At 41.3% G+C, this 139,201-nt stretch overlaps 14 protein-coding genes and 1 long non-coding RNA gene across 20 annotated transcripts in view; 7 read left to right on the top strand and 8 right to left on the bottom strand.

Annotated features, from left to right (window-relative positions):
• The window catches only part of tmem208 (transmembrane protein 208), a 5,304-nt gene extending 678 nt beyond the window's left edge, over positions 1-4,626 (bottom strand). Inside the window, exons 1-6 of the mRNA XM_053865614.1 lie at positions 4,476-4,626; positions 4,021-4,116; positions 3,845-3,904; positions 1,854-1,990; positions 1,207-1,291; positions 1-1,103 (exon numbers count right to left, since the gene is read on the bottom strand). The exon at positions 1-1,103 is cut by the window's left edge and continues 678 nt beyond it. Of these exons, the coding sequence (XP_053721589.1) occupies positions 966-1,103; positions 1,207-1,291; positions 1,854-1,990; positions 3,845-3,904; positions 4,021-4,116; positions 4,476-4,481 (522 nt within the window). The 5' untranslated portion in view covers positions 4,482-4,626 and the 3' untranslated portion in view covers positions 1-965. The remainder of the gene's footprint in view (positions 1,104-1,206; positions 1,292-1,853; positions 1,991-3,844; positions 3,905-4,020; positions 4,117-4,475) is intronic.
• Positions 4,627-5,068: 442 nt separating this feature from the next.
• On the top strand, positions 5,069-10,016 carry slc39a1 (solute carrier family 39 member 1). The gene is made up of 4 exons (XM_053865762.1): positions 5,069-5,306; positions 6,552-6,682; positions 7,995-8,294; positions 8,969-10,016. Exons 1-4 carry the CDS (start codon positions 5,192-5,194, stop codon positions 9,320-9,322), a joined length of 900 nt encoding a protein of 299 aa, XP_053721737.1. The 5' UTR covers positions 5,069-5,191; the 3' UTR covers positions 9,323-10,016.
• A 3,630-nt stretch (positions 10,017-13,646) lies between these two features.
• LOC128759660 (uncharacterized) lies at positions 13,647-18,757 on the bottom strand. Its single transcript, XR_008414609.1, has 5 exons — positions 18,393-18,757; positions 18,153-18,266; positions 17,687-17,792; positions 17,194-17,236; positions 13,647-14,385 (listed from the first exon to the last, which is right to left on the bottom strand). It is a non-coding gene; the product is annotated as an uncharacterized LOC128759660 (long non-coding RNA).
• On the top strand, positions 15,103-19,474 carry LOC128759659 (retinaldehyde-binding protein 1-like). Its single transcript, XM_053866791.1, has 8 exons — positions 15,103-15,216; positions 15,598-15,632; positions 16,032-16,160; positions 16,235-16,433; positions 17,638-17,816; positions 18,416-18,574; positions 18,641-18,751; positions 18,816-19,474. The coding sequence occupies exons 2-8, from the start codon at positions 15,621-15,623 to the stop codon at positions 18,960-18,962; spliced, it is 936 nt and encodes a 311-aa protein (XP_053722766.1). The 5' UTR covers positions 15,103-15,216; positions 15,598-15,620; the 3' UTR covers positions 18,963-19,474.
• Positions 19,475-20,413: 939 nt separating this feature from the next.
• On the bottom strand, positions 20,414-33,572 carry LOC128759499 (monoacylglycerol lipase ABHD2-like). The gene is made up of 11 exons (XM_053866505.1): positions 33,337-33,572; positions 32,517-32,578; positions 31,517-31,732; positions 28,456-28,631; positions 28,000-28,167; positions 27,197-27,380; positions 26,271-26,363; positions 25,775-25,873; positions 25,582-25,651; positions 25,407-25,491; positions 20,414-22,850 (listed from the first exon to the last, which is right to left on the bottom strand). The coding sequence occupies exons 3-11, from the start codon at positions 31,723-31,725 to the stop codon at positions 22,642-22,644; spliced, it is 1,293 nt and encodes a 430-aa protein (XP_053722480.1). The 5' UTR covers positions 31,726-31,732; positions 32,517-32,578; positions 33,337-33,572; the 3' UTR covers positions 20,414-22,641.
• Positions 33,573-36,897: 3,325 nt separating this feature from the next.
• LOC128759575 (EGF-like repeat and discoidin I-like domain-containing protein 3) lies at positions 36,898-47,830 on the top strand. 2 transcript variants are annotated; one of them, XM_053866634.1, is made up of 10 exons: positions 36,898-37,101; positions 39,145-39,270; positions 39,357-39,488; positions 44,365-44,478; positions 44,585-44,766; positions 44,845-45,000; positions 45,065-45,209; positions 45,642-45,826; positions 46,571-46,726; positions 47,211-47,830. In XM_053866634.1, exons 1-10 carry the CDS (start codon positions 37,038-37,040, stop codon positions 47,352-47,354), a joined length of 1,404 nt encoding a protein of 467 aa, XP_053722609.1. In that variant the 5' UTR covers positions 36,898-37,037; the 3' UTR covers positions 47,355-47,830. The 2 variants fall into 2 exon arrangements, with proteins under 2 accessions (XP_053722609.1, XP_053722608.1); XM_053866633.1 differs by having other exon boundaries at positions 45,624-45,826.
• Positions 47,831-48,936: 1,106 nt separating this feature from the next.
• Positions 48,937-52,402, top strand: LOC128759153 (hyaluronan and proteoglycan link protein 3-like). Its single transcript, XM_053865894.1, has 6 exons — positions 48,937-49,071; positions 49,923-50,053; positions 50,124-50,349; positions 50,422-50,567; positions 51,442-51,750; positions 51,826-52,402. Exons 2-6 carry the CDS (start codon positions 49,924-49,926, stop codon positions 52,113-52,115), a joined length of 1,101 nt encoding a protein of 366 aa, XP_053721869.1. The 5' UTR covers positions 48,937-49,071; position 49,923; the 3' UTR covers positions 52,116-52,402.
• Positions 52,403-56,412: 4,010 nt separating this feature from the next.
• mibp2 (muscle-specific beta 1 integrin binding protein 2) lies at positions 56,413-58,642 on the top strand. Of its 2 annotated transcripts, XM_053865405.1 has the most exons (8): positions 56,413-56,647; positions 56,962-57,052; positions 57,281-57,326; positions 57,466-57,652; positions 57,889-57,960; positions 58,044-58,150; positions 58,212-58,302; positions 58,391-58,642. In XM_053865405.1, exons 1-7 carry the CDS (start codon positions 56,622-56,624, stop codon positions 58,295-58,297), a joined length of 615 nt encoding a protein of 204 aa, XP_053721380.1. In that variant the 5' UTR covers positions 56,413-56,621; the 3' UTR covers positions 58,298-58,302; positions 58,391-58,642. The 2 variants fall into 2 exon arrangements, with proteins under 2 accessions (XP_053721380.1, XP_053721381.1); XM_053865406.1 differs by lacking the exon at positions 57,281-57,326.
• Positions 58,643-68,524: 9,882 nt separating this feature from the next.
• On the bottom strand, positions 68,525-72,532 carry bloc1s6 (biogenesis of lysosomal organelles complex-1, subunit 6, pallidin). The gene is made up of 6 exons (XM_053866389.1): positions 72,368-72,532; positions 72,096-72,169; positions 71,256-71,418; positions 70,238-70,325; positions 70,073-70,159; positions 68,525-68,786 (listed from the first exon to the last, which is right to left on the bottom strand). Exons 2-6 carry the CDS (start codon positions 72,148-72,150, stop codon positions 68,667-68,669), a joined length of 513 nt encoding a protein of 170 aa, XP_053722364.1. The 5' UTR covers positions 72,151-72,169; positions 72,368-72,532; the 3' UTR covers positions 68,525-68,666.
• Positions 72,486-79,523, top strand: slc30a4 (solute carrier family 30 member 4). Of its 3 annotated transcripts, none has more exons than XM_053866386.1 (8): positions 72,486-72,592; positions 72,850-73,325; positions 73,981-74,127; positions 75,862-76,015; positions 77,213-77,468; positions 77,626-77,731; positions 77,809-77,943; positions 78,535-79,522. In XM_053866386.1, exons 2-8 carry the CDS (start codon positions 72,938-72,940, stop codon positions 78,687-78,689), a joined length of 1,341 nt encoding a protein of 446 aa, XP_053722361.1. In that variant the 5' UTR covers positions 72,486-72,592; positions 72,850-72,937; the 3' UTR covers positions 78,690-79,522. The 3 variants fall into 3 exon arrangements, with proteins under 3 accessions (XP_053722361.1, XP_053722362.1, XP_053722363.1); XM_053866387.1 differs by lacking the exon at positions 72,486-72,592 and adding an exon at positions 72,653-72,764 and having other exon boundaries at positions 78,535-79,523; XM_053866388.1 differs by lacking the exon at positions 72,486-72,592 and adding an exon at positions 72,677-72,719 and having other exon boundaries at positions 78,535-79,523.
• Positions 79,524-84,590: 5,067 nt separating this feature from the next.
• Positions 84,591-87,027, bottom strand: c5h15orf48 (chromosome 5 C15orf48 homolog). Its single transcript, XM_053865117.1, has 5 exons — positions 86,744-87,027; positions 86,598-86,657; positions 86,431-86,519; positions 86,258-86,318; positions 84,591-84,900 (listed from the first exon to the last, which is right to left on the bottom strand). Exons 2-5 carry the CDS (start codon positions 86,634-86,636, stop codon positions 84,832-84,834), a joined length of 258 nt encoding a protein of 85 aa, XP_053721092.1. The 5' UTR covers positions 86,637-86,657; positions 86,744-87,027; the 3' UTR covers positions 84,591-84,831.
• Positions 87,020-91,114, bottom strand: spata5l1 (spermatogenesis associated 5-like 1). Its single transcript, XM_053865115.1, has 10 exons — positions 90,275-91,114; positions 90,022-90,207; positions 89,619-89,903; positions 89,360-89,545; positions 88,952-89,110; positions 88,103-88,312; positions 87,798-88,037; positions 87,589-87,723; positions 87,375-87,500; positions 87,020-87,303 (listed from the first exon to the last, which is right to left on the bottom strand). Exons 1-10 carry the CDS (start codon positions 90,860-90,862, stop codon positions 87,160-87,162), a joined length of 2,259 nt encoding a protein of 752 aa, XP_053721090.1. The 5' UTR covers positions 90,863-91,114; the 3' UTR covers positions 87,020-87,159.
• Positions 91,115-91,613: 499 nt separating this feature from the next.
• LOC128758780 (NAD(P) transhydrogenase, mitochondrial-like) lies at positions 91,614-111,919 on the top strand. Of its 2 annotated transcripts, XM_053865114.1 has the most exons (22): positions 91,614-91,905; positions 92,373-92,526; positions 93,032-93,261; positions 93,461-93,660; positions 94,139-94,226; positions 94,298-94,386; positions 94,470-94,657; positions 96,077-96,210; positions 96,274-96,465; positions 96,983-97,133; positions 98,744-98,905; positions 98,973-99,083; positions 99,161-99,306; positions 100,450-100,645; positions 102,274-102,507; positions 103,906-104,066; positions 105,314-105,493; positions 105,582-105,741; positions 109,794-109,875; positions 111,028-111,146; positions 111,458-111,573; positions 111,638-111,919. In XM_053865114.1, the coding sequence occupies exons 2-22, from the start codon at positions 92,397-92,399 to the stop codon at positions 111,782-111,784; spliced, it is 3,216 nt and encodes a 1,071-aa protein (XP_053721089.1). In that variant the 5' UTR covers positions 91,614-91,905; positions 92,373-92,396; the 3' UTR covers positions 111,785-111,919. The 2 variants fall into 2 exon arrangements, with proteins under 2 accessions (XP_053721089.1, XP_053721088.1); XM_053865113.1 differs by lacking the exon at positions 91,614-91,905 and having other exon boundaries at positions 92,195-92,526.
• On the bottom strand, positions 111,609-116,163 carry dtwd1 (DTW domain containing 1). Its single transcript, XM_053865116.1, has 6 exons — positions 116,109-116,163; positions 115,640-115,695; positions 115,051-115,366; positions 114,815-114,952; positions 112,975-113,263; positions 111,609-112,846 (listed from the first exon to the last, which is right to left on the bottom strand). The coding sequence occupies exons 3-6, from the start codon at positions 115,306-115,308 to the stop codon at positions 112,617-112,619; spliced, it is 915 nt and encodes a 304-aa protein (XP_053721091.1). The 5' UTR covers positions 115,309-115,366; positions 115,640-115,695; positions 116,109-116,163; the 3' UTR covers positions 111,609-112,616.
• Positions 116,164-121,340: 5,177 nt separating this feature from the next.
• Positions 121,341-127,713, bottom strand: fgf7 (fibroblast growth factor 7). Its single transcript, XM_053865977.1, has 4 exons — positions 127,489-127,713; positions 126,747-127,359; positions 123,602-123,708; positions 121,341-123,528 (listed from the first exon to the last, which is right to left on the bottom strand). The coding sequence occupies exons 2-4, from the start codon at positions 127,030-127,032 to the stop codon at positions 123,313-123,315; spliced, it is 609 nt and encodes a 202-aa protein (XP_053721952.1). The 5' UTR covers positions 127,033-127,359; positions 127,489-127,713; the 3' UTR covers positions 121,341-123,312.
• Positions 127,714-139,201: the final 11,488 nt, after the last annotated feature.

Here is a 139,201-nt window from a genome sequence, read left to right as displayed (position 1 = left end):
TAGTAAATGTTATTTAGCCTCCAAAACGTTTCAAGATACTAAAGGCACACACCTGCGTAACAGTGACCGGGATGTATGCAGCTCTACCTCTGAACGATTTTTTGAATACCTCAATAACTTATTTGATAACTGATATCAAAAATGGATTGCAAAAACCATATTTCTAGCCAAAATATCTCATCCCTCTTGATTTAAGATAAATTCACTTATGACATTTCAGCCAGAAAAATTGACTTTTTTTTAAGACAATGCAATCGTAAATATGTTGTTTTATCACTTGTTTTATTGGCTGATTTTTTTTCACTTACTTCAAGGTAAAAGTGGCGCATTTAATTCAGCTTGATCCAAAATACTGATTTTAGAAAACACACATTGATGACACCTTCATATTCAGAGGACAACTCGATATAGAAAGAAACTAATGTCAATGAATCAATGTGAACCCAGGCACCACACGGGTTACGACAGCAGGACGGGTGCAGCACCAGATGTGTTGGCAATGTCCAGTCAGAAGTGTCTGGCTAAAGTGACCAGTATAAGCAGCAGGTCAACCACTCACTCACATGCGGCACCAACCAGATGCATGCATGACCGCTGAAATACTGAGACCACATGAAGCTTCTCCAAACAGCCATGAACATCTTCAAACCGCAACGTATTTTGGACCTTGTAAATCCACATCCCGCCAGTGACCCTGTCGGCTTCATAAATCTCCATGAAGACAAATTCAATTTCAACCATGACATTGACTAAAGAGGGAACTTTTAATTCCATAATTTATGGAGCAGATTCAATTCTTCCAGGATGCAGCAAGAAAACAAACAAGGAAAACAAGATTCCACCTGATCAGATTTGGATTTTGCGTTCCGTTTCATAACAAAATGTCCAGCAGAATAACTTATGAGTTTCAGTACGAAGGTCTGTTAGATCCTGTGTGTAAAAATACTGCTGTCGGATTGGCAGAATCAGAATCTCTTCATTTGTCTGCGCTCTTGTCGCCTCTGCTTCTTCTCGTTCACTTCTTCTGGTGCTGACGGACTCTCTGCTGAAAACCAAGGTCCCAAAATGTTCACCCAAAGCAGGTGCATGGCACGAGCTGGAGCCTGGCAGACACACAGGAGCAAGTTTAACATGCAAACAGGACTACAGCAAGAACGTAAACATAACAAAAGGTTGTGCATCAACAGACAATCCACAGATTCTTACCAGTAGCCAAAGATACAAGAAATAAGAGGAAATTGTGCTGAGCACTTGCACAATGGCAGTGAGCAGGATCACATCCTTTAGGTGCCTGCGCAAAAAAGACAACATTAAAATGCAGAATACAAGCTCAGGCAGGAGACTGGAGATCATGCCTTTTAACGTCTATTTTTGGGGGCAAGAGTATTCCGTCTGATCCACCACTTCCAAGCTTGTTTTACAGAACTATCTCTTTGTGATAAAAGCAAACCCATTGAAACACTTTTGTCAGTTGTATAAAGGCCAAGCGCTTTCAAGTAAGAAGCAAGTGAAGGTCCGGTCATCTTAAATAACTGGTCGCAAATGAGGCAAAAGTTGAGAATGCCACTGCGGTTGCAGGGGTACTTGAATCCGCAGAATATAGCAAGGGAACACTGGAACAGGTATCGGGAGCAGTCATGTACCAGTACAGTCAAACAGGCCAGTATCGGAGCGAGAATCCCAAGTGGAAACAGTACAGTTTTCCTTTTTCATAAGAGATGACCTGATCCAACTTTATTGCTGCCGACTCGACAGATGGGAGTAAACCAGCCATAAGAACTACATGTTGAAATAACAATAACACGCACATATTGACAATCCAAAACTCAATGTGAGCTCATTAATGCCCTTACTCAGCCATTCCTTGTTCCATGTTCAAGTCGATCCCACCATCTAAAAGACTCCCATCATCAGAGTAGGCCGGCTTTGCCATTGCTGACATGGAGCGATAGCTGCCCACATACACGGCCAGAGCAAACACCAGGAACAGCTGCCAGAGGAGAGACTGGTTAGTTGGATGATTTCACCAATAGGCAGATGAATTCATTTAGACACAAAGAAAGTACAAGACAATTGATATTACTACTCTCACAACATCTATAGCAATGTTATTATACCAACGATTTCAGCAGTAAGTTTCTGAAATTAAATTTAAACACTGATATATAAACTACTTGTGACTATTATTTTGTCACATTTCTAAGGACTATCTTGTCTCATAAAAATGTACATTTAAAATTTATTGCATAACAGTGTCTCAAATCTTCATAGTGGCCCAAGATGAAAGAAATCTCACTTTTATTTTACAAAGAAATCTCTGGAACTCTTTATTGGGAATCAAAGGTTTCAAAGGATTCTTTTTGGAGGGTGGGGGCGCTCTTCCTGCCTGACACTTTCTGGAGGTTTTGTCAGACGTAAATGGAGACAATAAGTGTTATTCCAAAATAGTGGTCTGGAACTCAGGTTTGCTGACTTTGCAGCAGACCAATCGTGGTGGACACTAACACACTCAACAGACTCTTCCGCAAAGCTGGTGATGTGGTGGAGGTGAAACTGGACTACATAGAGACAGTTATGGAGAGAAGGATGCTCCTGAAACAACAGTGCATCCTGGACAACATCCCCCACACCCCCCATCAGCTCCTGGTCCAGCACAGAAGCACACAAACCAATAGACAGAGACGACCCATCTCACAGAGTGAGCGCCACCCCTCTTCCTATAGCAATAAAACTGTACAATTCATCCATGTAAATCTACAGTGATAGACTGTTTTGGCACATTCTTTTCTTTCATTCAATTTGTTTTTAACCTGCTTTATTTTTGCACATTTTATACTCGCCTACACTGTCTTTTAAAATTAAATTTTGTTGAGTATTTTGCATTTTTACATTTTACATCTGTATATTATATGTTGTTGTTGTACACAGAGTATGCTGCAAACGTGATTTCCCTTGGGATTAATGAAGTTTTTCTGATTCTGAAACACTGAATAAATGACGCCCCGTAATAGTTAAATACAGGATGCATCACACCACAGATTCTATTTAGGGTCAAAGTCTATCAGAGATGTGAACACAAATGGATCAGACAGCACTCAACGCAGTAAACACCGCAAGATGCAGAACTCAACACTACGAACAATGTGTATGGAGCAGGGAGTTGTTGAGTTGCCTGGTTGGTGTTTGGCCAGTCACAGTAATACAAAACCAACTTGACAGAAAGTTGGAACACAGCGGCATCAGACAGCGTTTGACAAAGAACGGCTGGCACAAGGACTCGCTCATCAGTTGTGATCATTTTTTGTGTTTGGTTGACAAAAATCTGATTTGATATGTTTATTTAATTAATAATGTTGGATTAGTACTGTACTCACACGAGCGCACAACTAACATAAATGCGGCATGATGCATGCGGCATGATGAGGAGTGGGAGGCGGCTTGTGAGCGCTGTGGTGCAGGTCAGGGGACAATTTTTTTACAAAAGCTCAAATAAATACCCAGTGAGATGAGAAAGATACATTTAGCTTGAATTGGCGAGAGAATAACATCATTCTTGAGAATTTAAGAATGAAAAAGAATGAATGAAAATGGGTCCAGATGGGCCACATTTCTCATGCAGTAAAAAAAGCCTGTGTTCGAGCACTGTTATGAGTCTATCTGTGCATGTGCCAGGCTGATTTTAGACAAGCCTCCTTGTGGATCACAAACCAGGTCTTCCGCATACACTGAAGGTTCAGGGCCAAAGTGTTGGAGGATGAAGACATATCAAAGAGGGGAAAAGTATCATCTGGGAAGGTGTTCTTCACGACTTTATCTTTTTAAAAAAATGATCAATTTGACTTACCCATGTCCAAAATGTAGAATAACTGTAGAATATAAAAATATTAACAGCTGCATATATTGCCTGCAAAAAGAAGAAAAGCTTTTGAGAAATTTAACTTTGACTTGCATTAATCTAACTTATTTAAAGACTAAAACCAAATTAAAGTACGAGAAACAAAGGCTAATGAAGCTTCTTACGGTTGCTCCCAGGATGACTCTCATATAAAATTTCAACGTCGCTTCATTTTCTTCAAGGATTTGTTTCTTGCCTTTGGTCCCAACTTTACCTTTGGGCTGAAAGAAAAGATTTTTTTAACGATACATGTTGGAAAATGCTCTATTCGTATTACGTAAAGGCAAAAAAGTTGGTGTGCGTCACCAGTGAGTTTAATAAATTCCTAAATTAAATGTCGAGACACAAATACGGCATCACGTATAGAGAGACATGATATAGATATAGAGGCACATACTGTACTCTGTGCATCTGCACTATTTCTGCTTGTTCGTGTCTATGACGTGGCATTCTAGAATTACAAACTGAAATGATTTCGTTAATTATTTTTATTTAACTTCCGACACGTTACATTAACGTTCAAAGAGAAGCTGCAGTTTCACTTTGTGGTCCAACCACGACACCCAAGAAGGAAACTCACCGCCATGAAGTCTCAGACTCGGTGCTCCTCTCTTCGGTTGCACTGGTCCACTTGGACACGGTTCTCAAGACAGGTAAAAAGATTGAAATGCAATTTTCGAATACCATACACCAGGTTCAACGTACACATCAGCACATACTGGTGAAAACGACATTTCCGGCGATTGAGAGTGACGTCAGAAGCAGGGCTCGAACAAATTATAGTAAAAAGCGCCATCTGCTGTTTGTAGCCTAGAATCACAATTTAAAAAAAGCGTCACAATTGCAACGTAAACTTAAAGATAGATAGATAGATAGATAGAACCAAATGGAATAATTTGTTTGCATGTTTTTCCTTGAAGAAAAAAATCTAATAACTCATTTTAAGAAACGTCAGAACAAAGTGCAATGCATAAATCGAAACTTACTTTGTTGCAATCGCCATTAACTGATTGTTACCGTTCTCCATTTCTTACCTATGGATTATATGTATGTTCTTTAAAAATTTTCTTTCTTTTATTCTGTTATTTTATTCCTATTTCAGTTGGGCATTAAATGCAAACGTAAGTCGGTCGTTTTTTGACCCTACAGAGTTTCCGTAGCCGGAATGTTTGCTGAACAACATGATGAGATTCGAACCCACTCAAGTCACATCCTCCCACAGTCGCGCGAGCAATCGACTCCCCTGGAGAGTACAGAAACAGCCGAACATCTTGTTTTTGTGAGCCGGCCTCGGTGATGGAGTACTTGCTCCAGGTGAAGGTTGCGGCTCTGTTCGGTCTGCTGCTGTTGACGCTTCTGTTTGGATTTATTCCTGCGCGAGTCAAATGGTTTCGCGACACGAACGGCACAGGTACGCGCGATTGGCATCTTGAAAGGATTGTGTGTGATCAAACGTTGAATACAGTAGCAGGCGAGAGTGTATATACTGTATATACAGTATACACATGTATTGACCTTTGATCGTAATTCCTCTCTTCACATTCACGGTCTATTTTAAATGGAACAAAACAGTTTAAGTTTCACGTAACGATAGAATCGTCTCATGGTTCAGTTGTCGATCTGTAATGTAATAAATGAACATCCACTGAACTCATGACGGATATATATATATATATATATATATATATATATATATATATATATATATATATATATATATATTCTAATCAAATACGCGATAATTGATTTGACTATTTGCCACGAATATCACCGTATCCTTTTTTAGTGTGATGTACACAATTCGTTTCTCAAGGCAAGGGTTCAGTCACATGACAAGGATATAGTCTTCCGCGCCCACGCATGTTCGCATTTCATTGCTACACGGACGTTGTAGGGATCATGATAAGTGGAAGTGAAAATGTAAAATGTCTAGCCACATCCTCGTACCTCACGTTTGTTTTCAGCTCTGCTTTTGAAGTGATTTTCAGAACCATGAGAACTGTTTTGAATGGATCACATTTTTGTCGGCAGTCTGTTTTAACAAAGCCTTAAAATATGACAGTTGAATGATTTGAGAACAGGAGGTAACATTTTCTAATAGAACACTTTTGGGGAAAAGGCCATTCAGTGGAATGTGTATTAAAGATGACCTTTTGTCCCCTCCAGTCTCTCCTTGCCCAAGGGTGACATGGGACTCAGGCAAAGCAGCTTGTGATTTCCTCACAAAAGAGTGGGGTCTTACGTGCATTTAAGTCAAAGGCTTGTCTTAGAAACGCTTTTTCCTTTGCTGTAGGACACCAAAGTGATTCTTGATCTTTATGGGGCGGGTGTGTGAGCCTTGTCCATCAACAACTCACTTGATTCACACAAAAGGCATCTGTAGTATATAGAATAGAATAGTCATTGCTTTAAAAAATAATAACATAACTCATATGACATGATTTAATCTATCATTAGCCTCTCACTTATCCTTTAAGTCAGAGCTTAACAAAAATATTTAACTATTCAAATTCAGAGTGAATCTGCCGAACGCGATCCTGTGAAACAAATATGGTTCGAGGGCGTGTTCAATGCTGTAAAAGACAACTTGAAGTGGTGTTGTTGAAGTTACATATTTGGTATTTAATGAAACACTCTCTGTATTCTGTATTCCCAGAAACCCATCGCACAGTTCTCAGTCTCATCAGCTGTTTTGCCGGTGGCGTTTTCCTGGCGGCGTGTCTGTTGGACATCATTCCAGATTACCTTTCCGATATCAGCGAGGAGCTGGTGGAGCAGAATGTGCAGGTGAGGGCATGTTGGTGGCACAAACACGCCGTTCCCGTCACTTTCACTTAGCAAGGAGCTCAGTGACTGGAAGAAACATGGTGCTTTGAACAGCCATGGTGATGGTTCAAATAAAACCATGTCGTCAAACTGTATGTAGATGGAGAGTTATTGCATTTCATTCATAGCTTAGTTTAAGAAAAGAAAGTGTCCAGCTGTCCTAGCAGTGCACCAGCTCAACTTTGACTTTCTAAATGAGGCAGCAGACTCATGCATATCACTAAGCACCATCTCGGTGAGTGTATGACGACACTTCCTCCAGTCATTCTTCCAACAACACACAAGTGAATGGATTGGACACATTGATGTTTTCGCATTTGACATGACTAAGAATGAAAATTCTGACAGTGTGTGGTGCTGACAGCAGAGTTTGGTATGAGCCCCACACAAGCTTTGAGTCTAGAAATAATGAACTGAGACACGTTTATCTCACTTCCTCTTTAATAAAACCCAAGAATGAAAATTCTGACAGTGTGTGGTGCTGACAGCAGAGTTTGGTATGAGCCCCACACAAGCTTTGAGTCTGGAAATAATGAACTGAGACACGTTTATCTCACTTCCTCTTTAAGAAAACCCAAATATCAACCAGTCACTGCTTTACAGGATATCAAGGCGCAAATCAGTGTTTGGGCGCCAAAACGTGTTCTGCTTCACAATCTGTCCAAGCTAAATAGGAAAGTAATGACAAACATTGTTTAGCAAAACCAGGGAGAGGTTGCTGCTGTGGATCAACATCCCAGAAGATAAACACTCCTACGAGAGAGCCACACAGATAGCAGGCGGCACAGTCACACCCATCACAGCAACGTGTGCGTGATGATACTGCTGCTTTCAATGGGCACGTCATGACTCTATTCAATGGAATGAAGGGAAATTTGAGCCGTTTAGATCTGAAAATCGATTCGAACCTGTTCCCTATGTCTATAAATGATGAGCAACAATGTCCCATTTTCAGCCGTGAGATCAGTGACCCACAAGTCATCCATTAGTTTTTGCACTTGCATGTAGTGTTCAAAACTGCAGACTGTGTGACAGTTTTCTGGTCAAGTTATTCCATAGTGAATAGAATCATCTGCTGGCATCAGCTAGTGAGCTTCCTCTTCCTCAACCAGTCACGCTCAACCTGTGTTATCACATCTATCTTTGTTCTGAGTGTTGTCGGGCTCATCCACAACAAGACCCCAGTCATTATTTAGGAAACGCCTGCACCAATGCTGAGCTTGATATTCACAACCCAATGTGTTTCATAGCGTCAATGTTCTTCTTCACACAGACCAATTTCCCTCTGCCTGAATTCATCATGGCGGCTGGCTTCTTCATGGTTCTCGTCTTGGAGAAGTTTGTCCTGAACTGCCATAATGTGACCAGACACGCAGATGAGAGTGCGCCGCTTCTGCATGAGCAGGCAAACGCTCACCCAAACTCAAATTTGGATCCGGAGAGCAGCGGCCACCACGTTCACGTCGATTTTCAGGCCCACTCGCCTTTCCGGTCCTTCATGCTCTTCCTCTCTCTGTCGCTGCACTCGGTCTTTGAGGGGCTCGCCATCGGCCTGCAAAGCTCTGACTCAAAGGTTTGGAAAAAATGCACACACTACAACTAAATCATCATGTAGCAAGATCTTCACTCTTATGTTTTCAAACAATACAATACATACAAACAAGACATGAACCCGAGTTGCCATTAGACACTTCTGACTACAGTGGAATCTCAGTCAGGAGGATTTAATCTGTGTCACAAGATCAACTCCACATATGATTGGTGTTGCCCCGGGACGGCTCCTCTGTATGTATGACTTTTTCAGTCATGCTTGTTGCCTGCAGACATATTTTTCAATTGACTTCTAGCATTCGTGCCTTACAACAGTTAAAAAAGATCTGCCAAAATAAGGATTTCCGAGCTTTACCGTCTGTTATCTCAATCATTAGCTCACTCGAGGTGAAGTTTTTTATCACTACTACTGAGTAAATTTACTTTGCGTTCTGGTCAACAGATTCTTTTTTTTCCCCAGGATACGGATGACGTAAAGATCAATGACTAATCATTAATTCAATATTACAATTATTTCATCCCGCTTAAACTAAAAAAAGTGACTTACGGTTAGATATCGTTTTCAAAACAAAACACTCAGACAAGGTGTTTAAAAGTGCTTAAACAAAGTCTAAGTGGCTCTGAAAATGTAGTGTCTTTCATACTTCACCAAATAAATGGCAAAGTTCACCCTAATCTCAACTGTCACGTCTTCAGGTTGTCGAGATCTGCATCGCCATCTTGGTCCACAAGAGCATCATTGTCTTCAGTCTGTCCGTCAAGCTGGTCCAGAGCGCCGTCCGTCCGCTGTGGGTGGCTCTTTACATCTGTGTTTTTGCGGTGATGTCTCCGTTAGGCATCGCCATCGGAATCGGTGTGATTGAGGCTCAGCTGAAGGCGGGGGCTGTGATCCAGGACGTCCTGGAAGGGCTGGCGGCAGGGACCTTTGTTTACATCACCTTCCTGGAGATCCTGCCGCACGAGCTCAACTCTCCAGGGAAGCCGCTGCTCAAGGTGCTCTTCATCCTGCTGGGCTTCAGCGTCATGGCCGCTCTTACTTTTCTGGGCTGATTTTACTGTATTTTACCACCGTTTCACATTTTATATTTGAGGGGCGATCAATGTACCACTGCTTATTTAATTCAAGACAAGTAGCTTTTTTAAAGTTTTGGGATGTTGCAGTGGTATTTTATATCGAAAGATCTCAGTGGAGTTGTTTATCACTGGCATTGTTTGTAAGCCCTGACCTTTGGCACTGTTGATGAAACTACAGAAAACCACACTCCTTTACTGTGATGTATTGTACAAATAATAATATGTATGTTAGTTTTTAGTTGTTTTTTTTTTTTATTGTGGCTGCTTATATCTGTGGCTGAAACTATCGATGGTGTAGCTCTGCATACTACAGAGAGGCGTGTGCATTTCATGTAAGGAAAAGATGTATGATGATGTCTACTGTAGCAAAACTCAACTGTCACTTGGATGACCCCTTGTTTACTGTTCAACACACATCCAAATGCTTGAACAAAAAAGTTTTTTAGTTTCTTTTAAACTCTGCGTGCACTTTACATTTCTCTTCTCACTTTACATAAGGAAGCACATTTAAATAGACATTCATGCTGATAGCAGTTTGAACACCGGCGTCTGACCTTCTGAAACTGTCACATGACTGATGAAGTGCCTTGCGACTGTTGCAGTGGTACCAACTGTATCGCCTACTGTGTAAATATGAAAGTAAAACCAAACATGTTCTGCTCTGTTTGATAAATGTGTCACTGCATGTTGTGAGCACTCCGCCTTCCTGCCACACAGTCCAAATGCATGCATGAGAAAACAGTGATCCTTCAGATAAAGCTATGCCATCAGGGAACTTCTTTCTCATAGGTCCTGACAGGTCAGATAGAATAAATAAAAATAGTCGAAGATGATTTCATTAATTGGTCGCGAATGGGAGTGAGGGGGATTTTAACGCTGCAGTACAGTAGGTATCTTTGGAAGAACGATTGTCTCCCAGCAGTGTGGGGCGGTGTCTCATCCAAACAGGGTGGTGCTCTGCCAGTCCTGGGGCTTTCCCACCAGACGTGCACAGAAACCCGGCACGACACCTGATATCGTAAGCATACGGATAAAATCACCACATTTCATGGGAGTTTTTTTATAGTCCGCATCACCCATTCATTCAGCAGTAGGCAGCGATCACACCATTCAATCAGAAAGGGATAGGTTTCATTTTGCTACAATGAATTATGGGTCACAAAACACATGTTTTTTCGAATCCCAAATTCATAACAAGTGGCATGAAAGACAGCTTCGAGCGGCCCCTACACCCAGATCCTAACCCCAACCATAGACTCATGAAAAAGGATGGTTTTGAACCAACTAGGAAGGTCTCACAGACAGGGTGTTGACAGTCTTTGGTACCAACCAGCAGGCACAGGAGGGACCTACTGCTCCATATGAACAGGTGGTGAAAACCACACAATCAATGGTACGATTGCATCTGTACAGGGTGCACAACAAGCTGATCAAAAGTGGATTTGGGTCCTCCCCTGACCAGGAGGAGCACTGACAGCTCTGAATCATGAAGACCTCTCTGTATCAGAAAGGCAGCACTAACATTTACGCTCATTTTGGCTCGCTTCTAGTCAAATCCTCTCCCTCACTTTGGATTCTTCCTGTTCTTGGGCTGCTTACGCAGTGAGCTATTGTAGCCAACGCTGGAGTACTGTGCAACTGTACAACAGTTGAAGCAATAGACATGCACATTCAAATACCTCTTACCCTCTGTGAGCAGGATTTTTTTAAATTATTGAATAATTTCTGTCTGTTGATTATGGAAGAATTGTGACGCCAAAAAATTCAGAACTACTGCGGAAACACACCTCCTCCTGAGGACTTTTTCTCGGTTTAAGTCTCAATTTAGGAATGAAAACCTCAAAATAACTAGGTCATTATAATTGAGTTTAAGTTGAGTTATGAGTTCTGGTTAAGTTTAGTCATTTGTTTTAGGTAGTTAGGTTTAGGGTGAGATGCTAAGGAATGCATAAAAAAAACAATGAAATGTCCCGTTAAATATTATTAGAAATCTAACATAAAATTCATGTTCCATTTGAGCTGAAAGTGGACTTCACAACGCTCAAGTTTTTTTGTTCATAGCTTTAGGAAGTAAAAGGCTGTTTGTTTCCGTTGTATGGATGCAAATAGTCCCACTTGCAAATACCTATTTTCATGTTTTCCAAAAAATACTCTTCTTTTAGTAGCATCCAGCACTTTTATATCCTATTGATCCGTATTTTAGTTTTACTTATTTTCTTAATGTTGTTTTTCTCCACTATTTATTTAACAATTGTAACAAGAATATTATGAATCCCTTATCCGTCTTCATATTTCTTGTAATTCTAGTCCTGTGATGGCTAGACAATGAAAGAGAGACCCAAGAGCAGAAGTAAGGGAGGGAGGAAAACAGAGAAGTCAGCGAAACCAGTTCTATAACAACAGTCACAGGGAAAACTGGAAGCAGCCCAATGATCCAGACCATGAAAGTTTTCATACGCAGCTTGTCATGTCTCATCATAAAGTACAGGCTGTTTATATTTATGAGGTGAACTGTACTAAAATAACTATACATGCTGTAATCATCAAAATATGTTTTAATTGACTTCTTGCGCAGGATTATTCTTTGAAACATGAGCTTCTTATTGAGCTTATTGACCTCACTTTCAAAACAAGATAGACTCTAACCGGGAGTGAGTGATCAGAGTGGGCTGTTGTGTCCACTAGGTGGAACCCTTGACCCTGTTAAACTGACGTGAAACCAGTGTCGCCTATTGTTTTTGTGCCGAGTGTGTAGTGCAGCACTTCGTGGGCGCCATAAAGGTGACGGCAACCAATGCTTATAAGAGTTAGCACTCGATGTAAACAGTGCCATGTCCTTCACGGAGCAACTGTTTAACCACGGCTGACTTTTGTCCTGAAAGATGAGAAAGTGTTTTTCAACAGTGGTCTTTCACCGTTCTTAAATATAGAGGGTCTGTGGATTGAGAAGATGCGGCATTACTGATGACCAAGCAGGAGGCTGCCATTTTAACTTGATATAACTGTGAAATTACAAATGTTTAAATTTTTATTTTAACGTGAGACTGTTGTGTGCAAGACTTCATTACTGAGAGCACAAATACAGAGACACAAGCTCACCACCAAGACTGAAAATCACATGAACAGTTGTAATAATGAATGACATATTGGTCCCAATAATGAAAATAATAGATCATGATGAATAGCTTATCAGTTTCAGTACAAACACGGAACACTTTTTTTTATTGTGGGAACTTAACTGTTGCTCACTAAAGGCCCGCCTGCTGACATTTCTAAACAGAAACTAAAGACCTATTCTAATGATTCTGTATTGCAACTTTATTTAATTGAAGGACGGTTCTATGGTGCTTTGTGACTGAAATCTTTATGCAAACATACATCTTTTATCTCCAGTGTTTCCTACTAGGGGCGGCCTCCTCCTCTCAAGCACATGATCATGTGGATGTGGACGCCCGAGAGAGCATGATGATTCATCATCATTACATTGTTTTTGCTCTTAAACATCTTCTGTTGTGAATTTTAGCGTTTAAAAAAACAATGCACTTAATTTTAGTACGACCTTGGTTACATGCTACACATCGTTGAGCCATAATTCAGTAAAAGTGAATTATGTGGAGGAAACAATTCATTCCTGCTCCTCAGATCGTGACATGACGGGGACCCACGCTCTCATGCCTGATCTGGTCCCAGAGGCACAGTGCTGACCTGCTTGTCCCAGCCAGAGAATAAGAGGTCATTCATGAGCACCCACTAATGAGATGTGCTAATAGGGAGAAGGATGGACCAGTACAGTCACAAGTCTGCCGCTCTGGACGACAGAGACCTCAGTGTGTGGAGGAGAAAGAGATGCAGTCCCTCACAAGCTCATTAACTGCCCTGATTTACGTCTCTTTCACCAGAGGTGAAGCCTTTTCCCTGTTGCCAGTGCATTTATTAAAGCTACAGTCCTTGTCACTTACCTGGTGACGTGGGAGTTGATGGGACATTAAATACAAAATGTGCTGTTGTCAAAAAGTAGATCATCTATATTCAGAATTGACATACTGCTAAGTATTTAGTCCAGTAATGTAAAACTAACCAGGTAAATTTGTCGATGTGAATTGAGCCAGTTTGGTTCAATACATTTCTGAAGTCTCATTGGTTTGGAAAGACTGAAAGGCCTGACCTTCCCAGGCCAAGCCATTGGGGTTACATAATGAGCTAACCTGCTTCAGCAAGGACTTCAGCATTAGCAAGTTATTCACTATATCAGAATGAGCCTGGAATTCAATTACCCTGAGACATATATGAAATGGTAGCTTTTTTTTTTATTAACAACTTGACCATCAAACTCAAACACAGAGGGATCAAAACAATTTTTCTGAAAGCAACTCTGCCTACTCACAAAATATCTATTTGATTTGAACCTTCGGCACTGATAACTTCAGTGTTAGATGGGCGGTCAATGTTGTCCTGTGTTATAAGTAAAGACATTACTTTCTGAAAGTGGTTCACTAATATGAGAGATTTTCTTTCAGTGTTTTTTTTGGTCACATGTGCAGCATGCTTAACGACCCAAAGGAATGCATGGCGGAGAATGTCTCTGGGGTGTAAAGTGTAAAGTGGCAAGGCTGGTGGTCTCACGAGAGCTAGATGAACATGCCTTATGGAGGTTTGACTTTAGTCCCCTATTATGACGATATTGCAGTGCAATTTTTTTTAAAGAGAAATTTGATTTTGGATGACTTCAAAAAGAATTTTCATCTTGGAAACTTCCCTCTCACTCAACAGTCAGTTCGTGTGTTGTTGCTTCCTCTATTTGGACCATCAAACAAACCAGCCATGCAGGAAGTTTATCTTTGTTTCGATTCTTCTTTACCTCTTTTGCTGAATATGACTTTAACCCATTCTGGTCCTTCATTTTCAGCCCCTTGTTATCATCTTCACATCTCTGACTCAGACTCTCATCCTCCTGCTCCTCCTGGATGTGCTGCAGTTTCCATTTATGATGCAAATCCATGTTCAGGTTTTGAAGTTACTGGTACTAGTCAGGAAGCAGACTTGGAAACAGATATGACATGAATTACAGTTAGAATACAATTCGTACTACTTACAGTACTATTAGCACGTCATTCGGCAGACGCTTTAATCCAGTTATTTAAACATTCTATTTTCAATTGTTCCTTTCCAAGAATTCTGTCTATACATGTCATGAACACCTAAATACCAAGTCAAAAGACATGAATGGAGTGTCTTCATATATGAGAAATCCTGCTACTGTTACTGCTACCCAGCAAATATAAATCTTATAGTAAAATGCGATGTACATGGAGCTGGGGATGTTCAGAAGCATCCAGTGAGACAAAGACTTTCTCTCTTCTGACTTACTTCATATCGCCACCATGATGGGTATTTCACAATTGTTTGTAAAATGTTAATGTCACTGCTGAATGACTGAGTTAAAAAAAAAAAGAAATTCATTGGGCAACAGGCCTTTCGACATCATTAGGGAATAAGTAGAAACAAATTAATTACGTAACATTACAAGATTGCATAATTCAAAAAGGTATAATTTCTTTGATTATTTGCACGCTCATAATTTATATTTGTAGCCATTCATTGTGGACACACAATTCATTTAAAAAAGCCCATTACTGTATGTTTTGTTGCTATAAACACATTATTTTTAGCATCCAAAGATTGTTTCTCACAGCAAGGCAACATCACTCCTCGTCCCTCCTACTCTTTACTCGCGAAGATAATCCAGTCGTAGTAATCCACCATGCCACTTAATCCTACTTTGATTGACATTTTTCAAACTCCTCCCCTTCTTTTCCTCCTTCTTTTCGGGTTCCTCTCCCCGCACACTTCCCTCATCCTGCCTGCGTGAGGTAAGAGTGCTCTTCTTTGATGGGATATGATTACATTATATTACACAATTTTCTGCAACTTGTGTGAACTATCTTATTGTAAAATCCTGGTTTGAATGATTAATGGTTATTTCCACTGTATTGTTATTGAATGGTTATTTCTACCTTTTGAACAAAAACAAAAGGTATAGAACAAAAATCAAGAGGGAAATCAAGCTGCATGCAGCTTTTAACTTATATGTTTAGTGTACATATATATATAAATTGTTGTTTATACACTTTGAAACAACAATTGCCATTTTATGTAAAAAGATGATGTAATATACATGTAATTGGGATTAACTACTATTTTCATTGACAATCTAATTAAGTCTGTAATGTTTGTGGTAAATCTGTTCACAGTGAAGCTGCTGGAGGACACTGCAATGATGGCTGCTGTGAGTTTGAGCTGCAGTTTTGGTTTCTATTTAAATCGGTCTGCTATTATGGTATTACTACTAAGGTCGCTACAGGTTAGCTTAAGAGCATGAAGGTTTGACTCGCGTGCTCAGTAGTACTGTTACTTATGGGTGGATTATGGAACTCAGATGGGCTTCTAAGCTGTTTTTAAGAAGTGACTACTGAGCTCTTTCCAATGTAGTCATGTGAATCAGATTAGCAGCCGTCTTCTGTTGTGCATCGTTTCGGGGTTCAGTCTGGAATGCGCTGGAAAACGCTCCTAGTCAAAGTATGTGTTTTTGAAGCACTGAAGAAGTGAAGACTGTAGCACACATTGATGAAAAGTGAAACTGGAGAACATGACAATGACATTCAACTTTCGTGTTATGTTCATATAGACTGGAACTTTTCGTATGGTGTCGGAGGAGGAGCAGGCCATGAGGTCCAAGCTGGAGCACCTGAGTGTGAAAGACCATGGACCTGTTTTCGGGCCTTCTCACAAAATACCTCCTCACACTATGCAGAAGGTGTAAAAAAATAATGACTTAATTCTATTTGTTTTTACTTTTAATCTAAACAGGTGTTTATGCTCACTCTGTAGGCGAAAGATGAGCTAAATGAGACGGATGAGAGAAGGGCATCTTCTCTGAAGGAGCTGCGAGCCATGATAAAAGACCGAGCAGTAGACGACCTGACTAAACTGGTGATGGAGAGATTTGGGGACAAACCTGATTCACTGCTTCTGCGTTTCCTAAGAGCTCGCAAGTTTGATGTGAACCGAACCTACGAGCTGATGAAGGGTAAACTTAAACACAGCACACGCTTCTCTGATACAGAAAGTGACATGTGAGATTATAATACTGGGTGAAAAAATGCTTTACACCAAACAAACTAATATCAAACAGTAATTACTTATTTAGGCTCTATGACAAAACAAAGGTCACTAGCGGTATATTCTGGAAGAAATTACTGAAGGTCCAAATTTACAATTTGACGTAAAGATTTAGATGCAAAAGGCGAGGCACTAAAAAGAAATACACTTGAGAAGATCCTGGCACAATTTCCACTTTTACCACTGCAATATGTACTTCAAAGAACATAGTTATTGTTTTTACATTCACAAATCTCCTTTAGTAAATGGGGGCCAAACCTCTTTTGTCTTGCTTGTGGTTATGAATCCTGTCTTTCATGGAGACACAGAAGCATGTGCTCATTAATTGTGGACTTTGAGATGCTTTTCCCATGACAAAGCCTGTCTTTGTGCACTAATAGGACAGTGAGTTTACTTTTTAGCGAGCTCAGTGTTCAGCTGGGAACTTCACAGAAACAATTGTGTCGGTGTGAGACTTAAAAAGTAGAGACTGAGAGGGATGTGTGGAACGTAATCATTAGTTTAGAAAATGTACTTTCTGTCTACGCTTGCTCTCACAGTTTTCTTAACAAAGAGTACAGTGTCTAGTTTATATGTAAATATAGCCAAACTCAAAAACTTAATTTGTAAAAAATATGATTGATTATGTTTATGTAGGGCAGAAAACAAACAGAAACACAAACACTTACCAACTGTTGGTTTTCTTGTAATGGTTTTTGAGATAACTGCAGACTCTAAATAAAATATGGTGCATTTAGTGTTAGATAAACAGCTGTAAAATAAGAATGTTTATCAGACACAGAAATGCTTTTGACGGGCGAAAATAGAAGCTTGTTTGTGTGGAATGTGATGTGTGCCTGTGGGGGTTAATTGTAGGTTGCGGGTGAAAACCTAAACAAACACCATTGAAAGAGCTAACACTGTGGGTTAATTGGTGGGTCATAATTAAAATGCTTGGTTAATTCTCAAGGACCTTCTGGTCACTGTGTTTCACCAAAGATGATCCAAATATCAAATCTCAATCAACACTTTTATAAAGACTTCAATGCATGGTTTGGACTGAACATAAACTACACTCTCAATGGTAGTCAGTCTTTAAGTGGTAACCAAAGGTATCATGTGGTGGCTTGCAGGTTACATGCACTTTAGGAAGGAATACCCAGAGCTGTTCGAAAACCTTACCCCGGAAGCGGTCCGCAGTACCATTGAGCTGGGCTACCCTGTGGTGCTGCCAAGTCGGGACAAATATGGACGAGTGGTCCTGCTCTTCAACATCGAGAACTGGGACCTGGAGGAGATCACTTTTGATGAGGTGCAGACACATGTATCACTTCCCGCCGTGCTCTTTGAGGGAATTTCATCCAACCAAACTTCACGTTGTCTTAAGTTAACACCATGGACTTCAACTGAAATCTCTAAAAAAAAAGCGCCTGCAAATCAGTTTTAGTCGTTTTTGTCTACAACAATCAGATGCTCATGAAATGCTAACATAACCGTCATGTTAGCATGTACCGCAACAGTGAGAGAGTTTACGCTAAACGTAAAAAAAAAGCTTCACAAATAAAAGCCATCTAATCTAATTATATATCATGAACACCATTATTGTATCAATAATGAATGAATAATGAACTCGTTTTTTATGAAATACCTGTCTGGAATTTTTAAATTTTAACACCTGGTTCGACGAACGTATCCGGCCGATGATCGTTTCATCAGCCGATCGTTGCTCGTCTCAGCACCAAGCGTATCCGCATTACGCCATCTAGTGGTAAAAGAATGTTACTGCGGCTGAACCGCAAAAACAAAGGCAAACGAGCAGTGACGAAACATCGATATTGAAAGAAACGCGCTCGTGAAGATGGTTGATTTGAGTTCAGTAGTCGTTTACCACGCCGCTTCCATGTGCCGCAGATCTTGAGAGCCTACTGTGTGATCTTGGAGAAGCTGCTGGAGAATGAAGAGACCCAGATCAATGGCTTCGTCCTCATTGAGAACTTCAGAGGCTTCACCATGCAGCATGCGTCTGGGATCAAACCTGCGGAGCTGAAGAAGATGGTGGACATGCTCCAGGTTTGTTGAAATTTCAAATGCATCACTAAAGAGTTCTGACACCATATATTTGGCTACGTTGTGCAGGACTCTTTTCCAGCTCGTTTCAAGGCGGTCCACGTCACACACCAACCCTGGTATTTTACCACCACGTACAACGTGGTCAAACCCTTTATGAAGAGTAAGCTACTGGAGAGGGTAAGTTTGGAGGTGACTGGGCTGTGACTGTCGTGACCTCTAAGTGGTTTTCATGTATCTACAGGTGTTTGTTCATGGGGATGAGCTGGAAAACTATCTAAAGGAATTTGATGAGGCTATCATCCCCGCAGAATTTGATGGGAAAGGTCCGACTTGTGACTACCAAGACATCGCCAACAAGCTTTTCGGGTCTGAAGACACTGCCCTTTGAGATTTCATGCCGGAAGGCTGGAGAAATATGGTCTATCACGCTAGATGCTTCGTCTAAGATCAGGCCTCGTACATGCCATGCTCGGGGCCTTGCTTGATATTAGCACATAGAGAGTGTATGAAAAGAAGTATTAAGAGTAGGTCAGGAAGTAAATATAATAGATGTTACCTGTGACTAGACGATTTGCTGTGTAGAGAAAGACAGTACATGATGAGCTGTCACGGCCACTTGAATGTGAGCTTGTGCTGTTTGCCTTAAAATTCCATTTGAGAACATGCAGAGCAGTCGCAGGCTCAATAATGCAGGGGATCCCTGCGGTCCCGATGAAGCCCGAGAAGAGGTGAGAGAAAGCTGATTTAGAAAGAGTTTCGAGAGGAGGCTGCGTGAATGTTTACAGGTCAAAGGTCGCTACGTACAAGGTCAAAAATGAGTGTAACGACGGGACTATACATTTGTATGACACCCAGGTGAACATGATTCCATTTGTTTTCAATAAAACAGTTGTTTTTACACATCATTTTCAGATGCATAATTTGTCTTTCAGATATCCCACTTCGTGCTCATACTGATTACCATCTTGTTATTAAAAAAATAAACTTTAACTTTTTATCATGACCTGAAGATCATGGTTTCTGCAACGGAAATCTGCTTCAGACCCGCAGTTTGGACTTTGTATATGATCTTTCTATAGTTATCTGTAGATGCATGAGTCTGTACATGTGTACCAGAAGAAAGTTACGAATTGACTGACACGTTGTACAAGTGCCTTTGTACCCCACAAACTTCATGGTGTCAAGTTGTTCCTGGGATTGAAACGGGTAAATAGGGAATTGCAAACTATTAAATTGCTCTGGTCAGGTGAAGGTCTTCAGACAAGAACAGTGTGACTCAGCGATGCCAAGCTCCCAGTCCTATCAAGGTCGTCATTCATGTAGTGTGATAATATTAATAAATATGATCACAAATGAAAGCTTTTTAGAAAACGTCTTCATAGTGTTCCATCTTCGCTGCAACCAAAAGAGGGCACAATAGCGCACAAAACAACATCGACTTGACAGGAAACAGGTGTGGCAATTGAGCTATTTGTTCATCGTTCTTACACCATCAGCTGTTATAGGATACCAATTCTCTATTTTTGGACACTCTTATTTTTCACACTTTGAATTATGTTTTATGAAGCAACATTTCAAGCAAAAGCTATAAAGGTCCTGAGTCAGAGAGGATTCAGGATCAGTATCATTCCTTGGCAGATAACCTTAACATTATGTGAACCTTCTTACTGCATAACAATCTCACCTCCCTCTGTTGAAATCCTTTAGATATCAGTTTGTGGGGGCGCTACAATAATATGTTGTGCTTGCTTAAAAGGTCAGTGAAGATTAAACACAGACTATCACCAAACAATAATTGTTCCATCTTCTAGGAAAAAAACAAATGGCTAAATAGCTTGTATAAAATAATTTATTTTGAAACACAATAACCATACACACTTTGATCACAAAAAATATCCCATTTAGTCATTTTGTGAAACTCACTAAATAATTGCCACGACCATGACCTTTATCATCATCAGGAGATTGTAAACAAAATTGAACGGCGTTTTACTTTGCAGGAGAACAAAACAGGTTACCTTAATAATTCCATCACAGTCTGTCCTTTGGTGGCTTAACTTCAAGTATCCAAACAATTTTTTTAAGCACCTGAGGAAAGGGCATCAAGACCATGAATGAAGCAGATCAAAATTTCCATCAACTGCTTAGTAAAGAGTTGAACTTCGTTTGCCATCAGGCCGTGGTCAGGACCCAGCTTTTTCTATCTGCTAACCACCTTTGCGCAGATCCTACCGCTCCACACCAAGAACACGCTGTTGTTTCGGGCAAAACAAGATGGTCATAATGTTATGACGTACTGTTGCATGTATTTCAAATCACACAAAATGACAAAAGACTCCCTCTTGTTGGTTATTGTCTTCAAATTTCTGAATAAACATATACATATATATCTGTACATTTATATACCTTTACATCAAATAAGGTGAAGAAGTTTTGGTTTGGTCAATCAGAGGTGATGATGCACACACATTTTCTCATCATGAACACTCACACTCTGATACAGAAACATAGTAAAAAACAAAAACAAAAAAACAACAACATATTACATCCAAATCTGCATTTCTGTGCAAAGGTTAGAGATTCTTTAACAACCAATGATAGACATTTGTGCTGGTGTCAATGTCAATGTTTTTGCATTTTTTTAAAGACACATCCAAGAACAGCAGATGCTTATGGGCTTCACATGTGAGTCATGTGACTGAGCAGGGGTTGAAAATGAGTTAGCGAGTTTAAATCAGGCAGCAGCGAACAAATATTTAATGAGACCAGACACAGATGGGGTCGAGCAAGGTCTCATATATTGTTGAGTGCATTGGTAATCTGACCCCGTAGCTGAATAACTATGTTTTGGGGATGAGTTTGAGGGATAATATTTCCAGTGGAAAAGGACAAACTAACATTGAAGCACGGAAGAGGAACACGGCTGAGTTGCTGTGGTGTAATTTCATTTCTCATCTGTGGCCCATTATGACCAGCATTGGTACCTGCATATGTGATTATCAATGACATAAATATATTGATGTCATCAAAAGCTATGATATGTTCGTACAGCTACCAGCCAACAGGTCAAGCAGCTGAGTTACAGCGAAGTACTGACTGATGTTACACAACTGCATATTGCTTCTTCTTTTCACAGTGGTGAATCCCGAATGAGAGACATGGAGGCTGCCTCACCCAGCACTTCCACTCTGGTCTCAGGCAGCACGTCATCTGTCCAGAGAACAATGACACTTTCTGTTGTTTTGATGCTAGACAATAGCTATGCTCAACTTGATGACGACCAAGTTAACCTGAACCAAAACCCATTGATACAGATAAAGTCTGATGTTTTCATAATGATATGATGATGGAATTAAAATGCAGCCTGACAGCGCACTGAGCCGATGGCAAAGCAATACGAAACACATTTGGTCGACAAATAAGAGAAAGAGCATGTGGCGTAAAGTGCACTGAATAAAAGTGACAGAATGTGAGCATGTGCATGGGTCCATCTTGGCTTGATCCCTCTCTAGAGTTATGCTTTTAACTGAGTGAAAAACCTTCCACAATTCGATATCTTTGTTCATGTTTTAACACACAACTTTCACCTCCAAGTGAAAGGGGTGAATCTATTTTTGTTTTACCGATCAAACATTCACCAACGGTCTCACACACTCACAGACACATACTACGAAGAAATTGTGTTTGTTAAGACAGCAGAGTTTTCCATATGGCCTTGGCGGTGATGAAGTTTGAGCTAGGTTCAGGTGCACGCAGCGTTATTCAGTTGTGCTGTTACAAACTCTACCTCTCACTTACAGTTTAACACCTCCATTGGGCAACACATCTGCTGAGCTAAGAGGTGTTTCTGCTCTACAAGGTAACAAAAGAAGGCAGTTTTATTTAATAGTTTCATCTAAATCTATGTGTTGGGTGACGATGAATATACCAGGGGGTATGGAGAGGAGGTTAACCTTGAGCAGCACCGCAGGAGAAGGCAGAAGAGAAAAACAGTTTGGTTCAGGAGTCTCCTCGGTGCTGGGTCAGTGTCACGTGACCGACACGTGGAAAAGACACAAATGCCACATTTAATCTTTCTCATCTCCACAAGAGCTGTCACTCAGACTGTCACTTTGGCACTTTGGTTTCTGTTTCTCCCACTGGCACAAGGCATTGGCATATCCTACGATCACCTTGTCCATCCAGGTGAGAGGTTTGGGAAAGAGCACGGCACCCTTGAAGAAGCCCAGGTGTCCCCCGTGTAGCGTCAAGGCAAAGATCACATTCGGCTTCTTTGCTGGAAGGAAAATGAGAACAATAATGTGAGTCGAGCATGGAAGCTAACCTACAGTTTAGGGTTCCCTTTAAAGCACATGTGGGGGACTTCATTTCCCACAAAGACCACACTGGCTACATAGAATGTTGGCAAAGCTTACTGCAAAGTGTAGTGTTTTAGAATCCTTTAATTATACGTGGGCAAAAATGGAAACAAAAAATTCTATACGACATGAAAAATATCCTATAAATATCCTATAAATGGAAAAACTTAATTAATTTAAAATGTCAAAGTCACTTTGGGGCATAGGACTTATTGATGGGAATAAATGCAACTAAAAAAAACTCCTACAGTTCTGATAACACACTTCCTCATTCAATATTTTATAGCTATGCAACACACAATATAGTAAAAAAGCAGGGTAAGAAAGAAAGATTGCTGGAAAGATTTCAATGAGCAATATAACAAGAGGAAAGTATATCAAGAGCATGTGGTGTAGATACACTTTACAAGAGAAAAGTCAACCTTGAAAATGTTAGGACACAAAACAAATGCCACACTAATGTCACATGGACCTCACGAGGACAAGATAGTTTCACTGTCAGGGCAACTCTGCCTAGGTTTCACATGAGCTGTAATTATTTACACAGGCACAGATCAGTGAAGTTAAGATGATGAGTACATGCCTTGGCAGGAACAACATTCACTTATTCACTATTAGTCTGTGCAGAATCTTATGTTAACAAACTCTCTTTCAAAGATCCCTAGAGGCTTTGTAAGTGGCTGAATTGAAAACAACATGATGTCATTTTCAGACATTCAGCTCCACACTTAGGTGCCTTCACATCCACAAATGCACAAATGTAAAAGCTGAAGTGGTCTGGCCTGCATCCAATCTGGGTTAGTGGGAGAGTCTGCTACGGTCCACTGATCATTAAAATCCCACAGGCCTTTCACGAATGTGAACCATTCTTAACAGCTGCTAAGCTGGAGCAGGTCCATTCAGGGCGTGACCGGCCCAGACACCACGGGGAGCAAACCAGTCCACAGGACGGACACCAAAAGCAGTACCAACCAACAACCTAAATTTGAAATATGAATAACCAATAATAATGACATCCAACTCCCAGTCTTTCGAAATGGATTTCAAATAACACATTTAACCCCCAGCTATTGAGCAGAAAATTAAGTTCATAATGACAATCCTATGGATTTGAAATGCACATTTAAAATTACGTGGTCCACCATTTATCCTGTACAGACGATTCAAACGAGAAGGCAGAGAGGGCAGAGCAGCTGGGCTTTGTGAAAGAAGTCCTGGTCGGTTTAAAAAAATATTGTTAAAGCATTTTTCAAAATTTGGTTAAAGCAATGCAAGACCAATTTTTATGTCAATGCTTTTTGTCTGTCTGTCTATCTATCTATCTTACAGTACATTGGAAGACATTTGGGCTTATCAGTTGGCAGAAAAACTGAGCCATAGAAGGTCAGGAGAGAAAGTCTGCCTCTGAAAGATGTCCAAAGTCCAAATTCATTATCTAACTTTTCTTCATGTCAGAGTTTACGCTAGAGTTCAAGTCCTAAAATCCAGCTGTTTTTTTCCCCCCATTTAATCTGTTATTGTCAGAGAGTAATGTTAAACAACAGCAAGATACGGGCCATTCAAGTAATGGTCAAAGGTTTAAACATTCTATAGATAGAATTCCTGAGATAAAAATACTTCAGTGTAGTTCCAGAAACAACTTGTCCGTATTAGTCCTCTAAATCTGAGCTAATTTGAGAGCTGCCGCTGCAGTTCTGTGTGCTCCTTTCCTGTTGACAGTCTGAGTCACTGTTCTTTCCAGGCGAAGGGTCAGTTCATCAGCAAAGTGTTGCACTTTTGGGACGAATGCAAGACAGTCTCTAATCCAAGACCCAAACAATTCCATGCCAGGAATTGGAATCAGGTCAACAAGTTTAAATATAGGACAGGAAGAGATGGACATCTGAAACAGAACTCAGGCTTGGTAGAATGGGTAATTTACAGGGCTCCTTTTGATGCAATCTTTGTCATGCTGAATGGTATCAGAATTGATTACAAGCAGTGTAGTCATTCATGTAGTCAGGTCCTGTGACATCAGTACAGAAGGCGAACATTTGTTTGAACAGAAAGAGAATTCGAAAATCATAATTTTCCAACAGGGGCAACACAGTGGCGCAATGATTATCACTGATGCCTCTTAGCACAAACCTTCCGGATTCGAAATGGGTGGAGTTAAGGGGGACTGGACAAGGACTAGACAGGACTAAGCACTGGTTAACTGACAATGTATGTACGTTTTTCATCAGTTGAGATGACTCCTCAAGTGGAGATGTGATTGAATACTTGCTACGATTGGAAGTAACAGCACGACTGAACTTTCATCAGTTTTCCTGAGGGTCACAGCCTCGCTTGTACTCTGAACACAGTATGTACTGTAACTGACTGCTCTCTGCGCTTTCCCAGGACAACAAACCACTGAGGTTTTCCTACAAATAACATGCATGAATTTCTAGAAAAACTTGTCAGGTGAAAACACAAAGTTCAGTTTCTGTTACCTGCTAGTGTGCGAGGGATGTTCAGCAGTGAGTCATGAACCAGAGGATCATCAGCAGAGTTCACAAGCAGCAGTGGTACATTTACCTACAAAAAAAATACAAACACATCAATAAAACCAGAACAAGAGATTTCTTTTGCAAAAAACTCCCTCCCCCCAAAAGATTCTGCCCTTACGTTGTGAATATAGTGAACACAACTTTCTTTTTCATAGTATTCTTTCAAAGAGCTGTGGCCATGGAATTTCCTGTGGGAACAAAAAGCATTTTTGGCACGCAACTCTCAAAAGACACACCAGTTTTAGTTCAGCCAGCAAAGACTAATATTTACAGTTCTAGCATAATGTGTACGGCGACATTGCATTATATACCTCATGATGGTGTCATCGATCTGCATGAGGGATGTTGCTGTGTAGAGGCGACTGAGCTCCGTGTCGATTAGTCTAGCTGAGTTTCCGAAGAGACTGTGCCTGAAAAGGAAAACATATTTAGATACAATGTTTACCAGTATTAACCTTGGAGAACATAAACACAAATCTTGCCACAAACAATATTTTTCCGGAGCAATCAGAAATGCAAAGCCTCTGAAATATTTATGTCATTTTTTCAAAGGAGCTGCCTGGCAGGGATGACATGAATAATAAACTATGATTCACTTCATCAATTCCCTGGTGAAGAAATTCAGAGCCACCGGCAGTCATTTAAATCAGAGCACGGCTCACAGACTCTAAAACTGGAAGGCTGACACCAGACTCATGACACACCCAAAATGAAAATGCACCGAGTCACTGACACATTACTTGTTTGTTGGGTCAAGATGGAGTTGCACACTTCACTTAATGTAGAGCTATTAGTTGGGTGTGATACCTGTGTGACAGGATTATCTTCTTCATGTTGTCAGCCATGAGGAAGTTATAGAAGCGTCTGAAATGGTCCCATTGCAAGAAGGTCTCCTGAGCCCTGAAGTAAAAACACACAGGACATTGGTCACTCCAAACAACACCATCCTGTTTATTTCTCTGTACAAAGCGTACCACAGAATTTTTACTATCGCCATTTGCAAAGAGGATTACCAATCCATGCAGAGATGAAGGTGCAAGGGTACTTTTACTTGCAAATTTACTTCATTCATCCTAAACATACTAAAAGCATCAAGGTCCTTGAGTAGCTAATCCCTCACCCTCATTATCAACCATGGGGAGAAAGGATCGTAAAGAACATATTTCTGTCAGTAGCTTTGTACTTTATATTTTGAGGATTATTCACATAAATAATGAGTATTTTTTTAAGGATTCACTGTAGTCAACATAACATGGATAACATTGTGTTCAAAGTTGGATTTTACAAAGTAAAAATCGTGACTGTCAATGTTCCTGAACACCTGACAAACATTCTCTCCTGTCTGTCAGGACTCTGGTAACAGTTGCTTTGTAGTGGCACCAGTGGAAGAAAAAAACATCTTCTGTCTAGTTGCTAGTCTGCAACAGCACAACAAAACTATCTGTCTTATCCCAGAAGAGGGTTGAACTGTCTTTGCATAACATCTCAACAGACCAAACAGCAGCATCAAAACACACAGCCATAGCTCACACAAACGTCTAGACTGGCAGATGGAGTCAGTCTTAGCGCATGGCTTTATCTAAAAAATAAATAAATGAAATGAATGTATAACAGTGTGAGAAAATGTGACCATTAATGAACAAACCAGAAACCAGAACTCAAGATTAAGTTCAAAGTTCCAAAACATCTTGGTGCGCGAGTATTTATAATGGAGTGTTGACAAAGCAACTCACCTCAGGGCGCTGTACCCTTGACAGACGCTGACACAACACAGCACTCTCTCCTGGTTGATCATGTTCTCACCCAGGAACTTACAGACAATGTTCCCGCCCAGACTAAAGCCGACCACAATCAGCTTTGTCTGAGGATACATTCGCTTGATGTACCCAACCATGGCTCCGAACTCCCATGTGCACCCTGAAAGGACGAAGGTGCAGGGTTACAAATCGATAAATGAAACCCTAACATAGATCACAGAGGTCTATGGCCAGCCATTCTGAAGGTGCCTTTTGTCTATTCTATTCTTACAATTTTTTTGAATAGTTAAATCACCACCAGTTAACACCATACCAAAACAGAGAAGGGACCAAGTGTTTGTTATCATCAACAGTTTTGTTGGACAGAAAAAATTAATTCATTAACATGACACGCTCTGAATTCAAACACCACAACACGGAACTATCAACATGACCATTTCTTCATACAACGTAGAGAATCTTAATGACGCCTGCAACCTTCCCGGTGACTTTGCACAATTCCTCCTCTTTTATTTCTTCACATAACAGGCAAAATGTAATTCTAATCTATTCTGCCTGGTCTGCTCACCCGAGCTCACTCGGTGACCCCAAAATATCCTGCACAAACATTTCAGCTTACCCGCTATAAAATCAACAATGAACAATTTTGAGAGAATATTTAAAATATAGCCTATATATTCTTTGAACGTTAGCCAAATTTCTGTATACTCTTAACTACTAATATTCACTCTGTGAGTTTAACGATTGTTTTTTTTAAATTCTCGTGTTGTTGCTCTCACCGTAGGTAAACATCCGTGGAGATGTGAGCTCAATATTTGGTAGCGCTCCCAGGTGGTTGAGCACAGCGCAGCGGTAACCATCCTTCTGGGCATAATCCACAAATGTCCTGACGTAATGCTTCTCACTATGGTTACCAATCCCAGGGCATATCACCATGGTGATGTCATCTGTAGAAATGAATTAGTGATTCACTGCATGAATGTGATACATGGAGTCACAGATGGGATTGTACCGAGTAGCTCTTCCATATCCAATAATCTTGTCAGATAAGATGTTACAAAAGTCGGAAAAATAGCTACTTTTCAATTATCAAATCCATTTATATTATAACCCTGCTTTTGCAACTACACACAGAGAAGAAGGGAAAATGATCGGTTTTTCTTCCATTCACAGGGCACCGTCATCATTGGGGATCTACCATAAAACCAAAAAGGACCATTTGTTTAAGACCTCACCTCCAGTTCGATGGTCTCCCAACGCTTCAAATAGGTCAAACGTTGCAGTCGCCCCATCAGGCATTGGTAAGTATTTCCTGACTCCGCAGGGATTTGGAGAGCTCACCCTGCCAAGCTTCCCATACAGCGCCGTCTGTAGGTGACCACTCTTGCCCCACAACAGTGGGGGAATGTACCTGAAAGAAAAATAAGGAAACAGACCTCTTTATGAGACAATTTAACAGCCTTCATCAATTAGTTTAATAATTTGACTTTAATATTTTAGTTTTCAATTTTTGTTTAATTTACCACAGAAGATCAGTCATATGAAAAAATGTCACTCTGGCCATTCTTGTACACATTCTTGTTATGGATTTACACGGAGGAATAAATACAAGATATTTGCGGTCAAACTATGTGCTCAACAGGTGCAAAAGTTTAAGTGAGTGGAACTCATAGAAAGGTCACACAAGAGGAGTTCGGGTCACATTCCTCCGCACTTACAAAGAGGATGAACTCTCCAGAAAACTCATAACATGTTTGAAACAGAGCTCCACTTCCACACCAGACTACTTTTCATTTTATTTACTTCATTTTTTTATTCCATTTCACCATGCTCCTTAGAAACCACAATCACAATCATGTTCACAGATTTTCCTTCAGAAATAATGTAGTAAAATGAATTGTATGCAAATGCTGGCAATGAAGAGAACTCATGAGAACATTTCCAGAATGTTCCAATATGTTGGTCTTCACTAGATACGTTGGACAACTCCAATTCTAGTTTCTGTAAATACTGTTCCATTACATAAGAAAAATAGTGTTCCTCACTTTTCATTTGTCATTACAAAGAAAACAGTTCCGATTCTTTTTACTGTGTCCCAGTCAGTGTTAATACATATCCAGCAAGCCAGACTGGTCTCTACAATCATGGACGTCAACAGGAAAGGCTTGTTTTAACATCTGCTGTAAGCTCCTGAATAAGTTCAGTCCATCGTGTCCAACGTGCTGTTCTGTGGTATGCCAGAGGGCGTAGGGCCAAGAAGGACAAAACATGAGCAACGAACTGATCTGGAGAGCAGGTCAGTTGGTCGGTCAGGTTTTTATGAGCTTTGCATGTATCAACTTGGAATTCAATGTTGTAGAAAGTATAGAGTACTTTTTTTAGACTGATTTCTTTCAATATTTCATACATAATATACATAATACATACATAATACATTACTGCTCATTTCTAATGCAAAAAGCAAAATTAACTGAAAGACGCAAACGTTCATTCATTGTCTACTGCATTTTTCCCTTTATGTGGTCATAATCGTAACAGTAGGGGGCTGTAAATGAGATAAACGGGACCAGCAGATCAGGACTATTCTAAAGGGCAGATGATGTGTACACATGGGTGCGCCTTTCCACAGCAAACAACACCGTAATTTGCAGATTAGAGTAAAGGGTTCCATTACAACAGTTGCACAAGATCTTTTACATAGCTCTGACGGTTTTCTCGTCTCTTTCAACCAACGTGTCGGAAAAACATACTATTACATAACTGCCAAAAACTGGCAAACTGCGCGTCATCTCGCGATGGAGTCATTTCTGGCATTCAGTTTCAACATTCTGACAGTTAACCTTGGTTTTAGAGTCAAGTAAAATAAAATAACTAAGTGAAATAAGGGGGAGAAAAAAAACTATTTTAGTTGAGTTGAGCCACGCAACTAGATTATACCACCTTGTCTCTGAGCTCATTGACTTAACATACATAATTCATAATCCAAAGCTGGCAGGACTACATTATGCATCAAGTGTATCCTTTTTTGCAGTGATTAGGGAAACTACACAAGCAACAACAACCAGGGCAGCATGAAATCTGGGTATTTAAATAAGCCCTGTGTGTTTCTTTGGAGAGACACACTCAATACAAACTGCAGTGGAAATCAAAATGTGCCTTATAAAGTGCTGTGCATGTTGTTTTACCAGTCCCTTCACATAACATCAAGAACAAATCCCAACTTGACACAAATGTCACTGCCTACTGGCACATTATATCAATCCCCTTGTTCTACACTGCATTTGGCTGAACAGAATAAATACATCACAATGCTGTATATTCATGCATACGTTAAACAAAGTAATTCTTGACATTATTTTTTATAATGTGAGGTTCATAACCTGAAGAAGAACAACATATATTAACCATAATTTGATTATATTGGCTCAAGTTAATACAAAAAAGGGTTAAAGCTCCATCCTTAAATTTGCTTATTTTCCCAAACACAGCTAGACACTTCACACTGTTCCTCCACGTCTCACTGTGTCATTGATCTCTGTTATACAACACCACTGGATGTCATTATGGGTGAAAAACGTGACTCTCCAATAACAATTACACATTCCTAGACCAAGAAAACAAGTTCCTGGGAATTCAAGTTAAGAGTCTTAACAACGGCACTATTATATCATATTTGAAGCTCATTGGTTATAGATATGGACATTTGGCAGGAAACCACAAAAGAGTCGCCAAGATAAACTGAACTGTTGCCTTGTTATTTACTCGCATCGCAGCTGAGAGGCAAAGAGCTCAGCAACAATCGGTTATATAAGCAGACAAGACGCGAAGCCTCCAGAGTCTTTCAGTATATGAGAGCCAAAATAAACAGAACCACCATGGGCTGATTTAAAATTCTGACATAGCAAAATTCTACCTTTTTTTTTAAACCCATGATTACCACATATTTCTTGAAGTATCACCAGAACAACCTTTTTACAAATGCCTCCCTCTAACCCACAGTATTTCAAATTAAAGCACAATGTCACCCGGAGGGTAGGAGTAGCATAATTAGACATATTAAATATTAATGTGAACAAGCCTGTTCCAGTACTGCAAGCTTTAGCATGTTTAAATACTGCAAAATCTACTCAGAAATAGAGCAGGTGTTTTGATTCTCCGGGTTAGCCATCTGGACAATGATGGTTGCAGGGAACCAAGGGGGCTGCAAACAAATCTCTCCCTATTCAAGGTGCCCAATGGGCTCTGTATCACCATGGCAACAAAATAATTGACATTACCGCTGCCAACAAAACTCACTCTTTGGTCAGTGGATGACAGGACTTCAGCAGGAAGCGGTTGAGGGCTGTGTCTTGGTAGGTGAGGTCAGGAGGCGCAGTGGGGCTCTTGAGGTTTAGACAACGCACAATGATGTAGAGCACCGTGGCAACGGCTGCAAGCTTCATGCCATCGAACATTGCTGGCAGCTCAGGAGAGATGGGGGTCACATCTGATTCATGGGTGGCCATGGTTACTCTGAAAAGACAAGAAAATGGCAAGAAATTACGAATGGTTGATGCAATAGTAAACTGGAAAGTAGTCTTATAAGGCAAAGAATGTGACAACCTCATGAAACTCATCATCATCATAATAATCAAGGCATAGGGTGGTCATTTTATAGAATCTGAAATATACAACATGTTTTGAGTAATTTCACACTTTTTAGTTAACTACATAATTCCATGGGTGTTCACTCATAGCTTGGATGCCTTCAGCAAGAATCTACAATGCAAAATCATGAAAAGAAAGACTCACTCAATTTCAACAGTCGTGTACATCATCAATAAAAAAGTATTTTGAATTACAGTTATAAGCTGCCCAAGCATTAATTGACGATAGCAATAGCATTCATACACAGCAAGTTCTCTCTTCCACTGAGAGAAAACACTCCAGGGACATAGTTTAACTAATGTGCTGGTTTATTTATAATAAAAATAAACAACCCACAAATAGACTCATATATAGACTTTAATATCAAAACATAACTGAATAGGCCATAAAAGTCCATGTTGACAAAGAAAAAAAAGGGAAGATGACATGAGGGACTTCACATGATTAAATAACTGATGACTGCAGTGTAACTTCCTTAAAATAGCTGCCCTATGCATGATAAAATTGAAAAATAAAACCACACAGCACCAACTTCAGAGCATATTAAAATGTCTCTAAAATATCTAATTAATTTAATTACAGATTAAATATGAATTTAATTAATATCATTTGGATCAAATATTGGCATAAGTAAATATTGACTACTTACGTGTCTCGTTGTCACAAATCACCCCAAAAAATCTGGAAATAAGTCACAGTGATTGGTCCAATCTGAGGGGAGAATAACAACCAGAGAGTCATGTTTTTATGTTAAACTTCTAGGACATCGCAGCTGAACTCAACCCAAGAATGCGAACGCGACAATGTAATGACAGGCATCAGCACAGTACAAGTTACACAGTTAACACAGGAAACACAATATGTTGCAATACTACAACGCAATATGCCTTGTTTGTAATCAAACACACTGTGATGGAATAAAAGACACTGGACATACTGAAAATGTTTTTATAAGGTGCAATTAGAGATGCTCATCCTCGTCAATGTTGCCACAAATTAAACAGAATATTACAAGCAGCAGGCAACACCTGTTACAGAATTTATATTTGCTCAACATTTTAACAGTGCTAGGCGGTTTGGTTCCCAAGAAAAATGGTCAGTTGTCAATTGTCACCGCATAAATTACTATACATGATTTTTTTTAAATGGCTGCCAATATCCAAATGCTCTTCTTTGTCAAGAATGAATGATAGTGAATAGACAGATAAGATAGTGAATACCATTAGGCGATTTCATTACTTGGCCAACCCACATCCCCCATTACCCGCATCACGTAAGACCTACTAACCAGAAAAGCATCTCGTCAGTTGAACCACCCCGTAGATTATTACTCATGACGTTAACTGCGTTTATCATTTGCATTGCCAATACTGTATCTTAGAGGGATTTCATCCCCGTGTGTTTGCCATTTAATGTCATCGATGTAGCAGCGGGACTACTAAAATCAGAAACATTGTTAGCTCACTTACCACGACCCTGGATGGTAAATCAATATTCAATAAATAGGTCTCTGTTCCGCGGATGCGACGGGGCTGTGTGGACGCCCGTGGCGTTCAACTCGTTTTCTCGGTGATCCGCTAAAGCATAGCTGCCTTGTGTGTTTAGAGAGACGCCCTCTGACTCCCAGTTGAAGCTAACCACATTAGCCACATGAGCTAACGGCAGCGGTTGACAGCTTCCAGTCACATCCGAGAACAATGTGGAATTTGCATAGTCGCTCCCTCATTGGCTGAAAATATCATGACGCAATAAACCTCCCTTCCTGCAACACAATGAAAAAATACCTTTATTATTACAATAATAATGACGCTTTGTACGAGAAATTAAATTCAACTGTATTGATTTAATGTATCTACACGGTTACTAACATTCTTTTTTATGTTCAGAGAACTACGGTTTTCTCCTAGTATCTCATCAAGATTACTGAATCGTTACTAGAGGTGTTAGGTAATTCAAAAGTCGTAAAAAGTGATTAGATATTCCAACTAAGTATTGCTGATGTGAGGCGTGACAGGAACGTGAGTTGTTACGTAATGTTGGGACGTTTGCGATTTTGTTGTAGTACTGAGGAGCACCTGCAGAGGGTGCATTGGTACTTATGGAACCCAGTGTTAAAGACAAATATTCAGCATATGTCGATACAGCATTCGGTTCTCTATTTTCTTATCGAACACCGAAAATAGCACTGGAGGTTAATTGCGTTTTATATTCTTGAAATATTTAGGTCAACATGGCATTGTGGGTCAAGTTCAGGCAATGTTTTTGTTAAATTTAAGGACATGTTAGTAGATTTATATTGAGCTTTCAGATGGCAACTATACGGTGCAGCGGTGAGGTCATTTCGGGTCATGTTCGCGTTGATCATTGTGCTTACTGTCTGAAGACGATGCGCGGCACCATACCGCCGTCATCTGGCAAGAAGCGCGAAAGACAAGTCAAGGCCGAATAAAACCACCCCAACCAAAAATACAGAATCATCTTGGCTCAAAACATCATCACCACTTCTGACATTGCAAGCAATAAAGAACCTTTGTTACAAAGCCTCCATGCATTGCTTGAATTAATTAATTTTACACTGTGACAAGCTATATCAAGGACAGGAAATGCGATTTCCAGCATATATATATATATATATATATCCTCGTAACTATGGCATTGATTGCAAGACACACTCCCCACCTTCGGACCCAGGTGGCTCTTATCGGGACCAGCTCCAGGAAAAGATGGTACTTTCCAGCCACCGCCGTCTGACCTTGGATCCGCCAACAAGTGCATGTCACCAGTGTCTGCTTCACTCCCGCCATTGTACTCCAACTTCTAACTTCTCATGCACACTCAACCACACTCTCCTCCCGTACTTCCTCACTCACTCAGCTTTCCTGTGTTATTCTGTGAGTACCTTCTTTATTAGTAGCACAAGCAACTCCAACAATATTGATATTGTGTAATAAATGCCCAACTCCCATTAATTATATATCTATATATATACTGCTCAAAAAAATAAAGGGAACACTAAAGTAACATGTTGTACATCTGAATGAGTGAAATATTTGTATTAAATACTTTGTTCTTTCCATAGTTGAATGTGCTGACAACAAAATCACACAAAAATTATCAATGAAAATCATTTGTATCAACCCATGGAGGTCTCGATTTGGAGTTATACTGAAAATTAAAGTGATGTAAAAATTAATTTGATGTAATGTCCTTTAAACAAGTCAAAATAAGTCTCAGTAGAGTGTGTATGACCTCCCTACAACGCCTGGGCACGCTGCTCATGAGGCTGCGGATGTTCTCCCGAAGGATCTTCTCCCAGACCTGGACTATCCGCCAACTCCTGGACCGTCTGTGGTGCAACTTGGCCTTGGTGGATGGAGCAAGACATGATGTCCCAGATGTGCTCAATTGGATTCAGGTCGGGGGAACGGGCGCGCCAGTCCATACATCAATGCCTTCGTGTTGCAGGAACAGCTGACACACAAATTATACTGCTGCTCCACATACAGTAAAACCCTGATTGATGCTGTCCTTGCTGTACATCCATGAAGGAAGTATTTGATATCCATCACATACAGCCAGCTGTCTCATATCAGACCATAATAACGGCAACACATAAGACCAGAGGTGACTGACAAGAGAACCTGAATATTTCTTTCTCTGATGGCATGAGGGACTATTGCCTCTCTTGTTAACAAAGCTTCTTCACTATCAAGAGAGCAAGAATGGAGACCCACAGAGCAAGGTTAAGGTAGTGCATCATGCCCACATGACCAAGTCAAGATTATCCCGGATTTATCCTGATGTCGACCCTTGTTGTGGCAGATGTGGGGAGGCGGAGCCTTCTCTGCTTCACGTGTTATGGACTTGTCTGAGAGCAGACTCATTCTGGAAAGACATTTTTCAAACTGTGGCTACAATGACTACAGTCAATGTTGAACTTGTTGAATGTAACAAACTGTGATTGTGTTTGGACTACTCTGTTCTGTCCGCTGTATAACAAACATTTGTTATGTATGTCAAACACATATGTGTTCCATTTTTTGTCATGCCATTTCGAAAATGATAATGTGGATGAAAAAGATTAATAAAGTAAGAAATGAGAGAGAAAGAAGGGAACTACAGTATTGATGAGATAATAATATGATGAATAATAATAAAATAACAAATCTGTCATCATTGGCCTGATGCAGAAACAAAGCATTTTAATACACGCATATTTTAAAGCTGACGTCATGACATGGCCAAATATGTAGAGTGATAAGAAACACATAGGGCCATATTGTGTCCAATGACTTCAAGCAACCAAGACAAACCGATATTGATCAAATAAATGTAATATGTGATATGTGATATAATACGTTTTTCTGACATAGTACTTCACACTATGGCTAATTTTATTCCCACTGATTTACGCAATGAAAAAATATACACTTTACATAAGCAATGGGCGTATTTATACTTGTAAATATATATTTATTTGAGCTTTTTATTATTGCTTTATTTATTATTTCTCTGCATATCAAACATGTACATATAACAAATTGTGCTGTGAAAGAGGTGGTTAATGAAACTGAAAATCTCTGTAAATGACCAGTTGGAAAAAGCAATTGCGTCCAACCTCTCGATCAGCAAGTATGGTTGGTCAAAACAGATGCATTCAAGAATTTGAAATCTTTCATCACGATAACCAGAGGAGGCAGACCAAAGAGGCAGGATGCAATGGGGTTCATGCGTGTTGTAAATAGGACATGACAAGGATAGATGAAGGATAGGTTTAGGTAGAGGAGTCTGGCCTGACAGTAGAAAAAAGAGCAAGAAAAATAACCATCATCAGCAGAATACTCATCTTTATAACTAAACAAAGCATGGACTTAATTATGAAACTGACTTAAATGTGCTTTGCCCCATTTTTATGTTGAAAATATTGTCATAATTCACTCCAGTGAAATCTTATTTATATTTAAAATGTATCCATGTTTTCTGTTTACAAACTTTCTGCCAAGCTCCTCCCCCGTTTGTGACGTCACGAATCTTCGACTCGGTCACCGTAGAAAAGCGCCTACTCGGTCATACTTAAGTTACCTATCTGTCTGGCGTAGTTTACCGTCGTCTTTCTGAGAGAGAAGCACGAAAAACTTTCCCCAACAGCAAAGCAGCCACATTTAGAAGAATGAGAATACTCTCAGCGGCCTATTTCACCGCGGGCATACTCGCCTGCCTGGGCACTGTCCGAGGTAAGTCCTTTTTCTCTCAGTCTGCAGTTTCGTTACATGTGTGAATTGAAAAGGCCGAGTTGTTAATATTAACCCATGCCATCTTTTAAGTGGTTCATATAATTGTTCATAGTAAGCATTATGTGTCTCCTTTGCCTCAGAATCCATATTTTGTGGCGATGCGAAAGTGAAACGCAAGCGATGTAAAATCAGAGCTACACATGTAGTTTTTTTTTTTTAATTATTTTGAGCATCACCACCCACGCTCCCATTGAAGATTTAATGTACAGATTTTCACCTTTTTTGCCCATTTACCAACCTAAACACATATCTGAATCAGATAAACAGCTGCTGCTTGTCTGTGATTGATAAACGTTTGGCTTAAAACCATCAAAAGTGCATCGAGTTTTTCAGTATTTTTTTTGCTTCATCTTCCCCTGAAGGGCTCCAGTTTTTTTCCTGATGTTCTTTGTTTGCTATCTGGTTTGAAGTTGGACTGTTGATTGTAATGCAGATGTCCACCATAAGTAGACCTCTCCCACTTATTTGGTATTAATATAACGGGTCTATATATAGAAACACTTATGTTGCATTTCAAGATTAAAAATCATCACAGTTTAATTAGAAAAATACACTTTGGTTTCGGTTTTGATCTGTTCATTGATCTAGTTTGCTGCCATGCAGTTGTTAGATTCTCTAAATACGTGGTCAAAATATTTTAATGGCAGTTCCTCTTGTTTCTCCACCTAATGCAGAGACAGGTGAAGCAGTTAAAGCCTCTTTTAGCTACTTACTCAGATGTTTGCATGTCTACATCACTGGTAAATGATTATTGTGAGGCTGTATTGATTCTGAACAAGTTAACTGTCCATGAAACCTGAATCTCCACTATAAAGGCGCGCTCGTCGTCAAATGGGGTCATTTATTAATCGGTGTTGAGGTTAAGAGCAGAGCAGAGCAGAGCAGGTGCAGATGGAGCGGAAAGTAACACCATATGTGCAGTGCTCTGGAGTCAGCATCAACCAGATGTCTGTTTATCTGAATTAAGATCAACCCCTGAAAACAGAACCCGAACCCTGTAATATGTATTTTGGTGGACGGAAATGTATCCATTCAGGATGTGCTTCTTCACCTGCAGTCAGGTGTGTTGTGTCCTGAGCCACGCGCCAGACACCCTATTGGCTTGTTGTGTAACTCGTCATTCCCGTATGGGTCCCATGCTTCTCGCCACCTGGCTAATCCTTGCAATCTCTTAATCCGGCGCCAGCAGTTGATCTGTCGTGAGTGATGATGACATGAAATGTTTTTCTGTCTTTCAAATTTGTCAGTGAGGGTTCATATGGGGTCATGTTGTCAACGGTTTTTGTTTTGTCCAGGAAGTTAATAACCGGAGAGATTATCATTTACGGGTTTTTTATGTGCAGAATCCATTTTCTTTCTTCTGTGACTACTGAATCTAGTCCTCCAGAACTGGTCACTCCTGCATTTAGTGTTCCCAAATGGCGAATGTTTACTCTATTTCCCAGCTTAGTGAGGCATGAGTCATAAATCTGACCAGCCACACCCGTCAGTCTCAGCTGTAGAGGAAAAGTGACTCAACAGATGTGCGTCAGTGCTGAAGCCGCAAAACGTTTGTCCCCACAAATGCTGCAGGGTAAATGGCACCCATGAAGCTATTTTATTTGAGTATTTCAATCCAACAGAGGAGTGGAACAGAAGAACACTGAGAATGGAGTTGAAGAAAAATGCAGGCAGAAACACGTTCTGATTACATTAGTCGTCGCTTTTATCACTGGAGAACCACAGTTGATTATAACCTGGACTGACATTGTGGGCTCTGCACTGGATTTAAGGAACATTATGTCCTGACTCACTCATTATATAAGCGTGATACATGACCCAATTCTCTTGGGCAATAATATTTTGAGAACCGAATACAACCAGAATTCAGAGTCATCATTGGAACAATATTTTTATTTTATTAAAATAGAAGATATATTCATTGAAGTTTGTTGGTTGTTAATCTAAGACATTCATTCCCTTTCTCTTCTGCCATTTCTGCAGCAGACTACTGTGAGGTCAATCACTGCTTTAATGGGGCAACATGTGTGACTGGAGTTGGAGAAGATCCCTTCATCTGTATCTGTGCTGACGGCTTCAGCGGCGACACCTGCAACCTGACAGAGACTGGTACAAGTCAAGAGCTTGAGAAAAGACCACAGTATTTTACATGCCAAATGTCTTATTCTCCTTCTGTACCCCTGTCTGCTCCTCAGGCCCGTGCAGCCCAAATCCATGCAAGAACGATGGCTCTTGTGAGGTCATTGCCCCCGTCAGACGTGGAGACGTTTTTAACGAATACGTTTGCAAGTGCCGGCCTGGATTTGAGGGTTTGCACTGCCAGTTCAGTAAGTTCCTACTGTTAATGTTTGTCTTATATTTTGTTACATGCACTAGATTATGGAAGATCCGTTTATGTGGTTTCCGTTCATGGTCCAAAATTCCTTCTAACATGCTGACAGAGCAATTCTTTATTTAAAAACAATGTGTGTGACAATGTGTATGATGTACGATGGTGTGTAACCCCGGACTCACACCAAAAGCATGTCTAATACTCATCTAATAAAAGCAAAAGCCACTCAGTTACGTGTGTGACGTCAGCGAATTCATCACTACGGAGAGACGTTTAATCTACATTCATTCTGTTCGTTTACATCTAATCACGCACAGTGAGAGAGAGTCTGTGTGAACGATGCTGCAGACTGGAGCGTCTCATGTTGACTCTCAGCTCCACTGAATTAAACAGACTTCACAGCGATCAGCAAGGAATAATACACGAAACACGTGACACAAGTTTAGTTTAGGTCGGGACATCGTGAGACATGGAGCTAGCTAATTTTAAATCGTGTTGATCGTGGATCTGATGTGGATCCAAGTCTGAGGACCACGACTCTCGGCATTAAATGTAGGGGGGAGGAGGACCTGACGTTCATGCACAGATGTGTGCACATTGAAACATAAATATTATTTATGTTTCAATGTTAAACGCGATTCTAAATTGTTGAACAATATTTTGAAATTTTTCTTTTCAGTACATTTAAAAAGGTTGAAAAAGGCTTTAATTAATTTGTATTTTTTTCATCGAGTCCCTCCCTAGTTGTGGTCAAACCCTGCTGCTTATTGTCCCCTCTCTGTACTATGGACCAAGTTGGCTGGTTGGGTGATCCATTTACTGAGCTGGCTGGTGTGCCCCGCCTCTTGTGCACTCTGGTGGTTATACAAATGAGACTGTACATTTTCAGGTGGAAAGACAAAAGCAGTCCAACTTTGAGACCTACTGTTTTATGGACAATAAGAGCACAATGTGATATAAAAGTGAAGATGATAATGCTAGTGTGTGTGTACTCTATTGAAGGAGGGTCTTCTAAGCCCCTGCAGCTTGGAGGTCTTAATGCTGTGTGTGAGTGGTTGTTTGTCTGGGTCCTCCTTGATGGACTGGTGATCTGTGCCCTGCTTCTCGCCTCAAGTAGCTGGGAGAGGCTGCGGTGCCCGTGACCACGCAATGGGAATGAGAGGAAGATAATGAATGACTGACAGTTGAATTCTGTCAATGAATAGTATCCTGCAATAAGTACTCTTCCCTCCTCAAAATCTATTTTGTCTTTGTACCTCACGCATTCTCACGAGATTCGAACCAGCAGAACAAGCCAAGGTTAGAAGGACTTTCATTAGGAAAAGGTGTTAAGTGAATAGCAGGTGACCCAGTTTGAGGCAAGGTTTTCCATGAGTCGCCCCGGCAACACCATGAATGGACCTCATTGACAGAGTACTGTGCTGAAGACAAGTCCAAGTCTCTTTGCATGCACACTTGCTCCTCTCCTCTCCAACACTTTTGTCCTCTCCTGAGGATGGAGCTTCACTATAGGAGCTGAATGACCTCAGCTATGTGAGAGCTATCTAGTTGAATTAGAATCGGAATACAACTTTTCTTACCTGCAACGGTCGACCAGTCCAATGTGGGCGCTTCTGCTGCTCAAGAGCATGTGAGTGAGACAGGATCAAATTAATGCAGCTAAACTAAAACTCACTATTTGCTGTGAATGAACTTGACCTCACTGAATGAATCCTCACCACCAATGGTAGTATTTAAGGATTCAACTTTGAGCAACATTGTAATTTAGCTCCCTGCCAGACGTCAGAGGAAACGCTCTCTTATAACTAATGATATGTTGCAGTTGAGCTTTTCTCTATTTAGAGTCTCACCGTTTAAACATGGTTTGGGTAATAAGTAAGATGATGTACACGCAAAAAGAAACAGTGGGACAGAGCTGTACGTTGGTTTAAAAAAATAAATAAAGATGAAGTAATGCATCGCAATTCTACCTTCACCTTCTCAGTATTGATGCAGCAAATGCTGAATCCATTTATTCACGACCTGGCCACTAGGGGGTGCTGTGCGTGTGGCTTGCCTCAAATAAACAATGGACCATTGAGATAATCAGGAAGATTTGTCTTCATATTCATAGTTTTAAACAGATTTTTAACAAAGAAAACTCTCAGTTACATCAGTGGTTACTGACACTAGAGCTGGGCGCAAAGTGGGATAGGGTTGCTGCCTTTCATGCTGCAAAATGAAGGTCAAACGTGAACTAAGTGGCTTTTTAAGATCCACCATGCCACACTTTGGGAAAAGCCTGTGGCATATAGCTCATGTGCAAGCAGTGCCCTAAGAAGAATAGCAGAAAGATTTTCGCATTGTTGGTGAGCGAATAAGTTAAACCACAAAAAGCTAAATCCCTCCAACCCTCAACCTGCAAAATATCATTAATAAATTAAAACTACTAAGTGCAATAACCTGACATTTAATGGAAAAATGTATCTTGTGGCTGGGGTGGCGGATCATGTCTAAAATACAACTAGATGCAGGTTGAATTCAAGTCTCACACACAGGTTTGATCACACCTGAAAAAGAATTATTTTATTATTATTTTGGGGGGTAATTATTCTACATGAAGCTTTCTTCTTTGCTGAGGTTATTTACACAATTTCATTCAATAGTGGAATGCTTTGTTTTGAAGATGCTGTTCTATGTGCACAACACTGATATGTCTACTTCAGACGTCGTATTAAAAGTGAGATCGACCACGAAAACTTGATAAACCAATCACAACGTGATGAACTAGACATTGTATAAGAACTGCACTCCTGGTGAAACCATGAAGAGTGCCCCAAGTTTCCTGTTCCGTTGTTTCAATGCCCTTGAATGTCTTTGTGGCTCAGACTGATGGAGTCAGGACTACAGACTCGGCAGTGTGTTTTCCCCAGACCTGTGTATCATAGCTGACAAAAGCTTTCATTTAAAAAAAAGTAATTTAAGTTTTCTAGGAAAGTTAGTGCAGTGACATTTAACAGGTTAATATTCATCATTTACATGACGAGGAAAAAATAATTTATCCAAATACTAATCATGATGAGCTTTTTTTCTGCTGGGCACATTTTTCAATGAACTTATATCAGGAGCACCATGTTATAGAATGTGATGTCATGATAAAGGAGCTATTTTTGTTTTTGTTTTTTTTTTTGCAAAATAGGCCGGTATAGAAGCACAAAAGATCCGCTTCTGAGCTGCAGCAAAGACTTTGCTTTTTTACCTTGTGGATGGATGGAATGTCATGATTGATTGGCATTCCATTGTATATATTGCCTAGGACCGTAGCTGTCTGGAATTCTGACCCGCTACTCCCTGCACTGCAGCCATTGTTGCTGCTAAATGAACTAACCAGCAGCCACTGCCATTTCAAGCCTTTGGCTACTCCCACTCACTTCATTTCCCCGATGTGTAGTGACTGCAGATGGGCTGCGATCATTTGCTTACCTTGTGAAAACACATGCAGATGCCAACAAGAAGAGTAAAAACTCTTCCACAGAGGCTGCTGTGAATTTATCACTCTCACAAGTGAATAGACATTTGCCTGGAGAAAGAAAGATAAAATGAGGGACTAAAGTTGACTCTCAAACCTGCTACCAAATGTCCAGCTTCTACAACAATTTCAATATTCATTGAATTTATTTAAAATGTAATTCAAATGTGTTTACTATTGAAGTGCAGAAGTTGTTGAGGACATTGAAACCGATCATTAGATCAGGAAATTGAGTCGTTCTTTCTAGATAATCCATGTCAAATTGTTGGTTGCTGTGCCATGTTTTGACAGTGAGCTGGTTGTTGATGTTTTTCTGCCGCCCATGTGTGTTTGTCTCTTTGTTGTGTCCAATCCTCTTAGTGTTGAGAATCCACCGGACACCTGTAACCTTACGTCAGGTAGTCTGAGGCGATCGGGGTCAGTGAGGCAGGGTGCGTTGGTGAAATAAGGCACTGTTTTGTTATTTACCTCTCTTGTGTCCGGTTACGTGAGGACAGAGTGGTTTAACCCATCCAACGTGTCGGATTTATAATCGGCTTAATCATATATGTTTAAAACTGCTGTAGCCATTTTCTCAGGTCAGTGCATCCAGTATTAGTGCGCCACAAATATATTTATTTTAGAGTACACACAAACACTGTACGTCTCGATTGTCCTCAGTGAAATCCAAGCTTATTACGTTCACAGTCAGGAAGGAGTGTTTATTATGGTTGCACAATCTTCTGCTCATCTGTTTCCCCGCACAAATGCACCTCTCCCTGAGATACCATCAGGGTCTCACGGCTCATGGTGCATCTGGAGTGTTAAAAATACACCACTTGGGGGAATGTTTACAGGAAGCGCACAAGGTCAGAGTCACACGATAATAAATCAGTTGTAATTCCATCTGCGTAGTACGGTTTATATTGATTTCTGTCTCGAATGAGTCATGCACATGTAGACGGCTGCTCAGCTGCTCAAGAGCGCCGCCGTCTGGACATTTAGGAGCAGCACATAAACAAATAGTTGGTAAAACACAATGGAAAAACTAGAGGTGAGGCTCGTATTAAAAAAAACCAAACGGATTAATTGTGGGTTTTTAAAGTAATAATTACATGCTGCAAACTAATTGATGCATGTTTTACAGTCCTTCAGTGCAATGTGTTGGTTATGACTTTATAAAGTGATGGCCTGAGAAATGTTGAGAAAAGAACTGCGTTGTTTGTCACTTTGTTCTGTAAATGATTAATAAAAAAGCATGTTGAAATCCAAATCTTCTAGAAGACATTTTGTATATGTCAAGTTTTGCAACAAGATATCATCTTTGCTCATCACATCGCCTTAAAACTAGAACTTAAATTAACTATTTATTTCTTTCGCTCAGACGTGAATGACTGTGCCAACCAGCCGTGTACCAATGGAGGGGTCTGCAAAGATCTGGACGGAGACTACATTTGCCAGTGCCAGTCGCCTTACGTGGGGAAGCAGTGCCAGCTGCGTCAGTTTTATTTATTTATTTATTTTTCACATTAAAAAGAAGTTGCAGGAAAGCAACTCCAGCAACCCACTGGAAACATTTCTCTCACAAAAATATTTCATTTTAGGTTGCACTTCTCTTATGGGAATGGAGGGAGGATCGATCGCTGAGTCCCAGATTTCTGCTTCTTCTGTGTACTATGGCATCTTGGGTCTCCAGCGCTGGGGTCCTGAGTTGGCCCGACTCAACAACCAAGGCATTGTTAACGCGTGGACGTCTGCCACTCATGACAGGAACCCATGGATCGAGGTGCTTAAAATAGTGACAAGTCTACGGATTGAACTGTGCGGTGTTAATTGACAGTGATCTTCTTGCGTCTGTGAAAAGATCAACATGCAGAAGAAGATGCGTCTGACCGGGATAATCACTCAGGGGGCCAGTCGCATGGGAGCCGCCGAGTTCATCAAAGCCTTTAAAGTGGCGAGCAGCTTCGACGGGAAGAGTTACGTCATATACAAAGTGGATGGGACGAGAAAAGACAAGGTACGGTGCCTCGCGAAATGTTGACCAAACCCCACAGCTCATGCTTTGTGTTTTTGGTCTGCAGGTTTTTGTTGGCAACACGGATAATGACAGCACCAAGACTAACATGTTTGACCCCCCTATTTTGGCCCAGTACATCCGAATCATCCCAGTGGTTTGTCGCAAGGCTTGCACACTGAGGATGGAGCTGGTGGGATGTGAACTCGACGGTAAACGTTCGCTTCATGCTCTTATAACACGCTAGCTCTTACAGCCAAGGCATAACATGACCGTGAGATTAAACCCCTACAGTCTTTTCAGATGAAACTGTTTTATACATCAAACTGTCTAGCTCACGGTAGCCTTTTGCCCATGCCTTCTTTTTCATATTTTGTTTATTTTAAAATGTATGTCTGTCTTGACTGGTCTATGTCTTAGCTTCTCTCTTTTCACTCTGTTTCCTACTTCATGGCACTGTTGTGTGTTTAAAATGGTTCTGCTCATTCATATGCTTCCTCACTGATCATCCCTCCATATGCAATGTCCTGTCTCTGCCCTGGGTTCATTCGTGTTTCTCATCTTCTTCTCTGGTGCTGTTTTTCCCTCTCCCTTTCTCCATCTCTGCTTGCTTTTTTTATTCACAGTGTATTCAAACACGGCAGGTTGCTCCGAGCCCATGGGCATGAAGTCCCGCCTGGTCTCAGACAGTCAGCTCTCGGCCTCGAGCACTTTTCGTACGTGGGGGATCGACAGCTTCACCTGGCTGCCACAGTACGCCCGCTTGGATAAACAGGGGAAGACCAACGCTTGGTCACCTGCCACCAACAACCGCTCCGAGTGGATCCAGGTGAGAGTCAGGGCCTTGAGACTCTAGTGAGTTGTCATGTGTTCATGCAAGTCCTCATTCATCCACATCCTTGTTTGAATTACATTTAGCATAAAAAATACATTTGTGTCTGTCAGGATTTAAAAGTGAGGAAAACTGACTCAATATATAAAACAAAAATAAAACACATTAAGGCCCAGTTCTGCTCCCTTTATGCACAAAATTATACCCATTCACTTCGAACCATCGTCCTTGTGGCTTATTGGACCTATATTTCGGGTAATGACAGCAACAGCGCCCCCAATGGTTTCCGGTGGTACTGCTCGTGTGTCTTGTTCCTGTAAGCTTTGTGGGTACGTCAGGAAATGGGGACGAAATGAGCGCAGAGGGCAGACACAAAGCTTCGCCTGGATCTAGATCCATACATGACATTGAGCATTGGGCCTTTAGATTACATGAACAAAGTTTTACTCACACATTTAGAGTGAGTTAGTTTATAAATAAACTTAACAGTGGCACCATGTGAACTAAAAAGAAAAAAAAAAAACAGTTGTGTAAATAAATAAAAATACGTTTGCACTTTAAGTTGTTTTCGTTTTGTATCTGTCTTTTTGTCTATCACAATAATATAATTATATATAATATAATTTTATTTTTTAATCACCTGACGGCTTTAATTAAAAAGAATAATGCAGATGCTTTCGGAGTCAATTCTTTATTTGCGGCAAAACTGAAATGCCGCACCAATATTGTGTTTCATCTCAGGTGGATCTGGAGAAGATCAAGCGCCTGACTGGAATCGTCACACAGGGAGCAAAGGACTTTGGGGTGGTGCAGTTTGTGTCCGTCTTTAAAGTGGCCTACAGTAATGATGGAGAGTCGTGGGTCACTGTGAAGGACGTCAACACCAATGGAGACAAGGTCAGATTATAACGATAAAATGTATTTTTTTAATCTATTTTATCTTGTCATTCAAACCTTATGGTACAAGTAGTTACTGTATATTGCTTTTTATTTACTTATAAGATTGAACTTTTTCCCACTTTATTTTGAAGAGACTGAAGATACGTTTTCTCATAAGTATTGCAGAACACAGTCTATTCTTTTGACCAATTATCTAGTGGTTATCTTACTTCATGCTCAGTGAAGATTATGTTTGGGTTTTAGTCTCAGTGGCTCTACTGTCACCTGCTGGCTGTTTGAGCTTGCTGCATGCAAGTTATTATCAACACAATTAAATGTCTAAAATACATGTAGGACGGTGATATTGGGTTAGAAAAATAAGATCACAAGTATGTTCTGTCAAAGGTTTGCATGAAACATATTGATGGTCAGATTTAGAAATGTTGGCCCCTAAATCCAGTTTGGGAACGCTACTTGACTCTGGGACTTTCTGTTCCTCCAGCTTTTCCAGGGCAACATCGACAACAACACGCACATGAGGAACATGTTTGCACCGTCCTTCTACGCGCGCTACGTCCGAGTGCTGCCCTGGGAATGGCACGAGCGCATCACACTACGCATGGAGCTGCTGGGATGCGACAACTAAAAGCACAGATGCTATTCATCATCATATAGACTCTTAATCTTGTTGACTGACGTTGGAAGCTCAAGCAGATAAGGGTGCGGATGGTCGGTCGGGTCGGCCGGGACTAAAACACTAGGAGCACTTTTTGAGTGTCATTTTCTTGTACATTAAAACTTTATACCGCGTCGGTGCTCTTTGTATAGAAGTGGTTTGCGTTCTCCCTTCATTTGGTTCTTCTGTTAAGTTAGAACATTTCTGTTGATCCCTACAAGACACATGTCTCAGTCACGCCCATTTCACAATGCAAAAGAACAGTCTGTATTAAATTTGAAGGTGTAAAGAGAGAAGATTGTGCATATTGAACTAAAATGTGACCCTACTTATTCTTGAGTAATTCTGTTGTATAATAAATGTGTAGAAAATAGGTGTTTTACATTTTTGTATGCTCAACCATTCTTGCACTGTGTTAACAAAATAAATAAATGCTATAAAATGGACAGTGGGCATCTTCTTTAACCGATGTATGCAGTGTAGTGTAAAGTTTGATCCAGATTGAAATGATTCTTCAAAGTTCAGACTGCATGTGGAGGGTTGGAAGAGATGACTGGGTCACTTCCTCAGAAAGGTGCTCCAGACACATCCACTCCATGATGTTGCTGTGTAGAACCGTATGGTGATGATCAACCATAAGATAGAGATGTTTATAGCGAGGTCTTATTCCTGAGAGCAGATGGTCATCTCCCCCTTGAGGAGAAGACTGAACATGATAGACTGGTGAGCTCCACAATGTCTATGCGCCTCTCAGGTGGATGGGGGTTGGGAGTTGCTCTGTTCCACTCATTCGTCTCCCCTGTCTGGTGGTGTGTCGCTCCACCGTGGCCCATCTGTGATAGTGTGAGATCATTTAAAAAGTCAAGTGGGTGTTTGCAGCGCAGCTGTGAGTGTACAGTAAGAAGTGTATATAGAATTCACAAATATGCTGTCTGTTTTTCTACTTTAGCCTCTGATACTTCAGAGGGGAAACAAGTCTCCAATTGAGCCCTGGTCTGCAGTTAAACAGAGTAATAACATCCTGTTAGCCTGTCTTCTTCTTGGATCAACATCTTGGTATGTTTGGCCCAGAGCAACAGCTTTCATCTTCACTGTCACGTGACTGCTGTGGAGGAGGAAGGTTCTCACGGCAGTCACTGTAATTGTGCGTCTGTGCTGTGATTTTAGTCGGCAGGGATCCAAATAAAAGATAAACAAGCCGCACAGAACGGATTATTGTCAGCAACACTCCTGCTAAAAACGTGATTTACCTAGAAAATATTTTGGTGCTGCACAGTTCCATGAGTAACAACAAAGCTAGTGCACACAAACAAGATCAATGTGTCAGTTGCCTGCAAAATGCAAAATCAGATTTGACCAGTTCAGAGGAGCTGGTGTAATACAAAGGGAAAATTAAATGTCTGTGTCTCTGTATATATGTTTACGGTATAGATATATATAAATCTCTGTGGAGGAGAGTGAATGAATGCATTTTTGAGCTTCAGTGTGATTCCTCCCTCTGGCTCCTAAAACTGACAGGAGGTCTCTGCTGCTGCTTATTTGCTGCTGCAGCGTCTCAGGGAGACCCTCTCTTCACATCTCCCCAATAGTGCAAGGGAAACCAACTAATATCAGGACGATTTGTACTTGATCGTGTGTTTGTGTGACTTTGACAAGACTTTTCTTCCTTCGTTGCAGGATCACTGAGGTAAGAAATGATTGGCAGATAGAAACTAAAAGCTCATTTATGTTGTGACTCGAATTATGCTTCACTTTTTAATTCAAGTGTACAAACACTAGATCATTTTTTCATTTTGTAAATTCAATGATGTAGAATTGTAATTTAAAGGTTTGATTGAATACAATGTTAGTATTTCATCTAATCTGAACATTAGTTAATGTTAAAAGCAAAATTATGAATAAAACTAAGGATGAAACATTAGAATATTTATTCATGATCGTTATTTTGGAGGCATCACGTTAATGTTTTTCATAAACGAAAGTAATAATGTACTTAAAAGAAAATATATCATGAAAATTGCGCTCTTACTGCAGATGAAAGTGGATAATTCAAAAGCAATGCCATATTTCGATACTTACTGAAGTATTCACTGACCTCTGCTGGTCAAATAGGTCATCACAATAATCTTTCCATCCATCGAGAGCAGAGGCTTCCGTTTTCTTACGTCCATTTTCGCTTTCGGGGGCAACAAAAGTCGGACCATGACGGGCGGACAATTTTATTTATTTTTAATTTGATGAAGAACAGTCACAGTGCAATGCGTGAATGGTTAAAAACATCAAACAAAATAAATAAACGAGAGATTTTTCATTCTTTTGGAAAAGGGGAATCACATTCGTCAATTTTATCTATATATAATTGTATTATTTAGATGACAAATTGATGCAGTTGTGTGTAGGAATGTATATGTCTCTTAAGCAGAAAATGGTAAAAGAAACGTTTACAAGTAAAACTGGAGTTAATAATATAATAAGTACTAAGTAATAATAAGTACATCTAATCATAATAATGTAAACAATAATCATAATGTCTTACAGTATGATGGTTCTTCTCCAAACTCTGGTGTTGGTTCTGGTACCACTTGTTTTCTTGGACTGGACACTGGCCGATCCCATTGACGACAATAATTTTGTTTACCACAACTTTAACAGAAAAAATGGCCAAGACGGTATGAGTATTTTCCAGACCTTTGCTCTGAATATTCCAATCAGTGCTTTAAATATTTCTTCTTTCCTCAGTGTATTTCAACAGTAACAAACTGTACATCAACTCCACTGAGGCCGTGGTGTACGCACATGAAGGGGGTAACGCCACACTACCCTGCAGGTTTTGGTACCAACCTGAGCTGGACTCTGTAAGAGAAGTCCGGATCAAGTGGTCCTGGTTGCCTGCTACCGGAGGGACGCTGAAGAAAGACGTGCTGGTGGCGGTGGGATCCAAAAGCAGGAGTTCTGAGGAATTCAGGTAAAATGACCCACTTCCTGCTGTGTTGCCTTGTCAATACATAGGCAGTGAAATACGTCCTTTCTGTGCCAGAGGTCGGGTGCGACTCACCCAGGACTTCACCGGAGATGCTTCACTTTTGATACTCAATGTCCAGAAGAGTGATGCAGGTCGGTTTGTTTGTGAGGTGGTGGATGGACTGGAGGACAGGAGTGCAACTGTTGATCTGGAACTGCAAGGTACAGTATTTTTCACCCCCGACAACAGTTATATTGTAATAGACTTAAACAAAAATTATTGAGAAATTTGCCATCAAAACTAAACACCCCTTAGTCAGTACTTCTACACCACTGTCTTTCAACTGGTGTACTGCAGCACACTGGTGGGAAACAATCCAGTTTCACCTAAATTGTCCGTAGATAGAAGTGGGTGATATGATTATATTATATCATGAACTATTAGAATGTGTTGAGATGAGTGTTTACATGGCATAGATTCGCTCACATTCTCTCTATACACTACAGATCTAGGCTTTATGCAGTGACTCCTCCATCAGTCCCAGCAGAGCTACACGGTGCTCTTCTCCCACAGACTCACAGTGAAGAAGCCGGTCAGAGGTGCAAATAGGAGTTGTTGTTAAACCATGATGTACTTCTAAGTTGACCACACACCTTCACGACAGAATGATGGAATGTTCCTTTTTGGAAGAAGATTGTCTACAACGCAGAGCTAACAGAGGAAATGGATAACGTGACGTCTCCCTACAAAACTTTATTGACACTCGTAGGCTATCAACGTTTGCCTCGTAGTTTTAAAGTTGGCTAAAAAGTAAATGCAGAACCAAATAAATGTGCTTCAAAATCTGAATAGAGAAAGCATATTTATTGTTATGAAGCTGAGGAAACGCATGTCAAAGATTTTTCTGGAAATTACCCAAACTAGAATAACGTTTGTGCAAAAGAGATTGTGTTAAAATTGAATAGAAGAATTAAAAAATCAATTAATTCTGATGTATTTATTGTACCCTTACTTACTGTAATGTCAGCAGCTACAATTTGTCACACATTAAAAGCAATTTTCTGAACTGCTCTACACTACTGCTTTTCTATCCAGGAATGGTATTCCCTTACCAGCACTCTAAAGGCCGTTACTTCCTGACCTTCGAGGCGGCCCAGCAGGCTTGTGAGAGCCAAAACTCGACAGTGGCCACCTTGTCTCAGCTCTTGCACTCCTGGAAAGAGGGTTTGAACTGGTGCAATGCCGGCTGGCTGGCTGACCGATCAGTCAAGTACCCCATCACTCAGCCAAGAGGACCCTGTGGTGGTCAGGACTTGGCCCCTGGGATCAGGAGCTACGCAAGGCGCCAGCAGCCGCAGCAGCAGCAGCACTTTGATGTCTTCTGCTTTACCTCTTCTCTGCAAGGTTTGTCTCTGGTAGCTGACATTGGAAAAAAAAATAAGGCCTGCTGTGTCGTCTCACTTCCTGTGTCCATACTAGGGAAAGTCTACTATCATCAGCCCGGTCACAAGATGACCCTGCATGAGGCCGTCCTGGCGTGCCAGCTGGACGGAGCTGAGACGGCCAGTGTTGGACAGATGTATGCCGCCTGGAGGTTCCAAGCTCTGGACCACTGCGCTGCCGGTTGGCTGGCTGATGGAAGTGTCCGCTACGCCATAACAAGCCCGCGAAGAAACTGCGGGCCCTCGGAACCTGGGGTGCGCAGCTTTGGCTTCCCCCGCCCTCATGATAAACATGGTGTCTACTGCTACAAGGAAAACCCCCAGTGAAACAATGCATTTCACAGCTTTGATTGATTGATTTGAGACGGCAGTTTTCATTAAACAAGCTGCTCCGTGTCTCTGATAGAAGCCTGCAAAGGCATTTTATTCGTCTTCTTCTCAGCTCCATATTAGCATGGAAAATAGACCCAGTGAATAGCAGCATTTTAACTAGCAAAGTGTCACTGACAGAAGAGGAAGCCAGCTCTGTAAGTGGACTGAAGAATTGGCGGATTCAGGTGAGGGTGTTCTGGTGTGGCCACAGAGAGCCAGCGCCACAACACGCCTGAAATAGATGCTTGGGTGTGACCTATCAAAATGAAGTCTGGTTCTTTAAAAGTTTCTGCCTCAAACACCCTCCTTACTCTCTTTCCTCATGATGTCCATTGTCTTGAGTTCCGGACCCTGTGCCACTTAAAAAACTTCTGGTCAGTGTTTATGTCATCAAAGGTTGGAGGGGAAATAAAAATCAGGCCACAGAAAGCAGATGTCACAGTACATTGTAATAAAGCAAAACATTTATTTCAGTTATGTCTGGTGGTGCTGTATCAGGAATCAGTTAAGACCATCCCCCCAATGGTTTTAACGTCATCATTTATTTCTACACATTGTACGGTAATAGTAAATCTCATGTATAGATTTACTATTATCGTTTCATTTTGCAGAATAAAGCGTTTCAGAAACGTGTCAGTCAGAACACAAGAATAAACATGACTGTAGTCGCAGTGGAAGCAGAGGCAAGTAGAGAACAGAGCGATATGGCAAGAATTTAGTCCATAAAATTATGTTTTTATGTTTAAGTGTTAGGCTGTCAATAAAGTCTTGAAGCCAATTGTAATGTGAAATATAGTGGAGTAGTTGGATTGGTCATACAGGTTTCCTGTTGATACCAGTGCAAGTCCCCGCGAGACTGCAAGAATACGCTCTGCTAAGCAGGCATGTGAAGCCATGGGATCAATTTGGACGCAAAGATTTCTGGTTATATGCCTTAGATGGTTTGTTCAGGGACCGTAACTGATATCAGGAAAGCAAGGAGGGAGGAAGACAAGCCCTTATGTTGCTGAACATTTCAGCTGAAGGAAAGTTTGTGCCATTGAACCGTAGCGTGTTGCAGTACAGTGCAGAGACTGGTCTTGGTCTCCGCAGCTCTTGTTTCCCTGTAGGTCCCCTGGAGACATCAATCAATCAGACTGCCATTTGTTCCGCTGCTCTCACTCCAAACTCAAGGAAAGGACCCACCACAGAACCTTGCGGGACCCCAGTAGAAAGAGGTCAGACATACTGCAGGTCTCCAGATTCTCCACACGTTGTGCTATCTCAGAGAGAGCTGAGCTTGAAACACTGTCAAATATGAACAATAATTCGGTGCAGATGGATCCAATTATATCTTTTTCTCAAACACAAATGGCAAATAGAGTTCACAAACAGCTCTGTCATTGGTGTTAATCGACATGACTGCGGCCAAGCAGCAGAGCAGAGGGTGCTGACGGCATGACTTTAGAACAAGGCTCGATTGCCTCTCCATAGATGCTGGCATGTTGCTATTGAATGTTTGGGCACTGAATCATCGATTCAGAATTTCTGATATTGATTTTTTTTTAAATACTGAGTGTATTGTATGTGCACTATGTAATGAAAGCTAAAATAAAAGTCCCTTATATTTGTTGGTATTTAAAATGAAAACTCTGATTTCAATGCTGAAAAAATGTGTTAGAAATTCATGTTCCATATCTAATGGCACAGATATACTTCCATACTAACACGACCAAGGATTCATACTTTTAGGAAGAATCCTGCATTTAAATGGTTCAAGTGTTTTGGGGAAATAATCAATAATTATTGTCAGTCCACTGTTTCTTTTACTGTATCTATTACGTAAAGAGGTTCGTTCAAATAACGTGGCAGAGATGGCACTACACCGCCAGTAGGTGGCAATGAAATGTCTCAGTCAAACCATCGTGCATTAAGACAGAGCTTCACCTCAACTGGAATCGCAGATGAATAAATGTACCTCATATTGTAATCGATCAAATGGCAGCGTGGATCGGTAAGTCCTTGTGAGCAAAGACAATGTAACGTTCACAGCTATGCAATCACATTAAATGTGAAGAATGAGGACTTCAAGGATCTGGAGGTGAAATGTGACGACAGAGATTTGACTTCAAGATTCCATTGCACATGCGAAATCATTTCAAGGAATCGAACAGAGTAGGAATTGTTGGCAGCTGACCGCAAGCGTTGATCGCTTGTATCACATTCCAGACAAAGGGTCACGGCTAATTCTGAAAATATTTGTTGACGCTACACTGGCGGAGTGCGTACAGTGGAACATATTGCTGGCATTAATAAAATCTGTCTATCTATCCATCTATCTATCTATCTATCTATCTATCTATCTATCTATCTATCTATCTATCTATCTATCTATGTCTGTCTATCTATCTATGTCTGTCTGTCTGTCTGTCTGTCCGTCCGTCCGTCCATCTATCTATCTATCTATCTATCTATCTATCTATCTATCTATCTATCTATCTATCTATCTATCTATCTATCTATCTATCTATCTCTGTCTGTCTGTCTGTCTGTCTGTCTGTCCGTCCATCCATCCATCCATCCATCATCCATCTATCATCCATCTATCATCCATCCATCCATCCATCATCTATCTATCTATCTATCTATCTATCTATCTATCTATCTATCTATCTATCTATCTATCTATCTATCTATCTATCTATCTATCTATCTATCTATCTATCATCCATCTATCTATCTATCTATCAATCTATCCATCATCCATCCATCCATGCATCTATCTATCTATCTATCTATCTATCTATCTATCTCACTTGCAAGTCCAAAGCAATGCAAATTTAAAGCTATTGACTTTTGGGTTTGAGTGCCTCATCCATACTCCTCTGTGTTGCATATTATAATTTCATCATATTGGAACAAGGTATTTATATACACACACACACTGTTGGACCACTGATCCAGTTCGGGGCAAGAAGCTGTCTTCCCCGTAACAAACGATGAATGAACCAAGCAGTGAAAAGTGGGGGTTTTGAAATGCAGGACACGTGTCCTCAGTGGAACTAGTGCCCTTGGATTCAACTATAGATAATGTAATTGGTTCTACTCTTTCTTTACAGGGAATATTTTCCAGTCACATTTCCTAGGTGACGCTCTGTCCCACAATCACATGTCAGTCAAATGGAAAGCATTACTCATGTGTGACCAAATAGTTTTAAAATATTACTAATAAACCAATAAAGTATGAGAGTTGTGTATAGATAAATGATATAGATAGAGAAATGTTTTTCTTTTTTTCCACAACTTTGCAATGAGCTAGAGTAAAAAACAAAACTGAAAAGATTGAATGCACTGACATATTCTCCTGATGAAATCTGACAAATCTCACCAAATGCCATGCTTTATAGTTGAGGTTCTGATGGGTGTTGGCCCAAACACAATACTTTTGGCGAAGCCGCAAAAAAAAAAAAAAAAAAAAATGCATCATGACGTTGGTCATTGTGAAACCAGCAAAAAGAGGTCAGCAGTGGCCAGGACACAACATTTGCTTTGAGTCGAAAACGCCCAGAGCCCATGAAAATATTATAGAATGTGTGTACAGTTCATCTTCTAGAGAGGATTTATAGCGTTGGTTTACTTTACATTGCAGTGATAACTCGCAGTTGTACTCATCAAAAGCAAACGAGAGAGCATGACAATACTAACAGTACCCATCCAACACGTCTGGAGAAGCACTGAAGTAATAAATGGTCATATTGTAAGAGTTATGTTGAGTCAGAAACACGCCATCACATCAGATACTTCGACAATTTTATGAGTCAATAATCGTTGCTGCTTGTTGGCGAGGACTCTGAAATAAATTTGGTGAAATATGAAATGCTAATGCCTGGTTGACACGAGGTCGATTTCACCCCAAATGACGTGAAAACTCGTAATTTCATTAATAACAGCTATATTAGCATGGAAAACAATTCGAGGAACAGCTGGAATAAACGACGCAAATGCGATGTTCTCAGTTCTCAGAAGTCACGCATGTCGTTTTGATCGTCAACGCAGAAAACGTTAATGTAATGAACAACACGCATCTCAAACGCCAACAGAGCAGGTTTACGTGTGACTCTGTTGAATGAAGGCAGGGGAGCTGGGAATGAGGGGAGCGTGGGCGGAGCTATGGTGACGCGGTCTGCTGATTGGCTGTGGCATAATACGCGTGCGGTCAGAGGTCTTTAAATACCCAATCAGCTCGCTCCGTCTAGTATGTGTGGAAGTGCGTGACAGCTCTACTCCCTCTCGGTGGAAGACAGCGTCCGAGCGACACCTCGCCTCCGCTCTTTCTTCCCTAACCACTTAACTCGGATGCCATGGAAGGCTCCAGTAGTTGACGTTCCGTTTTGCAACCTTCTCTTTTCAAGCTTTCTTCCCGTCTGATCATCGTGCTCCGGTTTGTTGCCTAACTCACAGCGGCTTTTGTCCACGGTCACCATGAAGTACATCATCGGCATCGGCGGGTGAGTCCACACCGGTGAATGGAGCCGGTGATGCTAAGCTAAGCGGCGCCTTAGGCCCTTAACACGTGGAGGTGGGCCGGTTCCGCATTATTGAATGGAAACTCGTCTGTTAAGCCTCCGATCGTGTCCCGTTTGGCGTGAAATCATCTGAACACCAACAAATCGTTGTGAAACTGGCCATCACGGAGACAGGGTCGCGCTCTTCTGTGCAGATAATTGACCCGATCGCTTCAATTCAATTTTTTTAAACCATGTGTATTGCGTGTATTCCATTTATTATCGTACATTTTTAAATGATCGACTCTTCTTTGCAGCGTTACAAATGGAGGTAAAACCACCCTCACCAACCGGCTGATCAAGAACCTGCCCAACTGTTGTGTCGTCCACCAGGATGATTTCTTCAAGGTAAGTTGAATAATTATTCGTATTGACTTGTATTACTTCCTTGTTAAGCTATAGTTGTTTTTGTTTTTTAAAAAAAATCAGTTGCATCAGCTTGTTAGATCCTGGGGTGCTGGAAACATAATGCTGCTAATGTTAAAATATGGTCCACCGTGTTAAACACAAAGTCTCCATCAAGCAGCATATAGAACTAGTATGTACCTTGGTACATCTCATCAATGTATGTTTCAGCCACAAGATCAGATTGCGGTTGAAGATGGCTTTAAGCAGTATGATGGTAAGCATGGGTTGCTGGATTGGGATTTTGTCTGTCTGTGTTTGCAGCCTCTGTATGTTTTAATGTGCATGCCTGCAACAGCAAATTGTATCTGTGCGCGTTTTCCTGGCCTTAAAATTCTCCCCGCTCTTTCCTGTAGTCATTACTGCTCTGGACATGGACGCCATGATGAGCACCATCTACGCATGGCTGGAGAACCCTGTGAAGTTCGAGAAATCTCACGGTGTCAATAACACCCTTGACACGGAGGTCATTCTCAAGTCTGACCATGAGGAGGATGAGACTCACATCCTCATTGTGGAGGGCTTCCTGCTCTACACCTACAAGTAAGTGCACTCGTGGTATTCAGGACCCGTATGCCGTTTCCTAAAATAAATAGTAGCCACGATCACTGGAGTTAAACACTGATTTGTAAAGGTGGCGTTAGGAAAGGGAATTATTCAGCGTTTGGATTTTCTTGTTGGATAATTTTTAAAATAAATATTTCCATTAGCGTTGTCCGATTTATAATTTATTTGTTTCAATGTGGTTTGAAACAAACTCTTTCCCTCCTTTTAAACAGGCCTTTGATCGACGTGCTGAACCAACGTTACTTTATTTCCATCCCATATGAAGAATGCAGAAAGAGGAGGTGGTAAGTTTGCAGATGCTGCTGTTACTAAATGATTTTTTTTTTCATGCATTTTTAAAAATTGTTTTTGTTATTGTATTTTGCAGCTCAAGGAACTACACGGTGCCAGACCCCCCTGGACTGTTTGACGGTCATGTCTGGCCCATGTATCTGAAACACAAGAACATCATGGAGGCATCAGACGTTGATGTTTGTAAGTGTGTGCTAGTTTGTCTTGTTTTGACTTGACAGTAATGGCTTGTCTGTGATTGCAGTGCAGCTAGATGGAACCAAGTCAAAGGAGCAACTGTTTAACTTTGTCTATGGTGACATCCTGAACAAAATCCAGAAGACTCTTTAACAAAGGTAAATGCAGTTTTGTTTTTTTTTTTTTTTTTTTCTCCCTTTTCTCCAAGCCTTGAGCACACAAGTAAATTCAACTTCTGTTTTGCAGGTCATGCGATCAGCTAAAAGGAGTGTATATCCAGCCCACAAGAGAAAACAGCCATAAGTTTCTACCTGTTAGCATATTTAGCTGACTGCTATGATTTTATTTTTTTTTGTAAATGTTTAACTGTGGCATAAAATGCTGGCATGATTTTATATTGATCATATTTATTGCTTTGTTACAGCCTACACTCCACAGAGAGTTGATGGATATGTTCAGAGGACTGTTGCATTGGTCAATAAATGATCCTCTTCTGAAGCCTTCCGAGTTGTCTCCCTTTTATAGATGGCCTTTATTCTTCTTCCCACAATGAGGGCTGTTACGATGTATTTTTATTGGTAATGTGGTGTATACAGTAGAGGCCTGCCACATGATCAGCCTATGAAGGTGCGGTCCACACATGATGTCCACTTTCACTCTAGGTTGGTGACATTTGCCATTAATAAGTGAGTCAGAAGCTTTAGTTTGGCTTTTGTCATGGGCTCTGCTCATGCATGTGCTCTGTCCTTGGAGTAAGAAATGATCACGTTAGTTTCACTCCCTAAAGAAAGCCCAGTGGTGTTTGGGCATTTCCCATTCTGGGTTGCCTCTGAGTCAGATTCTTCCACCTAAACCTGGATCATAAGCCTGGTTTCACACCAATCCTCTTCACTTCACAACCACGACCCTCAATGGTTGTCATCCTCTTCATCAGCCTCCAATTATAACAAACTCACACCCAAACAAGAAGCGTAGACTCAAGACAATTGCTGATATAGTTTTAATGCTTCGATCCTATGAGAGAACTGGGATTAAAATACTGAAACAATGGTGAGTGAAATGGTAAAACTGGACCTATAACACTTTATCACCAAGATCCCTATGTGACTTGTTCTCCTCTACTGCTTACCTTGTAAACTGAGGTCTTTTTTGTTCAATGAATCGTATGTAGTATTCACCAAACACATTTATTGTGCCTTTCCAGATAAATAAAATGGCTTAATCTATATTCACTTGTGGGGTAGATGCCTCTGTATCATACGAAAACGCCACCAAGTGTAGTTATAAGGTACTACAACTGCTACTAACTAGAGAGATATTTGTCTTCTAGAACGTATACTTGTGGCTGAGCGTCACTGTGATAAGCTTTTCAGTGACCTACATACACATGTTGAGCCTAGAAAACTATGCAAACTATCACACATGGACACAGATTTAGGTCCCTGACCAAAAGTGGTGCGAAGGTCTGCGCTCATCGCTATAGTTTATTTCAGTCTACCTTGAGAATGAAAAAACAAATATGGCATCCAAATAACAAAGAAGAAGCGCAAAACTGAAGGACAAATACCTGCCATCAAACTTCCTTTCAATTTCACCGTGGATGACTGGATTTGTTGCAACAACAGATGTGTGATTCCCAGGAAACCAACTGAGACATTCGCTGCAGTGTGTGAGATAAAGGTGCAAGTATGTGGGAATTTTCAGGTTTGCAAGTAGTTTCTCGACACCTGCTCTGGACATCACAGGGTGAGAAACTCGCCCAGCTGCTTCTTCTTCCGAAGAATTCAAACGTAAGCTGCATAATGACATAAAACACTTTTGAGAGTTGCTGATTAAACTTGGGATGTTGTTTGTCTGCGGTATAAAACAGGGCTCGAGCTGAGGCCTTCTAACCACAACTCCATGGTGCAATGCTGTGTTATGTTAGTCTTTTAAAGGCAATAAAGCTTGCGACAAGTACATTGGAAGAGGCCGCCTCCTGAATTTCGCAAGACCTTCAAGGCTACGAATGGTGCATCTGTATGAAGCCAAATGTGTTGTCTCCAGAATCCATCACACACACCAACAAATGGTCTCTAGGCAGCATTATTTAAAGTTGCCATTTTAGTACAATTCCAGTTGCATTTAGACAACAAAAACATGAAAAACTGTTGTTTTTATTGTTAGATCCTGAGTATGCTTGTGTGCGCCATTATGCACGGCAGTTCCTTCCTGTAGCGAGAGAATTTGCATGAGTGTCCTCATGATCTGCTAAGAGGTCACCTCTTAGCCTTTCATTCAGTGACAGGTCACCTTGCAGCCTTCGGCAGGATTCCATCAAAGTGCAGGTCAAAGACAAAGACAAAGACAGACATATGGCTTTTGCAATGATGCACAGGCAGCTACGGTCAATGCAAAGTTGAGATCATGGTCTCATTTGATTTTATGGCACATCAGTTTGGCTAAGAAGCAGTTAGACATTTTTGTATTTGCAGCAGAATGCCAGGAAGTGATGGCAGTATTTATTCTCTACATTTGTCTCTGCATTGTTGATGACTATGATTGCAGAGAGCCTTATGCAAAATGCTACTCATCTGTACTCATTGTCAATTGCTGCATAGGAATATGCTCCATTCACATTGGTAAGAAAGACATCTCTAGACATGGAAATGAGGACATGGTTACTTATATGGGTGTTCTCACACATGCTGTGCAGTACTGTGATCAGCTTCAAAATGTTGACCTCCATGTGAGTTTGGAGCCCATTAAGTTGTAAGTCCAGCTTCTGAATCTCATTGATCTAATGAAGAGAACAATGATCATGGTGATATTTCCTCCCCTGAAATAGCGACCTATTTTCCCAGCCGGTTACTTTCTACTCCTCAGCTATGTCTAATGCACACAGACACGCCAACTCCGTCATTCAGTTGCCTGATGAGTCCTATGATTTTGGTGTGAGTGCACCATGTTCAGGATCATACAACGAGTGAAGAAAGCAGAAAAAAAAGAAAACGAAACATAAAATTTTTCTGTGATTCTGAGGGGGCGGGGGAGGAGGTGTGGAGTGCAGTGAGATCATATTTCATTCTATAGATGGTTGGAAAATTCCACCAGCTCTTTGCTTTAGCTTTGCTGGTGTCACAAAATTCATGATAATCTGAATATGAAAATGTGTTGATCTCCTGCTCACCAGTTGCAGCCAGTCCTCTTTGGAACGTTTGGTAACTTTACGGTGAATGTTCTTCCACTCTGGATTAAGAATCTCACATCAGCCTGTCTTTATTGTCTTCAGAGATTTTACATTGCTATTCTGCGAAAAGGTTCTTGCCTTCAGAAGAGAGTCACCATGGAGAATGTGAGATTCTAGCTCTGCACTGACCTACACTGATGCAAACTTATGTAACACAGACAGCTGCGGGTGAGGCTCACGCTGGAGAGGGAAAACTGTTGTGGGCAGAATTTGTTGCTTTAATACAGAACCTAAATCATTTCTTAGGTTGGACTCACTTCGCTGGCAGCAACAGACACGTTTCATTTAATCTTTTTGCAGGGATCACATTAGTAGGCCAAGGTTGAGGTGAAATCTCTGCCATGCAATGCAAATAAATAATAATAATTATTATTGCAATAGCTTAGATTTACACAGCACTTTTTCTAAACTTGTTAAACTTTTTGGATCCATAGTCCAACTGTAACCAAAACATTGTTATCATCTTTCTCAGAAGATCAGTAGACCAGTAGAAAAAATAATGGATCCATCGTAAGGTTCACCTTATTTTCTTTATTTATGATCCATGTGCCTGAGCGTGAGTGGTCTATTCTGCTGTTTTTAATAATAATAATAATAATAACAAACTGCAGAAAATGAATGAATGAATGTCATAGCTTCTCTTTAAAACAATGACTGCCATTGTGACTGAGTTAGATAGATAGACAAGCATGAGTCTTCATTTTCATCCTCTGCTCTCTTTCACCTTTGTTTTTCTTCTGAAAAGCCGCCCAGGTCAATGGCCTCCTGCAGGGAAGCAGCAGCGTCATTCCATTTGTTTGGCTTGAAACAGATCACCACCACATTTGACAATTGAAAAGTTAATTGATGGCTCCTGCTTTGGACAGAAAACCTTGTTTTGATTGCTCATTTAACTGCACTGGCCGGACGCGTTGTGGTGTTCATCTTCTGACACCCATGTTCTTCTGGGCAACAGCAAACCCTGCAGTTGTCTGAGCCACATTAGCCACCAGACTGGGCTGCTCGGGCTGCAGGACTGGATCACACCGGCTCTTGTTTGTATGTGTCAGTAAGTGTGTGTCTGCCATAGCGTGTCCTGCAGCGTGTCCGCGCACACCTCTCTGGATCCAAGTGGCAGCAGCGGAAGCGACCGTCTGCTGTGGTCGACTTAAATACAGACTATAAACAACACCCTAAATTCTGCACCCAGACCTCTAACTCCATCCAGCTTCGGTTCTGAATTATCACGTCCACCTCGCTCAGGTCAGACACCAGCGAACCACCACGTGTCCCGCAGCCAGAAGTGTCCAGGAGACTATTTCTACTCGGCTCAGTTTATTTCCCCACTTGTCTGCTTCTGTGACACAAATGAAGAGAACAACAAGTACGAGGCGCATTCATTAAGTCCAATCCTCCTGCACCACAACGCTTCAAAGCTCCTCAGCCCACGACTTGTTTCTAAATTTACATCTTTTACAGGCGTCAAAGAGGAGCCGATGAAAACCAGCTATTCAGGCCATAAAACCTGTTGTGACAATTGTTGTAAGAGACTTGTTTTTGGCGAAGCGACCTCCCGAGGCTGCTGGTGGCACCAGGCAGAGGGGGTCAACGCAGCACCTGCAGGGCCTGGTGGGAAAATAACTTCTCAAATAGTGTGGTTGGCCCACAGCGTCAGAGGAGGACCAGCCTCGGGAGAAATAACACCACATCGCAGACACAAGACATTTAGACACCCTATGAGAGATTGGATGCCAAAGCTGTTGGTCTTAAAAAGAACAAGCCACAAGATGATTTTTTAAAAAGTAATTAGCTCAAACGAAAACAAGTTTCAAAACATGTGAGTTGCAGAGCTTTTAAAGAGCCATCACGCACGACAAGTGTCACCAAAAAAAAACAAAACTATAATCTCAGAAGAATGCTTTCGCAGTGGAGAGTTCATATATCATCACTGAGCTCCATCGAGGATTCAACAGAGTCTCTTTGTTTTCTGAATGCTTTACAGATCATCAAGGTACGTAGAGGAGCCTGGGCAAAATGCAGTTCAGGGGCCACATGAGGCCTGCATTTGTGTAACTCTCATGTCAAACAAAATCAGAAAAACAAAATCATTGTCTGACTGACAATTCAAAACTCATTATTAATCGAAAGGTAACTACTAAATATACTAATTCTGGCATTTATTATTTGTTGAGCTAACTTGTCCTTCAAAAGTTGACCCCACACAATCAATTTAAGTCTTTTTGAAATTATTTTTCACATTTTTTTCCTGTCATTTGCCCATTTTCCAAGTATTCCTTGACTCTTAAAACAAATTGAAACAACATTTAAATTATAAAAGACTTGGATATGATGGACATGGTGTTACCTTATGAAGTCGCCCACCCATGTGGCATCGCATCTGTATTGAAAGGGGTCCATACCTTTCTGTTGAATTTGTTTTTTGTCACATTCATTTCCAAACATGGAGTGACAGCAAAAGAATGCACTCTATCTCCCTCCGGTAAATCACCCCTGACTCTGCAACCAGCATAAATATCAACAAAAGCGTATCTGTAGTTTAGTATTTTTCAAGCCTCGGCACACTTCGTTCAATGAAAGAAGTCCCTAGGCACACCACCAAAGGAACCTCGGCTAAAGCGCAATTGTGCTCTGTTGTGATGTAGAAAGTCCTTTTTAGTTTGTGAAAAATTGTAGCTACTGACATTCGGCTATTTTGGCACGTTATTTGCAGAAACAAATTGCAGAAAATGTATTTGTTTAAAAATGTCTCCAGGAAGAAGAAATGATAATAGAAAGAAAAAAACAAATATTTTATATAGCTTTTGATTTTAACACTTTTTTTTGCATGATTTTATTCTAGTTTTGGTTCTTTATTTAGTTTTTAGCCAACTTCTAAGCCACAAAGCAATCGTTGATGGGTGACAAGCGTCAAACTTTTCAAGTGAGCTCTGTGGTGCACAGTCTTTGGTATTGCAGGTTCAACTGGGAACACTCCATCATTCTGTCGTGAAGGTGCGTGGTCAACTTAGAGACACGTCAGGTTTTAAAACAATTTAAAGTTGTGCATTTGACCGGCTTCTTCACTGTGTGTGTGTGGGAAGAGGAGAACAGCACAACACAGCTCTGCAGCAACTGGTTTATGGACGAATCAACACATCAATATAGATCTACGGTGTATAAAAAGAATGTAACCGAATCCATGTCAGCTCCTCGCGTTGGTAGATTGTCAACACAATGTAATTGTTCATGATCTAATGCCATCATATCGCCCACCTCTACCTCAGGACAAATGAGCGTCCCACAGTACACTCGTATTGGTTGAAAAACACTGCTCCAGTTGATGGGGTCGACCATGCAATGGTGTGACAGAGAAGCTCCTGTGGATAGAATGTCTATAGGTTTGGGGAAATTTCTGTAGCCGCAGATGATAATTTCAGAGGGTATTGTGTTGCCAAATCCATCTTTAACGCGTAAACAAGTTATAAATTCAGGAACCAGTGTTAAATCCTGCTAGATCAGACCACAATCTCTTGTTTAGGTCTCCTCCCTGCCAATGATCCTGTCAGACTTCCTTTGCTTCTTTGGTGCTGACCACTGTCGACCAAAAGCATCCCAGAACAATTCTACGGTTTCATCAAATGATCGGCATCATTGCTCTTTGTTTTCAAAAATATTCCCAATACAAAGTTACTCTCCAAAATTCGTTCCTCTTCAATGTTGTAGGTGAGTGGATCTCTTGGATGTTTACATTGAAACGGCTCAGGGGAATGGAGCAGACTCAGAGGCAGTGGTTACCGAGGCTCAGTTCCTCCTAGAGTTTGGTTTTAACTCGTCTCTGCTTTTAGAAACTTGGCCGACAGGGAAAACACAACTCCCCCTTCCCCAAAGCCACAAGCGAGTCACAGACATGGAGCAGGATCTGATGATGCTGTAGCAGACAAACCTTCCCTGCCTGGGTAAACAGGGACTCAGACGGTGAGGAGTGGGAGGCTGCGGCGGCCCAGCCGCTCCCAGACTCCATAACAGGAAACTGATGATCTGTGCGTCACATTATTATTTCCCCAAACTTTTACTGCTTGGTTGGCGTGGTAGCATCCGTGCCCACTGTGCGCCATGCGAAGAGCTCGGCGGATGTTTCTGGAACACTGTGGTGGTTGTCCACCAGCGTGACAGTGACTGAGGTTACTTTCCCTTCTCTTGCATAACATTGCCTACGCATGTCTGCAATAGTGGCGCAGAGAACATTAGTAATTAGGTTTTTATGACTCAGCGGGTGCTGAGGACCAGTGGATGAAATCAAAACAGTTTATTTTTAAACCATTAGACTCTTCAAAAACAGACTCTAATGCACTGGTTCATGAACTTACACACAGTGGTTGCCCTGGAAAGATTTGTTGATGGTAAAAAACAGATGAAACTCAATGAGGTGTAGTATCTTTGTAAGTGATCCAAAAAGAGGCGTATGCAGCGATGCCACCTGCACAGAGCTTTGTGGAAAAGGTGATGAAATCAGTTATTCATGCTCAACCACCTACAGTGTAAATACACTCTTTAGTGTGTCTGGAGCACCAGTCCAATGAAAACCAATGATGGTGCTGGAATTTTGAGGAGGGAGTATGATTCACGATCTGTTTCATCCAAACTCAATAAGTAATAATCGAAAAATGAGCATGCAGGTGCTGCATGCTCCACGTGACCGATTCCATACTTGCTGGACTTGTTGACATTGTTTTTTTGTTTGTTTGTTTTTGAGTTGTTTCATTCAAACTGATTTTGATGCTGAAAAAAAAAAATCAATATTCAAAATTCATTTTCATTATCTGATGACACAAAAGTACTGTCTCAGATAACCAAAGCATGTAGTCTTGATGGATTTAGTCGCTCTTGCTGGTAGTTTAAAAGTGCCCCCCACATATCAGTCTTTCCTGAGATAAAAGGGACAGAAAATAGTACTCATGCCACATTTTCAGTCAAAAGTTGCCACTTGATTTAAGTAATCTGTCAACACATCTCCACATTTTCATCTGTTTTCAGAAGCCAGAACACGCTTTCGAAGGAGGCTTCATGCCTTTGATGAACTTTTCTATGTAGTTTTCTTCATTCCTTAACTTTATTTTTACATCATCTTGACCCAGTTTCACAAAAAGAAAGAAAAACAAAATCATTTTGCGTTGAAATAGCAGCCACTCACGGGTGAAGGCAATATATATATATAGACTCACACAAAAACCTTAAACAAAACACAAGTCAAGTTATAAAAAAAAGAGGTTTAAATTGAGGTTCTGGATGGTCGTCACTTCCATCAGCGGAGAATTGAGTCACCCCCCCTCCCTTCCTCACCTCAGCGCTTGACCGCTTGAATGTGTGGGTGTGAAGTCAAATGTTGGTTTTGACGGCGATTCCTGCCCCAGCTGCGAGAATAAATTCAGATCTTTATGTGAATAAGAGGAGGTGGGACCGACGCTCAGTTTGCAGCAGGAATGTAACCTAGTTTTCTGTCAACACACTCCTGCTTTTTATTGCAGCTGAGTGACAATGGTGGTTAACATGGGCGCGGACCAGGGCTGGTGAAAACATCTACCATGTGTCTGACAGCTGAGTCAGCGATCATCGTTCACCGTTATGTCTCTTGAATTTGAAAACATTTTTGTCCTCAGTCTATACACACACTGAAGAGAAGCTGCTCAGTGAGTTTGGGTTCAACATTGTTCCTATTATTTCTTGACTAATTGTGTAAAACGGTTATGATAATACTTGATACATTTATACCATTCTTGTTAAATTTACGGTCACAAAATCGAGTAAAATTAAACTCAATCTGCAGCTCCAGTCAACCGCGTCAGACTGATGGATCAAGGAAATGCCTGTACCGCCACCTTCTGGAATAAAATACGCAACTACAGCTTCCACCCGCTGAATTATTGTTTCCCCCAAAAACAGAGCAGTGATTCTTAACCATCGGGTCGGGGCCCATCTTTGGGCCGCTAGAAGTTTTTTGTTTTACACCTTTGGGCCGCGAGGGCCCTCAGTTTTAATACATTAGCCAAGTGGTGGCAGCAGTGTGTCACTGAACTGACTTGACAGTGGCAAATCTGTGACAGTAAACAACTATGGAGAAGTTCTTGAAAAGAAAAAAAAATGATAGTAAACAACAACAGTAAAACTGTTCATGAAAGCACCTGTTGAAGCAGTTTTGAAAATGAATTTATGGCGATACTTTCATTTACACTTTACTTACATCTTCTTTGGAGTTTAAACATGATATATTATTATTTTATGATGCTTAGACGTGGTTTTATTATATTTATTTTATTCAGAATTTAATTCAGTTTTTCCACTTTTCTCAACAGTTTGCATCAGGTTTTTTTTCTTTAGTGAATTTGATGAACTTGACTTGCACCTAGTTCTGCTGCTGGTTGGACTTTTCTATGACAAATATTTTTGCAATGATCACATGGTTTCATGTCATTTCACAAGATTTGGTTTGTTTACATGTAAGTAGATTAAATATAGTTATTGATCACAAATGAAATCAAGTGTAATGAATCGGTTCTATTGAATGGGCCCTGGGCCCATTTGTTCTGGGAGAGGTGGGCCCCAAGATGAAAAAGGTTAAGAACTGATGCTGTAGAGCAAATTCACTACGTCGTATGTTTAGACCTTTTATTAAGAAGTGCACTATATTTCACCTTGATACAAAGCACAAAGACACTGACGAAAAGAAGAAAACATAATTCGGCAAGCTGGTAGTGAAATCAAATTTCTGTAGCAAGTTAGCATCACTCAAGGGATGCGTTTAAAATTAGTTATTGCTGTAACAGGACACGAATACTTGCATATTTCCACATCATTTCATAAAACTGTGTCGTAGTTATTACATGGTTTGAATTTGTGGCACTAAAAGCACAATTGTGCCACATTTCAACACTTTCCATTTCATTTTTGTAAACCTCAGCAGATGATTTAAATACATTTGCATTCTTACACCAACAAAGTTCACATATATTTACACATCTGTTGAGATTATACTGCAAAAACCTATCACTCTGATTCAGTGACTCACCAAATGTGACCAATTCATGCGACATGGTCATCTCAACTGACCACATTTGAGCTATTCACTGAACTCCATGCCAGTTTATTACATGGTGCATGTGTCTCAACACAAGTACTAGATCACTCCACTCTGGAATACTGGTGCGACACCATATGTGTGTGTCAGCTGTCCACCTCTGCAGTCATCCTTCATTGTTCTCCTTACATAAATATACATGTGAAAAATGTCCCATGTAGAAGGAGGCTGTATATACTGCCCTACGTTCTTTTGGCAGGTTTGGCGATGAGCTGTCGTTCTCTCTCCATCTCTTTCTCACGCTGCTGCTCTTTCTCCAATGCTTCCTTCTGCTTCTGTTGCTGCAGCTTCAGCGCTCTTTTCTGAAACACAACCCAAAGTTATTTGAAAAATATAGTGTGCATATGAGACAAAACACCAAATCCCCCGATGCCAAATCATCCTTTCTGCACCATCTGGATTTTGGTTCTGTGATTTATTGTCAGTGATTCCTTCTCTTGGCTGGTGCATCATGTCAGACTCATCTGAAAACTGAAGATCGGATTTCACAAAATTGCATTGCTGAGATTAGCAGGAACACAGAGAGCAGATTTGCTTCCTTGCAATTGAACATATCATCACAAGACCATCTCTTCTGGCAGGCGATCAGAACCATGACGGTCCTCATCGTGTAGGGCTATGACCTGAGACAGGCTAAACTCACTGTCACGTTACAGTCGGCCTTTCATTCCTCAGATGACGTGATTGTTTCCTCCGTAATATTCCAACAATACAATCAGCCACAACACATCACCCCCTGAACAAGAAACTGGTCATGAAGGAACAGCGGAGCACTGTCTGCAACTAATCAGACTCACTCGCATTTTAATTGTTTTATTCTATTTTGAAAATTGCTGCACTGGGACCAGAATTAATTCATTGTTTTTAAGTAATGTTCAGCTGTTCGACTGCAACACGTCAGTCATCCCACTGTAAAACGGAATGGTGAATCTTAATCAAAAACTCAAATGAACACAAGTAACTCAGAAAAAGCCACTGAGGCAAGAAGCACCTGCAAATGCAGAGAACAAGAGACCAATCACTTCTTTATGTTATGGATAATATCTGCTATTGATTGAGATTTGTATTTGACGACGATCTCGGAAGAACAGCTGAAGTGCTAAACATAAATATCGACTAAAAAGGCTATTAACAGCCAGAAAAAAGGCAATTATGAGCATCTGGTTAAAACCCAAACCACCAACAAAAGCAAACTAGTTTGACATTGTAAATAGCCAGAGAAAATTACTTTCATACTCGACATTGAAATTGATTGCTAACACCAACCTGTTGGACTGAATTCCGCATTTTTGCTGTTATTTGTACTCAATCTAAGCACTATTACATTCAGGGTTTCTGGCAAGATTCTTTTAAACCGTGGCAGAAGGAAAACAAAACAAATGATACAAAAAGCTATGGGGAGCCTGAATCCCACCCATCTACTTTCGTCTCATGGGCCCTAAGTTAACAAGACTATGAAAAGGAGTCAATGGAAAGATGAAAGTTATTTTCTGATCTAGCCTGAAATATGTGATGGATATCACATATGAGGTCTGTGATCTATCTATCTACATAACATCTACAAACATAACATGAGGCAAAGGTGTACCTTCAGTTTGGTTGTTCTTTCATGAATCACAATCATCTCCTTCCTTATGTTGACCAGTTTGTGGTGGTACGCTTTCGCTTCTGTAAACTGGAAAACAAACAAGAGTAATAAAGATCTTGCTGTGTAGTTAGCGGAACTTCATGTTGAAATACTCTTTAAACTTACCAGAGAATTCAGGTCCAGTAAGGCATTGCACTCCTTGAACTTTGTAACTTCCTGATCAAGCGTGTCCAACAGAATCACTTGGTTTTGTCTGTCATGGCAAAATTGGCTGTGAGCGCTCATAGAAAGAGAACAACGGTTTTAAATTGTTTCATGTCTGCGGATGGTCGTAAAGAGGTTCGGGATTCAGACCTAAGTGCCGGCTGTTGACGAAGTTCTTGAGACGTGCTTCGTAGTGAATTGAACTCAGGCCAGTGTAAAAGCACCTAATCCAAACCTCTACCTCCAGTCACCATCTTACCCCTGACACCTCACAGCCAACTTGCCTAAATAGATGCCCCAGATGCCCTTTCAGAAGCAGAAGCATAAACTATATATTGAGACAGCATCAAAAATAAAAATAAAAAATTCAAATCCAAAATTTGCTTTATTCAGTAGTGGATGCCTATTTTAGTCTCCTCTCATCTGTTGACATGCATTTCTATCCACAATAAAATTCCATTTTCCATAAGAATCAATACTATTCTGCCTCTTATTTCAACTTCCCTTTTCTCTGACCAGTGGTTGCATGTTACTTTTACTGCTTTTCTTATTATTTCAACAATGCTCATTGCTTAGATATAGATATTTGTGGTTCTACACGTTGTCTTCAGTTTTCAGGTCTAGTAGTTTTTGAGTCGTTTCAATATCCTCATGTTATTTAGGTTTTCCATTTCTTTCGTTGGTGATTTCGACGTACTGAAGTGTACCTTTGTGGCATGTGGTTAGTCAAAGTTCCCTCTTCTATGTTCCTCTTCATCAGCAGACATTGCTTGCTCAGCTCATTTTAGTACTTTTTCTTTCATTACCTTCAAGCTGTCTGCCATCCTGTCTGAGTTTGTGCAGAAACACCAGCAGTTGATTCATATCTCAAGGAGTAAATGAAAAAGTGCCAAGACCAGGCACCTTGCGCTCTATGTGCATCAGTAAGCCCTCAACACCACTAGTGGTTGTTTGAAAAAAAAAAAAAAAAACAACTCACGTGAGCTCTTGCAGGGTTTGTTTGGATTTCTGAAGGTCTGGAAGGTAATGAGAAAGCAAACCCTCTGTGAGCTTGTAGACGGCTTCTTTATCTACACACTCCTCCCTGGTGACCATGGTTTGGCTGTCTCGACACATGTTCTCCTGTGCTGAAAACGGGAGATCTGTGATTTAAAAAAAATAGACTTGCTTAGTTTAGGTTTAATAGCTGCAGGTTGTCATAAAAACAAAAGTACAAATAGAAAGAAACATCATTCCTGGAGGTCACCATAGAGTTTTTGGTGACAAATGAACCTAAATAATGCATCATTGCATGGAAGAGTCCATCCTGTGCTTCTGGCTGCTTATTTTGGTCACTAGACCATAACTCATGACCATGGTTGGGATGAGGAACAACCAGTGAATCAAGAATTTTATCAGGGAAGTACATTTCACTTCCTGTGCCTGGAGAAGGATCACATTCTCCACATTTCTGACTAAATACCACATATACATTTGAAATTTCTCATCACCTTTGTGACACACTTTCATGATACCACGCCACTTTGTTCGGTTGGATATAATACAGTAATAATAATAACTGTTACTGTTATGACCCCGTCTAAAACCCATATTTGAAGGGATCTACATGAGAACTTTTGAAATAAAGTAACTGAATCCAAATTCGCAGAAGCTTTATTGATGTTCTAGAAATACATGAGGAAGACAATGCAAGCCTTACTTCCCAGATTAACTATTATATAAATGACAGTCCAAATCGATCATAATTCTAAGTAGGTCACTAAAACAGGTCAACTAAATGCCGATAAGTAGAACGATTTATGGCCTTGTCACCAAGTACCTGCATAAGGAAGTTGACTCGGACTGAAGGGCCTTTCGTCTTCACTGTCCTCCATTCCCAGCAGCTCTGTTATCCTTGGATCAGTTAACAACCTGATTAGTGAATGATAAATGCCGTTGCTCGTTTAGTCTCCTGTTGCCGGGAAACACTATCCATTTGTGTCATTTCACATCGGAATGTAACGAAGCATTTGCTAAGCCGGATAGCAAAGCTAGCATTAGCACACAGCAACACTAGGCAGGTGAGCGTATTGCACAATAAACAAGACTTACTTCTTCCGGAGTTTAAAATGAATCACCTTGCAAAGAGAGAAGAGTATTTGTCAGAAAAAGACATGCGAGCGCTTCGACTCAGTCTGAACACAGAAGGTCATGTGACTCCTAGTGTTGTCATGTGACTGAGGAAAAACATCCTCGGCACTTCCGACTGCCGAGCTCCTTAAATTCCTACTCCCCTTTCCGCTCAGTCATGCGCGTGCCTTTGAAGTCGTAACTCAGGTGAGTCCCTGCGCTGCTCCAGCGGATACATTTGGTGAAACTACGCGCATTTTGCCCCAACGTGACATAACAGCTGACCAACTCTCACTTGCTAGCTAGTTACACTTTAGCCACGCTTGCTTTACAGGTGAATTTTGAACCCAGCTTTCTGCCACTTGACGTGAAAACATGTGTAAGCAATGCCATGTGTGACGTGGGTTGTCGTCGCTGTCTTTTTTACAAGCTGCTCTTTGTGTTTTGTTGTACTTATTCGCCAGATGTGAGCGGAGTGGTATCAATGATTACATGAAGCGGCAGTAACCCAGAGCCCCTTGCATGAGTCCAACTGTCCACTAAGTCGTCACCATGCCTGGGAATATCGTAAACAAGGTTCGATGCGCTCTCAGGAGGGGTAGCGGCGATCAGGGCTTCAGCGACAGGTCGCCCTTCGATCTCTCGGATGAGCTGGAGGAGGAGGACACCCCCAAGTTCAACCAACTGAAGGTGGTGGTCTCCGGGGATATGAACGGCGGAGCTGCTCCGTCCAACGGGGTGGCGGTCAACACGCTGCTGGTGGAGGTTGACGATGACATGCTGATCGACTCCAGTCCCAGCTCGGACGGCGCCGGCTTGAACATGGACCCGTGCGATAGCTGCACCAAGAAGAGGGAAATGATCAAGCAAAAGAAGGTGATGAAGAGGCTCATCATCGCTGCTGTCCTCTACACACTGTTCATGATCGCTGAAATTGTAGGTAAGTAACGACTGATGCCTGTTTGTTTCTGTGGAATTTTGTCTGTGAAAAAGTCCATTTGGTTCATGTATTAGATTGTGGCTTATTACAACCGTCTGAGTCATTTAGCACGGTGGAACAATGGCAAGCGCTGCAGTCTGACAGCGAGAAGGATTTGAAACCAACACTGGGCTTGGAGTTAGTCATTTCCGTGTGGGGTTTGTATGTTCTGCTTGTGTTTGTGCGTGTCCACGTTGCCCGTGTTGTAACGCCCATTTATTCCTTTGACGGTCATAAGAAGAATGAAGTCTCTAGCCTTGGTGGTCTTGGAACTCAAAGGACCATCTGAATATAGCAGCTGGAAACATCCAGTACGAGTTGCCAGTGCATTGCACAGGCTTTTGACTGGTCAATATGGCAGCCTTCCTTAGAAGAACCACACCCAAAGTTTGTCCTAGTCGTTGCGACAAACCTTTTTTAAAGTTGGATCCTCGAAATTGGAAATGACTTAATTTTTTTTTTTTTTTAAGATGAGCGGCTGATGTTCTGTGTCACCTGAAAGTGTGTTCTGTCTTCGCAAGTGTTTAGTAGATAGGGGTTACGAGTGTCAGCATTTGCATGTATTACTTCAACAATGCACTAAATATTTGTTTTAACTTTACATCCTGTCACGCAGGCGGCTATGTGTCCAGCAGTTTGGCCATCATGACAGATGCCGTGCATCTGCTCACAGACGTGATCGGGATTTTGTTTTCCCTGTTGGCACTCTGGCTTTCCTCAAAGCCCCCCACCAAGAGATTCACCTTCGGACTGGACCGCCTCGGTAAGTTTGAGAAGATTTTCATATGCTCACTTTCGTTTGTTGATGCACTTTTGCATTTAGTGAAAAATATTTCTGTAATATTTGCTTTTGTGTTTGACTGATGTCATGACCGAAGTGCCAAGCTCTTCCAATCATAACGGTTCACTTGGCAGTCACTTAAAGCATTGTTACTAGATGATTCAGCACGTTTGTTATTATAAGTTTGACATCTTGAGCTTCCAGTTCATTTACCATGACTATAATTATATTGTCACTCAAAGCAGGCGTGCCGGGGAAAATATGTAGACGTGAAGCAGCCTGAAAAGCATCTCATGAAGCACTTGACTGAAACACTGCACCCTGATTGATGTAATGATTTGTTACATTGCATTTTGAATATTTTTTTTGTAACATTAGGGCCATGTATTGGCAGGTATTTTGCAATACAATATGTATCTCGATACAGGAGTGGTAATATGATACATTGTGATATATTGCGAAACTGTTGTGATTAAGCCATCATTTTAAGGGGGAAAATCTGATAATGCAGTCCAATACTATGTGCAGTAAATGTAAATAACATTTACTGTTATGACGTCAGTCCAGTTAGACTTTCATTTAAAATTCGCACTGAGGAAGGAACCCCTCTGTTGGGGGCATAGACAAGACAATATCACACAATCAAGTACTGCGATATCTCTACAGAAACATTGATACAATGTCACTCAATAAAGTATCGCAATAATTTAGTACATCAATGGTTTTTTACGCCACTGATTAGCATATGCAAATAAAATTGTCTTCTTACATATTATTAATTATTTAATAGAATTGCATTTTCCATGAATTATTTCACTTTTACATCCATATCTTATAAGGTTGTAGTTTGAAAACTGCGATAAAGGCATACTGTAAAAGATAAGAATCGTCAGCATGACCCAAGGTTAGTTTGACAGTCCACAAGCAGCACGTACAGCTGCTTCACTGTGTCCAGGGACATGGTGGAGGCACAGAGCAAACGGTGACGGAGGCATCCGGACTGCGGGGCAAAACGTGGTAATGGTGGCAGACGTGGTAGAATGTGTGGGTGGAAACGCTGCAGTGGTGTTCTTGGCCTGGCTGTAAACAGCAGTCATGATACCCAGCTGTCCTTATTGTTGCTTGAGATATAAGTTAGTGTCACCAGTGATTTGTCAAAGTTATCTACTTCGTTGCGGCCGCCACCTGGTGACATCATAATATCCAAATGAGACTCCAAACCCTAACTACGTTTATATCAGAAAAATACGATGGGCTAATCAGAGAAATGTTAGCACATCATTACAACTAAATTGTGAAAATCTGAAAAATAATAGATTTTCTCCCCCCAAACTGGAATATTATATCCCACAATATTTTGCCTTGTACGTTGATATTTCATTTCATTTGCTCAAATTTTACCCACCGCACAATGCGCATGTGTGTGTCATGACCTGCTTTGATGCTTTAAAAGTATGTGCACTCAATAATGTTTGCTGAGGGAAACAGCCATGTTTGCTCAGCCATTAATCAGTTCAGACGACACTGGCAACATCAAAACCTCTGAAACATGATGGATCACATTGTAGTTAATTATTGCCTACAGCAACTTTAAACAGGATTGGCAGCTGTTTTTGTACTGTAAGTCCATTGATCCATTTCCTTGCCTATTTCGTCCAGCTGGAGCGGCATGTGTGGTCTATGATCTCTGTGCCTGACTGTGGTTTCCTTGTGCAGAGGTGATTGCTGTCTTCTTCAGTGTGGCTCTCATCTACATCCTGACCGCAGTCCTGGTCATGGAGGCCGTGCAGAGGACAATCAGCCAAGACTTTGAAATCGACGGAGACGTCATGCTGATCACAGCAGCGATAGGGGTCGCTGTCAATCTTATGTGAGTGGAACGTTTGAAGTGCAGACAGATGGGACACATAAGCTGGGACTTGGTACTATTCCAACAGTATAATATCAATAGAAATCTAACAGAATAAACGACTTAGACCGAAGGAACGACTTATATTAGATTATACGGTAAGAATTTAGAATTTCCAAATGAGAAACCTGTAAGTTAGGACATTCCCTTCAGAGGTGATGCAAAGAATAGAAAATAGTGCTGACAAGTGAGGAATAAATAATGATGAACACATGTACTGTACATGTGAAGGAAAATGTGAGACACGGCATACTGCTTTTATTTAGCTTTAAATGTGATATTGAGGTAAAGTTTTTTTTTTTTTTTTCTTTTGTCAAAAGATAGTAGTTTAAATAGGCTGTGGTCTAGGGCAGTGGTCCGGGTGGTACCGGGCTGCACAAGAAATAATTAATTATTTCCGTTTTGTGTAATATCTGAGTCTGAAGGATCTTTTAGTTTGAAAAACCTTTTATTTTGAAACATGACCGGATTCTCTCGGTTAAGCCTCGGTCACTTGACACGCTCGCAAAATGAGTAGGAAACAGCCATTTCTTTGCAAAGGGGAAAAGGCTGAGTGAAGAGACAGAAGAGCCTATGACTTCCAAGACAAAGAAAGTTTTTAACAAACAATACCAGGAGTCGTACTTGAAATATAGATTTATTGCAGCCGTCCACCATCACTCCCAGATGGGCCGTCTTGTTGCTGAGAAACAAGTCCAGGGCTCCCATTGATCTGACCATATGGTGATTTACAATTTTCATGCACTTTATATCATATATATCAGAGAGCATTAGAGCACAGGCGGAGAGGAGGTGAGTGTGTGAGTCTTGGTGGGCACACACACCGTTCAGAGTTACAACCTCATACCCCGGGCCACGTTCCAATTGTCAAGCGTTGACCGGTCCAATAGGACCACTGGTCTAAGGGAATGAAGAGCCTGTTTAGTAGGATTATATGGCATAGTTTTTAGCACTGACCAAATGAAAACAAGAAGCACAATGTAGCTTCAGATAAGGTCTGTTCCACAGGAAGACAACTCCCCATGTCGAGGTCACTGAACATACAGTAACGTTTATCTTTTGTGGTTAATTATCACACGGTTGTAAAGGCTCCACAGGATGCAGTTGTCGACTTATTGCCTCATTGCTGATACTGTTTTTTTCTTTTTTTTGTTACAGAATGGGATTCTTGTTAAACCAAGATGGCCACTTGCACTCTCACGGAGGCCATGGCCACAGTCACTCTCACGGTCACGGTCATGGTCACGGTCATGGTCACGATCATGGTCACTCTCATGGTCCTGGTGCTAATTCAGGAGGCCAGCAGCAGAAGCAAAGTGCCAGCATGATTGTCCGAGCGGCTTTCATCCACGCATTGGGAGACCTGGTCCAGAGTGTCGGTGTCCTTGTAGCAGCCTACATTGTCCGATTCAAGGTGACTTTTTTCCCCTCTTATTATTACACTAATCTTTGACTTTGTAGTTTGTCGAAAACAATAAAACATACATAGTTGTACTGGTCTCAAATATATTGTTTTTTTTTTTCCAAAATAATAAATTGCATGTTTGTAATCTTCACTTCTGTTTCTGCAGCCGGAGTATAAAATGGCAGACCCCATCTGCACTTACATCTTCTCCATCCTGGTTCTTTTTACAACATTCCGCATCATCAGAGACACGTTTGTCATTGTGCTGGAGGGTTAGTAATGTTTTGCCTCTGGAAAATGTTCCTGATCTCATCCCGTCAAAGTTGATGTTTGTCTTGTGGCCTCTCAGGTGCTCCCAAACACTTGGACACTCAGAGAATCAAAGAGGACCTCCTGAATCTAGATGACGTCCAGTCAGTAGAGGAACTGAATGTTTGGGCGTTGACAGGGGAAAAGACTGCAGCACTCGTGCATCTCCGACTCAGTGAGTGGCTTTCCATGAGACGTGACTTGTCCCATTGTTTTTATCGCTGGTGAAGAACAATGAACAGATCTTTGTTGTTAGCTCACACACTTCTTGCTTGGCTGGTTTCCCAGGACTTTCCAGTTTTATCTGTATCTTGTCTCTTCTTTGGGAAGGTTTTGTGTCATTTTCCCTGCCGTCATTTGGATGTTGGAAAAAACGGGTGACGACTGGTGAATCTTGGTAGATAAATTCATTCTTGGGTGTCAATTAAACCCACTTAAACTGGGTCCAGTTTAAATCAATATTACAACAATATTTTTCTGTTTGTTGTTTACAATAAAAAAGATTCAGGGAGACAAGATAATGAAAACAGTTTGAGTATTCGGGGTCAGTCATTGAAGGTGAAGAAGAGAGTGCGGGCTGGGTTGAACGGTGGTGATTTATTGACAGGGGTGTAGATAAGTATGGGCAACAGTGAAAGGTAAGCTGGTGGCACCTGATGGACGGCTTGGAAGAGCATGACAGGAAGCTGAATGTGAATTGTCTGACAACTAGTGTTACTAGAACTACGAGGTGAATTGACGGGGTTTTTTCGTTTTCCTTTTGCAGCACCTTCAAGTGATCACAACTGGGAGGAGGTCCAGGCAAAGGCCCGACACCTGATGCTCCACACTTACAAGGTGAGCCGGTGCACGGTGCAGGTCCAGACGCACCGGCAGAGACAAGCACGTTCGTGTGCCAACTGTCAGGTGCCCAGCGCCTGAACGCCTTTGAACTGAGTTTTACTTGACTTCCCTGGGGCCTTTCCAAGGAGCCTGAAGGCTCCGACCTCCAGTGACCACCTCCATCACAGACGGGAGCCACAGTATTGAGCCGTTCAGAGCACTCGTGCCAAAGATGGTCAGTGGTCTTGCTTCCCAGGAACTGTATTCTCATGCCTTCTTAACATTTCAAATCGGAGCCTGTATGTGAAAGTATTAGAGACAGTATTAGGGCAGGGCGGGGGTGACTTTATCACCTATGTTTTCTATTTTATTGAGTTTGTGTTGACTGATAAATCATGAGACTGCAATAACAATGTCTTAATAATGTCTTATAAAAGTATTACCCCGACAATCAAACCAGCTTTGACAGTCAACCTCGGACTTATTGCTGTGTATCATAACTTGATTATACGCTTAGCACCATTCTACAATGGTGCTTCAGGTTTCAGTGTTTTTGTTATAAACTCTTTGACCTTCGGAATCTGTGCGAGTGTGAATTTATCATTCAACTTTGAGTGGTATCAGCATGTGGAACAGGTCACAGACATGCCGGAACATTTGAAGGGTTTACGATCGGGAAGGTGAGGAGGTGTTATTGCAGCGGTAAGATGGAACAATTAGATAGTGTTTATTACACCATGCTCTTTGACATTTGATCGATTGAGTACTCATTTTATTATATGAAACAACAACCTCCAGGTCAAGTTTTCCATTTGGCACTTTTTTTTTAAATATCAGGTGAGTTGAGTTAATAAAACTGAAGTTTGAGTCATGAATCAGCACATGTAATGCCTATTGTTTGACACAGACATTGATTCCATCTCAAATAAAATATGTTTTTTTTCCCCAAATCACCTGCCAGGAACCCACTATCACATCAGGTCATGGAAGTATTGGACAGTGGTGTTGCTTTGTTTTCAATGGCACACAGAATACAACGTTTTTGTCAGACACCTCTCTGTTACCCGTCACTTCACTCCATCCTCAGGAAGATTTACTCGTTTCATTTCCTTCCTATGGTTATTTCAATTTGGAACCTCGCGCTTGAAGCAATTGGGTAAGGCATCTCCAAAGCGTTTCCTCGGCCTTCACAATACACATACAGTGGTACCTCGGTTCTTGACCACAATCCGTTCCAGACGGCCATTCGAGAAGTGAATTGTTCGAAATCTGAATCGATTTTTCCCATTACAATGAATGGAAAAAGAAATAATGCGTTCCAAGCCTTACAATATGTGTGTGGCCGCTGCATGTGGGAGGGGTTGCCGAGTGAGTGACGTCTCTCCAGAAGTGAAGAGGTGCCCGGTGCGTGTCCAGCTCTGAATGTGCGGCTCTGTGCAGTTTGGCTGTGACAAAGTCATAAACCAAGTAACTTAGCTCTGTCCCAGACTCGACTCATCCCTGTCCCAGCTCCAGCCCACAACAGGACATCAAACCCTGGAGTGAGCGCTCCAGCCTCGGAGGTGTGGAGAGCGAGCACCTCCCCTGTGACACTCTACCACGGTCCAGTGTGGAGACAGGAAAGGTTTTACACCAATATGAAGAGAAAACAGTCAGTAAATGTAGCTAACGGGACACGTCTGCATACAGAGGCTGCGTTATACACAATAACAAAGCGTGTCGTGGGTCAGTAGATCAGTCCGCGCATGTTATGGCGTGTTGGGGCGTTCGAGTTCTGTATTTTAGGTCGAAATCCGAAGCAAAAAAATCTCGAAATTTTTGTTCAAACTCCGATTTGTTCGAATACCGACTGTACTTCCTGATAATGCTTCTTTAAATTAAACTTGTTGTGCCTTTATTTTACGTTTTGTAGAGTAGCTTCACATTCAACCAGCATTTAAAGTGTTTGTTTACCAAATTAGATTTGTCTACGTGATGGCTGAAATGACGAACGCAAACAAGGACTACAAAGCAGGGCGGCGCGTCATCAATCCCACGATCCTTTGCGACTGTTGCAGCCGACAGTCCGAAAGGCCTCTTGCTTAAACTTACAGTTAGTTAAGTTGAAGTTCCGAAAGTTAATTTCAACGTGGCCTACATGCATTTGAAAAGGTTGACAAAGGCCGTACACGTCGAAAGAGGTGTGGACGTGAGTTTATTTTAAATGTAGGTATCACTTGTGACCAGTAGACGTCGCCCTTAACTACGACCGTGATAGCGTTGACTTGCACTTGAAGGGCACTTGACCTACTTGATATCGAGCATTAGAGTCATGGTGGAATCATCCCAGTCGCTAGTGGTCAAGAGGAGGAGGAAGGGAAACCACTGAGCTCGCCGCCATTAATGGATTCCAATGCAAAAGCAATACAGCAGTCATGGTGGCGCTATCTTAGTATTTCCCACGCGTGAACCCGGAGGTTCTCGGTCATATAACGTCTTGTTAGCGCTGTGATTTGTGTTTGGGACCTTTTGGTTCATTGCACAACTGAGTTTGGCGCCACACTTTACGCTTAATGGGAGGGGCCCTCAAACCAAAACGCAGATGGACGGAATAAAAACGATCTAATGAGAAATTCGGAATTTTGACTTGAGTATGTGTACTGTGTGTATTACCACATACATCCATTCGTTTTCATTCATTTTGCTTATATATTTGATCTTTTTTTTAAAATCTTCAAACATATATATAAATATATAATAAGATCTCTTTTATGATCGATGAGTTGGTAAGTAAATATCCCTATAAAATAATGTGTTGTACTTCATTATACTAAATGTTAAACTTGACCTGTCAATTATGTATTAACACCTGACAGAGAAATTGATCTTCATTAGTCGGTGGAATGTAGAAATTCTTCACTGATTATGTTTTCATTTCAAACATCTTATTTCGATTAGCGCACAACACAACACAAAGGCATATAAAGTGGCAATAAGAGGCAGACATAAGTGTCCCGCCCCTTTTTTAGCTCTTAAAATGCAAGATGAAATGTTGCCCGCACTATATGTAAAGTCATATAATGTAGAGACATGTCGGTCACGTAGATGTCAAGTGTAATTTGAATATATTTAAAATAAACGTTCATTAGTTGAAGTGCACAACTCGTGCCACCAGAGGTCGACAGAGAGCGGTGTCAGGTGACGAACTAACTTCACTCACTCTTGTGATCACCTCTGGCTTCCATCCAGGTCACATGACTTATATGGTTTCATCCAGTCACGTACACACCAACCACATTCTTCTTCCTCCCCAGTCATTGTTTTCTAAAATAACCGTGTCACGATGAAAATGTGGCAGTGAACACATCAGGCGTGGAACTGCAGTCAAAGGAAGGAAGTGGGGGGGGGGGAATAATTAATCTCCAGAATGACGTGAAAACATTTTAGTTTCCTGGAAAAACCAGAAAACAAAGGTGGACTCTCTTCTGTGTTCAATGATTTATCAGGTATCACACCCTCCGATGTGAGTGTGAGAGAACGGGGGCAGATTAGAGCAGGATGGAGATGTTTCCGGGTTTTATGATATTAAAATGGCCGTTAAAAGATTGACCGTAATCAGCTGTGAAGTGACTGAACTGTATAAAAACTCCAATACTGATCCTATAAGCACCTACGAGGACAAAACATTTTTACATGGCCGTTTCACCGACATTCTTGTTCCTTACAGTTCACTTCCTTAAACCCTAATGGTGAGTTAAAAGCAGGATGAATCAGAAATTCATGTTTTTCTGAATAAGATAAAACCTATATCCATTTCATTGACCAAATTATCTCAATGGAACCCGACTGTATTTTATAGAGCACCGTTTGGAACGGCTGTTTTTTTTTTTCTCTTATTTTTTTATCCATTTTAACTTGCAGTGTTGTAGTCCTCAATGGCACATGGGTTTTTCCCAAGAGAAGTCTTGACTTGTGAAAGTGTAATACAGTGGTACCTTGGTTTTGGAACGTCCCGGACTTCGAACGAAAGTTCAAACAAAAATTTTGAGATTTTTTTGCTTCGGATTTTGAACGAAAATCCAGAACTTGAACACCGCCGAAAAAAACATAACATGCGCGGCCCGATCAGCTGACCCACGACACGCTTTGTTATTGTGTATAAGGCAGCCTCTGTATGCAGACGTGTCCCGTTAGCTACATTTACTGACTGTTTTTTCTTCATATTGAGCCGTAAAACCTTTCCTGTCTCCACACTGGACCGTGGTAGAGTGTCACAGGGGAGGTGCTCGCTCTCCACACCTCTGAGGCTGGAGTGCGCACTCCAGGGTCTCGGAGCGTTACTTGGTTTATTATTTTGTCACAGCCAAACTGCACAGAACCATACATTCAGAGCTGGACACGCACCGGGCACCTCTTCACTTCTGGAGAGACGTCACTCACTCGCCAACCCCTCCCACATGCAGCGGCCACACACATAGAGGAACAGCGCACCTGCAGCAGACACTCTACATTCACTCCTACAAAAGCCTTAAAGCCTTTAAGGCCTGGAATGCTTGAACGGCTGTCTGGAACGGATTGTGGTCGAGAACCGAGGTACCACTGTGTAGTTGTTCAAAGGTAAAAAGGCAGAAGAACGGATGGGTTTATTTATCTAATCGTTCAGATGACGCTTCAGACAGGTTTCTTCTGACTGAGATTACTGCAAATTTTTGCCGTTTTTGGGAAAATTCAAACACTCGAAAGATAGTAGAAGTGATATCTGTTATTTTTCTAAATGTAATAATCTGAAATTAATTTTTTGTTATTTAAGTTATTTGCATTCATTTATGTAATTTGGTTAGATTGGGCACGTGTCATCGGATATAAACTACTTATTTAACCACTATAAAGTTTTGTCAAGCCGGACTATATTTTACCATGCAGTAATCAACAAAATTATCTCTAAACAACACCATAATTATTAATTATTAACAGTAAATAAGCAAGTATTTTGATTATTCACACTAAATGTGTGTTCCCTAATCAAGTGTAGCCCTTATTCAGCTCCCAAGTCCTTCCCAGCTAAACAGAAAGCTCTCTGAACCAGTGAAGGGTAGATAGTATCACTCACTCACTCACTCACTCACAGCCACACCGAACCAGCGTATGACCATGGATGAAGCTGGACTCTGAAGTCGGGCTCTTCTCGCAGTGATGCTGCAGCAGTCATCACGTCTGTCTATTGTTTTCCCTTCAGTAATGAGTCAACACCAAGCGGACCACATCAAACCTTCTTTTCTTTTGGCTGATAAAACCCACTTTTGGATGACAGTTGGAAAGAATTGACTGGAGATGGAAAATAAGTGGCCCAACCCTGCCGTGACTCAATTACACACTCCAACAAAATGCTAGTGAAGTCTACATCCAGTCACAGAAGGCAAACCGGTTTATTGAGGTCCGAAGTCGAGCAGATGCAGCTGGTGCTTGCAGTCTGTTTGTTATTGTTGAATTACTGCAACCGCTCAACCACAGAGATAAACCTGAGGATCCTGGTAACCAAACGCATCAGACACCCAGCAACGCTTGTGGACATCAGCCAAGTGACGCTTGAGTGATCCAGGAGAGACACGGGCTGTTAGGGTCACAACACATGAAGTCGAGAAAAAATGTAGACTCCTTAGATTGAGTTCCTCTGGTTTGCTGCCAAAGTGAAATGTATCTAAAGTCATCGTGTAACTCATTTATGTGCAAATTTATTGTACATACACATAACCAGGCCAAATTCCTTCTGCCGTAAAATCATAAAACACCTTCACGGAACAATATGAAGACAAAGTGCACTACACAATTGGCTGTAAGTGAATTTCAGGTTCCACATTTTTTCATTATATTTTTATAGCATTGTTTCTTATAATTTTACTGAAACAATTAAAATCTATCTATCTATCTATCTATCTGTCTGTCTGTCTGTCTGTCTGTCAAAGGTGTAAGTCAGTTTTTCTGATGAAGAAATAAAGAGATGCAGGAACATAAAGACTTTCACCAAACTACTTTATTGACAACACTTTAGCGGGTGATAACGCGCACGTCCGACTGTCGAAGCATCTGCGTTGCTGAGGCTACAGGATGGCAGTGTCTCTGAGGTACGACTTACTAGGAAGCAGACAGAGGCCCCGCCAGCGGAGCAGAAGCGTTCCCGCACACTGAGTGAGAGAGAGTCCCAGTTTGTGCAGGAAGGATTCTGTTCGACTGATGGGGCGCGACAGAGTGGGCGGGGCCTGCTTCACTTGGTGAGGTTCCTCACGTGCTCCAGCTCCTTCACCGGTTTCCACTGCTGGTTGATGGTCAAAAGCTGAAAGAAGGGGAAGAAGAATGGAACACCGACCTTCAGCAACCGCAGGATTGTAGGACGAATGTTTTAACCCTCACTTCATCTGGCTCCATTTTGTCTGTGCAATTTCTCTAAACGATAGAACGTGGTCTCACTCACGTAACTGAGGTCACGTGATCTGTTTCGGTCTGAGTTATATGTGTAGCTCCCACCTGCTCATTCACACACATCAGCGAAGATAGTCACAAATCACTCTTTAACTTCAAGGGTATTAAGTTCCACGTTTTGACAGCGATCGTGATGTCAAAGGCTGGATGACTCACCCGAGAGAGTCAAACACTGTTTGGAATGCTTCAGCAGTTGGCAGTGGTTAGCATTTGTTTCCAGAGGTATCACTTTTTAAGGTGTATCATGTCAAGAATGAAATACCTCACATTAGTGATCATTGTGTCATAAGCATTCCTCTTGGCTTAAAAGCAATAACAATAACATAGCTTATTTTCTGGGTTAAGTGCTTTGACTGACTCCAGTTCCGATCAAAACTAGCAAATATTGACTCATTTTGAGAGTCAACTTTTTAAATAACAAAAAAAGCAGGTATGTTTGCAAATTTTTCATCTGGATACAAGTGTCAGAAAAACATCTATTTTGTGGCCATGGTTATTTTATACATGTATACTTCAAGCAAGAAGCACATGTGGTGCCATGCACACTCAAAAAAACAAAAAACAAACATGCAGCTTATCTCCGTCAGCGAGTATATCGTGGTAGACTCTACTATGCTATGCCAGTCTACAGAGTCTGCAACGCTGACTCCACACAACATTTTAACATTATTGCTTGTAATGTCTGTGTTTGCCAATTGGGAGTAGGGTCAAGGTTGAAGTAAGGCCTGACTTGCTTTTCACGCTGGCATGAGAATGTCATCAGGATTCTAGTCGTGGAAATGGGAATCTATTTCCTGGTTATCATGGTGAACCGTCAACTGAGTTGAGCGCAGTAATACTTTATGGAAAGAAAACAATTGCTGAGTCACTGACCAATGTCAACTGCTGCAGTAAGCGTTGTCCCAAGTTTGAGGCCCTTGCTCTCGAGTCTGGAGGACTGTGAAGGACGTACCGTGGCCCCACCCTCCGATCGGAGACTAGATCCTGATCTGAACTTCAAGATTGACAGATGACTTTGCCTCTCATCTCATTCGAAAAAAATTATCTAATGCTACTTTTACCGGAAGACAAACCGATAAAAGAATAATAATGATGATATATAGCAATTGATAGTACTGAAAAGAACCTGGACTTGACAGAGCAAGTTTGCTGCCTCATACTTTTGATATCATCATGTGGCATCACATTAAGTTTATTAGAATTATTATTACCTTTTGTGGTTTCGATGGATCGACTCTTTCCCATGGTTCTGGATTGGAAGACTTGTTCAAACTAAATTCAAAACAAAATAAGTCGTTCATCAGTTTGCAATGTCGAATGTTCTTCATTGTTAAAAATGAAAGTCTTGGATCAAACGAGTGACGGATCGTTGTACATGACTCACATCACGTCAGGTTTAGTGAAGAGGAAGTAGATAGCAGCCGAAGTGGCCCCCATGGCAGCAAAAGCCATAAACCCGATCAAAGGAATAAGCTGCAACATCAAAATAAATGTCTCAGAACATAAAAAGCAGACGCTTGCCAACAATCTTGAACACAAATAAAAACAAACCTCCTTTTTCTTGGACAGCATCTGAAAGAATCCCTTCATTGTTCAACTTCGAATGTAACCCTGCAGAGACAGAACCAACATCTGAGGAGGTCCAGTGGTGAAGCAGGGTGAGTGTGATGGAGTCATGTGTGTGTGGCAGCTCTCACCTGTTGTTGTCGACAAGCACTTGTGTCTCACTGCGCAGCATCCAGCGAGCCGGGCTGCTGAAGGCAGGATGAGAGATGGTACGAGGTGAACGGCACGTAGACTGTCACAGCTTCCTGTATTGAAATTCGCTTGAGAAGCTTTTATTCACTTAGAGGGCGATCAATAGTTTGGTCAACAGTGTCCTCTTTTGGCTGAACGAGGAACTGTAGTCATGAGGGAAGAGTCATGCAGTTTATTCTAAGAAGGACAGGAGACGTTTTATCAAAAGCATTTTATTTAAAGGTCATGAAATACACATCATCTTGAGTGTGTTTGTGAATGCATTTAATCATTAATGTTTGCCTTTGATGTCTTTAATGTTGCTATGTTGCAGTAACAACCAAACTATCCCCATTGTACAGACAATAAAGGCAATCTAATCTACTCGAATGGAGGACGAGTATGTGTGTATTTGCTGAGCAGTGAGGGAGGGGCTGGTTTGGTTGAGGATGCGCAGGAAGTGTGAGTGCTGGATCACGGACGCCTGCATGTTTTCCTCTTGCAATGCTAGAAGAGCAGCCTGAAAGTGAGTCAGGATTAGAATCCGACTTCATCACAAGGTCACTCGATAGGATCATCAGATCATCTCACCTCTTTGCAAAGGTTCTCCAGGTCTGCTCCAGAAAAGAGATGAGTCCCGGCAGCCAGCTCCTCCAAGCACACCTCAGAATGAAGTGGCATAGACCTGGTGCACACCTTCAGGATGGCGAGTCGACTCTAGAAACACAATATGATTTTACATTTCAAAAGCCAACAAAAGTGACGCCGTATTTCCAAATCAGTGATCAATGGTTAGATACGTCACCTGCTGGTCAGGAGGAGGGACGTAGATGATGTGGTCCAGTCTGCCCGGCCTCAGTAGAGCACTGTCCAGACAGTCAGGCCTGTTGGTAGCTGCCACCACCATCACCTCTCTGTTGCAAACTTCCTGACATTCCATCTGTCAGATTAGACATCAAGTTCAACCAACTGCTGCGGGTCAGACACCATATAAGAGTAAACTCAATATTAGACCTGTTGAGTGACTTGAGAGTGACCCCCCTCTGAACCCGCTGAACCCTCCAACTGGGGCTCCTGCTGCGTCCCTCTTCTTTCAACAGCCTTTAGACCGACTCCATCCATCTCGTTCAGAAGTACAGACAACAGTCGTGTTTGAACGCTGTTGGAGGACCGGCGTGACCGAGAGCCAATGACAGAGTCGATCTCGTCCAAGAACAAAATACAAGGAGCACAAGCTCTCGCCTGACGGAAAAGCTGCAAGAGGACAATGTACTTTTATAAAACATCCTAAAAAAAACTGGCAGAACGCAAGTATATACCTGGGCTAATGCTTTTTCCGAGTCTCCCACATAGGGGGAGTAGAGGTCAGCGCCACTGACCGACAGGAAGGTGCAGTGGGAGGCGCTGGCTGCTGCTCTGACCAGTGTGGTCTTCGCACATCCTGGGGGTCCATAGAGCAGCACGCCACGAGGACGGGAGAGACCCAGGCGGGTGAAGGCTTCGGGATACATCATTGGCCACTCGATACTCTGAAAAATAACCGAAAAAAAACACAACTTCGAATAAAGCTCTCAGAATAACTTGAATGGAAATGACGTCTGCTCCATAATCATAACTTAAAATAAAAAAAATTAAAAATATATGCTTTTGCTGCACAGGCTTTTTAAAACGGTCCCTCAAAACATTAGAATACATTTTCATTTTGCTTTTTTCTATTTAATTTTATACTTTTCAAATTAAAAATTTCAATATTTATCATTTTGTTTTGTAATTTGTTTTGTTTTTACTTTATTGCTTCTTCATTTACCCCTAAAAAACTAAAATATATATTTTTTCAATGTCATGGTGACATCACGTTGTTTACATCAACATTTTAATCATAAATGCAATAGCAGTGTTTGTTGTTAACAATCTGCACGCACTTTTAAGATTTTTTTCTTGTGTCTCCTACCTACACAGCGCTGCCAAACCTTTCAAGCATCCTTCAGCTGTACAACAAAAGCATTTATAATTCCGAATCTAGATCTAGTTGAAAGAGGCGGAACATCTGGTCTAGACATTAACATAGAAATAAATGCAGCAATTATGTACAAAAATATGGAATACATTTCAGGAGTGGTTGCATAAATCACAAAACTGCAATATGCTCAATAAACCCCACTGTTCACCTGTCTTAGTTTCACTTTGACTTCATCGAGACCACCAATCTGATCCCAGGTCACCGGGCACAGATCTGTTCTGCCCAGACTGCTGCGAAGCGCCGAAGGGCCCACCAACTTCAGGGCCTCCTGGAAATGCTTCGTATCCACGGTTTGCTCTCCCGATCCCTGGAGTCAATGACACAAACTAATTATAGACGAAAAAACACTTTCTGAGGTAGAAAAAATATCAAAGGGTTATTAGATTATTACTCATTCAAGTTTTATAATGCACTGCAACAGTGCAACCACGTAGCAGAGAATCAAATTTGGATTCATTATCAGTCAAGTTAAGTTTGAGAATATTCATTTGCACACATTATTTCGATATGATCTGATTCTGATATGATGACGTTAGCAGGCCTGTGTCGCAAATACCTTTGAGTTTTCTCGTAATGCAGTCATGGCGGCCTCCCTGCAGAGGGCGCTGAGGTCAGCTCCAACATAGCCGTTAGTTTTCTGCGCCAACTCAACAATGTCCACGCTAGGACACACTGGCATCTTCTCACACAGGACAGTCAAGATGGCTGCTCTCTGTGTCACGGTTGGTGCCCCGATGACAACCTAAATGCACAGGCATGTGACACTCTGAACCGAATGTAATTGTAACTTCATTTCATTGACTTTTTATTCTTACCTCTCTGTCAAATCTGCCGGGTCTGCGCAGGGCGGGATCCAAGCTGTCGGGTCGGTTAGTCGCCCCGATGATGAGGAAGCGGTCGGACTGGTCCATGCCATCCATCAAGGTGAGAAGCTGTGCCACCAGGCGATTCTCCGGAGCTGAACTTCCAGTTCTTCTGGGACAGAGAGAGTCCAGCTCATCCAAGAAGAGCACACATGGACCTTCTGCTGCTGCTTCTCCAGCCTGCGCAAACATAGCCCGCAACCTCTCCTCACTCTCGCCAGGTCGGGCCCCGACCACCTGAAAATAGTTAAAGAAAATACTCATAGTGGTCATGGTTATTTATTGTATATAAGTCATTTCACACATTGGTAGATGCTGATGTAATGGTGGAACATGGTGTTGTGTGACTGGATACCTCTGGTCCTCTGACTACAACCAAGCTTGCTCCAACCTCCGCAACCACTTTACGGACGAGCAGGGTCTTGCCCACGCCTGGGGGTCCCACCAGCAGCACCCCTCTGGGGCAGGACACCCCTAAGGAAGTCAGGGTTCTTGGGTACAGCAAAGGCAGCTGCAACATCTCTCTCAGCGAGGCACTCACCTGACGTACAGGAAGCACATTCCGTTCACACACAGGCAGGTGATAAATGGCTCCATGCGTGACTGACCTCTTCCAGACCACCAAGTGGGGGTGAGGGTGAACCCTGCAGCTGGATCTGGTGTTGTCGGACAGTCCGGATGTCGACAATGTCCAGACCGGTTTTTGCAGAGAAAAGTCCTGCCGATGCAGAGTCAGCTGGATTGATGCTGTCGATGACAACAAATCTAATCTCTGTGTCGTACTCCTCCAGGTTGATCACGTGATTCGCTTGCAGGTAAACACCTTTCATCATGTCTTTGACAAGCTCGTGAATGAACTGAGGACGAGTCCGTCTCTTAAACTCCGCAGTCCGGACAACCACGGTTACTTTGACACACTTCAGTTTGGAGATAGGGATCGGTTTGAGCTGATCGGGATCCACTTGCTGACCGGGTTTAGTTATCAGACCAGGAGAGGTACACTTCATGTCCACCTGGACGAAGCCTTCGGCCAGGTCCGGCCTCGTCCAGGCGGTGCACAGACAGCTCCCCCCGGATAGAGACACCGACAACGGGGAGCCCAGGCTGAGACCCAGCGCTGACATCATGCCCGGTCCCATTCTGCATCTTTGAGAGCCCCGGTCTTCAGGATCAATTGTCAATAGCCTCAGAGGCATTTCGGGACGTCTGTTCCTGGACGTTTAGATTACCACTGATATAAGAGATACGATAAACAATCTAACACTGCACTCACTGTGGTCTGGTGCTGCACGGCTAACATGCTAGCAGCCTCAAACAGCGATTCAACTGAGAACAGTTTTCAATATGTTAACATTGATTCTAACAAGACCTAAAATAACAACATCAGAAATCCACAGTAAATGTCATGTACATATCTTCAGCCGGAAGAAGCATGCTTGTTTACAAAAATCCATGTGGCGAGGAAGCAAGGTGGCCAACAAGAACCTTTTCCGTCGACTACGACTGCGCTCGTATTTTCGTGCCACAGGTTGTTTTAACGTTTACATGCGCATTCAATGACTTTTACCAAAAGAATCTATAACAAAAGAGACGCCGGAAATTAGTTTTTCTTTATTAAGAATAAATGAGTTTAAAAATGTAATCGCTAACATTCAATGAAAACAACGCAAAAGCCAAACAATTACCAAAGGCCAGCGATTTCCTTTTATTTAGTATTTATTTGTTATTAGCGTAGAAGGTTTAATGTATTAAAAATACTTTCGTACCAGCGTTTCATTTTGGTTTAGTTAATCTCATTTGTGAGACCTTATAGCGGAGTCTACTTTAACTCAGGTGTAGTTTTGGTCGTCCAGTCGATTATCACCTACACACCTCCCACTCTGGCGCCTCCATGCGTACAAGCGGAGGAACTACAACATCTAATGCTTCAGTGAAAAGAGCTTGTCTGTCAGCAAAAACGACCCTTTCAGCCGTTTATTGTTCATTTGGCCTCTAGAAGCATTTTTGTATTGTTGACGTTAACGAAATATGTCTGTTGGAACATTTGAATAATCTTGTTAAACCTGTAATTGGCTGTCGACAGGTATTTAAATCTGCTCCCAGGCTGGTCAGCAGTCCAGTCACATGTCTGCCTATTTATACAACAACAGTGCCGCAGTGGTATCAGACTGTGAAGAGGAAGATCCAGGCGTCTCTTTCCACAGCACAGCAGTGGATTCTGGGCAACAGGGTTGTGCAGGTGAGGTGACCATGAATCGTAGTTCCTCACTAAAGCCAGTGGTGGTCCTTTTTCAGAAACACTGAGAGGCAAGTCTAAAGCATTCGTCACTTTTCTAAATCATTCAATAATACCGTCATGGTTTTGACTGAATGAGTACAAACAATCCATCACACACACAATGCTGGGTGCTTTGACCCTTCGTGTGATTCAATATCTTATTTGATGACCCACAATCCACTGCTTCCTGGCACAAGTTCCTTCTCTGGCGTCATGGCTCCAGATCTCGCGAACAAGTCTGGAGTGTGTCACCAACCGTGTGTGTGTGTCCTGCTGAGCTGAAATGTCACACTGCTGTCTGTAGGCCTCACAGAGCTGACAGGCAGACTGTGTGTGGGAGGACAGAGAGGATTACAATGCTAATGTGATTTCTTATCTGAAAACGTTGACTTATCACCTACGCCTGCTGCTTTGTGTTGATATTCCAGAGCCAAAAATAATTCAGAGCGGCCATGTCGAGTCTGCTGCGCTGCCTGTCATCCTCCTCCAAAGTCTGGACCCAGCGTGGGGTCTGCAGGAAGGTCTCTGGACGGAGGACTTTTCGGACTTTCCCGGTGTTGTGGGACCAATCTGCATCAAAAGGTAGGAATGTCCTCCAAGCATTCCGGACTTTTGGGGGGGGCAAATCCAACATTATAAGTTGTGTGTGACACACGGACTTCCCTAAACAAGAAGAGAGCAAATGAGGCTGTCTGGTGTGCGAGACAGGTCAGATAAAGGTGACACTTGAGAGTTGAACTGCTGTGTGACTGATTCTATTTATGGCGTCAAGAGTTGCTCACATGCTGCTTGTCGGGAGGCATGAAGTGAAAGTTTTGTGAGTTCCTGTCCCTTTAATAAGTGTGTCTGGGACAGGACTGGGTGGCGGTGGAGTGTAGGCCTCCATGTGGGCAAGTTGCTGGCTCAGAGCCAATCACCTGCTCTCAATGTCTCCATGACAGCAAGGTCACGACACCATGTATGGAGAGATATGTGTAACTAGATAGGCAAACAATCTACACATGCCCTCGTCACTTGTTTTATAAAAACAATCCCTTCATGGAAAGCTGAATTAATAATCTGTGATCAAATCTGATTTTGTGTTTAGGTGTCCCGTACAAAGATTTGGTGATTGGCGTTCCCAAAGAGACGTTACAAAATGAGCGGCGAGTGGCGTTGTCTCCCGCCGGCGTGCAGGCACTGGTGAAACAGGGTTTCCGGGTCCAGGTAGAGAGCGGCGCCGGGGAGGAAGCCAAGTTCTCTGATCAACATTACAAAGATGCTGGTGCCGCCATCACGGACGTCAATGGGGCCCTTGGCTCTGACCTGGTCCTCAAGGTTTGAGCAGTGTTTATGTCAGTGTTTATGTCAGATTGACCTTATTCAAGAAAATATAATTAACAGAATTGTTCAAGACACATAGCCATGAGCAGCTGCCAATATTTGCCTTTGTCAGGATAAATATTTTCCGTATTAAACTCGTCATTCTTTTTTATATTTCTGAAGTTCTTGAACTCCTGAGCTGTTTCTCCCTCAGGTCCGGGCACCCACTCTCAGTGAGGCAGACCTTCTAAAGCCCAAGTCCACTCTGGTGAGCTTCATCTATCCAGCTCAGAATCCGGAACTGATGAAGAAGCTGGCAGAAAGACAGAGCAATGTGCTGGCTATGGACCAAGTGCCGAGAGTCACCATTGCACAGGGCTACGACGCCCTCAGCTCCATGGCTAACATTGCCGGGTGAGGCACAGACTCCAGCATCCCTAACTGTTTTAAAATTGAATATTTCTTTAAGTGGTTTATCTGATGTTCATCTATGTGGTATTGTACCCCCTGTTCAACATAAAATTCTTCCACCTTGCTTAAAATACTAATTGACATTCTGTTTACAGTCTTTTTCTCCGCTCTTATGACCATCAGAACCTTGTCATGAATTATTTTCCATGTAAATGCTGGCTGGATCCATATTTTACATTATAAATGTAATGCGAAATATAATAATAATAATATTTAAAAATCCTTTCAAAGCTGCATCTAATGCATTACAAAGTCAAATAAATTGCTTTAGCATAGCGGAAATCACTCAAGATTTATGCTGAAAAACAAAGAAAAAATACTCATCTGGAAAGCTTTAATAGTGGTTTGGGAAGTTTTCTGTCCGGAGGTAAGTGAATTAAACCGATATCTCAGAGTTTAAAATATATATATTTCTTTTCAGGTACAAGGCTGTGGTTCTGGCTGCCAATCATTTCGGCAGATTCTTCACCGGTCAAATCACAGCAGCAGGAAAAGTTCCCCCCGCTAAGGTTGACATGAAACTCCTCTGGTGGTTGTCTGAAAAGTAGAACGTTCTCACAGTTGTTTCTTCTGCACTCAGGTCCTGGTGATAGGAGGCGGAGTGGCTGGCTTAGCTGCAGCGGGAGCAGCCAAGTCGATGGGAGCCATAGTGAGAGGATTTGATACCAGGTGTCTGTTTAAAATCACCATTCTGGATGCTGTCACGTGTTTATTGTTATTTATGAGTAACTGAACTGTTTCCTGGCCGTCAGACCTGCAGCTCTGGAGCAGTTCAAGTCCTTTGGTGCAGAGCCTTTGGAGGTGGACATCAAGGAGTCTGGCGAGGGAGTTGGAGGCTACGCAAAAGAGATGTCGAAGGAGTTCATAGAGGCTGAAATGGAGCTGTTCGCTCGGCAGTGTAGAGAAGTTGACATTGTCGTTAGCACGGCATTGATTCCAGGTCAGAAATTTGAAACTTTATTTTTATTACAATCTTTTTCTCCAACAGACAAAATAATGTGAAATGTGTTACTGCAGTCTCGTCACTTAAGTTTCATAAAAACATCTGTGTGCTTGTGATCATTGACTTGATCTTTGGAAGGGTTGCAGGCAACACAGGAATGTTGTTGGATATCACTTCCAATATTCTGGAAATAGCTGAAATATTAGTAAGAGACACAAAATAGGATTTACAATGTGAATATAACAGTGGAATAAGGCATCTTAAATCATTTTAAAAGAGTTGTAGAAGTAGAGGGTTCACACAAGGAATTTTATCACAAAGGTCAAGAGAGATTTTTTTACAAGTACGAATTTCATGACAATGGTTTCATAACAATTTACAAAAAAGAACCCTGAAAACGTGATATACGAATATACTACATTATTTATATTGTTGTTACATAGATTAGTGACATGAGCCATAAAACATGATGATAATAAAAAATGTTTTTACTATGTGAAATACTAAACGTAATTGAAGATACCAATCTGTTTTTTTGGTACCTCCACTGCATCTTACTGTGTATGTGACAAACTATCTAAAACATAAGCCATGGCAGGTCTCACAAATGTCCGACAGCGCTTCCATCTTGCTAAAACTTCTGATCATTCCTGTCATCTCTCACTGTCCCATCCTTTACACGCTCTTCTTCACCTTTGATCTCTGTCCATTACACTGGATGGTTGGCTGTTTTCATTAACACTGCATTGCCACATCACCCTCGTTCCTCTTCTCTCCATCTCATACCTCCACCTCTCCGACTTGTCTTTGGTCTCACTCCAAATCACTGTCAAATGTCATTCGAAAACCTCATATTCCTAAGGAGGCATATCCATTCACAAAGGAGTCTCTAACCTCATCCGTCAGTGTGTCCATCAACACAGAAAACAAGAGTGCTGGGTCCTCTGCAACTAAGCACTTGCTGTATTAAAATTCAAAATAAGATTTGAAATTGTATTAAAATAAAGTTCAGCTAGTCATGCTAGTCAAAGACTACACCAAGATGAGCCATTCCATGATTTTTATCAAGGAAAAACTTTGGCCAGGCCACTGTGTTTAACTGTTTGATCATGGGGTGCCAGACCTCCCTTTCCCCAGCCACCTCAGCCAGCTTTCACCGTGAGAGTCTTAAAATAACCAGAGCTCCTGGGTCTGCTTTGTGGTCTGCTGGACCTGCCTGAATACCTCCAGTGATGGTGAGAAACATGTATTCAGACCAGGACCAGATGGAGACTGGGCTTTGTGTGCTTCACAGGTTCTTTAGTAGCACCTGGACCGGGAATGGGAAATGATTTAAGCTGCCAGTAGATCCAACATTGAAGGGTAATGGGCCTCTGAATTTCCCTCCGTGACTGATGTTTCCCCCCGTGTTTGCAGGGAAGAGGGCTCCCATCCTGATCAAGAAGGAGTTTGTGGACTCAATGAAAGATGGTTCTGTGGTCGTGGACCTGGCTGCTGAGGCGGGGGGCAATATTGAGACCACCAAGCCAGGAGACCTTTATGTTTACAATGTGAGACTGTTTCTGTTTTCTATTCACCCACTCGGAATTGATCTACTTTTGTTTTCCCTCAAGGGCGTCACTCACATCGGCTACACAGACCTGCCCAGCCGCATGGCGACCCAGGCGAGCACGCTCTACTCCAACAACATTCTGAAGCTGCTCAAGGCCATCAGTCCAGACCAGCACAACTTCCATTACGAGCCCAAAGATGAATTTGACTACGGAACAATTGACCATGTCATCCGAGGAACCCTTGTCATGAAGGTGAGTTTTTAGTGCCACTTGTCTTTTGGCAGGTCCCGCCTCAGCTGGCAGCCGCGTCCCACCTCCAGGCAAGCGCTGTCAGCCGCTGTCATGGCTGGAGAATGGGCCAAATGAGCACGAAACTTCACTCCCAGACGGGAAAAGCTCACATTTGAGCCCAAGAATGTTTGAAAATATACTTTTCCAGGAATTCTGGCTTTGGCACATTGTTTATGGCAGTGAAAGCATGCAACCCCAGCATGACATATCACTTTACCCCTCGTTAAACCCAGCATTATTGAGGCCACATAAAAGAGAATTTATCTTTATAAAAACCACTGGTAATGGTTCATGATTGCTGTTTTTTCTGCACGGGATGTCCTGCACAATGTAATTCGAGTGGTTTGCACATCCAGACGCGATCTCCCACAGTGCATCGCCTCTTTCTCACGCAATCGCAGAGGAACCCTTTTTTTTATTTCATCTAAATTGTTCTTCTCATTCTTTCACGCATGTGTCTGTTTTCCGATCTGTCCAGGACGGTCGGAATATGTTCCCCTCGCCCCTCCCAAAAACAGCTCCACCCGCACCGGTGAAGCAAAAAACTGTTGCAGAGTTGGAGGCTGAGAAAGTGGCTGCTGTCTCCCCGTACAATCGAACTATGACCTCTGCCACCTCCTACACTGCAGGTCTGTGACAGTACTACTCAGTTATTGTGGCTGTTGATGGCTGATTCTTCATGTGGTACATTTTCCAAAGATCAAATCAGATTCTTTTGATTCTTAAATCAATAATTGAAAGCCAAACTATAAGTGCAAGTGGCTGAAATATAGTTTTTCTATGGACTTTGAGTTAGGAGTTCCCTTGTACAACTCACATGAGAATGTGTTTTCCACTCTGTGGAACAAGGTTTGAAGACGAAGTCAATCGCTGTATGTATGGCAATCAAATAATTTGTCAGGAGATGCAGAAGGTTGGATGTATGGTTTGTTGTAACTGAGGGTTTGAGTTGAGCTGTGGTGGCTGAGCGGTGCAAAACAAAACACTTTCATAAAACAAAACATAAAATCGCTATAACAAAACACAAGTCCTAGCTAATGACAAGAGTTGTTGTTTTGTTTGCACCTCTCAGCCACCATACGATTTTTTCCCTAGTTCCGGTGCATTGAGATCTGATGAGCAATTGGAGTTTAGTAGTTATTTAAACTTGTCTTATTTAGCAGCCATAAAGATGCAATTTTAAATGTTCTTGCACTTATATTTACCTTGAGCTACATGCAAACCTCAATACAGTAATGCAGTCACGATCTTATCATGTGCAAGTCACAGGAAAAAAACATCAGTCACACAAGTGAAGACAAAGACAGATGTTTTACACAGTATGAGCAGGAAAACAAAATCATTGCCACTGACTTAATGCCAAAGAACATTCTTACTCTGTTCTGCACCTCAGGAGTTTCTAGTACCCATTTATGGGGATGTTTCATATTGTTTACTTGTCAAGAGCGGTAGAGATATGCAGTTTAAAAACTCCTTGCCGCTTACATCCTTCAACCTGGCTGGTACAAAAACAGAATTAAAACATGCTCCTGATCAATTCCACTTATTGAATTTACGCAAATCGGATGCCATTCAAACTAAACAAAAAAAAGCTTTTATTTTGCCTTTCAATGATTTAATCTAATAAAAACACAGATAAAGTCAGAACAAGTTGTATTATTAACACGCTTTTTTATTGTTTTTCCAACTGTGTTTACTGCTTTCCTCTGTTGTTGCATTCCATTGCTGCTCCGCCAAAGATCACATAATCTTCTATGGAATTTATAAAGCAGTATGAAGTAATATTTAATTTTGCAGAGCTCGTTCGTTGAATGAAAAAAAGGTTTTCTCTGTGGACACTTCAAAGAAAGCCAAAAGCACAGAAAATAACAAGGATTTTATTTTCCCTACAAGCCAAGGAGCACAATGTTCTCCGAAACACTGTAATAATCTGTCTTGCTACAATCTATCAACAAATCAGGATATGTGAAATGGGGATTCAGAAATCATATTTTTGATTCATTTACTCATGTCCTCTGTCTTAATGATGTTTGTATGGAAGAATAATGCGACTGTTAAAAATGTACATTCAGTAATCCAATGCAAGATCCTGTGTGACTGAGTAATAGCAAATCCTCTGCTTTTTGACATTGCAAAATATCTTTCTCACCTGGAATACTTGAATGCTGTATATTTTGAGATGGTTTATGCTTGGACTGTGCCTCAAGAAAACTCAAACTTTGTTTTCTTTTCGCTCCAGGTCTGTCCACTTGCCTGGCTCTGGGCATCATTTCCCCAAACGCAGCATTCACTCAGATGGTCACAACGTTTGGTCTGGCTGGAATTGTGGGGTATCACACTGTCTGGGGTGTGACTCCTGCACTGCACTCTCCCCTCATGTCCGTCACCAACGCCATCTCAGGTCAGAGGTTAATACGAATACTGAAGGAATGCTTCATATTTAAACTTGTCTTTTTGCTCATCATCAGGGCTGACAGCAGTTGGAGGTCTGGTGCTGATGGGAGGAGGTCTGACTCCCTCCTCTCTGCCAGAGAGCCTCGCTCTGGCTGCTGCATTTGTGTCCTCTATCAACATCGCCGGTCAGATGTTCACGCCACAGATGGAACCGTGGATTTCTGATAATGTTTCAACTAAATGTTCTGTGTTGAACGTCCAGGTGGTTTCTTGATCACCCAGCGCATGTTGGACATGTTCAAGCGCCCCACTGACCCGCCTGAGTACAACTACCTGTACCTGCTTCCTGCTGGAGTGTTTGTGGGAGGATATGGCGCTTCAGTGGCAGCAGGATACAGTATTGAACAGGTGATGAAAACGCATTCAACTGGATTCGACTGCCGTTATTCCTCCCACAATGAGGGATGCATGCAAACATTAAAGATAAACATTAAAGACAACAACACAATCAACACTGTACACTGAAACAAGGAAAACGCCATATATATATATATATATATATATATATATATATATATATATATATATATATATATATATATATATATATATATAAATAATTAGGCTCCTATATCAGGGGTGGGCCTCAAACTGTGAGATTGTTGTGAGGGGCTGTCAAGCCGAAAGAATGAGGGGCAGAAGAAAAAGCGCCTTAATATGATGGAAAATGCTAATTATGTCAACTAGGGTAGAGACATTTTATTTTGTAGTCAATGAATGAAGAGCTACAGATATAATATGATATAAATGAATGTGTTTATATTGCCTTTTTTGAGGAACAAGAAGTACTTGCAAAAGGACAAATAAATGGAACTGTTCAGAGCGGAACTAATAATAAATAGTAAGACAGTGCGAAATAAAATAGTTTTATTTTTTAAAATTTTTTTAAAATTTATAATGATTGATCCACCAAATTTGTAATGTTTCATATTTTGCAAGTCATGTCGATTCAAGGGGGAAAAGACTGGGACTTTCTGGTGCATCACAGGACTTGACTGTCACTCTGTAGGTCAGGGTTTTCCTGTGGGTGAAGGGGGGTGAGCGTGGAAACTGAAAAAGTCCATGTGAAGTCAATAATAATTATCAGCTGGACTATTATCAAACAAATGAATGAATTTCAAAATGATCCCTCTCGACCTTCCCGGCAGTCGTGCAGAAAATGTCTGTGGTGACACAGTTTGTTTGGGAGACCAACAGGAATGTGAGCAATCAATGCAAGACTAAGCGTTTCTCTGAGAGCGAAACGTCCACAAAAGGCGATGACAGAAAGCTTTCTTCATCATGTTTCGACTTGTGGTTAAAAAAAGAATCACAGTCAAGAAGTGCACCACTTGTTTTTATTTAAATAAGAATGTTCTCTCTCAGGGAGCGTGGTGGAGTTTGGGTTTGTGCTCTGGCCTCACACCAAGATGTTTGTGGGTTTCGATCCCACTTGAGTTACTGGAGGGTTGATTCTGTGAGATAACTTGTTTCAGTGTCTTTGGACTGCAGATGATGTACCTGGGCTCCGGCTTGTGCTGCGTAGGTGCTCTGGCCGGCCTCTCTGCTCAGGGCACCAGTCGCCTGGGAAACGCACTGGGCATGATGGGAGTGGCAGGTGGTATCGCCGCCACCCTTGGTGCGCTTAAGCCTTCACCTGAGCTGCTGTCACAGATGTCGCTGGCCATGGCCACTGGAGGAACCCTGGGTAAATCTCCTCACACCGTCAGATACACGGGTTGAATCCAAAAAAGATAACTCAACGAGTGAATCATTATCCTAACTAGATCCATATTCCTTTTTGCTGCATCTCTGAACTTCACTTTACTCACCATCATTCGACCATTTTGCATGCACTTGTATAAATATTCAATTCAGAAGCGCATGGTTTTCATCTTCAATGGGCTTTCCTAGTTATTATTATTATTGTTATGATTATCATAGATCAAACCAAATAAGCAACATACTTTATGAACTTGTCTGAGCACGCTACTGGGAAAAAAACAAAAAAACATTACACATGCTACTTTCACAGTATAAGCCTCAGCCTCTGATCCAAAATAAAATAAAATAAAAGCTTGTTTTTGCTGCTTTAATGAAACACAAAAACACCTTTAATTACTGGACAAAAGAAGAACAACAAAAACCTTCTGTGGAATGTTGGTATCTGTTTTTTTTTTTAATTCACATTATTTAATACTCAATTCTAATTGGCTGAAACGTTTTTTATAATCTGGCTTCATTATGTAGTTGTAATAAAACTAGAGTAATTTCCATATGTTAAAAAGAGTATGTGAAATATGACCAAACCCACTTCAGACAGAGACAAATTCACAGCAGTGTTAAATTCAATGCTGTTTTGATCGAGCCACATTATACAGTGCTTCACCTACGGGGGGCGTCAGTGATGCTTCGAGTGAATGGGACAGGATTGTTTTGAAAGAAAACCAAAAAATTGAGTTTTATTCATGTTAAAGGAGCTTATGAAACAACACACCTGACATATATAGATTTTTTTTGCATCAGTGGATGCAGGAACGCCGAGACAGGAGACTAAAATTCTTCCTAACGTGGCACAGACTGCGGTTCAGATGTTGGTTTCAGTGTCCTCGAACAATTCTACACCTCCACTTCACAATGATCACTAAAACAACTGTGTGTGTGCTTCAGCGCTGCTGACAAAGATGTTAACTGTCAATTTAACCATTTATTTCAGGTTTAAATTCCAACTTTATGAAGCGTTTTATAGCATACGATGAAATATTTCCTGACAAAGCCAGTGACCAATTCCAGCTTGCGTGTAATAGAGGGATCAGTTCATGCTAACCCTGACTTTATGTCTGTGTTTAGAGAATATTAAACCCACCAGAAGCCTCATGGTTACTTTGCATGCCACATTCAGGCTCTTGTTAGCTTTTTTTCTAATTCATCACAGAGCATCTATCATCTGTCCAACTGCTGAGATTGACTTCTTGTATTGACGTTAAGTACTCTCAGAGATCAGGGTGATAAATGACTGCTCACCAAACATACACTCGGGCATCAAAGCGTGTTTGATTCCCCTCTCTGACTGTTTCCTGAGTACAAATCAAATGTTTTAAACTTTCCTCTGTTCAACTTTGAAGTTCAAGAAGTCATTTTTTTGGGGGGTGGCAGGGTGGAGAATACTTGAAGGCAAGTCTTTGTCCCTTAATCATGTCCCCCTTTATTCCGTGAATCTCCTCCAAAGTGCACGCAAAGTTCGTGTGTGGAGTGAGCCAGGAATAGTCCTCCTTGAGATTTACTGAGCTCTGTCTTTTGTTTTTTTTCTCCCTCATCCTCTCTCCTCCACTCTAGGTTTGACCATTGCCAAGCGTATTGAAATCTCAGACTTGCCGCAGCTTGTGGCGGCCTTCCACAGCCTTGTGGGCCTGGCAGCCGTGTTCACTTGCGTTGCAGAGTTCATGATTGAGTATCCACACCTGGACACCCACCCGGCTGCCAGCGTGCTGAAGACCGTGGCCTATCTGGGCACGTACATCGGCGGCGTCACGTTCAGTGGCTCACTGGTGGCCTATGGCAAACTTCAAGGTATTTTTTTTTCTAGAAGACAGAATTTTTTCTTTGTGTTTGTTGTTTGGTGTAGAGTACTGGCATTATAGAGGTAGTTTTTATGTTTTTTTGGCTCATAACACGATGTTCCTCAACAGAATTACTTTACTACAATCCAGAATAACTTGCATTTTATGTATTTATTTACATCCAGAGTTTATTCAGGGTCCTTTTAAATAGCACAGGCCAAAAGTTTGGACACAACTCTCATTCAATGCCTTTTCTTAATTTCCCCAGCAATTTCCATGGTAGATTCTCACTGAAGCCATCAAAACTGTGAATGAGCACATATGGAATTATGTAGTAAAGAAGTGTGTAATGACTCAAAACATGTTTTAGATTTTCAATTCAACCATGCAATATACACATATCACTCGATTCAACTATTCAAAAAAACATTTCAATATTAAACAACTAAGTACATTTAATAACTTTTTATTTTTTTAAAATCCATGTTTCAATATTTGAAATGTTAAATTAAACCATTCAATATCCTGTTGGCACTAATATACTCTCATAACCCTTTACTTTGATGACTGCTTTGTTACTCTTGGCATTCTGGCAACGAGCTGATCACCTGATCAGGTTTTCCAACAGGTGACCACATCATGAAGCTCCTTAAGAAGGTAAAGTGGTTGCAGCGCTGCCAACAGAACAAAAGGTGGCTACTTTGAGTCATGTAATTCCACATTTTTGTCCTTGCTACAGAATTCCATTTATCCTGCTTCATATATTTGATGTCTTCAGCATGTATTTACCATGCAGAAGGTAGTAAAAATAAAGAAAAAACACTGAATCAGAAGCCCTTCCAAACCTTTGGCCTGTATCATATAACAAAGTCCTATTATGTATTCAGAAACCTGGGATGTTTTGTTGGTTTGCAACAGGTAAATGTACATTTACAAGTGACAGATTGTGAAAGCTGCCTTCAGCAAACAGTTAAGTTGCTCTTCATGACGGGTTATATAAGGAGCAGTCATTCTTCCGTGCCACCGAAAATGTTTCTCCCATTTAGCAACACTCTCCAATGTTGACTTGCATGGCCCAGTATTCCCCTCTGAATTCATCAGGGCTCCTCCATCAAGTTAAACTCTTGAGACCATGTGTTATTCTGGGTTTCCACAAGTTAGTGTTTCCAAAATTGGCCATTATTACTGTTGCGTGACATGAACATCTGAGGGGCTTTGTGATAATCTGTCTTTGGGTGCAGCGCAGTAGCGGTTGGTTGAGGGCGGGCTGCTGCGCTGATTTGTGGATGGAAGAATTGGATAATGTGTTTGAAGTTCATTTTGACATGATTTATCTCTTCAAATGATTTCCTGAAGCTCTGCATCATCACTTCCAGACCTTCTGTGAAATGTTTTTTTTTGGTTCCAGGCGTCCTAAACTCTGCTCCTCTCCTGCTCCCTGGACGCCACGTGCTGAACGCCAGTTTGATGGCAGCATCTCTGGGAGGAATGGTCCCCTTCATGCTCAGCACCAGCTATGGTACTGGGATGGGCTGTCTGCTGGGAGTCTCTGGACTGTCCACGGTGATGGTGAGTCCACGTAACATACATGCCAGGAATTCAATGTTTGCCAATAAGGTGAGACTGTATCAAAGGACATGGGTCAATTCAAGGCCAGAAATCTCCGCTTTCTCAAAATTATATTTTCATTCTTAAACTGAGCATTGGTTAAAGATGGCTCAAAATTAAATGGTGAAGTTGAACTGCAATACTTCAATTGAACTTATTAAATTTACATTGGTAAAGTTGCACAACAATGAAATAACTGAGGGAATGAGAAATCATTTGGGACTAAGTGGTTAAAAACTTTTGGTTATAAAGTTCCATCATGTTCCCAGTACACGATAGAAGTTTCTATTTGAATTTGAAATGCATCTTTACAAACAATGGATGAGCTCATGTTCTGGGTCAACTTTCACACTGACTTTAAAAGAGACTCATGGAACTCACAACTCAGCTGTTTGATAAACTGCTGCTAGATGTCGGAAAAAAACTCATCATTTCAAAATGCCAGCCTGTCAAGCCTTTTTATCTGACCTGCAAGAGCTTCAAGTGCATGTTGCTGGCCCAAAATAATACTTGTGCATGTGTGCACCTAAAATGCAATCCCTCATCCAGTGGCGAACGATTAAACGGTGAACTTAAAAAATGATGCTGATGTACTGAAGTGAATTTGATGAAAGATGAGAAGTTGGTGTTATGTATTGTGGAGAAAAACCAGAGTGGATCTTGTGTTTTGATCTGAGTCTGTGGTGGACCACAGAGATGCTAAAATGAGCCTCACAGATTTCGAATGGAGACTGTTGCGACTCTGTTTAAACTGTTAAAGGAGTGATGTCATGAACCGTTCAATACATCTTGTAATGCAACGTAGACTCTGCCATGCAGGTCTTACATGATGGCTACTTTCCATCCAGGTTGTGGATTTGAGCTTGGGTTTGTTTGTCCTCGGTCTGGGCCCTCTGGTTTCCACCCACATGCCAAACCTACCACATGCATGCCGGGCGACAACCCACCATTGCCTTATGTGGGAAATAAGAATGTGTTTTATGGGCTGATAAAACGCCCTCCCAACTCTCATACTCCCAAGTTAAGAAGCAAAGTGTTTGAATCAAACATGAATTCATGTTTAACATAGTCAGTTTGATACAATTCAGGCTGTGTTTTTGTTTTGAACACATCCATTCTCCATCACTTATCAAACCTACGTTTACTCCGCAGCCTCTCTCCGGTCTTCATGGTCACTAGACTCAGCTTTTATCATCTGCCTCCCTCAGGGTGTCACTCTGACTGCAGCCATCGGAGGTGCTGACATGCCGGTGGTCATCACTGTGCTGAACAGCTACTCTGGTTGGGCTCTCTGTGCTGAAGGCTTCCTGTTGGACAACAATCTCATGACCATTGTGGGAGCTTTAATCGGGTCCTCCGGTGCCATCCTCTCTTACATCATGTGCGTGGTGAGTTCTCATCTGCCGTGTCATGAAAAGCCCACAACCTTGAAAAAGTATCGGCAGAAACTCCCGCCGTTTTGTGTTTGTCCCCAAGGCCATGAACCGCTCTCTCCCCAATGTGATCCTGGGCGGCTACGGCACCACGTCCACCGCCGGCGGAAAACCCATGGAGATCGTCGGCACTCACACGGAGGTCAACGTGGACCAGACGATCGATATCATCAAAGATGCCAACAACATCATCATCACGCCAGGTACCGGACATGTCTGAGCTGTTCAAGATGATCATGCCCAGTCGCAGAAAATTGTTCAATCTGGTAAATATTTCAGTGGTTAACGCTTCATGATTGCATCTCCTGAGGAAGTCGATTTTGTAAATATTTGTCGGAGGGATTATCCAAAGACTTTAATCGGTTGCTGACAGCGCCGCTGGGATAAATCTGGCAAGACCAGACCGCTAAAAAGCTGTTTACACGAACTTGGAACGCTCGCTGATGGCGCTTCGATTAGATATTGATTTCATGATTTCCTCGGCGAAAAAGGTCGCGTTGTTCATGGCTTTGATTTGTTTGTGATGTGGATTACAGAGAAGCAACCAGCCATCGGGACGTCTTTAATGCTTTGGCAACACTAATGATGATTTTTATTGGCATTCATATGGAGGAAGTCCACGAGTGGAGTAGCAAACACACTGCATGGTCAAGATGAACTTTGAGTTGGGACCAACTCAAGCTTTCAGTCTAAGCCATTACATATGACTATGTGATGCCGGCGCTTCGCCAGCTATTGATCTTTTTCATCCTCAATCCCAACTCTGCTGGCACCTTTGAAACCTCACCACAGATTTATATAGATGTGAGTTTGTAGTATTGTTATCTGTTTCATCTGATTCAGAAGGTTTCAGTTGCCATTGTCAATGAGGTTTGACAGACTAGGAAAGTGCTTTGGGGAAAATAAATATCTGAATTTAAATAGAATATAATTTCAAATATTACGTAGTGCAACAAGGGGTGTGATCAATAAGAAGAGTGATGTGTTTCATCACTGATGGCTGAGGAGAAGAAACTGCTGCAGTCTCTGCTTGTCCCTGGTGGTGGCGCTGGCATGCCACCTGCACCAGCACCTTAGATGATGATGGTCAGCTCCCACTTTACGTCCCGGGGTGATGATGGTGTCCGGTAGATGGAAGGAGCCCACCGTGTGGTTGAGGCTGTCCACCAAGTCCACAGTCGTCTCCACTGTCTTCTGAAGGTTTAGCTCCAGGCTCCGGCTACACCAGGATACCAGCCGCTCCACCTCCCTCCTGTAGGTGGACTCATCCCCGTCCAAGATGAGGGTTGTGCTGTCCGCAGAACTTGATCAGTTTAACAGACTGACGGCTGGAGGTTGATCCAGTGTTGAGACAGTTGTCCCCAGCTGCAGGTGCTGGCCCTGGTCGGTACGGAAGTCAATGAGCCACCTGCAGAGGGAGTTGGGCACGTTGACCAGGAAGAGCTTGTCTTGCTATGATCTCTGAGATACTGCGTTTCCTCTAAGTTTTTCTCTGACTGATATTTATAATGATTAATACAATACTTGTGAGTGTAAAGTTCAAGGTTTTGAGGCTGCTATGAGTCACCGAGAATCGTAGGAAAGCAAGAGAGAAGTCAGGGGCCAAAGGTGGATGGAGTCGTTGCAGCAGCTCTGACAGACCGAAAAGGCGAGAGCCAAAAGAATAGTTGCAGTGTTATTCCAGTTATCTGAGAATTTAATACACCATAAAACATGGAGCTGTATGAACATGTGCCCAGTCCATCATGCTGCGGGAATGTCTGGAGAGAAGAGGTGCCGTGTTCGAGAGTCCTTCACCGATGATCCTGAACGGCTTTCAACTCGCACATCGCGTATCTCACTCGTACCAGACTTTGACAGTGAAGGGTGAAGGGCCAGCAGCCATATTAAAAAGCTCACCGAGCAGAGCAACTGAGCTGCTGGAGGGTTTTTCTTCAGGTGGAGTGGGAGCCCACTAGGGGGTGCAGTGCGTCCACTTTGTCTTCATTGGCGCGTGACGCAAGCGACTCCCTCTGTAGTGAGCCGATGACAGCATCTTGATTTATTAAATAGAAAATCACTAACTTGCATGACAACCCAACGGCTGATGAGTGGCCCCAGAAAGAGGAGTCATTCTGAATCACTTGGACGCTTGTTGTTTTCCACTGGCTCCAATTCAGCACCGCGACAGCTGTGTGGTCCAACATGGTGGTTTTGATTAAGCAAACAGTGAAAAGTCATCAGAACTATTGAGTCCAGACTCCAAAGCTCTCTGCGTCCTGTCAACAACAAAGCATCGCAGTGAGGAAACAGAAGGCCCCGCTTGTCTGGGGAATTAGAAAATGTTGGACACAGGTGACGCCTCTCCAAAAATCCAATTGGGCCGATGTTGAACTCTACTCGGTACCTCAGCGGCGGGGTTAAATGAGGGTTAGGGGAAGACGAGGCAAATGGCTCTTTGCACGCAAAAGTTACTTTTTTTTCTTTCTTTCTCAGAACAATGATTCTCAGACGCTTTTTGTGCCATGATCTAATACGCAGAAGACACTTGCGGTGCGAGAGAGGAGGAAGAGGAGGAGTGAAGGGCCGAGGAATAAATAGTTTATTCTTGTTGAACTCCTTTCAGATGGTTTTAAAAACAGCATTTTTGTGTCGACCAAACACTGAACCGCGAAGTTAGAGGAGGAATTGCTGTGGGATACCGTAGACAATGAATGACAAAACCTCTGACATTAAAAATCAAAGTGAAGAAACAATGGCGGAGCGCTTTGGTGTGTGATCGCTTTTCTATAAGATTTCGTGTGTTTAAGTGGATTGTCTTGTTGTTTGAGGTTGATGTAAGCTGTGGATGATGGCGTATTTCCTTTTGAATCTCTGTATGATTGTGGAGATTCATGTTGAGCTTTCAATAACAGTGGCATCTTCCACTGCTCAACAAACAAACCCTTTTGATTCAAGGGTTTGATCCTGTTTCCCTTTAAGTCTTTCAATTGAATATGTGAGTCAAACTCAAGGCCTGGGGGCCAAATCCACCCCACCATTTCGCCCCTCAAATTATAGTCACTCATCTCTCGTGTCAATATTGTGCTGTTTTCACGTAGCAGGTGATGAATATCTGCCATTCATCTGGTCCAGGTGATGGAAGTGTCTTCTGCAACTCCAGTTATACTCTAAACCAGTGATTCTAATCCATAGGGCCGGGGCCCATGGTTGGGCTGCGACCGCCTCCGAGAGGGCCGCTAAAAGTCTTTTTGTTTTACACCTTTAGGCCGGAAGGGCCACGAGACACTCAGTTTTAATAGATTAGCCACATATGGTGGCAGTAGTGTGTCTCTGAATTGACTTGACAGCTGCAAATCTGTGATAGTTACTAACTGCAGAGAAGAAAAAAATGCCACCCCCAACAGTAAAAACTGTTCATGAAAGCACCTGTTGAAGCAGTTTTGAAAATTAATAGAACATTTTATGGCGATACTTTCATTTACACTTTACTTATATGTTCTTTGGAGTTTAAATACAATATATTATTTTCATTTATGATATTTAGACATGGTTTTATTACATTTATTTTATTTAGAATTTTATTTGTTCTCAACAGTTTGCATCAGGTGTATGTTCTTTCTTTTTTTCTTTAGTAAATATGATGAATGTGACTTTCACCTGGTTGTGCTGCTGGTTAGACTTTTCTATGACAAATATCTTTGCAATGATCACATGATATCATGTCATGTAACAAGGTTTTGGTTTGTTTACGTGTAAGTAGATTAAACATGGTTATTGACCACAAATGAAATCAAGAATAATGTTCTATTACTTGAATGGGCCCCAAGATCAAAAAGGTTAAGAACCCCTGCTTTAAGTTACATTGAAAACAGATACAAAATGTGGGATTAATTTGCCATGGCGAGTTAACGTTTAATTAAATATACGTTTTTTTTTTATTTGGACGCGTTTATAGTTCGTACCAAGGAAACAATACAAACATCAAAGATAATACTTCACACTACGAAGTGATGAAATACACCAAGACTCTTTATAAAAGGGAAAAAAAGCACAGGACCTGCGAAACATTTTAAATGTTGTGAAGGACCATAAAAAAAACCAACCTAAAACTAAGTATTGGTTCATTCTCAATCCGCCTGAAGGTATTTTTTCTTTGCTCGTTTCATGTGTGTGTATTTTCGGTGGCCCCGATGAACGTGAGTGTTTTAGATGAACTCTGTGTTGATTCACTGTGTGTGTTGAAGACTAACTCTGTGGATGTGTGTGTGCTCAGGCTGGGGTCTGTGTGCTGCCAAGGCTCAGTACCCCATTGCAGATATGGTGAAGATGTTGAAGGAGCAAGGCAAAACTGTCAGGTGGGTGTTTCTTTCTCTTCCTGTTTACATGAACAAATGAGCATCTTTGGCGTCACGTTTTGAAGGTCTGTCACTGTAAATGATTTATCAGCCAAGCTGTCATAATGGAACTATCCTCACCACCCTGAGAGACATGTCCTGCAAGCTTATCCCAGGTCTGCTCCAGGGCCTCAACCGTCCTCTTCTGTCTAGTCTAGTTCCTGCAGTCACTACAGACAGCTGGATTGTAGAAAGAGCGTTCACCTTTGTCGTCTCTGTCCATAAAAGGTTTTAAGTGGCCAAGAACGGATCACATGATCATCTCAGAGTGAGCCTAATCCTCCAAGTTAAGGCATCTCTTGTACGACCCATCATAGGTTGACCGTTTGTTTACCTTTCCTGGCAACCTTGTTGACAGCTAGTGCACGTGAACGCATATTTGTATATATTTGTGTATATATATATATATATATATAGATATATATCTATATATCTATATATATATATGTAGACGTTGGGGGACTTTTGCGTCCTACACTGACGAAAAAGGCAGCCTTCAGCGTTGTGATACGCATTCAATGGACTGAAAGGGCGGGGCGGCGTGGATCGTGCGTCGTGCCTCATGTAGCATCGCACATGGGAGCATCATGCGCGAGGGGAGAGAAGGAAAAATACTTCCATTTAGCTCCAGGCGCGGGTGTGTATCGCGGAGCGTGAGGAGCAGCGGGAATGAGTAAGTGCAGGGAGCATCACGCATTTATAACCCCTTACGTGGCTCTCCTCCTTAGTGAGGATCCTGAAAGTCACCGTGACTAGACCACACCACCGTTTGATGGCCTTTAAATTACATTTTGACATGATACTAAACATAGAATGGAGAACCTTCCCATAGCTCACATTAACCCCTACCTCCATCTGTTTTTTCACACGTTGTGCTGCCAATGCGTAAGTATGCGACGCCTTTGTAGTCAGTATTGGACGCAAAAGGCAACTTTCCCAATGTCAATACATGATGCCATGGGAGTGAGGAAGGGTTGGTTTGGACCAGGAAACAGCAAGTGTGTGTCTGTTCCACTTGTACATTACAGAGCTGGCAGCACACTGACAAATATGAGGAGACCTTTTCTTCCTGCACTCCAGATAAATGGCAGCCCCTGAGCCATATTTTTACAGGTTTGGGATCCACCCAGTGGCTGGACGCATGCCAGGCCAGCTGAACGTGCTCTTGGCCGAGGCCGGTGTCCCTTATGATGTGGTTCTGGAGATGGATGAGATCAATGACGACTTCCCAGGTAAGACGTCTTCTGTTTCACAACATTGCGCGTGATGTCTCGCAGCCTGCCGGGAGGGTGGTGGCAAATATCACTCCATCAATTGCACAATAAAAATAATCACAGCATCTTTGATCTCCGCCTGGATCACGTCGTAATCTGCAGACACGCCATGTTGTCAGGGAAACCGTCTTTGTTTTCCTAGCAACAGGCCCAGCTCCCTGAGACACATGGTTCTGTTTATGATGGAGATAAGTGCGGCGTTGGAGAAGCTAATAACAGGACCTTAGCAGGATGTCTGCTGGTATGACTTGCTCGATTGATGCCCACAGAAACTGACTTGACGTTGGTCATCGGGGCCAATGACACCGTGAATTCTGCTGCACAAGAGGATCCCAATTCCATAATTGCTGGGATGCCCGTCCTGGAGGTCTGGAAGTCCAAACAGGTTGGTGCAAGTCGGCCCTCCAGTTTCATGGAACAGAACTTTTATTTGCTGCCGTACTACACAGGTGATCGTAATGAAGCGTACTTTGGGCGTCGGCTACGCTGCAGTCGACAACCCCATTTTCTACAAACCCAACACCTCCATGCTGCTGGGAGATGCCAAGAAGACCTGCGACAGCCTGCAGGCCAAGATCAGGGAAGCCTACTACTAGATGCCACCACCTCTCTGTGGTGCAGTTTGTGTGTTTGGCTTAGGGAAGACTGGACTGCAGCCGTAGGACTGACGTGTCAGAAACTAGCGCTAAGCATACGCCTTCAGAAAATGTAAATGGTTTTGTAAATAAAAATATTGTATCTCAACCTCACTGTTCATTACCGTTTTTATTCAGTCATTGCAGTCGTGTAGCTGGTCAATGCTGCGCCCTCTCGAAAAACAGCAGTTGACTTTTTTTGATGTGGCTTCGATCCAAGTTCCAACTTTAATAATTTGGCCTGACTGATTCGTTTTCATGTCTGTGCCGAAGTTGAGTTGTTTTAGTCGCACTCATGAGGGAGCCAAACCAAAGGCATGTCTGCAGTTCACCTCCAAAGAGGTTGCTGCAGAGTCCTACTCTGCGTGCCTCTTTGCTTTGTGACATTTGGAGCATGGCATAGCAACTCCAGATACCACTCAGATTCTGATTTGTTTGATATGCATATGCATTTAACAGATCAAAAACAACTTTTCAGTCGACAGCTGCGTGAGCTCTGTCATGCATGGAAGATACTGGTTTTTCAGTCAATCGATTTATTTGCATTAATTGTTCAAATTGACGCATCAATTGTTACAGTGCTGAGGCTCGATTTCGTGGTGGACGATAAAATAAACAAGAATTCCCTTTTCACTTTTTATATCAATTTGGTGTGAGGAAAAGCAGAAAGTGGAAATTTGTGTTCAGTCGTAAACACAGTTCTGCTCTGGAATTTCCCCACGACTAGCCGTAAATCTGTCATATTTGTTTCTTTTAAATAAAAAAGCTTTGTTTGCAGTGGTTGTTGACAACCTCAGTTCCTCCCAGCTAAAGCCTTTGCTTTGTTGACCACCAGGTACAGGTAGGAGTAGAAGAAAAGGAGGTTGTCGTATTCACCGTTGTACTCTTGAGCAAGGCAATGCTCATGGAAGTCCTTGAGGAAATAGTAGATGGCTTCAATGGTAGCCAGGTGAGTGTCCGGTTTGCCCTTCTGGCTGCGCCAGAAACATGTTTTCCTGGTCTTCAGCTCCACCTGAAGCAGGTCTGCAGAAGAGTGACACAGACAGCCATCATGTGTGGGGGGGCGGGAAGGGGGAGTCAGAATGAGGGCACCTTGTGCGCTCATCACCGGGTCTTTGAACCACAAGACAAATGCAATTTCACGTAATTACCTTGCAGTCTCTCATCTGTGCTGATCTTGCTGGTCTGGTTCCACGTGCTGTCGATGAAGACCACCCTCTGGAGGGGCCACGCCCTTGGCTCGGAGCCCCTCGTTTCAATCAGGGTCCCTGACCCGCAGCAGTCCCCGGCGCTCTGTGTGAGGTTTCCAGCTTCAGCTTTCAGCCTCTTCGGGGAGGGTTCATTGAAGGAGTCATGTGACCTGCTGTCAGATCTGTCAAGCAAACGCTGCATCATGTCTTGCACTTGGACTGACCCTGGGCCAGGAAACACCAGCACCACCTACGAGGACGGAGTCACAGGGTTGGATGGTGGTCTTTTCAAAACACACGTAGAGCACGTAGATATTTTTAGACCTCAACTACATGCCTTTCTGTGCGGTTGTTACATGAGTAAATGCTACTCGATGAGGAAGCAAATGTATCACTGTTATTGAAAAAAAGAATGCTGAGACTGTGAGGTTTTGCCATTTGCTCAACTTATCATCACTGATGTGTCATTGAAGTTATAAGCCACAAACTGACACAAATCACAGGCTGGATTTTAAATGAGCTGAGGTGAGATGAGTCACCAGGTAAAGCCATGAAGAAGAGCCACTGCTGTGCCTCTCAGTGTTAAAGTTGAATGGGTTCGTGCAAAAGATGGAGGACACTTGGTTTATTTGGAGATTATTTTCCCAAACTTGTGATGTTTGGGGTTTGATAGTAATAACCCCCTGCATGGACGCCCAGTCCCACCAGGGTTAAAAAACAACCCTTCACATTAGTAAAGCACACATTGCTTCTATTCATATGTTACCATAAGTGTGTGTGAGAATAATCATTTCCAGACTTTAAGCCACTACTTTTTTGATCTGAACCCTGCAACTTAAACATGACTAATATATGGCTTTTTCACAAGCTGTGTCAGAGCAGATCAATGAAATCGCAGACATTTTATTAAAGTGCAGTTTTCACCAGTGTGTTTGAAGCTCCGCCCCACTGGCAGTCTGGCACTACCGAAGACTATGGTGGCGGAGCTTTGGACACGCTGGCAAAAACAGTGCTTTAATAAAATGCCTGTAATTTCATTGACAGCTGCCGAGATGAGATCAGTCTCGATGCTGGAGCTTCAAAACAAGCTCAGAAGTGATCACATTTTTAAGCCACTACTCAGAACCACTGACCTTTTGATGTAGACTGCACCACTGCACCTACACGCTGCTTATGCATGTACAAAATCATTTTTTCTTCTCAAATGTAGTGGGTGCAGCTTATAGTACGGTCACATGATTCACGAAAAAACAGAAATTGATACAGATTTAACCTGGAGCTGCTTGTATTGGGACCAGAAAGCAGCATCAAAACTACCTGAGAGAAGAATTACGGAGCTCAACTCTGGCAACACACCTTGATAGAAGGTGTCGTCTGCCCATTTTCAAAACAATTGGTGGAACGCCACCTTGTCTGACATTGTGTTGTCAGAGTTGAGCTGTGCATACATTCATGCAACTCTGCAACTTGCTGGTTTTGGTCCCCCAAGCGAATTTGCTAGTGGAAAACATGACACCCACTTTGATGATAACAGGCATGTCAGGAACAGTTCTACAATAACTACCCAACAAAACAAAGTAGATTCTACTCACATTTTCAGACTCAAATCATATTCACTTCCAACAACTTCAGTTTCACGAGGCACCAAAAATGTACACATTTTCTTAAGTAGCAATAATAATAATAATAATAATAATAATAATAATAGTAGCCAGATCCAGTAACATTCCAACATCAATATACAATGTAGAGGTTAAATAGTTTCTAAACAGGACAATTTACGCACGCATGCCTCCCTCACCTTGTCTTTCTCGTACTCGGGTATGCACGGATAGGTGTATATGGTGACATCGGCAGGAGACAAAACCTTAGCGTGAATAGCGGTGCTCTTGCCGTCTGTCTCATTCGGATGTTTGATGATGTCAATCTTGACAGGAAGCTGGTAAACAGAGGATTTCAGTCACACAACAATGGACATGATGTTCATTTTCCATCACATTCAAGCGAGCATCAGCTCCATCGTGACCTCTGACTGACCTTAATTACGGGGACTTCTTTTTGGCTGAGACCCACTAATGAGCAGCATGTGTAGCAGAAAAACATCCTTGATCCTCCACATTTCTCACACTTCAACCTGCCCCTCCGCTGTGCTTCCTCCAGACCCACATGTGATGCCAGTTTTAGACCTTGAAGAAGCCGCTTGGCAACGTCACCAGAGCCTGATGAATCACAGGAGACGGTTGCGTTGTCACGAAACCCAGGATGGAGCTTTTGGTCCTGATCCAGACCACTCATGTTTATTCTTTAAATGTTGACAGACCAAGCTGGAGAACGTGGAGCTCCACATTCAAAGCTGAGCGGGAATAACAAAACAAGAGAAGGACACATCAGGAAGAGGAAATTCAGCTAATGAAACTAGCACACTGTTTTCCTGCGTCAGCTTTGTTTATCTGGCAAATAGCTTAGTGTTGAGTTGCGACAATGTTATGCAACTATTAAACACAACCTCATTGTCACTTTGACATGATTCGATTTTCCTTTTAAAAATACATATTTAACTAATTGTGAATAGCTAAATTAAATTGTTAGATTTTCACCATTAACAACGAAAGGATAGAGTTTATACCTGTTATACGATGTAGTCACACAAGCATCACAACAACCTCGTGTTTTCCAAGGAAGCTGCAAAAGAATGAATCACGTCATAAGTATGTACCAACGCAACTTTACAGCTCCATCATTGACAGCACTTGAATTCTGCATGGAAGCAGAGGAGGTCCATTATAGTGTCTGGTTCTATGTATTACAACACGAAGTCTGTCCCATTCCAATGCATTACTATAGACGTTATATAACGCGTTTCTGATCCATGAAAAACTGTTGAATACGCCAACATTTATCAGCACTTTCACTGACACCAGCTCTTTTATTGGAGCCTCATGTGGTCCACTGCTGCTAACTGCTAAGTTACCGCATATTTGTCACTGTAAAAGGCGTTGAAGTTATTGCTATACATCCATAAATAACAGGATGTATTTTAATCATTAGTAAAATCGCTCGACATTCTAGGGAAATTCGACAAAAAAAGAGTTTACCGTTGTATTTGTGAAGCACGGCGTCTTGTTTCCAGCCGGAGTTTATTAAGCGAGCACAAAACGGAAATAACAGTTGAAAACTACGGTGGCCGTTAGGAGCGAGCGCGTATAAAAACATTAAAAACATAACAAACAAAAACAAGAATCAACATTATTATTTGCATGTATCTATCCTATATTGTCTATTTTCAAGTGTCTTTCAGTCTGCCATGACAAAGTATTTGAAACAAAGTAAGTCTGGCCAGAAAACAAGAATATAACACAGTAAATGACATTGTATTCTTTAATAGAACAGAAGACAAGAGAAGACTAGAAGAGAATATCATTCCATTATCACCACTCTACCTCCAGCCTTTTGAGCTTTTCAACATTTTATAAATCATTTTTGAAATCAAAGGGGTTTCTGCATGACAGCTTCTAAAGATAAGTTGCAGAGCAGGAGGTGTTCTGGATCTCAGCTCACACAATGGTCACACCTGTCCAGTGCAGCTCTGTAGAACACACCGCAGACTGTTCCAGCTTTACCAGAGAAACAAATCCTGAACCGGATTAATCTTATCATAGCGTTGTTATAGTTTGGTTGTACATTTTAATATGGGATCTCTGGAACATATTCACTTGGCAAAATAATGCAGCACTAACAAATGCGATCACCTTTCAGTGATTTATTGTTATGAGTGGACATCAGGAAGGCACAGCTGTGTGTTCTGAGTGTTTGCCACCTCAGACATTACTGCTTGCATATGATGTAGTGGATGCTGACCAGCTGATCGGGTTTCTTGTCTTGAGAAAGTAGCAGCGGACCCACATGGATTCTCGCGGCACACCACAGTTGTTTCATAATACATTGACATCTCTCACAGAAACGTATCTAGAGTGTGGATCATTGTGTCTTGATCCTGCTCCTGGTTTTAATGGATTTCTTGGCAGAGTGGTTTTGCAGTCTGGCACACAGTGATGCTTTGTTGAGATAAGAGGTTCTGTTGGACTCTACCTTGAGTTCTCACTGGATACAACTGACTGTGGAGTGTCAGGAATGTGGATCATCTCAGCTAAGTTGAAATCAGAGGCTGTGGTACTCATGGGCATCCACATGTGCACTCTGATTTCCTCCCACAGTCCCACAGTGACTCTAATCGTCTGCCGTTCCGATGTGAGTGACTGGATCAAACTAAAGACAGTGGAATAATGAAAGGCAACATGTACCTCCACCTTGGGAACACATTTGCATTCATGTGGTGTTGTTACTGTATTCAAACTCATCCATGTTCTGCACTCGTTCTTTCTTATGTTACTGTGATACTGTGTCAGTTATGTTAGGTGCTACATTCGGTTTTGTTATTATTATTATAACTATTTTTATTATTGGACATTGTACATTGTTGATCATTTGTTTATTATTATCTTTATATCCATAATGTTTTTGTTTGTATTATTTATTATTATCAATGTATTATATATTTGCTTATAATTATGTATATTCATGTATTTGTTTTGTTATGATATCTGATTAGATATTATGGGTATTTATTTGTCTATTATTATTTGTTTGTTGTGTATCTTTAATGTCTGTGTCAGTGTCTCTGTTGTCATTGGCTGCTGTGACACGTTGAATTGTGGGACTAATAAAGGCCATCTATCTATCTATCTATTTATTAAGTAGTAGTAGCAGTAGCAATAACGTTGTTATTATTACTACTATAAAGTGAATGAATGAACTTTTTTTCTACATTATTGTAGCTCGCCCGAAGAATCCCATAATCTCAGACTTGGTTCACATGGTGAAATCAGGAGCTCTGCCTTGAACCAAGACACTTGACTCTTGACACTTGCCCATCCAGCAGTTTAGAATTCATAATGATTCAGCCGTGAATTTGATCAATTTTGTTATATAATTTTACAGCCTTCCTCAGCTTTTGCACTTTCTCATCGTCATGTTTTATGACAAACTTTGGCTCACTATCTGACGAAAAGGCTTTGATTAAGTTATAAAAAAAAAAGACGATTTAAAATGGAAAAGCTGATGTTTTCTCACCTGTTTTAGTTCATTTGAGTATAATTGTAGCCCCAGGTGGGTAGAAATCCTGGCACAACTATAAAAGCAATCTGGACAGCTCTTTAGTGGTGCGTGTTGCTTATCAGAAACACGCTGCTGGACACTTTCTGCAAAAGAAAAGATGGAGTCGGGGGTGCGCTACACTGAAACATCTTGATAAGATTGCGGGCTGGCAGGGGAGCCATTGTTTTGTCAGACCATTTTGGTTTACATAAGCATTTATGAACAATAAATGATCATTCATTTTGAACTGTGCTCATCTCGAGACAGAGTCGGGCTGTGTTCAGACCTATCCGCCAGCCTGTATTGGAGAGATTCTTGCAGCCTGCGTGCGTCAGTATTTGGTCTAATTGAAGGTTCTGAGCATGCTCTTCTTTGATTTAAGACTTTTTCTTCTTCTTTACACCCTTTTACCGTTGAGTGTGAGATGATTTACTGGAAGAAAATTGAAAGAAAACGTTGCAGTTCTCACAATGAACTCTGGTTCCAGACTGTGTGATACTGCTCTTGTGGTCTCCAGGAGGTCTGGGTCCTCTCTCACAATGGTCTGGTGTTCTGAGGTTTCCGTGCTAAGAGGCTGTAAACACAGAATTCCCCAGGTTGCATAACTACACATTTCCTCCAGGGAAATGAAGGTTTATGGTCCTGAAATGTATCAAGTTCAGCTGTGAATCCAATTGATCCCAAGGGGCTTCCCCTTTCTCCTCCTGCCCCAAGACCACCTCTTCACCTCGCACGAGACTCCCAGGCCCCTCTAACTTCAACTCTGTTCGGCACGTTCGCTCAGTCCCTGCGGTTCTGTTCACAGCCAGTTTCAGACCTGGCCCAACCTTGTCATTGCTGTTTCTCTCCATATGCTGCTGCTAATGTGACACACATGTGCTCCACTGCAGGCTACCACACAAATATAACGCCACTGATGACTCAGTACATGACTGTCAGAGAGTCATGATTTAAAATCAAAGGGTCACATGGTACTCTCAAAGTTTTTCATGCTCGTGTAGAAAAGTGCTTGTGCAGGTAGGTGTCATCCATTATGGAATCGAAAGACCAGCACCAGCTTTTTTGGACAAAACTCTCACTAAATAAGTTACATTTTATTTCACAAAATCTAATAAACGCAGAAAAGACGTGAAAAATATGACTCTTTTTGAGAAAGTGGTAGAGTCGTGAAACAGGCCCAAAATTAAAAATAAATAGTCCTTAACTAAATGCTGAAAATGATTGAATGAAGTGTTGTTATAAAAGTAATTAAAAAATATTAATATCTTTGTACTGCACATCTGTGAAAAGTGATACATGAATCCATTTTATTTTATTTTTTGTGATTCTATTACGTTTGAATAGTTATATGTTTGAATAGAGAACGAATACAATGAATAACGTGGTGATCACATTCTTTATCTTTCTCTAAATTCCTGCTTTGACAAACACACAATTTATATTTAATGGTCAGAAATATAAATACAAATTAACTTGTTTTCTAAAAGAAAACTTTTGGTGCTTTTACTTTTAAACTTCCGGTAGAATGGCTAAATAGCATATTTAATGTCTGCCGTTTTATTTTTTATTTTTTTATTGAAAGGAAAAGCTGTGTTGTTTTGTCTACTTGCCTGTGAAAAGTGCAAGGTTGGTCCAAAATTCAAATCTTATTTGTAACTGTGTTTGGAATGTTGTACTTAGTTTAGTGCTAGCTGCCAGTCTGAGTTCTGGTGTCTACTGGAAAATACAACTCCGTCGTCCCTGATTTGGAAACATCAAGGTGGAATTTTGTGGAATTATGAAGATTACAATGTCATGTTATGCAACTGTTATGCGATGCTTTATAGTCGTATATTAGCATTTTCAGAAATAAGTATACATTTTTTAAAGACTAAATTATTCAATAGTTTACTCTTGTACAAAATGGCTCACACTTGATTTGACATATTTCCTATAAAAAAAAAGACTGAAATGGTTTTCGATATTTTTATTTATTGGCAGAGTAACGTTGCACTGTTAATAGACTTGCTAGAACTGCAAGTAGCGATAATACAGATAGAATGAATTGAGTAGCTTTTTAAAATGTACTGAAATTTCTTTTAAAAATCTTAAATCATGTATTTTCAAATCTAAGCCTGACATCATGCAGAGCAGTTTAGAGGTTCACCTCCAGATATCACAATAATAACTTGCCACATTTATGTTATACAGTTGGTTCCTAAAAAAACGTAAAACTTAAAGTATTTGTGTAACTAAATCCATCATTCTGACAATTTACTCCATTTCATACAAAGTACTTCAACTCAACTGATAATATATAAGTACTGTATACTGCACCAAAACGCAGACTATTAGGTGGAAAAAAAGTGAAGGAGATGAACTGTGACCAGATTAGACCAAGAGATAGGAGATATGTATATTTTTAAAGACAGATGAAGAGGAGAACATGGTGCAGGCTTGTAAACTATTTCTATAATCCCGAGAAAAGCCCAGGGCCCATTTTCAGCTCTTGCTTTGTTACTTCAACTCGAAGATGTCCTCTGTTTCCGAATCAAAACTGTACTTCATTGGTCCGTCATTTTATGTTGGTGGAAATAGAAAAGCATCGGTAAATCACCCGGCCAGTAAAACAGCTGTTCATTTTTTTTTCTTGCTGCGTACATAGACATGAATCCTTCTTCGCCTAATCCTTCTTTGATGGACGCATGTGTGTGCTTGGAATCTCACATCTCTGTCTATAAAAATGTCATTTTCTGTATCTAAATATGATTTGTGAGATTAAGTGAGGTAGTACATTGAAATATAGCGCACGCCAAACCAATAAACACATCAACAAGTACAATTCTAAATCACTCATGTTTTATTTGAGACACACACACACAAAAAAAAACCCAGAAATATTTTGACTTGTGACACCTCATGTATCTTGTGCACAAATGTGTAAAACTGAAATCATCGCAGTAAAGGCATTTAATGAAGTAGTGGCCATAGTAAGATCTATTTTCGGTGAAAGCAATCCCATATGTTAAAGTCTAGAAAATGATTTGCAATTCAGGATATTTTGTTCAAGAAAATCTTAAACCAAGTCTTGGAAGACTTGAAGAGCATAATTTCTGTGTCTGGCATGCCAGCATTGATTCAAATCTCTTGGAAGGCTGCAGCCTCACGTCTATGACAGTTCTCGCTCACTGGTGTTGGCCTCGGTGTCTCCTGGTCCTGCTGGGAATACACAGCCTTGAGTCTGAAATGTGTTTACATTTTCAGTATGTTACAAATTATCTGCTAAGACTAACTTTGCGTGACTTGGCAGAAGCCTTCACCTTGCTCAGATGTTGTTTGGGTCAAATATTTTTCAGGGGTTTGCGCTCTCAATTTAACTTTATTCATCTGACGGGGGGTTCTCCAAGCCAGATGTGAACTCAGACAAGAGGTAAAACTCGTGGCCCATTTCAGTGCGTGCATGCATGCAGGCTTGCGTGTCTGTGTGTTCCCTCACATGCATATGTGCGTATGGGGGAAACCCTGTCTTCCAAAGACCGATGCACCTGCAAGAATGATTCGCACTCATTTCAAATTTTGTTTTTAATTTACATATTCACCTGCGCATTAATCAAATGAGTCACGGTGCACATATGTCGGAATAGTGAAAGGACGTTAGTTCTGTTCCAAATGAATCTTTGAAATGGATATTCAATCTTCTCTGCGACATCATGAGATTCATCATAACCGGGAAATGGGCCAGCTGGAGGCTTCATAGGACCTTATATGGCAGTACAAATCTTGTGTTATAGAATGTACTTATGAAGTTTATTGTCGTTTTTGTTGTGCTGCTTTACATTAAGTTTAACTTCAGGGAAGCTCCAATTACATATACAAAATAAAATAAATACATTAAAAAAAAATGGCATTACATTGTAATATGCGTTATTCGGTGTTACATTATTAACTCTCCATAATGGTGAAAAACAAACATAGTCTTAAGGATTTAAGCATTACAGTCTAGAAATGTACATCCACTTTTATATAATGATAAATGTAAGGATTTTAAAAAGTCAGATTTAGCACTGTAAGAGGGCTAAATCCCTCTTCTCTTAGATTGTATTTTGCTCTGTGTCAAAATAATATTGCAATGTAATCTATTCATGGCGATATATAACAAGTGCACTGTACTCTGGTACTCCATATATGAGTACAAAGGCATTGGTTGGAGGAAATCCACAAGTCACTGCTGGTGAAGCTACAGCATTTAATATAGTATAAAATACAAATCCCAAATTTTAATCACAGTTATGAACTGAACTATAATGAAAGGGTTTTAGTTTCATTCATTAAATATGTATAAATAGATTTGCGTGACATAACTACTCAATGAAAAAAATCTAAAAACAGGCAATAATATATTAATCAGTGCTGCCTCACAATAAAAATCCCAACACAAGTCACCAACACACCTATTGGTCTGTTGGTGAATGAATTTTCACCTTTGGAATTCGTACAAAACATCACTTAAAAGCTTCATACATAGTCACTGGATATATATGTCTTCAAATATCAGGCTACGCATTCATAAATATTTTCCTTTTTATAGATGGTTAGTAAAAAAAAAAAAGCTTTACAGAGTTGGTTAGTACATGGGATTTTCATTTTTAGCAGCAGAACATTTCAGTATTTTAGTGAAACACCTTGCTCAGTCCCTCTGGTCGTCAGTTGTGCTTCAACGGAACCATCCTTCGGCCTTCCACCTTTCACTTAAATAAGATCTCGGTCAGTGTCGCGTTTGTCTTGTCCTCTGAAACACAAGTCCAGCTTGCATCGCTTCATCTCTTAAAACTTCATCGTGTTCGCCTCAGTCCTGCAGTCCTGAATGTGTCACACTTTGGGTTGTTTTATAAGAAAAACATTACCATTGTAGCATGAAAAATAACATTTTACTCACGACAAAAACATTAATTCGTGGTTTTACACTTTATAAACCAAATATCCTCTTTGGTTTATTATAGTTGGAATTGTGCTGTTGTTGTCTGATATAAAAACACAATACAATATTACATTACGTTGACTGAAGCACTGCAGAGGGTAGTGTCAGGAGAGTGTTTTCACGTGTCCCATAACTTAGATAATAGGTGATTTCAATCTTATACAACTGGTTCATTTGTCATCCTCATGTCAGTCCACCCGTCGCTCCTCCTCTTTGCATTTCATGGGGATGAAATGAGAAGTGACATGCTCCCGCCTGGTCTTCTTCCCTCGTAATGGTCTTCCCCTCTGAGACAAAGCAATGAACATTTCCTTTCCGTTTTTTGGCCACTTCGAGGAGGAGTACGCGTTGAAATAATTTTCTAGGAAAACCTCTTTGAAGTTGCAGTTATCATTGTAGATCCTCTGGAATGTGAGACAGAGATGATGCAACATCAATGCACCTCAAGTAAAGTTGGATTTTTCTCACTGGGGTTACCTTTCCTTGCAGCTGTCCAGCTTTGTTCATGCAGACATAGAACTGACTCTTCACACCTTTGATGGCCAGAATGCCCCCCTCAGACACTGTCCTGATCTCCAGTATACCTGCCAGACACAGGTAATGAAATCAGACAAATTCCAGCCCCGACTTGAACTCTTGACATGCAGCCTTCATTTGTCTTCATCATAAAACCTGAGGGAAATCCCTGCGGCTCATCAGTCTGTGGTCTCTGTGGTTTTATTAAAGCCATGTTAACTGGCCTGGGTGGCCGTTACACAAACCAAAACTGATGCCACAGCACATATGGGAGACAGATTAGGGCTCGCTCCCTTGGGATTCAGGGAATTGCCTCCTCGCTTGTGCTTTGCACGCGACGTATCAGGCCGGTGTTATGAATCTGCACTGAAATAAAAAGGTTTTATTCGCCCTGTCACGCCCCCCCGAACTGATGTGTTGCTCCTGGAATTCTCTTCTTCTTTTTTAGATGCTTTAATATACCTGTTATCTTGGTAAGATTTTCCATGTCGGCTGCTGAAGACTGCGCAAATCGCAGGTTGCTCATAAAGGGAATCCAAATATTGTTATCAGTTCACACATGCTGCAGTAACTCTTCCAGCAGACAAGCGGGGGAAGAAGGGAAGACCTCTATTAGAGCCTTTCAGCCTGACATTAAGCATGCTGCATTTTAGCGTTGGCTGGATCACAAACAGATGACAGTCTCCTAATCTTGGAATGTGGTTTGCACTCTGCTTGCATTTGATGTGAAAGTGCTCTTCAGCGTGTGCACATATTTATGGCGTTGAGCAAAACAAAAAAGTAAAGTCAAATATTAGCCATTTCATATGACTAATAGTTTCATGCTGCTTTTCTTAACCTGCAAAAGATGGTATGTTTTTCAGTCATGCTCCCAGAGCATGGAGGCCCCACTCCCATAATATTATAAGTAACAGCAGTTGTTTGGTCTGCTCAGAAGACGGGGAACTTCTCCACGCAGACAAATCATTAACGTTTTGGCTCTGACGCACAAAGATTCTCAGGCTCTCCTCAGCTTGAACAGATTTGTCATCACTCACTTGTCCAGCCCCTGGCTAAGTAAACTTACTTTGGGGATAATCCCCGAGACGGATAAACCGCAGCTTCAGAAATTAAATTCTCCTCCATCAATGCATCAATCCATCAATGTAAACTAAATCCACCTGACTGTGTTTTTAAGTGTGGCGGCTTTGCTCGAGAGACTTAAAGCAAACACGTCCAGATCCGTGGATACTAGGAATTACCGTCATTTACTCATGGCTTATAGATTTTTTCTTTTGTTAACCAAGGATATGCTGTCTTTTTTCTTAATATTAATATAATGTATTTAAAAAAAACAACACATTATTATGCTTACATTATATGAATCAGAGAATATTTAGTTGAGTAACATTTAAAGCTACCTAAAAACTCTCTTCTAAATTCTTGCTTGCACAGTACATATTATCTACTATTCTGAAAGTTTGATAGTTTGTCGCCTATTCTCAATCATAATGCTGAGGTGAGGAGATCGCTAAAGATGGATGAATGATCCCCGTCAAAAACAATGTGAGCTCTGCTTTCCATTAGTTTAAAGAGCAGCAAACGTTTTTGTCAGCAGCATCAAGTCAAAAACATTTCTCTTCTTAAACCCTGGATGAAAGATGAGCCGGCTGTGGCTGTTTGTATCGGCTCACATAAGCTGGCCAACAAAGATGGCGCTCTGCAGAGGTCAATACAACAGTATTCACTTTCTGACCATACTTGCATCACATTCTTTACTAAGCTCCCACGTCACTTTACGCTGCTGTGTACAATTTTGCCCCAATCCTTCTCTGTTAGAACCTTACCAATTATTATCAGACAAAATCCTCCTCCTCTTTTGCATCATTTCTTCTTCATCAAGTTGAATGCAATGTTCACGTCTGCAGTCAGTTACAGAGATATTTCCCTGCTTCATGCTGTTCCTTCAGATCAAAATCTGCTCAGCCCTTTACATCAAAGGGCATTATGGTTTATTAGTGAAGACACATTCTCTGCTCGTCAGTGTTCTTTATGTCTGACAGTGTGCTGGATTTCATTAGTCAAGACCAAGTAACGCATGGATGTCTGCTCTTTCATGTCATGTCTCTGTTGGACGTTGACTGATTTGTCTCTCTACATCTTTGAATCTACGCTAACAGAAATATAGAGTTCTATTTTTCTTCATTTCTCTATCAACCTCTAGAATTATTTCGATTAAAATTTAGTGAAAGAAAATAGCAGATTTTAGAAAATTTGACCTTCTACTTTCCTCATTATAGATTAGATGAAACCTGAAATGTCAAGTCTAAATCATATCAAATGTTTCATCCTGCTCTGTTCTTTGCATTGCCACTGTGTGATGTGTTTGTTTTGTGGTTTAGACTTCTCCTCAATTGATTGTTGACGTTGACATTGTTTACTGATTCGGTTTAAACTGAAGGCTGGTACTTAGTTTGGAACTATAGCATGCATGCATTAACAAACATTCGCTATGGCACGCTGTTTTATTTGCTGTACTTTGGGTTTGTTTACGTTGCGCTCCTCAGCATAGTATGGCTCACTGAATTAAAATTTCAAAAATGTAATTCTACCAGGCGAAACTGATTGGTACTTTGAAACAATTTTTGTGGGTCTGTTGTTCAATATTTTCAGAAGAAGTCTTTCACTTCCACACGGCAAATTTTGACCACATATTCTTTACTCTCTGTTGTACTAGGTCCATCCTCTTTTGTCTGCCTCCCAGTCAGCATAGCTGGATTACAACTAATCCAAGTTGGACCTTCGGGACATGTTTTATTTACCTACCTCTGCAAACCTATTGTTAGACCGGTGTTTAGACAGATACATTGCTATAAATATGTTGAAACAAAAGTTCAGTGATGAGCCTGACAAGATCGGGCGCCTAAAGGTTTCCTCTAATACAATGACTTGAAATGTTTCATTGACAACTTTGCGTTTTCATTGAGAATAAGATCCAACACTTTGGCATCGAAGAGTTGTTCTGCACTTGAGCAGTTATTGCAATGAAATTCTGTCACCACTCATCGGTCACACGCTAATCTCCATTTCTGTGTTTTAGCTAGCACCGTTGTTGACTAAAACTTACTGTAGCAGTTGGTTGGGTCTTGTGTCCCAGTGATGTTTCCATTGTCATCAATGGTTAGGAACCACTGGGTCCCGCTGAACAGCTGTCGGATGCGTACATCTCCTCCTTCCATGTAGTCATAGTTCCTGGTGTGGCGCTCGTGTTTTGAGCAGTTCATGATGGCAGCGAGTTGCTCTGGAGTGCAGTCACTGCGGACCACACAGACACTGCTGAACAGGAAGAGCACATGCAGGTACAGTCCGGAGAATAGATTTGGAAGGTTCCATGTAAGCATCCATTTGTGCATTATAATTCAATGCAGTGGGCATCAATGAACAACATACTGAAATGAGAGATCTTCACTCAATGCTTCACCGCGGCCCCCCCTGAACCCCGTAACGTGACCTTTGCGGTGAAGTGCTTCCCTGTAGATGTGGAATCCAAGCAGATGGCGGGGTAGTGGACAGTTTCACTCCAGTGATTCTTTGATGTAGCTGGGAGAAGATCTAAAGGAGATGGGTGACGATCAAACCCCCCAAGTCCAACGTGAAAACGGACATGTCCATACTGTTGAGCTGTATTCCATAAAAGGGTGCCACAGAGTCCAAGTCAGGAAATGGAGAGTGAATGGTCACTGAAAAGAGTACATAAAGAAAGTAAGCTGCTACGGGACTGAATGGTTAACGTTCAAAAATAAAACACGTCAATAAAAACGTTGACACAATCTGAAACGGATATAAATGATGATGATACATTTACTTACATGTGCGCTGAATGGTGACTGGAGCTCTGTTTCCTTTCGCTTTTAACTTGAAGGCGACTCAGTGGTACTGTTGCCGTCTCACTTGCAAACCAAGCCAAGTTAGAGCTGTGAGCCTCTGTCAATTCCTCTGGACGTCTCCCTGATCCTGGCTGGCTGACTCTGTGCATCTTCCCCTGTCGCTATGCACTCGGCTCAGATAAATGCCTCCTGCTGACCTCACTTGAGAGCAATTAGATCTCAACCAGTCAGCTGTCCTTGGCTGAGATGTAATGAAGAAACACCCTCTGCCTGCTTCTCTTTCTCTCTGCCACTCACCCACCAGACATGAGAGGGAGCTATAAACTCCCACAATTGAGGGCTCTCTACGGTGTACACTCGTAAATACTTGCAAAAAATTTGCATGCACTCACTCTTGCAGAACTTGCCACAACATCTGTCTCTGTTACTGAGATATTTTGGCTCTGAAGTTAGTTAATGTGTTATCTTATTGATTCTCATTTTCTTAATGCTTATGACAACAAAGAATTTGTCCAGTGTCGTTTGAAAAGTCACAATTAATAAGTGGTTTCACTCGGCAGCACCAAATAATTTGTGAGGATTTATCACCTGAAGAGAGCACTTCAAAGGAGCCTGTTCTCATTCTTATTAAGCGTAATAGAAGGAAGCGATAAGTTACGGCTGACAGGTATCCATCCAGCTGGAGAGAAGCAGAACACAGAACTGCACCCGAGTAGTCATCTCCATGTCGGGGGTCACGCACTCTTTCACTTTTTGTGTTTGTATTTAAAGTCACAATTTATTGCCTTACATACCAGGCTGTTCCTAAGACGCTCCACTTCAAAAGTTTATAGTGCCCTAATGACGCGCCTCCCTGGGGAGGTCAGGCCTGCAGGCCCGCTGGAGGAAGAGCCCTGGACAAGGAGTTCTCCTTCTCATCTCTGAGCTAGCAGTCGTTAAAACTAAAAGATCTACTGGGTGACAACTGAGTGTGTTCCCGAGAAACGCCGTATTGACGTCAGCATACGGAACGAGTCATTTCGACCAATGTATGACTTTTAGTTTCTTCTTCACTGTAACTACAACTCTAGAAAGCGAAATACAACTTTCTTAATATTTGAAGTCCTCAGTTCTGGTGAAGTCAGACATGTTCCTTGTGACGTTTGAAGAGAACCAAACAAGAAATATAATGTTATAAATGTTTAATAACGTGTCCAAGGACGTGTAGTCAACATACAAATGTGAATATTTAACTTATGGCATTACTTATGATTTAATGTGTGTATGAACCAACAAAAACAGAACCTCTTTCACCTGGTATTCTGCCTAAGAATACCTCTCCTTATCGAGAAGTCTTTGGTTTTTGGCATGTCACTATCAAACAAACTTAGTTTTATTTACACATTTATCATAAGCAGAATACGCTTATGTTTATATGATATATTATATTAATTTTGCTTGTAACATTTAGCCATTATTGCCTGAGAGTCGTCAAACTGCTGTGTATAAATGAGAACAATTTACCAGTCTGACTGATGCAACTGCAGAATTACTTGGGTGACTTGCATACATTGCATTTTTTCTCTCTCCTAAACTCTTTTCTATTAATATGCTGCCGCTGATGCCAAGTTGTCATAGGTAACCATTGAACCCTTTCTATTTGCTGACAAAGAACTGACATGACATAAAATATGTGTTCACTGAAGTTTACCGCTGGGGCCACGCAGGAAATCAGGACGTTGTTTGAATAAGTCATTAGAGCTGCTTGTCAGTAACTGGATCGCCCAACGTGAATGAAAAGGCAGGTTTGGAAAGGGGAGCTTTGCTGATGAGCTCATCTTGCGAAGTCATGCATAGAACCGATCATGGTGACTTGTTGAGGTGAGTAACACAAGTTAGCTCTGCAGAATGGTGTGTGTTGTGGAGAGTTAAAGCCACTAGATCTTTTTAAATCTGTCACACAAGGGGCTCGGTGGTCATGTGCCAGAGACTGACTGAAGTAAACAATAGTCCTGAGGCACTCTGGAGTGCCGTGAAACTACAGAAAGATGAATGGACTGAGAAGTGCTAGACAACCGGCTCTTTGACCTTTCTTCATCATGTTCAAATAAGTTCATTCCACTCAAGGTGTGTAATGGGGTGACCTTCATGACCTAAGTTGACCGTGTGCTGGCAGAAGAATATTGTGTCGAACAAATGCAGTAAAATGCAACGGATCGTTTTAACCAGAGTCTGGAGTTCACAGGTTAAGGGCACCATCATTGACCTTACCTAATGAGAAAATAGTTGAGGGGGCCTGCCAATCATTTATTGGGTGTTTTCATGAAGGTAGAGGTGCAGAGGTGTCCTTATTACAGGCTTTGTTTATGAAGTGCTAATGGAAACAATGAATTCCACTCTTCGTGGAAGTGAACTACTTTTCTATTCAGGATGTAGAGTGTTTAAGTGATAGTAGAATTCAAGAGTAAAACTTAACTGCTATTTTGGGAAGATGAATAACTGGTTGAGTTTTTGGTGCGCTCTATGGGAGAATATTAATTTGAGATCATTTATGTGAATATAGTCTACTGCTATATGGCAGTTCTCATAGAAAATGAGTAAGCATCGCACAGAAAGTGCACTTTGTCACGCACATAATTTTCATGGTCAAAGCCAGGATGTACAGTAGGTATAATCTCCGAATCTCATCCTTGCAGATGGGGGTCTGTTGATCTCATCATGCTGGGACTTTCAAAAATAGTGGTTCAGATCTGAATATGAAGAAGCTGTGTAGATGTGTCACAGTGACGGATGAGCTTCTGGGGAAAAGAAATGTGGGTTAATTGTTGGAAAGGGTGTCGAGGTGGCTACTACATTAGAAGGAAGGCCTGGAGCTGAACCAGGACAATCACGCTTACAGGTGTGGATTGACTGAGGAGTGCATTGGTATTCCGTCTGAGGAGCTGGAAGATGGGAGAGGAAGCCTAAGCAAGGGATGATTTTAATTTATTTTTTTATGATGGCACGGTTCATGTAAGAGTGTTTTAAGTGATTTACAGAGGCCCAGACATAGATAAGTACAAAAATAGACATGACAAAAAGGTCTGAACAATTTGGTGAAATGAAATGAAATGAAATGACCTTCACTGAGAAAATCTTCAGCCACAATGAAAGAGTTGGGGCCACATCATTTACACCAATTGTTTAAAGTAGTGTTAGCTTCATGATATTGACTTTGAGTTAAAGTAAAAGTGTTTTGCTCTGTTTGCATAACCAGTCAAGCAAAGAATTGTGTTGCTGTGATGCACTGCATAATATATGTGGGACCTGAAGTGCAATGTTTTTGTGTCAATTGTTATTTTCAACACCATATGTATTTGTATTTTTTTTTGCAAGAACATAAACAGTCCAGAATTGTCCTATAACACAATGCATTTTGATTGTGCCAGTAAATGAAGGTTTGAATCAAACGCTCATCAAATATAGTTACGTCACAGTTTGATTTAGCTAATTGTGAGCTTACATGCGTGCATGCACCGTGCAGGAGTTTGTTCTAAGGCACGCTGCAGTTGAGGGATCAAAGGGGCAGAGCTGTCTGGAGTTTACAGTTGTATAGGAAGTGCAGTGGCCGTGAGGCAGCCAGAGCAGACCTGCGTGAGTAAACCTCTTTAAAAGTCAATGACTGGATGCCCTCACCGCTATCCGACCGGCGCTCTGTTTTGGAGTAAAGGTCGGAGCTTAAACTCTTACAATGCCTTTTATTGATTCTTTTCCTGAAAGGTTTGTTGAATCCACCCAATGTCAGTAGAGATAAGATGTTTGCGGTATGACACACAAGCACACAAGCCAGATTCTCCGACTTTGAAATCAGGATCATACTCAGAATCTTATTTTGGCATCTCACATGGGTTCAAATATGTCATAGATGTAACCTGACTACTGCATGAGTTTGACCATTATGGTTGGTGAATCTGTTCACAGTGCTGAGTCAGCTGACCTTTTGAGAAAACGTTGTACGTGTCATGAGCACAACCAGTGTGGTTTTCTGTTGTGAGCCACCGAGGACGTATTTGGAGATTTCTTCCTTTGTTCTATGTTAATGAAGAGCCTTTAAAAGTGTTAGCATGTGAAGCTCAATCCAGAATTTATCGCAGTTTCCACTATTATAGCAGAGCCGTATGCCTCCACGATAGATCTTCTCTCAACACTCTAAAAGCATTCCACGAGAGAGCCTCCAAGTCTGTTTGTTTGTGTGTGAGTGTGTGCGTGCGTGCATGTGTGTGTCGGGTCCTATTCTTAGCACGATTTGTGGACTGTTTGGGTTTCAGAATTCCCTCATAATTGAGGATCTCTGGAGATTGAACTTAACAACACTAACCAAAAATAACCAAGCCGAAAAACACGTGCACTAGCTCCCCAACAAATTCTGTTGCAGCATTAAACCCGACAAATATCAAGGTCATGTCCAGCAAAAAAAGTTATGGTGGGTCAAGTACAGTATTTTCTACTGAATATTGTAATTATATTTAATAATATATTTGTAGATCTGACAACTTTTTTCTTCAGAGCGAAATGTGTTAGTGAGTTAAAAGTCTCCCGCTACATATAAGACCTTTTATGGTTCGGAGTGACTGGACTGTGACTGACATTGCTTTAGTCAGTAATTCATTTCTTTTATCAGAAATGTTTGAGTGTTTCTCTTAAAAGAAAAAAAAAACAACTTATTTAAACACGCTCCATTTCCAAGAGGCTTTTATCATTCTAAGTAAATATAAAACCTTTGCTCCTGCGGCCAGGAGTTTTCTGGGTAGCTGGAAAAATGTACAAGCAGCTTCCACAAATGAGTCTGCACACTGGAGCGGAGATTTTGAACGTTTTGGAAAATGGATGAAGTTGTGATATTGTCCCGCGCTCTACCATGCTGACATCACGACAGTTATTATTGGGTTAGATCAGCTTCCAGAGCCAGAGTTTGTCAACTCTGTCCAGAGCTCTGGTTCGTACTCAGAACTTCATAAAGAGTCAGAAAGGGATGAAATCCTGGCTCCTTATGAAAGCTATATCATGGACGACGTATGCAGCAGCTGATTTTCAGAGTTAGTCATGGATTGCTTTGATAAAAGCTACATGGCCGCGTGGCACTGTTATGCATTAGAGTCGGTGTAATCAGCCTTGTTGAAGAATGTGGACCAGCGTAGAGTTTCACTGTTGGGGGAATACTCTGATCCCATTTAATGCTGGAACAGCTGTTCGGGATCACAGACTTAGTCGCTCGCCATATCTGTCCATGTATCAGAAAAAGCACGTCTTTCTTAAAACAACGCACCCTGACTCAGCGGAGTCAGATGAAGAAGCACTTGTTAAATAAGCAACTTCTGACTCGGACCATTAGTGCGGTTTACACTGAGATATTAATCAGTCATTGTTTATAAATTGAAAAGATTGATGAACAAGAAGATTAGGGCAGCGAAATTGTGTATTGATATGTTAGACAAGTAACAGATCTCTCATGACTCGGACTCCACAGCATCTGTGTATTTGAATGCTTCCGACACTAATGCGGAGATGTCGTTGAACAGAAACCATATCGAGCTAAATATTAACACGTCCTCCCGTCCAGCTCTGGGAAAGTCCAAAAGAGGAAATCGTTTTAATGTTGATAAAAAAATCCACTAAATTTCGTTTTTTAATTCGATATTGTTGCTTCATCAATCAAGTTGCTTGTAAAATTTTGTCTCTCTGGTGATAGTGTTGAGCAAAAACCACATTTACTTTTTATTTTGTAAATATGAAGGGTTCATCTTGAAATAACAGATAATTATTTTGTAATATAAACATAACATAAACGTAAAACAAATGGCTCCTGTTTGGACACCATAGTATCGTGAACATTAATGGTAACAAAAATAGTTAGTTCTCTCAATTGATTCTGGAATATAGGGGTGCAGTGATCGCCATTTTTTTGGCCAAAGCACATTATTTTTTTTCTCAAGTAAATCACACACAAGAGTCACTTTTTTGGGATTAATTACACAAAATTACTAAATAACAATAATACTAACTGACATAGTATAGAGAACGTTGCAACTTTTAAAATCAAAGACAAAACAAAAATAAAGTGCTTAATATGAAATAAATACATTTTATTCTTAAGGAAAGATCAAACCCACAATGCTTTGTTTTGTCATTTTTACTTTGGGATATACAATTTTAAAAGTAATAGCATTTCTCATCATCCATAAATATAAAGAGCAACATATTAAAATAAATAATAAAGAATCGGCTAATATTTGCCGGTTGTTCAATTGCTTAATAAAAGATTGTTTTAATCCTGATGTGAAAATTGTAGCTCACTCAACAGTCTCTTAACAAAGACATTGCCGTCATGAATGAAAAGTGTTTCTCTTCCAAACAAAATTCTTCCAGATGAGAAGCTCATCATTCGATGACTTTCTCATCCTGTGATCCCACTTTTCTCGGTGTCATGTTGACTGCGGCTGTCCATAAATGGATTTAGTATAAAACAGCTGGTGTTCTGCTCCTCATTTTTTCCCTCATAATATTAACATGTGAACTCTTTGCACGGCACACTTTTAGAAGAAAACCAACAAATAGCGTGCAAATGAAACGCCAGAGTTGATCAACGTGTGGTCGGTGTGTTGTTGCCTTATCATAAATGGAGTTCTGGCTTTAGGAACAGCAGGGTGCCGTCTTTATAACGTCAGTGAGGTGAAGCACACAAGGAACATTAGCATCTTGAAACAAGGTTTGCGCTGGGCTTCACCAGGCTAAATTGGGCACTTAATGAACTTGGCATGAGTCTGACACGGGAAAGGACTTTGAAAAAAACAGAGCAGGGCTCGGGGGCACCGGGATCTAGCAGTTTAACACAGTGTTCCGGGATTTATGACCGTCTTTAAAGACAGTCTTTAACCTGCTGTCATATTGCTATACTGCCCTGTGGAGTCAAGACTTTGTCAAGCGTCGTCTGACCCTAAGAGATGTTGAGGCCACAAAATGAACTGCGTTCACATATTTATCTCATGCACTGCTATAATGCTGAATAACTATTGGCTCTTTTAAATCAATGTATTTCATTATCATTGCCCCTCAAAGCTCCACAAAACTTTATATTTAGTTTCTTTATATAATTTCCATTTCACAGGTGCAGCCATTTTTGTATGTTGTTATTGATCTTTTAATATTGTAAACTTTCAGTGAGATAATAATACGTAATAAACTAAAATAATACAATACTATACAAAGAAAAATGAATATGAATATGAATGAAATGAATAAGGATAATGTGTTCAATTAGAAGAGATTTTTTTCTTCACCACTTTCAAATCCATCTGTTGTGAGCAACAGAATTATTTGGGACCAAAAAAGATATTTTCCACATACAAGTTGAGACCATTCACACAACATTTAGGCATGACATGAGGCAGATGACTGGTTGTTCAATAAAACTATTGCTGTCATAAAAGGATTGTATCATTAGTGGAGTGTGAACCAGGCAATGTGGCTATCAATGGATGGCGAGTAGAGGAATGTTGTGGTAACTAAAGGTTTTCCATCTTACCCATTAAATTACTGGTGCATGGCTGAAAAACCAGACTCTTATCTGAGTCTGTTAAATAACAAGGTCACATGGTGAGAGCCATGTAAACTAAAACTAACCACTACATGCATTGCATGGAGTAAGAAGGACGACCTAACTTAGAAGAATATAGTAAGAGAACCAAGCTGTCGGAGCCTTTAAGACAAGTGCGGCTCTCAATCTCCATCGTGGATCTGTCTCTGTCTCAGTCTAAGATTAAAGTTATTTTAATGGCAGGGAAGAAGATGCAGAGCAGATCAGGAGAACAGGAGCTGACATGTGAGGATGAACAGACACGTCTTTGGAAACCATCAAACTGTCTCTTAACAAGACTTCGATCCACTCCATCATGCAGTATTGTAGTCTATCGGGGAAACCACTTAATCATTAGTAAACGCTGTTGCAGCGACTTAGTGAATGACCTCTGGATGATTTAATATATTGTTAGTGCTCTAATCCAATATCATCATTCCAGAGGAAAAATGTCAACTTAATAGCTAAACACTTCTGTATTTCAGTACGGACAGGTGTAGACTCTTTTGTTTTTGGAAAGACGGGACTCCTGAAACACTTAAAACATCTGAGTGAACATCTGTGTGGGCCGTCACTTTACTTCTGGTTGTTTATGAGCGGTTTCTATGTTTTTGTGTTCAGCAGTAAATAAAATTAGATACACTGTAAACGTTCCAGGTGATGGTGCGTGTGGGTGGTTACAATACAGCGTTGTGAATTTTAACTCCTCAGAGTTTGATATTGACATTAAAGTCTGGTATTTAGACTGTGACTGGCTTTTACAAGACTTTGAGCAATAATGCGCTAATGACCGCTCATGTAGTCATCACAACATGTTGACAAGCAATGGTGTGGTCTCAAGCCTTTGAAGTGTGTAGCAATTATGATTCATCATGACGTCCGAGGAGAATCATTTTCATTTGACTGAACCATGGCAAAGTAATTTGAACAGTGTTGGGCTCAGTCAAGGCTGCAGGTTTGCCTTTCCAATTGAATACATTTTGAATTCAAAATATCAAACTAATTTTGTGGTGTTTAATAGCCATATAATATATCTTGAATAATCAAAACATATCCTCATAAAACTTGATCAGAACTGTTGGAGTCTGAGAACAGATTTTTCTCATTTTTTTTTTCTTAAGAATTTGAGAATGAAGGAAAAAAGGGCTCCAGCAAAAGGGCCAACTTGTCTCATGCAGAGAAAAAGGACCAGGTGGGCTCTATCTGTGCATGTGCCTGGTCCCTCAGCTCAAGTGGATCACTGGGATTTGTTATTGGCTGTCGATGAGTGTTGTGTTGTTGCTCTGTGTGGCCTTCATAGACTTCACTCATCTCCATGAATCACCCCATTAATTTGATAAATGTGACTGATTATATGTAGAAAAATACGTGCTAAAGAACGTGTTCTCCCTTTGTGAAACATGGTAAAACAATTAAAAACTGACTGAATAGTCACGGTCAGAATATCAAAAACTCAGCAATTCCCTCTGGGTGGAGAGGCCTGTTGCACAATGTGCTTTTTACTCAGCTCATATCTTGGGTTGCGTGAGAGTTTTTCATATCTCATACACTTGTAAATCACTATTGAACAGTAGTAACTCAGAGAACGAACTGCAAACACACCTGCTTTCAATTTAGGCCCGTGGGTCCCGCCAAGGCTCGGGCACGCTCACAGACCACCCCTCTGTGCAGATTTACTGGCCTCATCACTTCTTCTGAATACAGTAACACCTGCCCTGCGCCCGTCACACTGGGGGCTCCCTCAACCACTGCTGGAGGTGTTGAGACGGTGCGAGGGGGTTAGCTGGAAGCTAGTCAAAGTCTCTGTACGTATGAGAAGTGAGGAAATGTGTCACGCACAGGCTCTTATACTGTGCATTTATCCTGCATTGCTGTGCTTCCTATACTTCAGGGAAGCCAGTCAGACTTATCTTCTTGCTTCTAATAAAGACCATCTTGAATGAAATTGTTTTTAACAAATCGCAACCTGCTTGTTATTTGCTGGCTGAACAGAGAATTCTGGTGTTCTTAGTTTAGGAAATGAGACCCAGGAATTCCCTCTTAAGAGAGCATTTGTCACTCTGAAGCAGTGAAAAAACAACCTGGATCACATCTCTCTCTCTCTCTCTCTCTCTCTCTCTGGTGACACACACACCATGTCAGTTACAAAAAAAGTTTAAAAGCCTAGGCAAGTTGAAAGGCTTACACAGCCTGTTGTTTTTTGAACATATTTGTCTCCCTTTGTGTGTTGAAGAGGGCCGCTGCTAGCTGGAGTTGAAAACACTCACTTGCATACACATGCATATATAAATGCACATGCATCAAATGTTTTAACACTGTTGAGTGATCAGTTGAACTGCTCTACAGTAAAATGTTTAAAAGCCCACTGTCATTTCCACTCTTGTTTGCTCTTATCTTCACATCCGATAATGTCCTGTGGATAGCCAGTGTAAAATGTTGAAAGCAAGTGTGAAACTTCTAAAAGATATGATATGGGGAGACTAATTTTAATGCAATTGAAGCAGCAATTGAAAAAGTCATTTTACAAATAGATCAAGTTTGGAGAATTTTACACAGCGCCCTCAACCAAAGGAATGTAAACAGGTCTACGGGAAGTTTATTGCTTGTCATTCAGCTGTCCTGTTGTTATATGGTCATAGAGGCGCAGAATGTAGGCAACTAGCTTCATCACCAGAGCGTGGCCGAAAATCACCCTGATCGACCACACACTGAGACCATGTGCGAAATGAACACCGGAGACAGCTTAGTGTTTACTGACACAACCTGTAACCTCACGTCTCATCAACAGTCCTGGCACACATGAAAGGTCTTCATGCAGCAAATGGTTAGACAAACTATGACGCATGTTCGCCTCTATTGAACTCATGATTGCATAGCGTGTCTATTACATAATGTCATCTGTATTAAAAGAAGCTCATGCGCCGTCTCACTGGCTATTCGAAGGACGATAATCTTACATGAAAAGGCAGACATTTCTAAAGCAGTGTAATTACCCTACGCTGGAGTTAAGCAGGAACAGAAGGTGGCAGACTTGTGTTTGCTTTCCATTTTCAGCTCCGGCGCAGTTTCAGGCCACCTCGGAGTCTGAAAACCATTACCACGACTGTTGGTCAAAAGTGCAGTATGTATTGGATATCACTTCAGCGACCTTCACAGCGGGGCAGACTGACGGGGATGAAAATGGAGGGGGACGCGAGGAGAATGGGAAGAGAAGATATTGTGGATGAGGTATCGTGCGAGAAGGCGTGAATTGAGACCAACAGAAGTTCAACAAGCCTTCCTAGGCCAACGTCTCAATTACAGGCAGCTCAGGTGGATGTGTTTGGTTTCACAAAAACAAAGCAGCGTCACAAAGTGATGTAATTCAGAACAGCCTTTTGTCCATCTGAAGTTACCTTCATGATTTTCTGGCGCAGCACCTTTTGCATGCAAAAGCAGATTAGGTAAAGACGTGCTTGTAGACAGACCTTCTCCCCCTATTGTCTCCTCCACACGCACCCACAGAACGAGCATTAGGTTGGGTCACGCACATAAAGACAACTTCAATTGCTTTCTCATGCAGCTCTGAGTGATTTGCTGACAGATACCTCTTAGAGTAAGTCAGCAAGGAAAATGGCGTTGTATAAAATGTGAGTGTGGCTGGATATGTGCCTTTGATTTGCCTTGTACTTGGATTGACTGTGCTAAGATGTGTTCCTCAAAACATAAAAGAGTCCAACCAGGGATTTAGTGGTATCACATTGCTGTGAGATTATTGATCTTTTTATTCATCTCCTTTGTCTTTTGCATCTTTTCCCCATCAGCTGTTGCCACCATGACCCCCGGTGTTCTCTGTCCAAATGGGTTTGTAAGTAACAAAAGGTGACCCATTAACATAACCGCAAGCTGCACAAGACACCTGAAGGAGAGTGTCTTTGTGGTAACCATACTCCTGAGTCACTGTTTCGAATGTGATAAGAGAGATGCCAGTCTGAGCTGACCTCTTGACCAGAGGTGTCAGTTGGTCATCAATGTTCATTCTGGGTTTCAATCCTGTTCTTATGCCTCAGTGAAAGTTGTCTCTACCACTCCAGTTGAAGAGAGAGGCGTTTTTAAATTAGGATT

The sequence above is a fragment of the Synchiropus splendidus genome, chromosome 5 (assembly GCF_027744825.2).
Source record: "Synchiropus splendidus isolate RoL2022-P1 chromosome 5, RoL_Sspl_1.0, whole genome shotgun sequence".
Taxonomy (NCBI): Eukaryota; Metazoa; Chordata; class Actinopteri; order Syngnathiformes; family Callionymidae; genus Synchiropus; species Synchiropus splendidus.
Note: the sequence above shows the minus strand (reverse complement) of the source record. Positions and strands in the feature narration are given on the sequence as shown.

Bases quoted from the DNA above. Each gene is read 5' to 3' on its own strand.
- dtwd1 (XM_053865116.1), bottom strand. From the start codon at position 115,308: ATGAGTGGTCTGGATCAGGACCAAAAGCTCCATCCTGGGTTTCGTGAC. The intron at 114,953-115,050 runs GTCAGTCAGAGG...TCTGTTTACCAG, and splicing joins AAGAAGTCCCCGTAATTAAG to CTTCCTGTCAAGATTGACAT. The intron at 113,264-114,814 runs GTGAGGGAGGCA...CCGTCCTCGTAG, and splicing joins CCGAGTACGAGAAAGACAAG to GTGGTGCTGGTGTTTCCTGG.
- LOC128759575 (XM_053866633.1), top strand. From the start codon at position 37,038: ATGAGAATACTCTCAGCGGCCTATTTCACCGCGGGCATACTCGCCTGC. The intron at 39,271-39,356 runs GTACAAGTCAAG...TCTGCTCCTCAG, and splicing joins CTGCAACCTGACAGAGACTG to GCCCGTGCAGCCCAAATCCA. The intron at 39,489-44,364 runs GTAAGTTCCTAC...TCTTTCGCTCAG, and splicing joins GGGTTTGCACTGCCAGTTCA to ACGTGAATGACTGTGCCAAC.
- LOC128759659 (XM_053866791.1), top strand. The intron at 16,434-17,637 runs GTAAACTTAAAC...GGTGGCTTGCAG, and splicing joins AACCTACGAGCTGATGAAGG to GTTACATGCACTTTAGGAAG. The intron at 17,817-18,415 runs GTGCAGACACAT...CATGTGCCGCAG, and splicing joins AGGAGATCACTTTTGATGAG to ATCTTGAGAGCCTACTGTGT.
- mibp2 (XM_053865405.1), top strand. From the start codon at position 56,622: ATGAAGTACATCATCGGCATCGGCGG. The intron at 57,327-57,465 runs GTAAGCATGGGT...TCTTTCCTGTAG, and splicing joins TGGCTTTAAGCAGTATGATG to TCATTACTGCTCTGGACATG. The intron at 57,653-57,888 runs GTAAGTGCACTC...CCTTTTAAACAG, and splicing joins TTCCTGCTCTACACCTACAA to GCCTTTGATCGACGTGCTGA.
- LOC128759499 (XM_053866505.1), bottom strand. From the start codon at position 31,725: ATGGCCACCCATGAATCAGATGTGACCCCCATCTCTCCTGAGCTGCCA. The intron at 28,632-31,516 runs GTGAGTTTTGTT...TTTTTCTTTCAG, and splicing joins TGTCATCCACTGACCAAAGA to GTACATTCCCCCACTGTTGT. The intron at 25,492-25,581 runs GTAAGGGCAGAA...TTTTTTTTGTAG, and splicing joins GTGTTCACTATATTCACAAC to GTAAATGTACCACTGCTGCT.
- LOC128758780 (XM_053865114.1), top strand. From the start codon at position 92,397: ATGTCGAGTCTGCTGCGCTGCCTGTCATCCTCCTCCAAAGTCTGGACC. The intron at 93,661-94,138 runs GTGAGGCACAGA...ATTTCTTTTCAG, and splicing joins TCCATGGCTAACATTGCCGG to GTACAAGGCTGTGGTTCTGG. The intron at 97,134-98,743 runs GTCTGTGACAGT...TTTTCGCTCCAG, and splicing joins TGCCACCTCCTACACTGCAG to GTCTGTCCACTTGCCTGGCT.
- spata5l1 (XM_053865115.1), bottom strand. From the start codon at position 90,862: ATGCCTCTGAGGCTATTGACAATTGATCCTGAAGACCGGGGCTCTCAA. The intron at 88,313-88,951 runs GTGAACAGTGGG...GTTATTTTTCAG, and splicing joins TCAAAGTGAAACTAAGACAG to AGTATCGAGTGGCCAATGAT. The intron at 87,724-87,797 runs GTCTAATATTGA...CTAATCTGACAG, and splicing joins ACTCTCAAGTCACTCAACAG to ATGGAATGTCAGGAAGTTTG.
- slc30a4 (XM_053866387.1), top strand. From the start codon at position 72,938: ATGCCTGGGAATATCGTAAACAAGGTTCGATGCGCTCTCAGGAGGGGT. The intron at 74,128-75,861 runs GTAAGTTTGAGA...TTCCTTGTGCAG, and splicing joins CTTCGGACTGGACCGCCTCG to AGGTGATTGCTGTCTTCTTC. The intron at 76,016-77,212 runs GTGAGTGGAACG...TTTTTGTTACAG, and splicing joins GGGGTCGCTGTCAATCTTAT to AATGGGATTCTTGTTAAACC.
- fgf7 (XM_053865977.1), bottom strand. From the start codon at position 127,032: ATGCACAAATGGATGCTTACATGGAACCTTCCAAATCTATTCTCCGGA. The intron at 123,709-126,746 runs GTAAGTTTTAGT...TGTGTCTGGCAG, and splicing joins AGACCCAACCAACTGCTACA to GTATACTGGAGATCAGGACA. The intron at 123,529-123,601 runs GTAACCCCAGTG...CTCACATTCCAG, and splicing joins CTGGACAGCTGCAAGGAAAG to AGGATCTACAATGATAACTG.
- LOC128759153 (XM_053865894.1), top strand. From the start codon at position 49,924: ATGATGGTTCTTCTCCAAACTCTGGTGTTGGTTCTGGTACCACTTGTT. The intron at 50,350-50,421 runs GTAAAATGACCC...TTTCTGTGCCAG, and splicing joins AGGAGTTCTGAGGAATTCAG to AGGTCGGGTGCGACTCACCC. The intron at 51,751-51,825 runs GTTTGTCTCTGG...TGTCCATACTAG, and splicing joins CTTTACCTCTTCTCTGCAAG to GGAAAGTCTACTATCATCAG.
- slc39a1 (XM_053865762.1), top strand. From the start codon at position 5,192: ATGGAGTACTTGCTCCAGGTGAAGGTTGCGGCTCTGTTCGGTCTGCTG. The intron at 5,307-6,551 runs GTACGCGCGATT...CTGTATTCCCAG, and splicing joins TCGCGACACGAACGGCACAG to AAACCCATCGCACAGTTCTC. The intron at 6,683-7,994 runs GTGAGGGCATGT...TTCTTCACACAG, and splicing joins TGGTGGAGCAGAATGTGCAG to ACCAATTTCCCTCTGCCTGA.
- c5h15orf48 (XM_053865117.1), bottom strand. From the start codon at position 86,636: ATGAAGGGATTCTTTCAGATGCTGTCCAAGAAAAAGGAG. The intron at 86,520-86,597 runs GTTTGTTTTTAT...TTGATGTTGCAG, and splicing joins TGCTGTCCAAGAAAAAGGAG to CTTATTCCTTTGATCGGGTT. The intron at 86,319-86,430 runs GTGAGTCATGTA...TTTTGAATTTAG, and splicing joins TTCACTAAACCTGACGTGAT to TTTGAACAAGTCTTCCAATC.
- bloc1s6 (XM_053866389.1), bottom strand. From the start codon at position 72,150: ATGGAGGACAGTGAAGACGAAAGGCCCTTCAGTCCGAGTCAACTTCCT. The intron at 70,160-70,237 runs GTAAGTTTAAAG...TTTGTTTTCCAG, and splicing joins TACTGGACCTGAATTCTCTG to TTTACAGAAGCGAAAGCGTA. The intron at 68,787-70,072 runs GTACACCTTTGC...GTTGTGTTTCAG, and splicing joins AAAGAACAACCAAACTGAAG to AAAAGAGCGCTGAAGCTGCA.